The 142,241-nt window shown below is 45.1% G+C and overlaps 7 protein-coding genes, 2 long non-coding RNA genes and 1 other non-coding gene across 19 annotated transcripts; 6 read left to right on the forward strand and 4 right to left on the reverse strand.

Annotated features, from left to right (window-relative positions):
- Positions 1-13,470: 13,470 nt before the first annotated feature.
- Positions 13,471-14,384, reverse strand: LOC120745739. Its single transcript, XR_005698696.1, has 2 exons — positions 14,308-14,384; positions 13,471-14,141 (listed from the first exon to the last, which is right to left on the reverse strand). It is a non-coding gene; the product is annotated as an uncharacterized LOC120745739 (long non-coding RNA).
- Positions 14,385-14,895: 511 nt separating this feature from the next.
- adm2a (adrenomedullin 2a) lies at positions 14,896-24,495 on the forward strand. Its single transcript, XM_040050830.1, has 3 exons — positions 14,896-14,973; positions 15,219-15,472; positions 21,135-24,495. The coding sequence occupies exons 2-3, from the start codon at positions 15,381-15,383 to the stop codon at positions 21,544-21,546; spliced, it is 504 nt and encodes a 167-aa protein (XP_039906764.1). The 5' UTR covers positions 14,896-14,973; positions 15,219-15,380; the 3' UTR covers positions 21,547-24,495.
- Positions 24,496-40,660: 16,165 nt separating this feature from the next.
- Positions 40,661-42,100, reverse strand: LOC120745436. Its single transcript, XR_005698631.1, has 2 exons — positions 41,878-42,100; positions 40,661-41,413 (listed from the first exon to the last, which is right to left on the reverse strand). It is a non-coding gene; the product is annotated as an uncharacterized LOC120745436 (long non-coding RNA).
- Positions 42,101-43,885: 1,785 nt separating this feature from the next.
- Positions 43,886-56,401, reverse strand: glt8d2 (glycosyltransferase 8 domain containing 2). 3 transcript variants are annotated; one of them, XM_040050350.1, is made up of 10 exons: positions 56,044-56,401; positions 53,853-53,896; positions 52,298-52,390; positions 51,956-52,157; positions 51,713-51,830; positions 51,543-51,627; positions 51,047-51,159; positions 50,734-50,900; positions 44,374-44,486; positions 43,886-44,293 (listed from the first exon to the last, which is right to left on the reverse strand). In XM_040050350.1, the coding sequence occupies exons 2-10, from the start codon at positions 53,869-53,871 to the stop codon at positions 44,115-44,117; spliced, it is 1,089 nt and encodes a 362-aa protein (XP_039906284.1). In that variant the 5' UTR covers positions 53,872-53,896; positions 56,044-56,401; the 3' UTR covers positions 43,886-44,114. The 3 variants fall into 3 exon arrangements, with proteins under 3 accessions (XP_039906284.1, XP_039906286.1, XP_039906285.1); XM_040050352.1 differs by having other exon boundaries at positions 52,298-53,497; positions 56,044-56,400; XM_040050351.1 differs by lacking the exon at positions 56,044-56,401 and having other exon boundaries at positions 53,853-55,711.
- Positions 56,402-56,643: 242 nt separating this feature from the next.
- ankrd16 (ankyrin repeat domain 16) lies at positions 56,644-63,984 on the forward strand. Of its 3 annotated transcripts, XM_040050348.1 has the most exons (7): positions 56,650-57,226; positions 58,048-58,268; positions 58,344-58,386; positions 60,575-60,683; positions 60,781-60,942; positions 62,449-62,527; positions 63,763-63,984. In XM_040050348.1, exons 1-7 carry the CDS (start codon positions 56,889-56,891, stop codon positions 63,924-63,926), a joined length of 1,116 nt encoding a protein of 371 aa, XP_039906282.1. In that variant the 5' UTR covers positions 56,650-56,888; the 3' UTR covers positions 63,927-63,984. The 3 variants fall into 3 exon arrangements, with proteins under 3 accessions (XP_039906283.1, XP_039906280.1, XP_039906282.1); XM_040050346.1 differs by having other exon boundaries at positions 56,646-57,226; positions 58,048-58,386; XM_040050349.1 differs by lacking the exon at positions 62,449-62,527 and having other exon boundaries at positions 56,644-57,226; positions 58,048-58,386.
- On the forward strand, positions 57,355-57,442 carry trnay-gua. The gene is given in 2 exon segments: positions 57,355-57,391; positions 57,407-57,442. It is a non-coding gene; the product is annotated as a tRNA-Tyr (tRNA).
- Positions 63,985-65,055: 1,071 nt separating the features above from the next.
- On the forward strand, positions 65,056-76,939 carry gdi2 (GDP dissociation inhibitor 2). Its single transcript, XM_040050345.1, has 10 exons — positions 65,056-65,212; positions 71,139-71,246; positions 71,528-71,627; positions 71,749-71,883; positions 71,979-72,177; positions 72,294-72,425; positions 73,304-73,403; positions 73,979-74,150; positions 74,455-74,654; positions 75,817-76,939. The coding sequence occupies exons 1-10, from the start codon at positions 65,168-65,170 to the stop codon at positions 75,967-75,969; spliced, it is 1,344 nt and encodes a 447-aa protein (XP_039906279.1). The 5' UTR covers positions 65,056-65,167; the 3' UTR covers positions 75,970-76,939.
- Positions 76,940-77,067: 128 nt separating this feature from the next.
- asb13a.1 (ankyrin repeat and SOCS box containing 13a, tandem duplicate 1) lies at positions 77,068-79,676 on the forward strand. Of its 5 annotated transcripts, none has more exons than XM_040050359.1 (6): positions 77,068-77,902; positions 78,081-78,268; positions 78,508-78,664; positions 78,742-78,876; positions 79,072-79,263; positions 79,377-79,676. In XM_040050359.1, exons 1-6 carry the CDS (start codon positions 77,875-77,877, stop codon positions 79,532-79,534), a joined length of 858 nt encoding a protein of 285 aa, XP_039906293.1. In that variant the 5' UTR covers positions 77,068-77,874; the 3' UTR covers positions 79,535-79,676. The 5 variants fall into 5 exon arrangements, with proteins under 5 accessions (XP_039906293.1, XP_039906289.1, XP_039906292.1 ...); XM_040050355.1 differs by having other exon boundaries at positions 77,068-77,574; XM_040050358.1 differs by having other exon boundaries at positions 77,068-77,574; positions 78,754-78,876.
- Positions 79,677-79,801: 125 nt separating this feature from the next.
- LOC120745467 (ankyrin repeat and SOCS box protein 13-like) lies at positions 79,802-88,700 on the forward strand. 2 transcript variants are annotated; one of them, XM_040050354.1, is made up of 6 exons: positions 79,802-81,132; positions 83,599-83,786; positions 83,890-84,046; positions 84,124-84,258; positions 84,750-84,941; positions 85,204-88,700. In XM_040050354.1, exons 1-6 carry the CDS (start codon positions 81,090-81,092, stop codon positions 85,329-85,331), a joined length of 843 nt encoding a protein of 280 aa, XP_039906288.1. In that variant the 5' UTR covers positions 79,802-81,089; the 3' UTR covers positions 85,332-88,700. The 2 variants fall into 2 exon arrangements, with proteins under 2 accessions (XP_039906288.1, XP_039906287.1); XM_040050353.1 differs by having other exon boundaries at positions 84,750-85,322.
- A 40,852-nt stretch (positions 88,701-129,552) lies between these two features.
- On the reverse strand, positions 129,553-131,371 carry LOC120745427. Its single transcript, XM_040050266.1, has 2 exons — positions 130,243-131,371; positions 129,553-129,991 (listed from the first exon to the last, which is right to left on the reverse strand). The coding sequence occupies exons 1-2, from the start codon at positions 130,731-130,733 to the stop codon at positions 129,667-129,669; spliced, it is 816 nt and encodes a 271-aa protein (XP_039906200.1). The 5' UTR covers positions 130,734-131,371; the 3' UTR covers positions 129,553-129,666.
- Positions 131,372-142,241: the final 10,870 nt, after the last annotated feature.

Here is a 142,241-nt window from a genome sequence, read left to right on the forward strand (position 1 = left end):
CGGCGCATAAGCGCAGATGACAGTCAGGACCCGTTCCCCGACCCTAAGGCGCAGGGAACAAACCCTCTCGTCCACCGGGAAAAACGCCAACGTACCGGCAGCAAGCCGAGGGGATATTAGGATACCCACCCCAGCCCGCCGCCTCTCACCAGGGGCAACTCCAGACTGAGACAGAGTCCAGCCCCTCTCCAGGAGACTGGTTCCAGAGCCCAAGCCATGTGTAGAGGTGAGCCCGACTATATCTAGCCGGTACCTCTCAACCTCACGCACTAACTCAGGCTCCTTCCCCACCAGAGAGGTGACATTCCAGGTCCCTATTGCCAGTCTTGGCAGCCGGGGGTCAGTCCGCCAGGGCCTCCGCTCCTGGCCGCCACCCGGCACACAATGCACCCGACCCCTATGGCGCCTCCTGCGGGTGGTGGGCCTGCGGGAGGATGGGCCCATGTCTCCTCTTCGGGCTGTGCCCGGCCGGGCCCCATGGACTAAGGCCCGGCCACCAGACGCTCGCCCTCGGGCACCCTCCCCGGGCCTGGCTCCAGGGCGGGGCCCCGGTAACCCTATCCCGGGCAGGGTAAACTGTTCCCTCGATGTCCTTTTCATAAGGGTCTTGAATATCATTGCATTCTATTTATTTGACATTTAATGCAACATCTTAATATATTTGTGTGTAAAAATAAAGAATCTGGATTTGCATGAATTAAATGAAATCATATAAGTCAAGCCAGATTTGTGCATCGTGACTTGGTAGTTGTTTTTCTTTCAGCATATATAAGATGGTCCTGTGCAAGTAAAGATTACACATCACAGCTTTACTCATTTACTATATTCAGCTACCATCTCTCTCTTTTTGTGCACATTTTATTTCTAGGAATAAAGAAGAAGTGAGGCGACATGCCTGTCCTATCACTGATCCTCTTCACACATGCAGCCCAATTAGAGCGCAAAGCAGGTCTGTGCAGGATGCAACAATCATGTGACTTCCTGTAGACTAACCAACAGACAGGAAGTGGTTTGAAGGCCTCATGCACATCATTGCTCTTCACGGGGCTATTCCAGCAGCTGACTTCCCCTCAGCTTAGGTGAAGCATAGCATATGAAAATGCTTCGCTGAGCAGGTGCTGAACCCTTTAGCTGATTTCTAATGAGGAATGTTTTAATATGATATGCTGTTAAACCAGCAAACACACACACACACACACACACACACACACACACACACACACACACACACACACACACACACACACACACACACACACACACACACACACACAGTCTCATGTCTGTCACTGAGGTAATTTGAGCTCTGCATACACAAAGGTAATGTGGCCAAATATTGTATGTACACCAAACTGCTGCTTGCTGAGTTGTAACTGAGTGTTTGTACCCATAACACCGAGGATGAACGACTATAAACAGGAAAAATATTCCATGCATTTACTACAGTAAGCATTAAATGGATGGGATCTTGTACAGTGCTCGTGTTCTCTCTGCTTGAGCACTCAAAGCCTTTTCTACAACATGCCTCATTCACCCACTCACACCCTTTCATACAAACACTCTTTCTGTTTTTCTCCTCAGGTGTGTCCTGTGAATCATTCCAGGGAAATCCAGGTTGTCAGGGGCCAGTCCACTTTTTATTTGATAATCTGGGACTTTGACTCAACAGATGAAAAACAAACAAACAAAAAAAGATCATAACTGAATAATTAGAGACTTGGATACACACATCCTAAACACTTTAACTCCAGAGATCTTACATAGGGCCATGAAAATGACTCGTCATGAAACCCGCTGTAACTGTCCAATAATTCTCATTTTTCTGAACTCAGTAAAGTGTCGTGTCAGAATATAGTTTATTCACAAATATGTCTTAAATGAATACATCCTTACTCTTTAAGGTTGTTACTTTTTAAGCAACCACATGTATCAGATGAGATGGGCCCCAGCATCCTGATAACACAGAAACTACAACTCATGGTCATCAGGCAATTGCGCACTGCTGGCACGGTCTCTGCGCACAGAAAATCTGCGTTGCGCACAAAGAACAAAATCTAACTTGAATTGAAATTTAAATTAAAACTTTAACAATTCTGTTCTGCAGTGTTAGTCAGTGACTGGCTGCTCCTGTATGGGATCAGAACGAGGCCACCTTATCCCACAGTCCAGCCAGTGCAGCTAATCAACGTGGTTGATCAACGTCCTTATGTGTTTTAGCGTTTTAGTTTTAGCGAGCAAAGCGGCTGATGAGGAGTGAAGCCACATTAATGGCAACATGTCCAACCATTGGAGATGTGAGCAGGACAGACGGAACAACTGACGGGAAAAGTGTGGACTTTATACCAGTTTTTAAATTGTGTTGATCGGCCACGTAAAACCAGATTTATGATAAAATATCTGCTGTTTGGTTTTCTTCCTGAATACTGTCGTTGTTTATATTTACTGCGGGTAGAAACGGTAAAAACGGCGTTTTATGAGGAAAACGCCTGTGAGCAAAAACAAACCCCACCCCCCTCTGCCTTTCCTATTCGTCCAAAAAAGTACCATGTCGACCAATCAAAAATGATAATGTAACGTGGCATCTGGTTGTTAAGAAACGGGAGGAAGTTTTAGGAGTGACGGCGGTGTTTTGAGATGGGAGAGATTTGCGACGTTTAGCACAAATCTTGTGTAGTTAGTGTGTAGTTAGTGTGTAGTTAGTGTGTAGTTAGTGTGTAGTGTAGTCAGTAGTGTTGTTGTGTGTGTCAGAACAATGAGGCGACTGCTGAGTGTTACAGGTGTTACAGCAGTGACACATCTGCTGCTGTCAGGCCTGCAGGTATCAGGCTGTTGTTCTCCTTCATCTCATAGTGGACAGAAATTATTTTTTGGAGTGGCACAAATAATTTGTGTGGCATCAGATTTGATGCAGAACAGCTGATTGTTCTGTAAATAGTTTGAAATGTTTATTTAAAAAACGCCTTGGCTGCATTTATAAAAATAGCTGCAAAAAACTTTGTTTGCCAAACTGAGTTACTTTATTGAAGAAGTAACTATGTAATTAATTGCCCAGCTTTGGTCATTATTTACTGTATTTTGCAGACAGAGTTACAGACTCTCTCCCAGACCACAGACTCATAAGTCAGAGCTTTTTTTTAAAAAAGAAAGAAAGTTGTGTTTTCAAAATTGGAGTTCAAGTTATTTTTCCTTCCAATAGTGTTAACATGCTGCAGGTCAATGACTAGATTTTTTTTTTTTTACATTTTCATTGTAAGTGGGCTAAAGCAGTTAATTAAAAGTCGTCTAACATAAATGTAAATGCTGTAATTTGATTATTTTAATAAACATGTAACTTGGATGCTGCTGTGACCACAGTGCTCACGTCTGCTGTTGCTCACAGTGGTCCAAGGGACGCTCAGGGAGTTTGTGTGTTCAGACACGTGAAACATTAGAGGCAACATTGATCACAGGTAAGTTTTTACTCCTGTTTGCAGCATTTCAGCGTTCACACACAGCCACTGCATGTGTGCCATCATAAACCCATCAGTTCTAATCAACCTGGCCCTGACCGATCCCGTCTCCTACAGGTAACATTCATCAGGATCTGATGACTGAAGAAAACGAGAGAGCGAGGAAGGTTGTGAATAAGAAGGTTTAGAGGATTAGTAAGGATGAAGGACGAGCGCAGCTATGAAGACAATGGGCAGGTGGACAGATGACGTACCTGTGGAGGCATGGAGATGTCTAGAAGAAAGGGCAGTTTTTTAAATGTTTATTTATGAGGTTTTATATTTAAAACTACATAAAATCCCACAAGACAAAGGAAAGAAGTTCGAAAACAACATCCAAGCACAGACAGAGCCCACACAGCTTAGTCAGACCACATCAAAAGTACAGGAGCAATGCTGGAGTCTGAAGAAGATGATCTTCTGTGTGAAGCTAGAGAGTTCACCGAGTCCAGAAGATGTGGGGAACAAGTCCAGGAAGGAGTCAGGGTCCAGCAGAGGTGTGGTTTCACATAAACAAGTGCAGTCAAATGATGTTAATATGATTGAGAAAAGGGCCGCAGATTTCAGAAAATTTAAAGTGACGACGAAGCTCTCAATATGCAAACATGCCAAACACTAAACATGGGAGGAGATGGTGATTCCAGGCTCTAAGAGTCAGTCTTTTAGCTACAATCACACCAAACATTAAGGCTTTCTGAAGGGGACGTCGGGGTGCAGCCTAGCACTGCAGCTGTACCACCTGGCTTTACTCTAAAGTCATAAATCAGGTTATAGACAGTAAATATCTCCTCCCAGGAACTCCTGAGTGTAGCACAGGACCAGAAAAGGTGGCCACGGGTTCCTTCCAGTGCTTTGCATTCATCACACAATGAGGAGATAGACGGACAAATGCTGCCAAGCTTCGTTTTAGAGAAATGCAAACGATGGAGGACTTTGAACTGTGTAAGTTGTAATCTGGCATTTCATTGGCCCATCAAGCGTCCAATATCGCTGCTTCCATGTCCTTAACCAAGCATCTCTGCTGTGGTGCTGTAAGTGTACAACGTGTAGTAAACTGGCTGATTAGGCGTTGATAATAAAAGTCACTGTGAGCAGGGGGCTGATCCAGATGGGAGAAAGACTGTTTAACAGAATTCCTGATTTGTAAATAAATGAGCAGAGCATGAATTCAGACTGGAGCTGAGCAAATGAAGCTAAACATCTGTTGCTGTAGAGGTGCTTAGCAGTGTGAAGACCTAAATCTGACCAGTGCTTATGTCCATCAAACACGGTGACAGAGAAAGGTGGGCAGGGGACTTTAACCAGATTGTTTAACAGTGAGAGGAATGAAGAAGAAGTGTACTGCTGCCAGTTTGCAAGAACAAGTGTGATGTGCAGAGCTGCTGTAACTACAGAGGGATAGATCTGAGCCATAACGTAACGATATGGGGAAAAGGTTAGAGGAGATAGAGGAGAGGGGATCGTCAGTGAGCCACAGTTTGGCTTCATGCTGAGTGAAAGCAGTACAGAGAGAGAAGGCCACAATGAGTTTCACTGTGTCTTTGTGGATCTAGAGAAAGCAGACAATAGGCTGCCAAGAGAGGAACTGTGATGCTGCAGGAGGAAGTCAGAGTGGCAGAGAAGCATGTGAGCGTGGTGGAGGACACGTATGACACAGCGTGCAGGACAAGATGTGGGGGAGTGACAAGTGGCTCCAAGATGGGGATGGGCTTACATCAGGGGTTGGGCCTTTTTTGTTTGCTGTGGTGACTGACAGGCTGACTGATGAGGTGGAGGAGTCTCACAAACAACCTAATGCTCTGTAGTGACAGTATGCAGCAGGTGGAAGAGAGCTGGAGAGGGGGGTGGAGACAGGAGGTTAACTTCCTGGGGTCAACCATCCACAAGAAAAGTGAAGAAGAGAGTGCAGGCAGGGTGGAGTGGGTGGAGATATGTCAGGAGTGATTTGTGACAGAAGGATAGCAGCAAGAGTGAAAGGGAAGGTTTATAAAAGGGTAGCCAGATGTGCAATGATGTAACAGGAGGCTGAGCTGGGATGTGCAGTGACCAGGAGGAGAAGCTGGAGCAGTTTGGAGACGAGCATGAGATACTGTGGACGTGTGCACGAGGAGGGAGCGTGGATATAGTGAACATCACACAGCTGCTCCAGGTGCTGAAGGAGAAACTGAGAGTTTGTTGAACCTGACGGTGAGGACGTTAGAGTCATGGACTCTGTCACCCTGGCAACAGGCTCCGTTTCCTCATCTCAGGGTTAGATTCAGGGCAAAGCCCAGCTGTGCAGATGACCACAAACTAATGTCAGATAGAGCAGCACTGACCTGAATATGGACTGCATGACACAGCTGACACAGAGTGTGAAGGAGGTGAAACAGCATGAAGATAACGCAGATCTACATCTTACATATTTTAAACGAGATGCACAATTAAGTGACCAAAGCAGGTTTTCACACTGTTTTTAGACGGAGCTGTTAGGATGTAAGGTCACTGTGGTGTTGCAACCTCACACTGAGGAAGCAGTTTTTCTATATGATGTGCATGCACAGAGGAAAAGAGGAGGCCAACCTGAAGCTGTGCTTGTTTTGGGTACAAGTGCATGCAGCATGAGGTTAACAGAGTCTACTTTGCAGCACCTAATGCACACACTCACACTCGTATTTGATAGGCTGCATCTTTGCTTGTTGTTCTTCACATTATGCATGCTGAAGGGCCCGTGCTACAATTGTTTGGCAATCTCAATTTGATGAAATGAAGACACTTAACATGGTCTTGCTGAAATGAACGCGTCCTCCCTGACAAAGCTGACATCTGAACATACGATGAACATACGAGCAGATCAGGTCCTTACACTCAGAAGTCGCTGACAACTTTCTCCGACTTACTGAAGAACTAAACTCTTTGTTTGCTACAGATTTGGGGCAGAGGTGATGTAAACTCTTGGTCTCCTTTCGATTACCTTGGGGTAACCTTTGACCCTGCTTTCACTTTGCGTGATCATGTGTAATCTCTGTTGTTCGTGGGTTTAGGTCATCACACCTGCTTCTACGTACTCTCACGTCACACCAGTGACCCAGCGGCACTGACTCACCACCGATTCCATTTTTCATTAAAGATTCGAGTAACTTTCAGAGCTCTTCGTGGACAGGCAGCACCTTTGATCAGCTCCCTGAGGTCATGTGATCAGTGCCTGCTGGCTGTGCATCCCATGAGGCTGAAAGGTAAAGCAGACAGAGCTTTTCTAGACTGTCGAGCTCTGTTGGGATCTGTGGACTCGGTGGTCTCTTTGAAAAAACAGCTAAAACTCAGCTGGTCAGACTTAACTTTTTGTTTTGAAGCACTTTGTGATGTTTGTCCTGAAAGATGCTCTACAAATAAAACCTTTATCTCCAAAACCTGAGGGTGCCTTAAAGCTGCCACACAGACCTGCTGGTGCCTCTCTTCTTTAGTTCAGAGGATGTTTTCCACGGCGTGTTTCTGGATCATGTCCACTTCTTTCCATAATAGAATTTTAACCTACATTTGCAACAGTGATTTGTGAGCCAGTGCAGTAATCTCTATGAGAGAATCATGGCTGTTTTAAGGCAGCAGCTCCTGAGGAGCCAAAGATCGCTGACATCCAGTACGGACTGCGGTTTTGTGCCCGATGATTGTCGAACCGGTGACCTTCCGGTTACAGATGCGATTCCCAACCCCCTGAGCCACGGTCGCCCCTTTTACCCAATAATGTTTCATTAGTTACACAATATCCCCTCAGCTGTTCACTTTCAGTACCACCTACTGTTTCACACATTTGTTGTTCCGTCCCAACTTTTGTGAGTTGTGTTGCTGCCAACAAATTCAAAATGAGTCGATATTTGTCATGAGAGAGTAATTCTAATCTAAACTAGTGCTTCTCATATAATGTTGAAGGAGGTTCGGTCTGTTAAAGTTAATCATGCTGAGAGAAGGAATCTTCCTGAAGCCCTGGGAAGGTGTTTTGTAGGATATATGGTCCGTTACTGGAAACTTTACCTTGGACCTGGAATTCTACACTTTGAAGGTAATAAACATTTAAGACTGAATGCCACTGACATACCAGGACACTGGTACGTGCACTAGAGTTAGATTAAAAGAAAAACGTTCCAAATAATGGTTTTAAAGAATGCATGAGAGACATTTCCATCACAGATGGATGAAAATGTGCCGGGGAATGATCCTCCCCAAGCCTGAAGTTTACGGGTATCAGAGGGAGAGTCTCAGTCTGACTCCTGTTTGGTGAGAGATGCTGTTTTGGACCTGACTTTCATTATTAGACTCTGTGGGAGTTTGTCAGCTCCATCATGTTTCCCACAATGAAATCCAATCGCTTATTTGTCCACTGCACTGTCCTGTAAGCCCCCTCCCTCCACGCAGCAGTGCACTGGTGAGCAGCCATGTCAAACAAACTGCACCGAGAGGCTCGGACGGAGACAACGGGCCGCTCGGACAAACTCGCTTGTACACAATCTCAAAACAAACAATGCAAATACTGAGCAAGCCAAGAGGACGCTAACCTCACAACATGGGAAAATGTTTGCGTTTCGATTCTTCACAGAGCTTCTGCTTGAAACCCAGGACAACACCCTGATCTGAAGTTTATTTCTGAGTCTGGATACGCTGGTAAACAATGTTTGTTCATATTTTGGAGGGGTTAAGTCAGGCTGGTCCTCATGGGAAGCACCAAAGTGTATTCAGGGACAGCTGGAGAGGCTGCACTGGGCCTTGTGCTGATGTAACATGAGCTTCACTAGGGGGCAGCAATCATTAGACTACCACAGGGTGGCTGGTGTTGGCTCAGTGAGAAAAGCTAGAAACACTGTAAAACAAAGAATAATATGTGACAGCTTCACCTGTTAGTTTAAAGGCTGTAGGAGGGAGAATCCACAAGGTGTGGACTGTTTCACTGCAGGGGATGACCCCACGCTGCTCAGCTGGAACCCTGTTTTTGTGTCACGCGCCGCGAGGAAGCAGAAACACGCACGCTCAGAGAGGCCGCACAGTGAGGTGGTGTGTGTTTGTGTACCCAGGCCTTCAGCTCAGTGACTCCGCCTCCGTCTGCTCAGGCGATGAATTTGTTTTGCATCACAGGCCGTCGCACTCCAGAGCCGGGACACTGCAGCATCGAGGGTCTGTTTATGGACCAGTGCATCCGAAAGGTGCGCTCAGTATTTAAACAAACACGCTTACAGAACTGTGTGTGTCTGTTTGGGTTTATGCTTCTCCACATTTAAGTCACAAGTGGTGCTTACACACAAAAGAGGCAAAAGACATTCACACCAAAATCACCCAACCAGAGTCGTTGAGTAAAAGCTGTGACTGATCAGTGTGAAGTGTACTGTTCAAAGGAATTCAAGGAACACGTTTGTAGCAACGGTCAGTTAAACTTGTGGGATGTTGAGCTGATCAGTTAGGTATCAGTTAATGAAATAAAGAACAGGGGGAACAATGAGGCAACCCCTGAAACAGCCATGCTCCTGCAGGTAGAGGACACTCGTGCTGGGTTCCTCCTGGCTTCATGGTGAGAGCATGCAGGCAGCTCCTGGAGGATGAAGGAATTAATACTGAAACATAAAGATCATCTGATGTCTCCGTGTTGCACCTCAGACTGTCTGTGTGCTCCATGATGGGCAGAGCTGGGAATGATGTGGACTCATTCTACGTCCATGTCAGTACAGAGATCCAGCACGACTGGATTTCTGTCCTTTGAGGTCTGATGTGTTTTCAAAGTGTCCTGTTTTTGAGCAGAGCCTGACACAGTGAGCGCTGTTAGGTGACCGTCATCAAAAGCAGGTTTTCTTTGGTAATGTGTGCGTACGCTGCAGTTTACAGTGATGCTAGCAAGCAAAAAAAGTAGATGAATCCACAGCCACACACTCACGACTTCCTCCTATTTCCGTAACGTTTGTTAGAACATTGCAGGGTCCAGTGCTTTGTCAGGCTTGTTTTTGTGCATGAATCAGTGCGACTCATGGGATTTATTAAGAAGAATAAAAACATAAAGACAAGCTACAGTGTTTCCTTTTAAACCTGAACACTGAGCCACTCCCATTCACCTCTGCAGTGCTAACTTGAACTCATGAATGCAATGAAGTCCTTAATAACACGACACTTAAGTGAAACAGCTGAAAAGCGACTTCTACGAGGATCCATAAAATCCTCTGTGGTTGTGACGAGGCTGCTCAGATATGGTAACCACATCCATTTATCAGCACTTTGGTTAGCTGTCTGAATCCCACAGCTCCTCGTGTGACCATCTCCGTGGAAAGACAAAGCTAAGGCTCTATGCTTACAGCTCTGGAACTCCAGTGCATTTGAAATGTTGCTTTTTAAGGACCACTGTTTGAGCCCAGTGTAGTGACACTTATTAGTTTTACTGTTTATGCAACTGTTCAAAGCTTCATATTATCAGCGGACATCGAGATCTTTGATCAGTTGAGCACATGTTTGGATGAGTTTCAAAGCCACAGACAGCAGCTCCTTTAAAGCTGCCCTGTGCCATTCTGGGCAGCGACACAGTGCATCTTCTCATATTTGCTAATTGCAGCTTAAAACAAAAGTGAAGAGAGCTCATGGCCGGGAGATCAAACCAAGCGGGAAGCCTGTGTTCAGAGTCCAGCGGGGGCCGATTTGCAGGCTGCTGTCACACACCAGAAAACTCTTACATAAACGTGTCAGAGCCAGTAAACAGTGGCTTGTTTTCTCAGCCAGTCTGACTGATAAATGAGTTACTGCTATCTGCCTACGTGGGGGAATTTCAGGGACCACTGTGTCATCACAAAGCAGTTGCTGTTGGTGCAGACTGTGGGTGAAGGTTAGAGCAGAATCAACATGCACTATTTAGAATCAGAATCAGAATCAGAAAGGGTTTTATTGCCAAATGTTGAGCAGGTTTACAACATTAGGAAATTGCTGCGGTGCTTCAGTGCAAACATACTGTTATAAATTACGCTAAAGTAGACATTAAAATAAAAATAAGAATAAGAATTAAAAGTGCTAAGTAGATAGATATATACATGATATATACATGAATGCAGGTGGTGATCAGTGCCAAACATGGAATCATGCAGTGAACACAGCGTAGGGTCATGTGTTAGTGGTGGGAACAGTCGTACGTTTATTGTTCATGTGTCCGACAGCAGAGGGGAAGAAACTGTTCTTATGGCGAGAGGTTCTGGTGCGAATGGACCGGAGCCTCCTGCCTGAGGGGAGCAGGTCAAACAGACTGTATCCAGGGTGAGAAGGGTCAGCTGAGATCCGAGCTGCACGCCGCAGTGTCCTGGAGGTGTACAGGTCCTGCAGAGATGGGAGTCTACAGCCAATCACCTTCTCAGCAGAGCGCACAACACGCTGCAGTCTCTGTTTGTCCCTGATAGTGGCTCCAGCGTACCACACGGTGATGGAGGAGGTGAGGATGGACTCGATGATTGCGGTGTAGAATTGCATCATCGTCCGTGTTGGCAGGTTGAATTTCTTCAGCTGCCTCAGGAAGTACATCCTCTGCTGGGCTTTCTTGATGACGGAGGTGATGGTGGGCTCCCACTTCAGGTCCTGGGTGATGGTGGTACCCAGGAAGCGGAACGAGTCCACAGAGGTGATGGGGGTGTCAGTCAGGATGATGGGGGGGAGTGGGGCTGTGTGCTTCCTGAAGTCCACAATAATCTCCACTGTCTTCTGGGCATTCAGCACCAGGTTGTTGTGGCTGCACCAGGACACCAGACGTTCAACCTCCCTCCTGTAGGCAGACTCATCCCCGTCCGAGATGAGCCCAATAACGGTGGTGTCATCTGCAAACTTGATTAGCTTGACAGACTGGTGGGTGGAGGAGCAGCAGTAATAGGGATGACTTAACCTCAGCTCTGATTACAGGAGGTGAAAGGTCAGAACGTCCCTCACCTGACTGTAAGATGGTACAGTGAAATGTTTAAACCATAACCTGAGCAGACACATCTTCTCACAGATGGATGAAGGAGTCAGCTGTAGCTCTTTCCAAGGCTTCGGCTCTGATGGTGTTATAACACGATCACAGCAGGGCTGAGCTGTAAGGGGATATTGCTGAGGATGCAAAGCTGGCAGCTACCTCTAATGAACCTGTCTTAGTGAATATCACTCTACATAAGCCTCACAGTGCACTTCAGGCGGGGATCACACGGCACATTATAGCCCAAACCCAGCAGAAACATCCAAGTCATGCTTCCAACCATGTCTCCAATGTTCTCCTTTTGAGTTTGCCTGTTGAGACCAGTGGTGCCAACCAGTACTCCTCTCAAACACTCTTTATTGCTGACGGTCTCCTTACAGCAGCTTTTGTTAAGGGTGAAATATGTTAAGTGTCAGTTGAACACTCAGTTCTTGAAGGTGATGTACTGGAAGTGAGTAAAGGATGTGATCAGCTTCTTACATGCCCCGTGCCACAGCTGCCCCAGGCTCAGTGATGCACAAGAGGACCAAAAGATGCTCCATGTGCTCCGATCCAACAAAAGAGTTACTGTAGCCCAGATTACTGGAAAACCTCAAGAAGCACACACAGCTGGACCAGTAAAGAAGCTGATGGACTCCAGTCAATCACATCTTTCTATCAGGGCGATATGTGACATTCACAAACGTATGCAGGCAGCGTGGGGCTCTGGACAATGTTCTGCTGCGATCACACTTTGAAATGTACCATCTTCCTAAACACCTTTATTGCAGTAGCCTCTTCCAACGTGAGGATATGCTCTACCTCACCGCAAGGAAACGTTCAGAAATGGTTTTACAATCGAGACAAAGATTTCAGTGTCTTCACTTGGCCTCACAAGTCCCTAAATGTTAATGAAATTGAGCATCTGTGGGATGTACTGCAGAAACACGACCAATTCATTACGGGGGCAGGACAAAACAGGCTGTGGAAGAGAGCCAGGGAATAATAATACCTGATGAATAAACACAGAGAGTGAGAAAACTGGATGAAGAAGAAGCACTCCCCAGCCCCCAGCAGTCTAGGCAAACTGTGACGTAACTAAGGGAGGATTCAGGGTCACCTGGTCCAGCCCTAACTATATGCTTTAGCAAAAAGGAAAGTTTGAAGCCTAATCTTGAAAGTAGAGATAGTGTCTGTCTCCTGAATCCAAACTGGAAGCTGGTTCCACAGAAGAGGGGCCTGAAAACTGAAGGCTCTGCCTCCCATTCTACTTTTAAATACTCTAGGAACAACAAGTAGGCCTGCAGAGCGAGAGCGAAGTGCTCTAATAGTGTGATATGGTACTACAAGGTCATTAAGATAAGATGGGGCCTGATTATTTAAGACCTTGGGGGAGTTTTTCCTTCCTACTGTTGCCAAACTGCTTGCTCATAGGGGGTCATATGATTGTCGAGTTTTCTCTGTATGTGTTATTTTAGGGTCTACTTTACAATATAAAGCGCCCTGAGGTGAATGTTGGGTTCTATATAATTAAAATTGAACTGACTTGAGCAGAGAGGCAATGAGGAGAGGTCAGTATGGGAGACACTGGCTCCTTTAATCCTCTAATCTGGGCAGCTGAGCTGTGTGCTCCTTGTTCCTGCATATGTTTGATCAGGTTCCCGTCTTCTTCCTAAGTGCACATCCCTGTTTGTTAGTTTAACGCGTGTTTCTAAGTTGGCAGTAGATGTGTGTGCCTGTGTGCTTGGCCTCCTCTGTGTGTCAGCCCCCTGATGCACTGGGGACCTGTCCAGGGTGTAGCTTGGATAGGCCGCAGCCCCTCGGTGACACATAACTGGATAAAGTAAGCGGTTAGAAAATAGATGGAAACTCGTGGCTTATGATTACAGTGCAGGAGAGTCATAGAGTCAGCTGGAGTCATCTGATTTTCCTGTGTGATCTTTGACACTAAAAGCCTTGTGGCACAACTTGCTGTTGTTCTCTTGACATTTCGAGAGTCTTTTCAAGATTTATCTACTTACTATGAAACTGGACATGACATATTTAATGCTTCTCTTTTTAAAACCCCAAGAAATGAAAACTAACTTTATTCTCATGACTGAAAAAGCATTAAAAATAAGAACAGACAGTAAAAACAAAAGCAATGACGGCGTGCTAACCACAAGTACAGCACTGGGATGATTCGGGCAGGAGTCTTTAGCACACATTTTTCAGGATTTGTTTCGCAGTATTTCATGTTTTCCACAAACATGTCATGATGTCCAGCTTGTGTCTTCAGAATGAAACATTTTGCATCCAGAGAGAAGATTCTACACGCTGAGCTGGAAGCATTTGCAAAGAGCAGCTATGCACACTCTTTCTATCCAAGTGCTTATTGTGTTCTTCTGTGTCCGTGTTTATTTAGATGCAGAGGTTATGAGCCTGAGAGGATTCTGACATCAGCAAAAGGGCGAAACAACAAACATTACATCTCCGAATTCCTCGCGGAGTCTCTGCTTTTTCTGCCCTGTCTCTGTCTCTACGTGGATGCTCTCATCGCGCCTTCTTGGAAACGAAAGTTGCGCAACTGCCTCTGAGGCAGCATCAGGTGTATGAAGTAGCATCAGGCCGACAAAGAATAGTAGGAGGGGACTTGGACACGGCACAGCAGTCCTGCCTCATGAGTTGGAATAATCTCCACAGGATTCATCTGAGTCATTCTGCAGAGTTGTAGGATGCATGTTCAGACTTGTGACATAGAACTGGAAGAGATTACAAAATACAACCGAAAATTACAGCATCTGCCGAATAACCCAAATAAAACCACGCGTGCTTCCTACCAGGAACAGACACCAGCAGCAATAAAGTGTGTGAAGGAAATATTCACGTGTGGAAAACGTTTAGTGCCGCTTCGATAGCCTGACTCACCACCGAAGCGGAGAGTCTGAAGATTCCCGCATCTCCTTCTATCTGCTTCACACACGCCGGCTGAGGGCGGTGATAAGGTGAAGAGGAGGGTTTGACTGCTTGAGAAATTCATGCAAACGTGAGGCATTTTCCTGCGCGTGCACGTGGTGGATTATGATAGCATGGAGTTCTGGGTGATGGTGTTAGTGCTGGTTACTTGTTAGCTCACAGCTGTGCGTTAAGTTAAAGTTCACGGTGACACTTTTAGCTTTGAAGTACTGATAGCAGATGTTTAACACAAGAGTGTCTGGTGTTCAGCTTCTAGGACCTTTAAAGCTGTAAGGGCTCTGTTCTTCGTCACATCCAGCAGCATCTTTTATACAAGGACATGAGAACTGGGGCTCAAATACAAGCGAGCGCTTCTTGTGATTTTCGTTGATAAAGGATTAGCAGTGGGATGGGTTTGTGCACCATATCAACGCTGGATTTCCCGGGTTTAGCATATTATACCCTCCCAGCACCTTTCTGAAAATTGCCCACCAGGAATAGAGGCAGTGAACTCCGCCTTCTCAGTATTTAAACCCACAATATCACCCGGAGCTCAGAGAACCGGAGAACTTGATCTTGACCAACACGTTTGGATTCGTGGGAACTAAATCCTCCCTCTGAGCTCTAATTGCCTAAAAGGTGAGACTAGTCTTTGCTTATTTTATGTCAAATAAAAACAAATATAAAACAGCAGGCAGGACTTCACGGTGACTTTATGGATTTATAGTTTGCAGTTTTGGGACATTTTTTCAGCATAATGTAAAGTTCTTGGTGCATCAGTTTGACTGGTGCTATGAAGTAGACGTTCACACTGTCGTGCTTTTTAAAATATATGTTGGTTTTATTAGCAGCAGATTGACCCATTATTTACTTTCCCCCTAAAGGTTCCATCTGCAGTCTCCAATCCGCCCATCTTGGACACATTATCACACTTTTTATTTATTTATTTATTTTTCCTCCCACTCCTGGGATTTAACCTTCACCCAGTCCGTCACTTCGCCCCCTCCTACCCAGAAAGAGGGTGTAAAGTTGGAGTCGGCCCGGAGATGCGGTTCTTTTTCCCGCTGACTGTGTATTGCATCAGCCTGCTTTCCCTCCAGCAGGCTTTGCCGGCTGAGGAGAGACCGGGCACGAACAGGTAGGACACACCGCTGCGCTGCTGCTGTATTAGTGCTACTTTAGTGCCTACAGAGCAACTCTGCACTGTCTGAGAGGAGCGAAGAAGGCAGCTGGAGCCGCTGCATGCCACTGAAATCTTACTGTTCATAGCTGCACTGCATCGGGCAGAAAGCACAACATCAGCGTCGTTAACGCGTTTCAATGGACTGTAACGTCGTTACTTTCCCGTCAGTAGCGTCGTTTAGTTCAAACACTTCTCACTGTTTTTATTCGAACATTCGCGTCATATTCTCGCTGGAAACGTTTTTCTAACAGAGATAAATAACGTGCTCTAAAGTTCACAATAAAGACACGCTGATATTTACTCTTCTGTGAGTCTGACGCACACTGCGAAACTTGAATCACTTTGCCTGTAGGTGAATAAGTCACGAGGGTTAGTGTGTGTAAACGCGTGTCAGCCTGACAGTAGATAGTGTACACTTGAAGGTCAAAGGCTGTGGCTTTATCTTTGCTGCTCCACATCCACACGGAGTGTATCTCGGTCAAAGCCCACAGAAATCCACAGAGCTGCGTGAGTGTGGAGTTCAGTGTTTTTAGAAGGCGAAATGATCTTTGCAGTTATGAAGGAGATGATGAGAAATCACACCTCAGCTGTAGGTGACCTTTAACCTACATTTAACCCTGCCACTGAAACATGACTAAAGTGAGTTAACTGCGCCTCAGCTTGTTTTCTATAAACAATTCAGATGTTTTTCTAAAGCCCCAAACGTCGCCTTAGTCCCAGCTCTTCTTGCCTTACGTCTCGGTGTCACATGATGAACCACTGACATATGGGCTTTTGTTTGGTTTGGTCTCCCTGACATCAAGCAGGGAAAATGTCATTTCCAAAGGTGGGAAAACCAGTTTGTCATTCTGAATAGCCCAGTCGTAGATACCATCACGGGTCATTGTAAAGGATATTGTGAGGGGATGAATGGCACCTGCACTTTTCCACTCTTTTGGTGTCAGAGCAGGATCTCATTAGACACGAGGCAGCAAACAGACGTCCACCCGGTCAGAGGCAGGGAGCTCTGTCACAGTGGCAGTAAGTGTGCCGGGTTGCATAGTTGAGGATGAGGTACAGTGAAGGGCGACCTCTTCTGGTTGGGTGTGGAGCCGTAACTCTGTGCCAGCGCTGATTCTGCAGTTTTAAAGCGAGCGCCGTGAAAGAAGCTGCTGTTTCCCATGATGTGAAAACGCACTTGAATCTAATCCAGTGTAAGAGGATCCGAGGGTGGAACTTTCCTCCAGGTGGGAAAGCGCTCCTGTGGCCGTCTCTGTCATCTGGACAAACGGCTGCTGCTGAAACCCAAAGAAGGGGGGGGGGGGCAGCTCTGTTTGCACCTGGCCGGCTCCCCCATCAGTCCTCTGCTCCATTACAAATGTTAAAGGCTGCAGTTCCAGCTCCGTGTAGTTAATTAAACCTTGTTTTATTGCCTTAAAAAAGCTGATAACAAAACAAGAACAGTCACATTTCCTCATGACTTCTGTCTTTTAGATTATCTCAGATAAATGGACTCCCGAGTGTCTGCAGCTGAGCACTGCAGGTACTGTGGAGGAGGTCTGAGCTGTTGTTGACCACTTACAGAGACGTGCAGGTGAAAGGAAAGAGTCTGGGCTCTATCGTGCTGTAGACCTCGACTGCGACACCCTCCTAACACATCCTGTTCGGTTCCTGTCACCAGCTGACAGCATGATAACAGCAGACACCACCACTTCACATGTTTTTGTCTGTTGGACTCTTGAGCTCAGATGTCTGTCATTCCTTCCACGTCCTGTGTTTGTGTCCATATTGTCTCCCTGTGTCCTGATATGGACACAGAGAGATGTAACAATGCCAAGCAGGCGCTTTCCAAACGAGGAGAAATTGTTTGTTAAGCATAAGACGGCAACACATACCCCTCATTATCATTTTACATAACATCTTTTTTGTAGTTGAAAATAGTCTGCAGCCAGACAAGTTAAACATGGCTTTAGGAGTGAAGCGGCTTTAGGTCCAGATTCTGGAAGTGGGAAGCGGCTCATTGCTTGCAGACTGAAGACTCTGAAGCTGGTTTGCGGTCAGGCTTTTGTTCGATGGACTCGCTTGGCCCCGGCTTTGTCTGGATCAGCCTGTGTGCATAAGTTGGGCTGCAAGTTTGTCTGAACATTTCAGGGCCGAATAGTCACCGAATAGTTCACCGAGCACCAACATGACTATCAGAGAAAAACACCTCACAGAGCATGGCCGGAGCCTTTCTGCTGTTTCTTGGTTTGGGGTCCAGACATTTGATGTTTCGATTCTGAGCATCTCTTTAAACCACCTTTATTCCTCTGGGATGATTTCAAATTTAGCGCCTCAACCCAGGCTTCTTCTCACACGTCTACTTTGATTTGCAGCCTGTTGTAAACACTGAACTTGCTCAGGGCTGGTGTGGAGTATGTGTAGAGTACAAGCACATCAAGGTAAATCTGCACAAGCACAGGCTGAAGTTGAGAAGGCTGCCGGCAGGAATTCCGCTGTGGATTAATGTCTAAGACCTAAATTCCAACGTTCGCATCCTTAAAGAGCAGGTTTCTGCTCACACAGAGAGCCGCTGCACATGAATGCACTGTATGTCATGTAAGAGTAGAAGACATGCATGTAAGAGGATCAGTGTGTGGTTTAAGTTCCTCAAAAGGCATTTGGAAAATAAAAGCAGCTTCCGAGGGGAAGAGAAACCACCCTTTTGTCTTGTCTACATCCATCAGAATTATGTGGTTTGTGAACTATAACTTGGCATCTGTCAGTTCATGTAATTCACCAGCTGGAGTTTATTCAGAGGCCAAAAAGGCTTGAACAATAGAAATTACAGCCCAGGGTTAGAAAGCCGGAAGTGCCCAGCTCGTTTCATTGAGACACAGAGATTTCTGTCAGCTTTCGCTCCTCATCCTCGGATGGCTGATTCCCTTTGAAACATCTGTAAGCGTGTACGTTTGAAACGTAGTGGGTTTAAATCTGAAGTATTAGGGTTGGGATTACTGCGGGCCAATCTTAGGAAGGCTCAGGGTTGGGTTTATGTTTCGTTTCCCCTCCATGAGACCTGTGGCTGGAATTTAAGATTAGACTATGACTTGCAGGGAGGCCAAATCTGCTCAGAGACTTCAGCCCAGATTTGACTTCCTAAAACAACTAATACAGCTCGTTGTCATTAATAGAGAAGAAAAGGAAACACGGCTGATCTAAAGGTACTGGCTTCACCTTTAATCTAACTGTTAGGTCCTATGAAATCATCAGCCAAATGTGTCTGAAAGCCATAAACTTGGGATATTGCAACACATCAGAAACCAGAAGCCCGGACGTCTTTGATTTCCTGCCAAACACAAAGGTCTCCTTCACTGTATGACTGGTTAGACTGCAGGGAGGTCAGGCATTGTTCCAGCTGCAGGTGATGTTGGCCCAACCAAAACGCAGAGCTTGTTCCCCGGCACATATTTATTTTTCAAGACCATTAACTAAGTGCACCAGGTGCTCCGATGGTTTGCTCGGGAATCGGAGGCACTGCTGTCATTGATCACAAGGCTTTTCCTACGCTGCGGTGCGTTGCTCCATAATCCCCTTTACCTCATTAATGCGCACAATAAACAGAGCTGGATTACTGACCAGGAAAAGCAAGGGGGGGTTGCCATGGGGTACCAGATGCTTTTCTTAGATGTGAGGCAGTTAGCATGTTGGATTGTTATTATTGCCTACATCACTGCAGCACCTTAACATTGCACATGGCAGCTGCATGAGTGTATTTTTCAGCCCCAGTCAGAAAAGATTGATGTTCTTATGTTAAACTTTTGACCTCCTGGATCCAGGATACAAACAGAAAGAGTCATCAGCACCACAGATTACAGCTGCTATAGACTCGCACCAGTCACATCCATTATCACTGCTGTGAAAACCAGCCTGAAACAATGAAAATGCTGTGGGTTACAGTAAGTATCCGTATGGAAATATACAAACTATACATCCTGTCATTGGGTTGTGTAAATGCGTTTATGAGATCTGTTGTGGGGCCACCGCTGCAGCTATGCAAATAAGCTTTAAGCTTTCACCGTGCAGACCATGTGGGTGTAACTTGATGATGTGGCACTGTGGCAGACTGCGGCCTGTCCTGGAAATAGTGCTTTCCTCCGTCTGCGGCCTACCATTATGCAACTATTTATTCAGCCATCGCCACTGTTGGATAGCAGGTCCTCTAAAGGCGACCGGCTCTGCCAACAGTGAGCCAGCAGCTGCACTTAGCGTCTCTGGGAGGAGTCTCAAACCAACCACAGGCTGTGAAGTCTTGGAGAACTCAGCAGGGAGTGTTCATGAGAAGATAACACGAGTTAGCGTTTCACATGTGGAAGACACGTTTTATAATTAAAATGGTGAAACATTTTTCCATCTTTGCTTCGAAAGGCAAACACGAAAGATGGATTCATTCTAATCCTAAATGTAAACCTCTGGCAAAGATTACACCTTTTTTAGTTCATCCAGGCACAACATGATGTTAAGCCCAGTGTCACAGCAAGATATTTATCCTGGCAACTTTGGGAAATGAAAATTGTGGCTTTAACAGATGTAGCTGACACTGTGACGCCAGATATTCTTCACCAAACAGCGATCTTATCCCAAACCTTACTGGTGCCAAAGCAAAACCAAGCATTGAGAAACACCAGTATTTCACAACAGGCTGTAAAACCAAAGAGAAATCACTTTGATAGTCACACAGAGGGGCAGTCCAGCAGGTAACGGGTACAGAAATATGAAGGCACCTACATCCTTTATTTGTACAAGCACCGCGTCGTGTGTGGACCAACATAGCTATTCCACAGTCTGAAATGTGACCGAGCAGTCATTGTTTCTTTTTACTTCTCTCGGGATTTTGAGTCACACCGTGCTACGCAAACATGGCGCTAACAGGTCAGCGAAGAAGCCACTGTTTTTGTCAAACAAAGAACAGATGGCGAGTCGGCCACTGCTGTTTGCTGAAAATGTCTGAGCCAGTGGTCCGCCACACTGCACACCTTAACACATCATTTAGTGTCATGTGTATTCTCACGAGCCTGTTTGTACAGACGGACCAATCACACAAGAGGAAAAAGTATCCACTGGTGCTATCCATCTTGCCAATAGTTCGTGAGAAAGTGTGTGATTTTTTTGGGGTGATCCTTTACAACTTTCATGTTTGTAGCTTAACTTGGCCTGTGAAGGATATAGATGCTGAAGGATGCTCTGTGCGGTGTTCAGAAGCTAGCATAAAATATTTATTTACCAAATTGCACCTGTAATTAGATGTCCGCAGAATTAGCATTGCCCTCGATCGTGCTAACAATCGTGGCAGTGATTGGTACAGTTGATATTTTTGGAATTATCTGGACAAACAGAAACTCCTGACGGCTTAGCTAGTTCTAGTTAGCACAAATTAGCATGCTAGCTGCAAAACTGTCTCGTGAACTCGTCACAATTCTACCTGCTGAGAATGTAACACATTAACTTCTAGCTTACACTTTTAGTTATGTGTAGCTGCTAGTATTGCTCTATGTTCTCATGCTATCTTGAGTTGTTTCACGTTTCTGGTGCACTTTCAGTCTGAATCCCTCTCACTCCTGTAGAACAGCTTTTCACCTGACGTCTCTTTTCTCCTCAGGTTGGATGTTCTCAACAAACTCATTGGCCAGAAAGAGGATAACGCTCCCGCTGCAGAAAGCCAGACCATCAGCACGGTCCCATCTTCAGCCTTGAGCCGATCCCCAAACCGGGTGCCTGGATTCATGAAGCAGCGACTGGCATCAGGAGCAAGGACAGCCTCCCCGGCCTTGGCGTGGGCGCGGTCCACTGAGGCTTTGCAGGTTGAGCGACGGGCACCGAGAGCTCGTCGCCATGCCCACTCACGAGGGGGTCACCACAACCATCACCATGCCAAACTGATGCGGGTGGGTTGCGTCCTGGGGACCTGTCAAGTGCAGAACCTCAGCCATAGGCTCTATCAGCTTATTGGCCAGACTGGCAGAGAAGACTCTTCTCCCATTAATCCCAGGAGCCCCCACAGCTTTGGATGACTTCGATAAAACCTCCAAATAGCCACAGCAAGTCTATCTATTGCTCCATTTATTTATTGTTTCTTAATGTATTATTGATAGTTATTGCATTAGAGTTTGATGTAGTACACAACTTTTATTATACCCGCCTTAGATGACTGTTGCTTCTAATTTTTGTGCACAATATATGGACTTAAAACTTTAAATCAGGACTGATTGAATCTTCTTTCAAGCCCCTGAACTGATTTTTCCCACCATCATGAGAAAGTTTGGCTTTGAGGGTTAGTGATGTCTTTCTGAATCTTCCTCTGGAACGTTCAAAAGAAGCCAAGAGATCTCAGGCTGATGTTTAAATCCTGTTAATATAAGAATGAAGGCTTGTCTTCAACACCATCCAGCGGCCTGGTCCTATCTGCCCACTGACCTCCGCAGGAGTGGTTAGCCTGCCACTCACTGATCAAACACTTAAGCCATTAATGTGGATTTGAAGCTGCAGCGTGAGCTGGATTCCTGTCAGAACCAATGTATTCCTAGAGAACTCGTCGGCGACTCAGTGAACCCTTTTACCTCTTTTCTGTGGCCCCCTTTGTCTTAATTTTGGACTCACATGCAATTTCAGATTGAACACTGACACCCCTGGAGCAGGTCGCAAGTTTCCAGTTGCCTCAGAACTGCGAACTCATCATTCAGCAATACTTTACCACAGAGAGAGGGTCAGCTTCTGTTGCTTTGGATGGAATGCAAACAAACGGACTCCCCTAAGTATCGCTTTCAATTTTGAGCTGCAGTGGCTGGTTGGCTATCACAGCACAGTGAACTTTGGAGTCATGGATCAGTCCTCTGTCACGCCGCTGCTGCCATTCTCCCTGCTGGAAGCCAAGTCTGAAATATTAGCCTTTTCACGTGATTCATAAGTTCCCTGTGGAAGTCAGGACTTTGGACTGACAGCCGTTTAATAAACCTAAAGGTTCAGTCACAATGTGAGGGGTAGGAGGGGGCTGGGGGGCTTTCCAAGTCTCCCGCTGTCTGCGGCGCTAATGCGAAATATACAAACGTGCAGATATTAAAGGCTTGGCAAATGGTAAAAATAAGCCCATGTTCCCATAGTTACAGTGTTGTCGAGTAGTTGTAACGGAGCGATGTCGGCTCTTGGTCTGGACGAAGATGTTCCTGTTGATGTTTCTCAGTAGCTCGATATTCGCTTTCAGTTCTAGATCGATCTCATGAAACCAAAAACACATTTGACCTTCTTTACGTGCCTTTGGACGTCTTATGGACCAACTGAAGGACTTTTGTGAAAACTGCTGAGTGTGCACATGAGTGCATTTCTTCCTAAATGTTTTCCTCTGTGTTTCATTAAAGTGGAGGCTGTACAAGCCTGCAATCTGCTCATGAGCCAAGTCTTCGATGCCAACTGTGTGAAGTCTTTTTTAGGAAGACTGAATAAGAAAAGTTCAGCTGCATGTTACAGTTGGTAAAACACCCTTAATGTTGATGTGTAATGGGCTAAATGGGTTTAAATTAGTCCTGAGATGATGGCCAAAAGCTTTACGACTACATTGCTGTTTTGTAATGAGGGACCAGAGCAACCAAAATGTTAGGTGTAGCAGTGCCCAGTTTCAAATATGTACATGAAATAGCAAAAACACAAGTCCTAACATTTCCTCTCACTCTATTTATATTCACGTCCGAAGTGGTGGGCAGACGATGGACTGAAAATAACCGAGGTTTCCTCATCAAGAGTCCTAGAATTGGGTTAAACCTTACAAAAACTGTAAAACATATATTTAATTTCTCTATTTCAAGTCTTTACTATATGTTTGGCTACTCTTTATGTCTTTTTAAAGGATACAGGCCACTGAGCGATATCTGGTTATTACTGACGTTAGTTTAAAATCACCAAATACCTGATAGTACTTGACAAATCGACTTTACAGTGTGCGCTTCTTTTATAGCCTGATGTCTTTCTCCTTTTTTACATGTTTGCATTTAGTCTCTTTTTTTGCTAATCCTGTCTGTAATTGTGGGGGCTGTGAGGTCACAGGTCACAATAATCAGAGGTCTTAACCTGTTCAAAGGCTTGTTGAGGTGCAACTCTCTGCTGTAATGGAGCTAATCAGTGTCTCGTGACCGATCATTAAAAGGCTTTTCAAACGCTAAAACAACCTGGTTGATTTCTGTACTTTTCAGAATGTCTCTCTCTCTCTCTCTCACACACACACACACACACACACACACACACACACACACACACACACACGCACACGCACACACACACACACACGATACATGTGTGTGTTTGCACTGCTAGCCTACCAGGAAACGTATCTCCTGTGTTTGATCTGCTCTGGATCGCTGTGCTCCTGCTGCCTGTATTTTAACGTCTTTTGTTTAAACGCAGTGTGTTCTTGTGACATCAGACATTGCTTCATGTGGGGCTGTATGAGCAAACTGTCCACGACCGCTGATACGTCCGCACAGAGCAAGCATCCAGAGCCAGTCAGGCAGATTGGAGGTTAACAGTGTTTCTGTTACAAACAGGCACATCTGGTTTGTTCTTGCTTGTTTTCCATCTGAGAGACACCCGATCTTCTTTAGATCACAGGAAGCACTTTAAAGCATGTCTGTCCAACGTTTGTCACAACTTGAATTTTGCTCCCTGTAACAGACTTATGAAAAGCCCTGATGTACTTGTGTAAATGTGGCTGTCTGCAAATGTGTTTGAAGATGTCAGTGCCTTCCACGTGGCTTCACCGTGAGCGTCACGGGCACCTGTGAATATTTAGATAATCAGCCAAAGTATTTAAAAAAGTCATGTATTTAAGTTATCTTTGTATGTTTATATCTGTGTATCACCAAAGTTGTTCCACTGCTGCTTAAACATGGTAGGAAAAGAAGTCTGAACTGTAGTAAAGTCTTATTGTTACTGTTTTTATTGACTTTTGAAATAAAAGGTGTTCTTTGGAGTGAGTTACAGTATGATCTCTGTGTGTGTGCACTTCTCAAACATGTGAAGACATACGTGATGGTCACATCAGGCTGTGAAAGTGCCTCTCCAAAATCCCAATTAGGTTAACGAAGTCCACAGCACATATCCACTTTGTGTCGTCGTCCACTCTTCGGATGTTGCAATGGCCTCGACTGGCTGTTCTGACTCATCTGCCCTGACTAAAGTCAATCATTATGGGGGGACAGTCCTTGAGAAATCAGGATATGATCTGATAGCAGCTGGAAGTCGTATGACTGCACAGAGTTAATGAGTCACAAACAGCGGAGGCTGGTCAACAGAACACCAGCTATTGGTTCATTTGGTGCCCAGCTGAGTGGAGGACAGAAAACAGGCAGTGAAAGCCTCAGAGCAGCACTTTGACACAAAGATTGGAGGCAGCGTGCACAAACATCTCCGGTTTGCTCTCGGAGACAGCGTCCTGAGTTTAGCAATAATTCTTAAATGGAAAAAACGAGAGCGGCCCAGAGACTTGATGTGAGCATTAAAAGTCAAAGATTGGTCAAAAACCACCCAGAATTGGACACAACTGTCGTGCTTTGACTTCTGGCAGGTAATCCTACCTCAGAGAATGCTGCCACTGATTCTAGTCCCCTGTAATGGATGGATGATGGATGAAAGGAAGTAACCCTGATCATGTTTGAGGAAAAAGTAGAAAAAGTCTCTTTATTGTTATCAGTCTACAGAGGAGACTGTAGAAACCATGTTATCATGTTATGGTTATGTAGCATCAGATAACATCTAGGGTTCATCCTGCTGGGAGGCTTCAGCAGCCCAGCACACTTCAACTGGACAAAGGAAAGTGAATGGGTGGATGGGTGGATGGCCCTTTATCATGCTGACTGGCTGTAGTTCAGGAGGAGAGGAGGTCATCTACTGTTTAGAAGGCTGGTGGTTCAATTCCTGGCTGCTCCAGCCTGCATACTTGGGTAAGATAGTAACCCTGAGTTGCTCTCTGACAGACTCGTGAATGGTGCATGTTGTATAAAGATCTTTGAGTGCTCTGGTAGAGTAGAAAACCAGTCCAGTTGTATGTGTTGTGAGCTCTTCATCTTAATGGTAATGTGCTAACGCTCAAGTTTCCCAAACTGAGGGGACAGCGGGGTCAACACTGGCGCATTTATAAGGCCGTTCAAATTAGAAATACATATTTCTTCTTCCACCATCTGACCCGGGCCTTTCTACGTGGAGGTGTGTCCTCCTGCATGCGTTCTTTCTGGGTACCGCAGCTTCCTTACAGTCCACAGACCTGCAGCCAGTGTGTAAATTGGCCATAGGTGTGAATGGTTGTCTCTGGCTACGTCCACACTGATACGCTTTCGTTTGAAAACACATCGTTTTCTCTGCGTCTTGGCCTCCCGTCCACACTGAGACGCCGTTTTTGCTCAAGGAAATCGCAGCGTTTTGAAACGCTCTCCAAGCGGATACATTTGAAGACGCCGTTTTCGCGTCGCAGTGTGGACAGCGAACCCGGAGCCTTTCTAAAACGATGACGAATGTTAGTCATGTGATGCAGTCATGTGACCAATTAAACACAGATAGCAGAGGGGATTATACAGCAGCTGTTTTGTTTGACAGTCCTGTTAAAGATTAATATCAGTCTGTACGCGCTCCAGAGAGCTTTTCTTTAAATGCTTTTGCAACTTTGTACCTTTGTGTTACTCGCAGCAACAACTCCAGCTCATTGTTAGTCCATTTAAAGAACTCACTGCTTTTCCTCGACATTCCCATTTCATACCCATTTCAATTATTTATTTTTACCAGTGAAACCAATATAACATCTCCACATTCACAAATATACATTTCTGACATTCAAAAACAAAACAAAAACAAATCAGCGACCAATATAGCCACCTTTCTTTGCAAGGACACTCAAAAGCCTGCCATCCATGGATTCTGTCAGTGTTTTGATCTGTTCACCATCAACATTGCGTGCAGCAGCAACCACAGCCTCCCAGACACTGTTCAGAGAGGTGTACTGTTTTCCCTCCTTGTAAATCTCACATTTGATGATGGACCACAGGTTCTCAATGGGGTTCAGATCAGGTGAACAAGGAGGCCATGTCATTAGTTTTTCTTCTTTTATACCCTTTCTTGCCAGCCACGCTGTGGAGTACTTGGACGCGTGTGATGGAGCATTGTCCTGCATGAAAATCATGTTTTTCTTGAAGGATGCAGACTTCTTCCTGTACCACTGCTTGAAGAAGGTGTCTTCCAGAAACTGGCAGTAGGACTGGGAGTTGAGCTTGACTCCATCCTCAACCCGAAAAGGCCCCACAAGCTCATCTTTGATGACACCAGTCCAAACCAGTACTCCACCTCCACCTTGCTGGCGTCTGAGTGGGACTGGAGCTCTCTGCCCTTTACCAATCCAGCCACGGGCCCATCCATCTGGCCCATCAAGACTCACTCTCATTTCATCAGTCCATAAAACCTTAGAAAAACCAGTCTTGAGATATTTCTTGGCCCAGTCTTGACGTTTCAGCTTGTGTGTCTTGTTCAGTGGTGGTCGTCTTTCAGCCTTTCTTACCTTGGCCATGTCTCTGAGTATTGCACACCTTGTGCTTTTGGGCACTCCAGTGATGTTGCAGCTCTGAAATATGGCCAAACTGGTGGCAAGTGGCATCTTGGCAGCTGCACGCTTGACTTTTCTCAGTTCATGGGCAGTTATTTTGCGCCTTGGTTTTTCCACACGCTTCTTGCGACCCTGTTGACTATTTTGAATGAAACGCTTGATTGTTCGATGATCACGCTTCAGAAGCTTTGCAATTTTGAGACTGCTGCATCCCTCTGCAAGATATCTCACTATTTTTGACTTTTCTGAGCCTGTCAAGTCCTTCTTTTGACCCATTTTGCCAAAGGAAAGGACGTTGCCTAATAATTATGCACACCTGATTAGAGATGGACCGATCCAATATTACGTATCGGTATCGGTCCGATACTGACCTAAATTACTGGATCGGATATCGGAGAAAAATAAAAAATGTAATCCGATCCATTAAATATCACGAAAGCACCTCACAAAACTTGCAACACACAGTAACTCACCTCAGAACGTTAGCACGTCGGAGCAGTATGCATCACGTGATAGAGCGGCTGTGGCATGCGGGACCTGTCGGTGGTCTGGATAGCATTTGGAGCTTCGCTAGCAACCCGGCATTTCATCTCCGACAAAGTTATCCCCGAGAGAAGTAAAGCAAGTGTGTAAGTCCATCTCTGAATGTTTGTAAGGCATTCCTGCGTTAAGCTTAACAAGCGATATATGGAGCGACTGCCTCTTCTTGCTGCTATTTCAATCATGAAACTGCTTAACGATCAGCTGATCGGCTTTTCTGTCGCGAGTCCGTGTCTCTAGTTTGCTTTTGGCCCACTTTGCACCAGAAAGAGGAAACCAGCCGCTGAACAACAGCAGCACGTTTAAGCTTGATCAGCTGTTGTTAGAATTTATTTAATATTACTTTCTACACCAGGATCTTTTTCTACGCAGCTGACGGCTGGTAACTGTGCAGGGGCGGATCTAGCAAAGTTTAGCCAGGGGGGCCGAGAGGGCATTAACAGGGAAAAGGGGGCACAAAGACATATCAGACCAGGAGTGACATGTTTAGCCGCATGTTCTCCTTAAATTGCTGGCTGTCTGAGTGGTGTCCCAGAAACGATGTGGGCTTCATAGATAATTGGCAAACCTTCTGGAGGAAACCTGGTCTTGTTAGGAGAGACGGCATCCATCCCACTTTGGATGGAGCAGCTCTCATTTCTAGAAATATGGACAAATTTATTAAACCCCCCAAAATATGACTATTCAGAGTTGGGACCAGGAAGCAGAGTTGCAGTCTTACACGCCTCTCTGCAGCTTCTCTCCTCCTGCTACCCCCCCAAAAACCCATCTCCATAGAGACTGTGTCAGCTTCCAAACAGACAAAAAACAAACTAAAAACCAGCAACAAACAACTTAAACATAAACAATCACAAAGAAAGAACAATACAGTATCCACATCTGAACCAAAGAGTAGAACAGTGAAATGTGGATTATTAAATATTAGGTCTCTCTCCTCCAAGTCTCTGTTAGTACATGACTTAATAATTGATCAACAAATTGATTTACTCTGCCTTACAGAAACCTGGTTGCAGCAGGATGATTATGTTAGTTTAAATGAATCAACACCCCCGAGTCATTCTAACTACCAGAAACCCCGAAGCACAGGCCGAGGGGGAGGTGTGGCAGCAATTTTTCACACCAGCCTATTAATTAATGAAAGACCAAGACAGACTTTTAATTCATTTGAAAGCCTGATGTTTAACCTTGTCCACCCCAGCTGTAAAACTCAGAAACCAGTCTTACTTGTTATCATCTATCGTCCACCTGGGCCTTACACAGAGTTTCTGTCTGATTTCTCAGACTTTATATCTGATTTAGTTCTGAGCTCAGATAAAATAATTATTGTGGGTGATTTTAACATCCATGTAGATGCTAAAAATGACAGCCTCAACATGGCATTTAATCTGTTATTAGACTCAATTGGTTTCTCTCAAAATGTAAAAGAACCCACCCACCACTTTAATCACACTCTAGATCTTGTTTTAACATATGGCATAGAAACTGAACATTTAACAGTGTTTCCTGAAAACCCTCTCCTGTCTGATCATTTCCTGATAACATTTACATTTACAATAATTGATTACACAGTGGTGAAGAGTAGACTTTATCAAAGTAGATGTCTTTCTGAAAGCGCTGTAACTAAGTTTAAGAATATAATCCACCCACTGTTATCATCTCCAATGCCCTGTACCAACATAGAGCAGAGCAGCTATCTGAACGCTACCCCAACAGAGGTCGATTATCTTGTTAATAATTTCACCTCCTCACTACGTACGACTCTGGATACTGTAGCTCCTGTGAAAACTAAGGTCTCTAATCAGAAGTACCTGACTCCGTGGTATAATTCTCTAACACGTACCCTAAAGCAGATGACTCGTAATCTGGAGAGGAAATGGCGTGTCACAAATTTAGAGGATCATCATTTAGCCTGGAGAAATAGTTTGCTGCTTTATAAGAAAGCCCTCCGCAAAGCCAGAACATCTTACTATTCATCACTGATTGAAGTAAATAAGAACAACCCCAGGTTTCTCTTCAGCACTGTAGCCAGGCTGACAAACAGTCAGAGCTCTTTTGAGCCAACAATCCCTTTAACGTTAACTAGTAATGACTTCATGAACTTCTTCACAAATAAAATTTTTATCATTAGAGAAAAAATTACCAGTAATCATCCCACAGATGTAATATTATCTACAGCTACTCTTAGTACCATTGATGTTAAGTTAGACTCTTTTTCTCCAATTGATCTTTCTGAGTTAACTTCAATAATTACTTCCTCCAAACCATCAACGTGTCTTTTAGACCCCATTCCTACAAAACTGCTCAAAGAAGTCCTGCCATTAATTAATGCTTCGATCTTAAATCTGATCAACCTATCTCTAATGATCGGCTATGTACCACAGGCCTTCAAGCTGGCTGTAGTTAAACCTTTACTCAAAAAGCATCTCTAGACCCAGCAGTCTTAGCTAATTATAGGCCAATCTCCAACCTTCCTTTCATATCAAAAATCCTTGAAAGAGTAGTTGTCAAACAGCTAACAGATCATCTGCAGAGGAATGGTTTATTTGAAGAGTTTCAGTCAGGTTTCAGAGCTCATCACAGCACAGAAACAGCTTTAGTGAAGGTTACAAATGATCTTCTTATGGCCTCTGACAGTGGACTCGTCTCTGTGCTTGTCCTGCTAGACCTCAGTGCAGCGTTCGATACTGTCGACCATAATATCCTATTAGAGCGATTAGAACATGCTGTAGGTATTACAGGTACTGTGCTGCAGTGGTTTGTATCATATCTAATAGACTCCAGTTTGTGCATGTAAATGGAGAGTCCTCTTCACACACTGAGGTTAATTATGGAGTTCCACAGGGTTCAGTGCTAGGACCAATTCTGTTTACATTATACATGCTTCCCTTAGGCAGCATCATTAGAAGACATAGCATACATTTACACTGCGATGCAGATGACACCCAGCTCTATCTGTCCATGAAGCCAGATAACACACACCAATTAGTTAAACTGCAGGAATGTCTTAAAGACATAAAGACCTGGATGGCCGCTAACTTTCTGCTTCTTAATTCAGATCAAACTGAGTTTATTGTACTCGGCCCTGAAAAGCTTAGAAATATGGTATCTAACCAGATTCTTACCCTGGATGGCATTACCTTGGCCTCCAGTAACACTGTGAGGAACCTTGGAGTTATTGTTGACCAGGACATGTCCTTCAACGCACATATTAAACAAATATGTAAGACTGCGTTCTTCCATTTGCGCAACATCTCTAAAATTAGAAATATCCTGTCTCAGAGTGACGCTGAAAAACTAGTTCATGCATTTATTACTTCCAGGCTGGACGACTGTAATTCATTATTATCAGGATGTCCAAAAAACTCACTGAAAAGCCTTCAGTTAATCCAAAATGCTGCAGCAAGAGTACTGACAGGGACTAGAAAGAGAGAGCAGATTTCTCCTGTTCTGGCTTCCCTTCATTGGCTTCCTGTTAAATCCAGAATTGAATTCAAAATCCTGCTCCTCACATACAAGGTCTTAAATAATCAGGCCCCATCTTATCTTAATGACCTTGTAGTACCATATCACCCTATTAGAGCACTTCGCTCTCACACTGCAGGCCTACTTGTTGTTCCTAGAGTATTTAAAAGTAGAATGGGAGGGAGAGCCTTCAGTTTTCAGGCCCCTCTTCTGTGGAACCAGCTTCCAGTTTGGATTCAGGAGACAGACACTATCTCTACTTTTAAGATTAGGCTTCAAACTTTCCTTTTTGCTAAAGCATATAGTTAGGGCTGGACCAGGTGACCCTGAATCCTCCCTTAGTTATGCTGCAATAGATGTAGGCTGCCGGGGGATTCCCATGATGCATTGAGTTTTCAATGCATCCAGTCACCTTTCTCACTCACTATGTATTAACAGACCTCTCTGCATTGAATCATATCTGTTATTAACCTCTGTCTCTCTTCCACAGCATGTCTTTATCCTGTCTTCCTTCTCTCACCCCAACCGGTCGCAGCAGATGGCCGCCCCTCCCTGAGCCTGGTTCTGCTGGAGGTTTCTTCCTGTTGAAAGGGAGTTTTTCCTTCCCACTGTCGCCAAAGTGCTTGTTCATAGGGGGTCATATGATTGTTGGGTTTTTCTCTGTATGTATTGTTGTAAGCTCTACTGTACAATATAAAGCGCCTTGAGGCGACTGTTGTTGTGATTTGGCGCTGTGTAAATAAAATTGAATTGAATTGAATTGAATTATAGGGCTTGGTTAGCCTCTGGGACTTCGGAGGCAGCTGATAGGGACCGACAGGCCAAGCAGAACATGGCTCAGGCTGTGGCTCAAGCAAAACCCCGGGTGTGGGAGGAGTTCGGAGAGACCATGGAAAAAGACTTTTGATTCTGGCAAACCGTCAGGCGACTCAGGAGGGGAAAGGAAGGATGGATGGAGAAATGAAATGAAAATGAAAATCCATTTAAAACTGGTTGTAACAGCAACGTTGTCCACCAGCCTTGGATCCACACAGGAAGAGCAACAGTCTGATCTGGAAACCTGTAAAGTGTAGTATGGGGTCAACACATAAACGAGTTTTCTCTGTAAGTAAAACACTTCAGACACTTTTTATGTGTTTAAAGTTGCTTGACAGTTCTGGCTGGAGCTCCGCCCACATGCTATATTTGTACCTTATGTTTGTGATGGGCAACCAATCACGGGAAAGTTGTCTTGGCTAGAAATGAGCAGAATAGGTCAAGTAGGTTTGACTTGACGTAAGGAATGAACTGAAATGATGGATCTTCTGGACAATGCACTTTCTTAAATAATCACAGTAAACAATGTTATGAGAAAAACGTGCTGGGAGACGAAGCCTGTTTGACAGTTTTTACACATTTTTCTGGGGAACCGAACAGACGTGTAATAGGTACCTGACATGAAGAATGAACATGTGGAAATATGCACTACTGACTGTGGCCTAATATCACTTTATCAATAGTCAAGAGTCATTTTGTCCTTTGGCCAAGTTAAATTCTGAGTGCGCTTTCAGAAATCACGCTCCCCAGTTATCTGGTGTCGGGCGGTTTTTGCTGAGACAGGAATAAGACAGTGAGTCACTGGCTTGAGCAAGAATGTGTTACCATACCTAGCAGAGGAGGCGGGGCGGGGATTTGAAAATGAACGAGGTTAGTGTCCTTACATAAACCACTTTTTACTAAGACGGGTCCATGCAAAGCCTCATGCACCTACAGACAAGGTCACATTCAAAAATGTGGATAAAAGAAAAGAGGAGCACAAACACATGGATCATGCACAGATTCCTCTTGTCACTCTTCATTTATTTCACAGGCTGTGGTTGTCATAATACACCAGGAGACAGATCCACTTTGGCTGCTTTAAGCCTTTGGTAAAACATAATTTACCTCCACTGATGACAGTTTTTAACTTGAGTGGGTAAAAGCAAACTCAGGATGCAGGTCATAGATTCCCACCGAGGGACCGTTTAGGAAGCCAGAGTGAGATACAATGAGATATGACACTTCAGTCACATGTCCTGTCAAACGTAAGCATGTTCTGCTGCACATCACTGGAGCCGGACTGTGATTGGCCGTAATAGTGCAGCGTAAGTTTAGACACTCGTGGTTGTGTGTTACAGCCAAAATAACTTCACTGCATAACGCAAAAGGAAGCCAAGACCCACAGCATGCTACAGCAGGAGCGCTGAGACTGGGTGCTTATGGTGATGCAGGTGACTAAAAATGACACGCAGCTATCGAGGCGAATCTTTACTTGACAGCAGCAGGTACAAAAATCCATCCATACGTTCAGTTCTCTGGAAAGTCTATCAAGATAAGGAGGCTTTACAATCCTGGCTGTGACTTCCATCCCCAGCACTGATAATATGAACAGAGTCGCCTACAGCTGTGTACGGTTATGCTAGATTTGTTGGTTCTACTTTTAGTGATGGGTTGATACACATTTGGTGTGTGTGTGTGTGTGTGTGTGTGTGTGTGTGTGTGTGTGTGTGTGTGTGTGTGTGTGTGTGTGTGTGTTATGGTAATGAAAGAACATGTCACTAAGTCTTGTATGGTTTTCAGAGAAGTCAAACATTTGGATACACACAAACATTTTTGTTGTGGTCTTTTCGTGTGATTTACCGTCAGTTAGATACTCACAGTCATCCTTTTGTTTATCTGTGAGTGTGTGTGCGCACATGCAGATGTGTGTTAATGTGTCTCTAAATTTAAGAGCGTGCATCGTGGCAGAGCAGAGGAAAATAATCTGTGAAAGCCTTGCAGGCAGGCAGTGATGTCACAGTCTCCATAAGTCATAGATAAACGTGACTCGACACACACACACAAACACACATCCACGCCCACTCGAACACACACATGCAGACAACTTATAATCTTAAATATAATGTTATCTATAACCCCCAACATGCAACTAATGTATCACCTACAAACAGTTTGTCTTCTATGCGCACCCCCCCCCACACACACACACACACACACACACACACACACACACACTGAGCCTCAGCTCTCCGTGGCCTGGCTGCCAGCTGTGGAAAGCATACGTGCAGTCTCACACATAGCCTCCTCTCAGGCCACAACCCTTTTCTCTCACCGGTTATTAACACAAGACCTGGATTATCCTCTGCTGTGTGTCTGTGGTCTTGTGTCAAACACAAATAACTATTTTATTGCTATTAATAGAGAGAAACGGAGCCTGGTTGTTCACGTACGGCTTCAAAGCACAACGTTTTTGACTTTTTCCATTTTGTCTTGTTCCAGCGGTGCAGGAAAAACTGGTGAGCTGACTTTACTATCTGGCCTTGTTAGGCATACTTAAAGGTGGACCACACCCACTGCTGTTTTATTACAACTGAAACAGACTGATATGATTAGATCACCCTCCTGCTGCTGACTCATCCAGGTAACACCTGGAGCGTATGAACAGCACCACACTCTCCATGATGCTCTCAGATTAGCTTTTATGGTAAAGACTTATCACTCATTACTATGTATGAGAGCACTTTAGTAATCCCGAAAGACGAATGCCACGGAAAGCTGACAAACAGCACTCATAAATGTCCATAAATCAGATTATATATAGGTTTAATATCAGTCATAATAAACAGACTTTACACTCATTGTCATTCTTTATTTAACAAAAATCAGCCAGAAGCAGTGTCTGAAAGTATGATGATTCAATAACTTGTAGAATCACTTTTCATCAGCAATACCTCGAAGTAAAGAAGCCTCACGGTGCTGTGGAGGAATTATGGCTCCAGGTTTTCTGGGATTCACATATGCACAGCTCTCTTAAGCTCCTCCCACCACATTTTGGGTTGAAGTCTGCACTTTCAGCTACTGCCGCTGGATTTGCTGCTGTGCTTGGGGTCATTGTCCTGCAGCATGATGTGATTTCATCCAGTCTGTAGCTGTTGGACAGAAGGTTCATCAGATGTTTGGTGGTGGAGAAACGCCAGCAGAGGGGGTCTGCCTTCATGTGCTGGGATTCTAGGTTGAAGGTAATTGTGAAATCATGACATCACTGATGACTTTGCAGGGATGAGGTAGCAGGACAAAATAATGTGCAGGAAAGAACTTCTCCTACACCTCAGACCAAGACCTCCATGATGAACTGCTCGCAGGTGTCAGGTTGTTTGAGAGAGGCAGAGGCTTGCTGTGTTCCTGCAGAATGGGACCGTGGGAGAAGTAAAGCCAACTCACTGAAGTTTCTGATAAACTAACATTAAACATTTGCAAACACCAGGATGCGTTGCAGCTGTTTTCAAGTAAACTGCTCCGGCTAATCCACCACTGCCTGGACATGTGCTGCGTCTCCAATCACCTGCCACTTCTCAGTCATAAAGCCCAAGAAGACAGTTTTCCCACTGAACTCAAATTGTCATCACTGACAAACAGTTTGTTTCCCAGAAGTCTTTGCACTAACTGATGGACTGATGGAAAAAATATGTCACCCAAGAAAAAGACAGAATGATTGAGGAAGTCACAGAGCACATCAGGTCACCAGTCTGACGCAGGGCTAACAAAGAGACAGACCTATGAACAATTTAGAATCACCTCACCAGCTGCATGTTTTTGGACTGTGGGAGGAAGCTGAAACCACACAGGCTCAGAGAAAACATGCAACCTTCACACAGAAAGCCAAATGGAGTGGAGTCAAACTCACGGCCTTCTTGCTTTGAGGCCACAGTACTAACCACCACTACCTCTGATCACCAAACCAACAGCCCCTCATCCAGCTGCTCCACTTTAGTCTGCAACCCTTTATCGTCTCAGCTCTACCTGAAATCTGTTTGATTCGACTGCTCTGCTCTGGATTTCTTTCTTTTTCTTTGCTTGGATTAGTTCTCCAGACGCTGGACACTGTTCAGAGTTCTGCTTTGGGTGCTGCTCATGACAGCCAACAACCTGCCTCCATACTCTGCTCTGGCAAAATCCTCAGTGGTTCTAGTTAAAAGTGGTCATAAGTTGTTTTGATCCCACACACCCCAAAATTCAGTATTTGGTGAATAGTCACAAAACATGAGCTGACGATCAAAGTGACCCCCACCCCCACCAGGTGTTTGCTGGAGAGAATCAAGCAAACAGGAATGGTAGGTGTATGTGGTAGGTGTGGCAGGCTATGTGAGCCAGGAATTCGCCAAACATTTTTCAACCCTTGTCTTTCCAACCTGACTTTTAGGTTTTGGCTAAAACTCACAGAAGCCCACAGGATAATGTGCCACAGTTCTCCTTCCTTTGCAGATATTAAATCCTGTCATATCTGCACTTAATCCATAAGTGCATATGATCACTGGCCAACACTGTCAGAGCCCACCTACGTACTATGCCTCTGAAGAGATTTACTAGGTAAACAGTTATTGCTCAGAGCATTTATCCTATATTTAAGACGCTGGGAGGAGTTAGACGGTTCGGCAGGCTAAGGTGGGGTTGGTAACTGTTTTAGAACATAACAAGGTGTCTGTAAAATTCTTCCTGCCTCAGCTTCTTGCTGGAGGATTATGTCTTGGTTTAAAAGATGGTGAAGGGCATTGTCATGCTTTCACAGAAGTGTTTCTGGGGATGTGGAGGAAAATAGGACCAAAAACCCAGGACTCTTCACTGCAAATTAATGGATAGGCAGGTGTGGAGGAGAAGGATGCTGGAGACAGGTGGAGATCGAGGCCCTGAGATGGAGCAGCCAAAAGAAGAATAAAATGAATGCGGCTATTTTCACAGGTATTACAAGACAGTGTTGCATCCACGAAAATTTCACAGGGTTGACGGTTCGAAGTTACAAAGTTAGAGGTTAGCACTAACTTAGCATGCTAGCTAACATCTAAAGATGAGTGAAAAGCTAAAATGTATGACACCGCTATAACTGGACATAAAAAAGCAGAAAAGACTCGTTCAGTCTTTTCGCCAGGTGTAGGTATGAGAGGTTTGTGGTTTGTCCAGACTTTCTTTCAGCTGGAGAGAGAAGCGAGAAAGTTATGCACAGGGATGCATTTTAGCTGCATCCTGCTGGGACAGGACCAGCCCAACACCTGAGGCATCCACCTCCACTCTGGACCAGGGAGGGAGCTGCAGCAAAACACTGCTTCAGGCTGTCGAAAGCTTTTTGAGCTGTGGGGTTTCACTGGAGACCTTGGGAGAGGTGAGATTTGTTAGAGGGGAGGAAACTTTACAGGAGTCCCGGGTAAACCTATAGCAAAGTTAGCAAACCCACAAACATGTGGAGTTGCTTTTTTCCAAGCATTCAACTGCTTTAAATTCAACTGGGTCTGATTTTAATTATCCCTTCTACACACTGAAACTGACTTGGCTTTAAATTCTTCACCCTTGACGTAGAGTCGGTTGTCAGATGGACGTGGGTTTTGTGTTCCTGAAGAGACCTGGAGAAAATGAGTATGTCATAGGTAGACAAACACAAAACTCAAACGCAGAACCAGAGACAGACAACCAACTTCAAAACCAACTAGACTTTGTCTGAATCACGAAACTACTTAGGAGGAATAACTAGGCACAGGGTGTTCTCAGGAGCACAGGGGAAGGAGGGCTCATGGTGCGTGGGAGTCCGGTGTGGAGTTAAGAGATGCACGGAAATGACCTGAGGATTTCGGCGAGGTCATGATGAACTTTGGGTACAGACGCGAGATCAGGGGTTCAGGTGACTTGGCACTGGTGGTGGGTTCTACGGGAGGTGTTTTAAAGAATTAATGGCAGTTTAGCTCTAATCTGAGATGCTATTTGTTCTGCAGTCAATATTTTGGGTTGTGGAAGATGAGCCAAGGGTGACTGAGGAGTGTTGGTAGCTAATTCTGCTTTCAGTCCATCATTACGGCTGCAAAAAGGCTCCGTAGAGATTTTCTCCTCGCAGCCTGTCTCTTCGCTCATTGTCCAGAATTCTAGAGAATCTGACATATTCCACTTACCGTGTTTGAGGGAGGGCAACCTGTGAGCTGCTGCATCTGGATTTGTTTTTAAACTCCTCAAAGGAAAGATTTGGGTTAAACTGCTTCTCCCCACCTTAATGCTCTTCTTTGCAACAGTTTTCTGTTGACAGTCTGAATATGTCTGACTTTGCTGACCTAAAGCCAACAAGCACTGTATTAGAAAACCTAGCCTAGTGAGGGCGGGACTAACAGGACTGGACCGCTGCATCCAGCTTCTTGGATGGATCGCTCTGTCTAAACACAGGTAGGATTCACACACAGGGCTCCAAGTCAAAGTACACTGCATACAGTTTTAAAAACACCAGAACTCCACTATGGCTTTGCACATTTTCCAGACAGTTTCCAGACTCTGTCAATCCAAACAAAGACTGCTCATGACAGGGAATTCTCCAGGCAAACCTGAGCACAAGGAAAACACAGGTAAGTATCTCTCTCTAAATGGAAACATGTACTCAAGGCGAGGAACACTAACTGTTGCCCAAAAGCAATCCAGTGAGGCCTGAAGATCTGCCACTCCCTGAAGAAGAGGCCACAGCAAGGACGTCAGGAACAGGTGCAAAATTACAGAAATGTGGAGGCAGAAGTCCCAGAGTCCTGCTTCTGCACCAAAACCAGAACACACACACACAGGACAGAGCACAGAGAGCTAGACGACGAGTCAGCTGGTGAGGACAGACACCCCTAATGATAGAATCACTCTCAGTGTGTCTCACATCATTGGGCAGTTATCAGCTGTTGAGCTGGGTGCTGGGGAGAGTGCCTCTCTGCAGTAAAGGAGACAGAGCCACCGTGCAGCCACATGTCAGGTTATAACTTTGAATAGGTCTGCACTATTACACAATGGCAGCAGGGAGTTTCAGTTTCACACACATATCAAGAACTATGTTTTGGTTGTTGAAATGTGCAGCACTGGTCTGAGATAAGGGTCTGGCACTGAACAGGCTTTAGAAATATCTCTGTGATAAAGAGGTAAGTGTGTTGAGCTCGGAAAAGAAAGGAATCCGTTCATAAACCTGAAGAAAGTGCTTCTGTGACATGTTTGCATCGTGGTTTTTTCATGTTTTCATTAAACCGCTCCAGTTCAGATGTCCTTGGGATGCTGAGCACACACGTGATTAAAACAACTCCACAACAACCTGAACTTGAACTCTGATGCCCCGATGACGTCAACAGCACACACCCCCACCTCTGACGTATTCGGTGCAAGCTCCCAACGTCCAGAAAAACCACTGAATGACTGCAGGAGGTGCGCAGGGGAGGGATCCTTCAAAGTCCCTGTCTTCTTTCCAGCACATACACCCAGCCTACAGACGCACACAAACAGTATCTGTGACCTTGACACGACATTGTTATATTGTTCAAACCTGTTTGACTTTGAAGGAAAACTTGAATAACGTCATTCCTGGAATTATACACATAATAACAGCGAACATCCACTCCTACAGCTAATGAGCATGAACTAGGAGTATCCCAAAACGCACAACCTACTGTAGTCATAGCATCAGCCACGCACAATTTAGCATCTTTGATTATTAGATTTAGTTCTCATGCCAGTCGTTTAGAAAGAGCAAACACTATCATAAGTCCTGGACTGGTAGTTAAGACCATAATCTCTGATGTCAGAGAGAAAGAATTTCTTAAACTCACAAAAACTAAGAAGCAGACGAGACTGACTCCCACTGTGTTTGCATAAGTTTGAAAGCTACTTTTCTTTAATCAAAAGCAAGAGAAATCCCCGGATTATCTCCCCTCTATTCCACAGTTATCTCTGATAAACTTCAGTTCAGTTTAATTTTATTTATATAGCACCAACTCACAACAACAGATGCCTCAAGGCGCCTTATATTGTAAGGTAGAACAATCATATGACCCCCTATGAGCAAGCACTTTGGTGACAGTGGGAAGGAAAAACTCCCTTTTAACAGGAAGAAACCTCCTGCAGAACCAGGCTCAGGGAGGGGCGGGGCCATCTGCTGTGATTGGTTGGGGTGAGAGAAGGAAGACAGGATAAAGACATGCTGTGGAAGAGAGACAGAGGTTAATAACAGATATGATTCAGTGCAGAGAGGTCTGTCAATACATAGTGAGTGAAGCAGAAACACCAGTGCATCATGGGAATCTCCGGCAGCCTACACCTACTGCAGTGTAACTACCCAGCCCTAACTATATGCTTTAGCAAAAGGAAAGAGTCAATATGACGTGAGTTCGGCTCTCGAGTTCACTTCATCTTAATCATGAGCAGAAAAATGTAACAAACAAATATTTAATTTTAGACACCAATTCAAACACAAGTGAAAAAATCTCAGTCAGCTGTGAAACGATTAAACAACCTCCATCTGCAAACAAATGATTCACAATATAATCACGCTTGTGAAAACCTGAAGAAAGGAATACGTAGCTCCACAGTCGAAAATAAAAGGATCAGTGTGACTGTACGTCTGATCCTATTTTATGACTTGTATTGCATGACATCGGTGAGGTCATCTACACTGAGTATTGGCACTTTGGGGATGTTACTCTGTGGTTTAGTTCACTACTAAAAGAGTTTCACAGACTTATTTCCAAAGGAAAACAGGAAGGTGATTCAGTTCATACTTTATTCGTTCTGTGTAACACTTTATCATACGGCCCATCTATATTATAAAAGTGACCAGCTCCGATTCAGGGTCCACAAACAGCCACCGCGTGAGGCCAAACGTACAGCCCAGCAGCTATTCACTGCCTGCTTCCTGTTCACAGTCTTTGGGCTAAGATCCAGTCTTCCTGCCCTGAACCTCAAACTAAATCTGGCTGCTTTCCTCAAACTCAATAACAGAAAATCTCTTTGGGTGTCTGGAAGGTTCTGTTTGACTGTTCCAGGGCTGACTTGCATCCCATTATCAGAAAGGATGAGATAGATATTTGCTGTGTCAGGACCAAGAGTCACATCCACTGCATACTTCTAGGCCCTCTTCACTTCACAGTTACTGCACAGCTCGTACATTTCTGAGCGTCTCCTGCAGCTTATCAACAGTTCTCTTTCTGCCTCCACATAACGGCTCAACTTTGCCCTCGGTCCAGTTTTCGGTGGATGGAACAGACTTCAGGAACGGGAAACTTTGGAGGAACTGGAGTTTTTCCAGATCTTAGATGAAGCTGTCAGTCTATTCCTCCTGCAGCGGTTTGCATAACGTGAGCAGCAGAAATAAAAGTGCAGTTTAATGTGAAAAACAGGGACACGAGCGTCGCCGTGTAGTGTGCCGTAGTTGTTCAGAAGCTGCGTCTGCATTGGAACGGTGAACACATCCAGACAGATGGAGCACAGACACTGCAGACAGGAAGCTGCTCTTATGTCTATGAACAAAAGCATATGTTATTACAATATCAGCAATAAACAAGCAGACATTTAAAGTAGGGAAATGGAGAAATAAAAGCCTGGAAACTGCAACACAGATGAGAAGAGACGTGGGCAGAAAAAGGATGCGTTAGGCGTTTTTCTGACACTGTCCTTGTGAGCGTACTCCCTGTTCTTGATTTCTCTTTGATTTCTGGTTCAGATACACTGACTTCTCTGGCTTTGCTCACTGGCTGTACTCAAAGTCTCTCTGCACTTCTTTACAGAGAATCCTGTCAGAGGTGATCCAGCTCTTCTATTCTCACCCTGAAATTACAAAGTGAAGCCTGTACTGACCTGAAGCATCCACGTCTGCTGCTTTTCTTATATGATGCAGTCGGACAGAGCTGCAGCGAGGACACAAAAATAAATGGACACACAAACCAGACAAAGCTTAACACCGAAGGAAAAGTTGGAAACTTACACATCAGTGGATCCTGCACAGATCCTACAAGTAGATAAAGAGAACCAGATTAAACAATGAAACAAAAATATTTTAGTTACTCCTCTTTTTAGGGGAAAGTGACCACGTGTGTGAGGGCGGACAGCTCAAGGACAGAGAACATAACAGTGAATTTCTCAGCACGTCTTTATCCCGTCTTCCTTCTCTCCGGTCCCGACAGATGGCCCCGCCCCTCCCTGAGCCTGGCTCTGCTGGAGGTTTATGAGATAAGATCAGCAGAAGCAGCAGAAAGTGACAGTGCAAAGTTACATAGCAAACATTAGAGAACACAACTGTACAGAATAGAATAGAATAAAATATACAACAGGATAAAAATAGAATACAAATACTGTATACAACTGAGTAAAAATACAACTTTGTCAGAAAAGAGTATTGCACTTAGTGTTATTGCACATGTGTGGATGAGTTTGATCAGTTGGGGTCTTTATTGTTGAGTCTGACAGCAGTGGGGAGGAAAGACCTGTGAAATCTCTCCGTCCCACACTGTGGGTGCAGCAGCCACTGAAGGAGCTGCTCAGTGCTGTCAGAGTCTCCTGCATGGGCTGGGAGATGTTGTCCAACAGGGATGACAGCTTAGCCACCATTCTCCTGTCACTCACCACCTGCACTGGGTCCAGAGGGCATCCTAGAACAGAGCTGGACCTTCTGATCAGCCTGTTCAGTCTCTTCCTGTCCCCAGCAGAGATGCTGCTGCCCCAGCAGACCACACCGTTAAAGATGGCTGAGGCCACCAAAGAGTCATAGAAGGTCTTCAGGAGTGGGCCCTCCACTCCAAACGACCTGAGTCTCCACAGCAGGTACAGCCTGCTCTGCCCTTTCCTGTAGAGGGCGTCTGAGTTATGAGACCAGTCCAGTTAAAAGGGAGTTTTTCCTTCCCACTGTCGCCAAAGCGTCTACCTTACAATATAAAGCACCTTGAGGCGACTGATGTTGTGACCTGGTGCTGTGTAAATAAAATAAACTCATTTAAATAGAATGAGGTGGTCAGGTGTGTGTTTGTTTTTTATTTTGTTCTCAGGAGGAATCATGTGTCTCTTACCAACAGTCAACTGCAGCAGTGACAGTCGCTGCTTCACATCGAGTACAGACTACCAGGAGCATCACGCCCTCTGGTGGCTGTAACCAGTAACGGGAGCTCATGTTGTGAAAGGCACAAATCTGAAAACTTCAGACTGCCTTCTGCTCACGCGTGAAGTTTGTGGGGCTGAACAAGCCAAGCAGTGAGTGCAACATGAAACTAAAGAGTAATGACAACAATAGAAAGTGCTCATCCCAGAAATCCACTGTGACTTCTACTTACATCCACTTCTTGCTGTGAACTTTGTCGCAGTTTCAAACACGCATTTTACCGTTGCCATCATATGAACTACCCAGTGTGCCTGGCAAGAGTGGTTTTAACAAATTGCAGGTTATATATTTATATCTGCACTGAGCCACTTTTATAAAAGGCAAATTAAGAAAAGGAAACCTAAATGGTGATTGACTTAGTAGATGTTTGGTTCGATTGAAAATCTGACAGCACAAGTTAAATAACTGCCGTGTTCTGTGTGAGGAAGCATGAATGTAACGACTGTTCGCTCAGAAAGGTCAGCCTCACAGATGAGACAGAAAAGAGGCATGAACAGAGTCACTGGATTCATGTCTGGGAACGAGTGTGCCTGTTCAAGTTCACATGAAATGTGCACTGTCTGACCTGCTGGGGGCGCAAAAGAGCCCACCGCAGCCTGTCGTTACAGAGCGGACACAGGCTCTGCCACGCGAGACGACGTTATATTTGAACCACCTTTTCACAGTCCTCAGGGCTCCTGGGGTCTCTCAGTCCATCACTGTCTGGAGCTGCACACTAAATGAAATCAGTAATATATCCTGGGTAGAAAACTATACAGTTGTATTGTTAGCTTAAGGATAGCAATGACAGATATATGAAGCAGTATGGAAAACATATAAAGATAAGAAACAATCTGAAATGTTAGGTTTGAAATACAGTTTTTATAATGCGACACGTTTCACAAACACACAACAACGTTCAGTCTCTTATGTTCTCTTTGAAGTCACTGCTGAAAGAAAGTCTTTAGATTGGTCAGTTTGGTGTCTCGCTTTTTCAGTGTTACATTCATGGATTTACTCCTTCGCCCCGTCACTGTAAGCGTGTGTCACGTGACCCTCTGACCGGCTCCTTGGTGCCACAGCCACGGACCTCAGCTGTCGTCGTCAGGACGTTCCAAAGAGAACCTTCCAGAGGGGTCTGGGATGAACCACTTCTCCCAGCGATCTAAATGCACAGCAGGATAATTCCAGGGTTTGAACGGGCCATTCCAGTGCAGGAGGTGCGCCTCCTGGAGGAAGTTCTCTGGGTAATGGACATCCGGACTCCAGCCTGGACACACAGCGAAGCTTTTTGGAAACTGAGCTGACGGTGGCACTAATATTCCAGCTGTGTGTGGAGAGCAATCTTACCCAGGTGCCTGACGTGCCACAGAGGGTCCAGTATCGTGTATTTGTCATGAAACACGATTAGCATGGGTGGGGTTGCCACGCCCCCAGCCATGGCACTGCTGTATATGTTTTGTCTGTTGGTGAGAAGGGTTTAAAATCAGAGGCTTCAAGTGGCCAGTGAAAACAAAAGAAAGAGATTTTTTTGTTATACACCAGTGAGCCTGCATCAGCACGTCTGCAGGGCTCCGAACAAAACAGTTTACGTCACCCATCTGCTAATGGGATCAATACGCTCGTGGGGGAAAGTACTTTTTAGTGCTTAAACCTAATCAATGAAAAAGTGACTGATAACAAACAATACATGAACAAATGAAAACCACATAAACAAAGACAAAAAGATAAAACTCTAGACGATAATCACAGTTTCCTGACACACCCCGGCTCTTCAGGAGACGACTCTTTTAGTGTTGCTTTGGCCGGTCACAGCACGCATGCAAAAGGACTCTGTGCATAATTCAGACATGCCAACCGCATCTGAAAGAACTCTGTAATTGGGATGAAGTAGGGAAGAATTTTGGGAGCTGAGTAAAGTTCAGTTCCCCTCAGCGTGGCCACAAGCTGCATGCTCGTTCATGCAAACGAATAGTTATGTCTGTAACTTCTGTTCCCTGAAGGAGAGGAACGAGGTACAACACATAAGTACGGGATATCACGCTCTCGCGTGTCCTGGCCGAAGAAACCTTTATTCACGCCTTTAAGGCAGATGGCGTGTGATGACACGCGCACGGCCCCGCCTGCACATATAGCCGCTGTCATCACAGTCATCCCTCAGTTCGATAGCCGCTCTTCACCGAGCCAAACTGCTCAGTGGGGCCACCTTGTGTCATACCTCGTTCCTCTCCTTCAGGGAACAGAAGTTATAGACATAACTATTCGTTCCCTTTCAGTCGATTCACTCGGTACAACACATAAGTATGGGACATATATACACGCCCCGCAGAGCAGTCACCGAACTGGAATCGGACCACCACATCCTTAGTGAGTGGTAGACCCAGCAGAAAGGACAGCATGAGCCACCGAAGGGGCTGTAATGTCCAACCGATAAAACCGGTGTGCGGTGATGCCCAACTAGCTGCCGCACAAATATCAGCTACAGGCACCCCTTTAAAAAGAGCCCATGAGGTTGCCATCCCCCTGGTGGAATGAGCTCTCACCCCGTGGGGCATAGCAAGCCCACCGGTGCTGTACGCCAGTGAGATAGCTTCTGTAATCCAGTGGGACAGCCTCTGCTTGGACAGAGCTCTACCTCTATTTGGATTAGCGAAGCAGACAAACAGCTGGTCACATAATCGCACATTCTGAGTGCGCTAAATGTAGGTGCGTAGCACACGCACTGGACAAACAGAATGCATCCTCCTCTGCTCCTCAGATGCAAAAGGAGGGGAGCAAAAGCTCAGCAACTCAAACTCCACTGAGCTATAAGACGCAGGCATGATCTTGGGAAAATAGGCAGCATTTGGACGCAATACGACCTTGAGACCATCAGGAGAGAACTGTGTGCAGGAGGGATGCACAGAGAGCGCATGAAGGTCACCCACTCGCTTTGCTGAAGCCAAAGCGAGAAGTAATGCAGTCTTATATGAAAGAAATTTCATATCCACAGACTCAGTGGGTTCAAACGGGGGGCTACAAAGGTCCTCCAGCACCAAAGACAAGTCCCAAGCAGGGACACTGGACTTAAGCACGGGTCTCAGCTGGCGAACTCCTTTCAGAAAACGTATGGCGAGGGGATGTGCACCTGGTGTCACCCCGTCAAAGCCAATATGACAAGCAGATATAGCTGCCAAATAAACCTTAATTGTCGAAAATGAAAGGCCTTTATCCAGCAGCTCCTGCGGGAATGTCAAAACACTGAAATGGGAGAGTGTGGCGGTCCTGGCACCATTGCTCGAAGGCTCACCATTTGTAAGCGCACAAGCCTCTAGTAGATGAGACCCTAGTGTTCTGAATTGTCGCTGTCACACTAGGTGGCAAACCCTTAGCAATCAAGTTTAACCTCTCAGCAGGTAAGCATGAAGGCGCCACAGATCCGGGCACGGATGAACCACTATTTGCCCCTTGCCAAATAGATCCCAAATCTGAGCCACTATTAAAGGGTGCAACCTCCATTCTCTCACCAGAGGACCCCCCCTGGAGAGAAGGTCCGGCCCCGGGTTCAGGTGGCCTGGGGCATGGGTGGCTCTTAGATACAGAAAATGAACACCATAACAGCAGAGAGCGAGACAGCTTCAACAGGGGAGGAGAGCGTGTTCCTCCCTGCCTGTTTATGTAAGACACCACTGTTGAATTGTCCGTCCTGACTAAGACATGCTGGCCTCCAGGACTGGACGGAAATGCTTTAGAGCTAAGAACACTGCTAACAGCTCTAAGTGGTTGATGTGCAGCTGGTGCTGGGCTGCGGACCAGATCCCTCTCACTGATGCACACTCGCACAGCGCTCTCCAAACGCTCTCATTTTTAACAGTACAAGCGGCACTATGGCGATCATAGATGCCATCGTGCCCAACAAGCTTAATATGGTCTGGAAACACAGTCTGCGTCCCAGCTGAAACTGAGCGAGGCAGCGATGAAACGCGGCCACTCTGTGCTCCGACAAACGTGCGCGGCTGGAAAGCGAGCATATTTCCAAACCGAGGAAAGAAATCTGGTGACTCGGGATTAGCGAGCTCTTTTGAACGTTCACAGAGAACCCCAGTGTCTGAATGTGTGACAGAACCAGCGACAGCTGTGTCTCCGCCTGCTCTCTGGAGCAAGCTACGAGAGCCCAGTCGTCCAGGTAGGCTAAGATGCGGATGCCTCTCTTTCTGAGGGGCGCTAGCGCTGCCTCAGCACATTTTGCAAAGGTGCGAGGAGCGAGCGACAGCCCGAACGGCAGCACTAGGTACAGAGGATGTGATCTGTGGTGACTCTGACCTCGTTAAGAAGAGGTGCCAGGGGGCTGTCATCAGGAACCAGCGATCCGAGCTCCGCCAGGCACATCGCCTGGTACGTCTGGAGCATGGTGACGGAGCTCATGGCGTGAGCAGTGCCAGCCTGAGCCCGATAAATCTTCTGCAGCTGCGAAGCAGAGAATCTGCAGCGCTTGGACGGCAGAGTTGCAGGGCCACCAACACCATGGTTATGGGACGGGGCCAGATAAACAGCCAGAGACGGCTCCATAGGGGGTGGGTTAGCTAAGTCCAATTCCATGTACTGTCCATAGCCGGGCACAGTGACGCGGGTAGACAGAGGTTTGTCCTATGATGCTGTTAGCTCGCAGAGAAAGTCTGGGAACATGGGAAGGCAGTTTTTGGCTTTTGAGGGCTCCGGTGGGAGGAAAAAACCCGCGAGCCGCGACGACTTCTGAGCTGGCGGAGGAGAGGGCCAGTCCACCTGCAGCTTCTCAGCAGCACGGCGAAACAGGGAGGAAAGAGAAGCCCGTCAGCGCTCCTGCATGGTTCCGGCTCGTCATCAACTAACCCGTCAACATATTCCATGTGGTCAGCCCAGCTAATTGCGGGGACATCGACCGGATAATCCTTGTCCTCGGACTCGGACGAAGCCGGGGCTCCAGACTCGGAAAGGAGAGGGTCATGCGGTGGGACAGCGGAGCGTCCCAGCACTTTTTCCACAAACGTCACCCGTCTTTCCAGGGTCGAGCGCCGGAGCTGGCGACAAAACGCACAGGCTTCGGGCTCCATCAATGCTCTCCTAGCGTGGCCGATCCCCAGGCAGACGGGGCAGGCATTGTGCTGGTCGCTGTCGTGCAAAGATAAACCACATCCCTGAGGACAAGGGCGAACAGAAGATTTCTGCTTTGCTCGCTTCGGTTTGGAGTCCAAAGTTCAAAAACGCAAAGCAAAACGCTGCACAGGAAAACTTGAAATTAGCACTCCGCGGGCAGCCTACACACCAACTGCACGGTGGAGACTAACACTAGGGCTGCCACGATTAGTCGACTAGTCACGATTACATCAACTATTAAAATCGTCGACGACTAATTTAATAGTCGACGCGTCGTTTGAAGCTTTGTAAGATCACAAAAGACGCAGGAATCCTCCTGTACCCGCAATAGTAGGCCGATTACGTTACAGCGACACGACGAAGACTGTCCAAATTCAAAGACTCCGACAAATGGACCCTTCATTTCCCCAGATTTGAAGGATGGGTCGGGTGTATACTTCGTGGCCCAAACTATCCCAGAATTCATAGCGCAGCCCAGCTCAGTTTCCAACAATGGCGGCAGCTAGTTAGTTTTAATATTACTCTTTTTTATTCTTTCTGGGTCACAAAATAAACGTTTAACATATGTTCAGGCGAGAATGTAGCTGTGTAAACCTCAAATATCTGCTCAGTTTATCAAGACACCACATATTTTCAAAAGCGCTCCGACGTTTTCAGAGACGTCTGTTACCCACTAGCTCGATAGCTAGCCGGGGGAAAGGCTCACTAGAGCCGTGAGAACACCGGACTCCCGGTAAATCGTTTTCAAACCCACTGCCGTCTTTCACTACTCAGGTTAAACATGATATATGAGTCACTTAGAGAACTTAAAATGTCATGGTCTGGGTCTGATGACCCAGAGCTCATGTATTTCTTGTATATGTTTTTCCGTATGTTATGTTTTGGTGGTTTTCTCTCCCTTTTTGTCCTTTCTCCCTGTGTGCTCCCGGATGTTTTGGGGTCGCTGAGGGGACTGCGACCCGGAAGTGTTCCCGCACTAGGGACTGCCGCACCTGCCGCCCATTAGCCCTCACCAGCTGCAGCTGATGGCTTCATGAGGGGCGTCTTATTTAAGAAGGTGGCGGAGCCCCAGTCGGCGCGGGATTATACTAAGTCGAACCTGTTAAGTACCTCCGTAGATTAGTGTGTTGAGATCGGCTTTGCTACTAAAGGCTGCCTGCTGAGCTGTGTGTGCTTTTGTGTCACCAGGAGTCGGGAGTCAGGAACGTCGTCACGAGGGGAAATCACGGAGTGGAATCGGGTTTTTGGAGTTGTCACCTTTTCACTGCTATGGACACGTGCACTGTGTGGGATTCTTAGAGGAATCGCCACAGGAGTCACAGTGCTTGAATTGTACATAGTTGTCGTTTCTATCCACTCACCATAAATAAATCCACCGTCCTTCACTAGAGTCTCGCGTTTGGGCCCTACTTTCTCTACAACTCCACGGTGTGCCGTCGCAGCCCGTGACATAAAAATGTTATTGTTTGGCTTTTTTCAGTATTTTATTTGTTCCTGAGTAAATCGGTTTGGCTGAGATTAAAGTTATAGTTTTTACACAGCTGAATAAACGTCAAGCAGACAGCTGATTATCAGAAGTGTGAGATGCTCGAGAATTTACTCCAGTGTCCTGTTATATTTTAGATAGCAAGGAGTTTATTAAACTTCACCGAAACAATCTGCAGATTTCATTAAAATTGAATAAGCTATCATCTTGTCTTTATTTTTAGTTAGCACAGACCTTAAACACTTAAAGCTGTAAGCTAATGATAGTTATATAAGAGCAGATGCTGCTGGTGCAATAAGCTGTACGTTGTACGTCCAATGGATGATGATCTGATTAGTCGACTATCAAAATAATCGTTTGTGGCGGCCCTAGCTAACACCAACAGGGGCAGCCCAACTCAGCAGAGGTGTTCTCCGCGAGGTGAAGAGCGTAAGAACTGAGGGATGACTGTGATGACAGCGGCTATATGTGCAGGCGGGGTGTGTGCGTGTCATCACATGTGAATAAAGGTTTCTTCAGCCAGGGCACGCGAGGGCGTGATATCCCGTACTTATGTGTTGTACCGAGTGAACTGACTGAAAGGGAACAGCTCTGTGTACGTATCTCACCCCAAACCACAGCACTGCTGCAACATACAGAGGCTAGTTAGCTAACTGTAGTTACGAGTGGTTCAATGGCTTTTTACAGTATATCTGTGGGATATCGCTCGCCATCACAGCTGCTTCACTCTAAATGCCAGACACTGGCCTTCATATGCAAAACTGTAGGAACATCTGCAATAAAAGGTTTAAATCCACAAACACACTTTTAGTAACCTGACAGATGTAACGACAGGTAGGTCATGTAGGGAGTAACGTGTGGCTCTTCGGGGTCAACTTAATAAAGTTTTATTGGTTGAAAGCTGACACAAAGCCTTTATAACTTACAACTGTGATCCTTACAGGTTTGCTGTGCATTGTCGACGTATAGACAGTACCGTATAGAGATCTAAAATATGTAGCACTTGACCTTTGACCTCTCTTTCAAGGTAAAATAAGATCAAACTTTCATAAACCAAATCTACTGTTCATATTGGTAACATTTAGGAAATGACACTAGTTTAAGGAGTTTACCTGAAATTCTCCTCCATCCACTTCTCCAGCTCTTTGGTGACCTTCTGCTTCTTCCACTCGTTCATATCTGCCACAAAGACTCCAGGGTTGAAAGAGCAGTCGCTGGGGTTGATGCCCAGGTCTTTCACTTCCTGTTTCCTGTAGTCCAGGAAGCCCATGTAGGTTGTCTAGGGGACGAGCTCAGAGGAGAGAATACCAAATAATAATGACTGAATCCCTCCCACATGTTACTATGTCAAATAAAACCTCTTTAATGTGAGATTTACACGAGGCATAAAAGTCTAACATCATAACAGAAGCCGTAAAAATCCACCTGCATCCCGATGCTGCGCACCGTCTCGTGTGTGGAGGGAAGGTCGCAGTCTGTGGCGAAAGCAGCCGCGTGTCCTGGCTTCAGTTTGATATTAAACAGATCCCTGATGTCACCTGAAACACAACCAGACTGCTGTATTTGTCCCCATCCTGATACTCGTCACACTTTCATGCTTCAGATCCTAAAACTCATTTTAATAATTAACAAACTGAACCCGAGTAAAGGCAAATAATGATGTATTTATTTAGAGATCTTCTGGGTTTAGTTCGTTCTCTAGGAGCCAATAAAGGGCTCCTTTGACTTCACTGGGTCATGTCAGGGTCTACCTCTGAACTCAGCCGTTTAGTAACTCTGTAACTCTGTGTGACGCTCCTCGGTAGCACAGTTGTGTCTAATGTAGAAGATTACACATGTGTGTACAGATCATTTAAACACTTATTGAATCAGTCGGTTTAATATGGAATCCTTTTATTAGACTGATTGTAGACATGCGTACCCTGCACGATGATGTCATCATCTAAGTATATAACCCTCGAGTGGAGGATGTCGAGCAGAGGGAGGTAAAACCGCACAAAGTTGAGCTGCAAAACAAAGTTTTTTATTTCTTTGAGACAGGAACTCTGTGCTTGGTTTGGCTGATGGCACAGATGCAGATGCAGCACTCACGGGATGTAAGAGATCAGGTCGAGATGAATCTGGCTTCACCTTTCCAACAAGGACCATCGGGTTAAATTCCACTATCTTGTAGCGGATGCCTTTGAGTTTTGTCTTCTCTATGTACCTCCTACGTGACACAAAAGGAAGATTAGGTGAGAAATACTCACTTTGGGCAACAATACTGGGAGAAAACCACTGATCTCCATATTTGGAACAAAGTGCGGTTCATATTTTTGTAGTTCAAAGATGCACCTCGTGAGTTTGACAGCATCACGAAGAGTAACAACGTAGAAGAAAACACTGGCGTCTGTGTTGCTGATGATGCTGTTGATGGTTGCCATGGAGGCACCCATGCGCTCCTCTGATGCACAGATGACGACGGGCACGACATCATGCGCTTCTGCAGCGTGTTCCTGAGAAACTTGTCCTGCATTCTTGGGGCTTTTCCTGTTCTCTGTCAGGAATCAGGAGTTTAGACTGGTTTATGCTCAATTTCAGTGGGATCCTTTTCACTTAAGGAGAGTAACATATTTCACATTTGGAACATTAGTGAGTATTTCTCAGATTAAGTAGTGAAGACCAACGCTGACGCACCTGAGAGTCTTGGCCGAGTGGAGGCTCTGAGCAGTGTACTGCGCAGGAGGAGGCACACCATCAGCACCAGCAGCACCAGCAGGATCCGATTGACTGAAACGCGATCGCTCAGTGTTTGAGTGCAAAACTAAAGAAGTTTGTCTCAAAGCAGATTGATGCCATAAAACAACAAGAGCTGTCTACGTTTAGAAGGAACATCATAAACCACAGACTTGTGCCTGACCTCATCTGTCAGCTTGTCCATCATCACTGTGTCTCATCCTGCACCATCCTCACATGTCCTCCTTTGACACGCTATCACATGCTCGCTCTACATCAGCAGAGACAGAAACTCCCTCTGACCCTCTCTATTCCTCTCCATCAACTGATATCCTCATGTTGGTGTTGTCCAGGATCAACATTGGATCTGACCAATCACACCGTTGTGACATCATAGCTGTCCACTCAGGGAAACAGGTCAGGGTCAGGATGTGATTGTGGTTAGGGCTGAGTGATGTGACGGTGTTTCCATCACTACAGTGTGATCGATGTTGAACCAGGACCGACATCAGTTTGTTGATCCAGGAACATCAGCACGGCGACATCAGATTGAGCCTCCACCAACACAGTCAAAGCAAAGTACAAGTAAGAATAATAAAAAATAAAAATGAGGCTCTTTATGGCTGAGCCAGACAACAGTCTGCTGTTCATTAGCTCAGGTTGGCTTAAAGCGACTGAAAGCTTTAAACCAAAGAAAGAAAAAAGACTTCACAGAGACACCGGCTGCAACAATAGGCAGGTAACGGCTACCTTTATGCTAGCAATGGTACAGTGATTCTCAGTCGCACAGCAAAGAAAGAGAATAAATCATCCCATAAATAATTAAGTGATTATCAGCTGTTACTATAAAAAGTAAAACATGTCCATTTTCAAAATGCTTTGTGTATTTCCTCCAGCTGTGAGACACACCAGAGAGGAAGGAGGGTCTGCAAACACAAGCGTACTTTGGTTTTTGTGCAGCCGTCCGGGTACTGTAGCTAGTGCTAACTGGAGTCTGCACAGCATCCTAACTCGTTACCTAGAACCACGGATTATTGAAAGCACTTAAGGATTGCTCTCACAGTATGAGAGAATCCAGTTACCAGTCGATTTAAGCGTTAAAGGTTTGGCTAGTAGAAGGTGGATTTCCTGAAGGCGAGTAAAGTGGAAAATGTGCCTTTTCTGTAGAAAGAAAACAGCGTGAAAAAAACTGGAGTTACTGAAATTTGCACACATGCAGCTTTTACTTTTTAACAACCGCATGCAGTTCAGGAATAAGTCGTTACAGCCTGCTGCCTATCCCATTCCATAGATATTTGGTGCATATGCATGGCTGCTTCCTCTTCCTGGGGAAAAATAAGGGGACCTTTACTGGCAACAGCTGCCCAGTGGATGCACAGTGGACGTGAATGCAAAGCACATGCAGACAACACAATCTGCTAACGTTACTTCTCAGCTACAAGAACATGTCAGCTAATACTGCTGGACGACATGAATCAGTCTTTATCCATTTGCATCACACTTTGGTTACACTTACTTTTTCTCAGGAGAGCCATGTTTTCTATTTGCTTCCAGGGACATCTGCACACCAAAACAGAGAAGGAGAGAGCTATGAAGCCACTTCTGAGAAGCAAAAGATGAAATATTTTGTAATTTGGTCCCTCAGGGAGGGGAGCCCTGAAACCTGCCAACACAGCTAACAGCCCTGAAATGTGTTTTTATTTCTAAAGATGACAGCTCTCATATGTTTGCAGCGCAGGGAGTGTTACTGTCAAACAACCTGATGGCTGCTGTTTAGAAGCAGCATCTTCTACAGCTGTGAATAATCTGAGGTAGTCTGACAGTACAGCTGTAACCCTACGAACACAAAGCAGAGAGGCCGTCTGTGCAGAACAATCAGTCCTTACGTGTTCCTCTCTCAGCTGCTCGCGTTAGGAGTCACCGCAGCGCAGCATCCGATCTCGCCCTCCCTCTAAACATCACTCCCACTCCTGCCAGACCTCATCAGTCTTTGGCTGCTTTTTAGTCATTTTGAGGACAGTACCTGACCATACTGGGAGGGATATTTCTTTTGTTTGACCAGTCACTCAAGACTTACTATTAATGTGTAAAAAAGGCATCCTGTCATAAAACATACAGCTTTTCCCATTTCTTTAGTTGAATCTGCAAAAAAATGCCCAAAAACATAAAGCAGTATTTTACATAAACAAGCTGATTCCCAAAGAGCTGACATATGCTGTGTACACGTGGACGACAAATGAATGGCAGGCCTAAAAAACTATTTGAAGCAAATGAAGAGCATGGGTAAAATCCAGCAAACGCCTGACCTGAGGGCTGGATCTGGGGCTTCGGCCCATCCATCTACCATTTGTCAAAGTCTCGTTAGAAACGGCCTCAATTCAAATTGTTGTCCGTATGTATGGAAGAGGTTAGGGGAGAGGTACAGCAGTGAGTGTCCAGAGGCATGTGTAAAACACGGGGGAGGCTCTGTCACGGTGTGGTGTCGGGGATCCTATAACACTGGGATTAGGAATGATAACAGTGGAATCGTAACACTAGCAGGAAGGAAGCTCGTATCTCTGAAGTGTGACGTACACGATCATTCCTAAGCCAGTAGGTTTGTTTCTAAGCTCGAACAAAAGCTACAGTGAAAAGTAACACAAAAAGAACTTTACATGAAGCAGAGTGATGTGACCAGACACAGATTCAGTGAGACAAGGGCTGACACGTGGCTGAGTCCAAAGTATTTCCTTCCTTTCTGGTGCCGGCTGCATCGGGGCATCTGTTTGCCTACCAGCCTCTCAAACCTTTATACAAATACAACAAATGCTCACACAGTGAATGGAGGGGTGAAGTCTCCCCTTTCATGAGACAAATAAGGGATTCTTACCAACACCCCATTAATTATGCTTTAAGTTTAAAATGTAAAATCTGCCCAGAGAGGATGGCAGCTTGATTAGCTCATAATGACGCCTACTCTGCAGCCTTTCACCAGAGCTGGTGTCAGCTGAAATACAACAGGACTTGCAGTTTGTGTCCTGCATTTGTTTCTGGTTTATTTGCTGCTCTTCAGAGAATTCAGAAACATCTGGAACTGCTTAGCTTTAGCTGGGAAGAGCAGAGCTGCCCAACAGCTAGGCTGCATTTGAACAACTCATCATTTACAGAAGTTACACTTTAGTATTCTTGTATGTAATATGTCCTCTTATTGCATCTCAGTGCAGTTTCACATTGTCAGTGTCAGTTTATACCAATAGTTTAACAAGTGAGTGATATTATACTTAGATTTAGAAAACCACTTTTTCACCATCAGCACAAAGTCCTCACGGTGTGTGAATGTGTGATGGTGCAGTGCAGAAACCATCACACTGAAAACAGTTTGTGTTTGTCCTCTGTCCACAAAGAGCCATTAATGTAGAGAAGTAACAGATCCCACTGAAACAGACGCTTTCACCGAGCGCTGAGAGCTGAAGTTAAAAGCTTAGATGGAAATCTTTAAGCAGAGCACGTTAGTGTAAAATGACAAAAAGCTCTATGGTTTACTTAAACCCTTACACATTACAACATCATGCAACCATAACAGACATAAAACTATCTGTAGAACAAAAAAGAGGAATAAAAGCTCTTTTAGATGGCAAAGCATGAAGGTGTGTCAGTGCTGCTTTGATACGACAGCCATCATTTGTTTTTAAGTGCAGTACAAAGTCAAATGTCTGAAACACACTCACCAGCAAGAACAGCGTGGAGCTGATGGTCCGTGTTGTAAAACCTCTGAGGACTGAGACTCACCCGCTTTTCTCTCCCCCCACCTTTTCCTCCAGATGTGACTCGTCTTGTTGGTCTTCTTCTTGTTAGCCAGATGCTGGATTATCTCGTTTAAAAGACCAGTGACGGCAATATCTGATCCACTTTTGGTATTTTGTGAGAGAGAAAAAGAAAGTCTGTGATAATTACCCTCATGAGATGTGTTAACATTATGCCAGTAATCATTTATTAACCTAAATTTTCTTTATTATTTAACTACATTAAAGACAATTTAGACTCTAAACGACCAAAATTGTCTTTAATGTAAAGAGCAAAGTGATTTGCAACGTGAACTCTCTAAAGTTTAGAGAGCCAAATCACGTTGCTACAACAACTACATCTCCCACAATCCACATGGCCACGCCCTCCTATAAGGGCAATGATGTTCTTTCTTTCCTAATCCAAGTGACGGCTCTAACCTTGTTTTGACTGTTGTATAAAAGGTTTCTCATCAAAGTGTAGCAATATGTACACACTGTATAATTCAGGTCATTTTAATCTAAAATGGCAAAAAAAAATCTATTAGTGCTCATAATAATATTTAGAATTTTGATCAAGATATAAGTACGTAAAAAACCAAACACTTGCGTGCTTTATGTTGGTTTCAGAGGTACAGGGTTAGGTCATGGTTGGCCACGTGATTTTAAGCAGCTCAACCAGGAATCGCGCTGGTAAACAGGCCAGCGTGTGTTCTTCAACACTTCAGAGTAACTGTTCTTATTTTGGCCCGTAGGCCAGTTTCTGCTCCAGCATTTAACTTCCACCCAGCATGGATGAAAACACTTTGAAGCTGCTAGTGAAGCTCACTCAGGACGGACAGTTGGCCGCGCTGGAGAAACACATAACATTAGGCGACTCGACTGCGGCGCAAACTGTCAGTGGCAAACACTTCGGCAAGTCGGGAGACACCTTGCTGCACTACGCCGCAAGGCATGGACACCTGGACATTGTAAAGTACCTGATAAAGAGGGTTGGCGTGGATGTAGAGGTGTACAACAACGACTATAAGAGGCCGCTACACGAAGCTGCCTCCATGAGCCACAAGGACTGTGTTAGCTACCTGCTCCAAGAAGGCGCCAAAGTGGACAGTCTGAAGAAGGCTGACTGGTGAGAAAGAACCTGTTAACGTGTTACTACATTACTGTAACCCTACTCCAAAAAGAAGGAGGAAGAAGTAAGCGCCGTCTTTCCCGGGTTCACTTTAAAGCTGGCTTCGCTGTGGGCGGAGTTACCGCCCTTCGATAGCTCAGTTGGTAGAGCGGAGGACTGTAGAGGCTGAATGCTGACATCCTTAGGTCGCTGGTTCGAATCCGGCTCGAAGGAGTGACATTTTTTAACTCGACAGAACAGTACAACTATAAACAAATGGCGTAATATTAGCTAAATATACCTGAAGGAGCTGCTTTACTTTTCTTTAATATACTTCAATAAATTTGTGTTTCTGGTTGGAAATCGAAGGGGCTTATTGGTAAAAATAGCTGACAATACAATACGTTATTACAATTAAATGTACATTATTTCAAATTCAGGCTTTACAGTCCAGCCCTGTTAAACACTGACTGTTCTACAGTGGTGCTCAGACTGTATCTGTGTGCTCCGTTTGGGGTGTATTCAGTACGGTCGTTTAAAATTAACATGAAAGAAATTGTAATATTATTTTTTTCATAAGCTACTCTTAAAATGTGAAGATATTACACGTTGTATAATATGTTCCATGATTGTAGCGCAGGAAACAAATAAAAACAGGTCAGTAGGACAGCATCAGCACATTATCTTTCCAACTTCACTCCATATTTCCCCTGGTTATCCACGCCCCCTAGTGGCTCTATTAGTAAGTACAGGACAGATCTTCTACATAGAGTGTATGAATATATCCACCAATTGCAGTAAGTTTGTTTGTCAGAGGAGATTTGTGTCTCTGCTCTCAGGACTCCGCTGATGATGGCGTGCACTCGGAGGAACCTGGACGTGATCCAGGAGCTGCTTTGCCACGGTGCCGACCCCGCACTGAGAAACAAGGACGGCTGGAACTCCTTCCACATCGCCTGCAGAGAGGGAGACCCTGTGGTCATACAGCACCTGCTCCTTGTTGCACCAGACGTCTGGAGGACGGAGAGCAGGACACGCAGGACGCCACTACACACCGCAGGTGTCTGTACTTACAGTATGTGGAGATGTGACGTGAGGGGAAATCATATAACTTACACTTTCTCTGTTCATCCAGCAATGCATGGATGTGAGGAGGTGGTTAAGGTCTTGCTGGACAGGTATGTTGAAATTTTACATGGAGACTAATTCTGCTGCATATTTAACGCCAAATCCAGTCAACTCTGGATGCTGTCTGACTTTAGTTGTCAGCAGTTCTTACATATATAGCCCATGTCAACTCAAAATGCCCTAAAATGACAAATTCACAGTATAAAAATGTATTTAAATGTGACGCAGAAGTCAAAGGTTAGATAGATGTTATAAAATTTAAGTTGTTTTTTATGACACTGAAAATTTCTGCACTCTTAAATTTCTGCGACTTCTTTTGGCACAAATGCAGCTCCACCTGCTTGATGCTTCAAGCTGGCTGTAGTTAAACCTTTACTCAAAAAGCATCTCTAAACCCAGCAGTCTTAGCTAATTATAGGCCAATCTCCAACCTTCCTTTCATATCAAACATCCTTGAAAGAGTAGTTGTCAAACAGCTAACAGATCATCTGCAGAGGAATGGTTTATTTGAAGAGTTTCAGTCAGGTTTCAGAGCTCAGCACAGCACAGAAACAGCTTTAGTGAAGGTTACAAATGATCTTCTTATGGCCTCTGACAGTGGACTCATCTCTGTGCTTGTCCTGCTAGACGTCAGTGCAGCGTTCGATACTGTCGACCATAATATCCTATTAGAGCGATTAGAACATGCTGTAGGTATTACAGGTACTGTGCTGCAGTGGTTTGTATCATATCTATCTAATAGACTCCAGTTTGTTCATGTAAATGGAGAGTTCTCTTCACCCACTGAGGTTAATTATGGAGTTCCACAGGGTTCAGTGCTAGGACCAATTCTGTTTACATTATACATGCTTCCCTTAGGCAGCATCATTAGAAGACATAGCATACATTTACACTGCGATGCAGATGACACCCAGCTCTATCTGTCCATGAAGCCAGATAACACACACCGATGAGTTAAACTGCAGGAATGTCTTAAAGACATAAAGACCTGGATGGCCGCTAACTTTCTGCTTCTTAATTCAGATCAAACTGAGGTTATTGTACTCGGCCCTGAAAATCTTAGAAATATGGTATCTAACCAGATTCTTACTCTGGATGGCATTACCTTGGCCTCCAGTAACACTGTGAGGAACCTTGGAGTCATTTTTGACCAGGACATGTCCTTCAACGCACATATTAAACAAATATGTAAGACTGCTTTCTTCCATTTGTGCAACATCTCTAAAGTTAGAAATATCCTGTCTCAGAGTGACGCTGAAAAACTAGTTCATGCATTTATTACTTCCAGGCTGGACGACTGTAATTCATTATTATCAGGATGTCCAAAAAACTCCCTGAAAAGCCTTCAGCTGATCCAAAATGCTGCAGCAAGAGTCCTGACAGGGACTAGAAAGAGAGAGCAGATTTCTCCTGTTTTGGCTTCCCTTCATTGGCTTCCTGTTAAATCCAGAATTGAATTCAAAATCCTGCTCCTCACATACAAGGTCTTAAATAATCAGGCCCCATCTTATCTTAATGACCTTGTAGTACCATATCACCCTATTAGAGCACTTTGCTCTCGCTCTGCAGGCCTACTTGTTGTTCCTAGAGTATTTAAAAGTAGAATGGGAGGCAGAGCCTTCAGTTTTCAGGCCCCTCTTCTGTGGAACCAGCTTCCAGTTTGGATTCAGGAGACAGACACTATCTCTACTTTCAAGATTAGGCTTCAAACTTTCCTTTTTGCTAAAGCATATAGTTAGGGCTGGACCAGGTGACCCTGAATCCTCCCTTAGTTATGCTGCAATAGATGTAGGCTGCCGGGGGATTCCCATGATGCATTGAGTTTTTCCTTTCCAGTCACCTTTCTCACTCACTATGTATTAATAGACCTCTCTGCATTGAATCATATCTGTTATTAATCTCTGTCTCTCTTCCACACCATGTCTTTATCCTGTCTTCCTTCTCTCACCCCAACCAATCACAGCAGATGGCCCCGCCCCTCCCTGAGCCTGGTTCTGCCGGAGGTTTCTTCCTGTTAAAAGGGAGTTTTTCCTTCCCACTGTCGCCAAAGTGCTTGTTCATAGGGGGTCATATGATTGTTGGGTTTCCTCTGTATCTATGAAGCGCCTTGAGGCGACTTTTGTTGTGATTTGGCGCTATATAAATAAAATTGAATTGAATTGAATTGAATTGATGCTGATTCGCAGCTCACAGATAACTTTGTCTGACTGATCCTTACATTTACTGGTGTTTTTCCAGATGTGGCTACACGCCTGACAGCACTGACAGCTGTGGAGTCACGCCTTTCATGGACGCCATCAGGAATGGACACATCTCTGTGGCCAGGCTTCTTTTGGACGAGCACCAGGTGGAGCAAAGCAGTCCCCTGCAGTAATGTTTCTGCACTGACGTAGTTATATGTAGTGTCTCCACCTGACCTGTGTGTGTGTGTGTGTGCGCCACAGGCATCTGCAGCAGCTGCTGACATACTCGGGGCTCAGCCAGTGCACCAGGTAGCCGTCACAGGCCAGGATGAGGCTCTGCGGTTTCTGGTGAAGGACTTGAATGTCGAGGTGAACCAGAGGGCGACCAGCATCCAGCTCACCGCCCTGCATTACGCTGCCAAGGTCAGAGCAGGGATTTCCCTCTGGTCTCCTTCAGCAGTCTGGTGGGAAGTTTCGGAATGGTTGGGAAAGATAAATAAATAAGCGTAGGAATGTAAGGAAAGGGACCAAGATGGGATGACTTGAGAAGTTTCAGGTATTTTGCTGTGCTGTTGTGTGGAGTGGTTAATATTTACTAACAGCAGAGCCTCGTCATGGCTCAGCTGGTGGAGCGGAGGATGTCGAGGCGTGACGCCGAAATTCATGGGTTGCTGGTTTGAAGGAGGAATAGTTTCATCCTTCAGGAATATTACATTTATCTTTCCAAACCTTTGTGTCAAACATGTGGCCCGAGAGCCGGAATCGGCCCGGCAAACACTCTAATCCGGCCCACTGCACAGCTTTGGGAAAAGTGCAGAAGTGCATCTATTTTTACTGTATTTTCATTAGTTTTACAGCTTTTGAACTGATAAAGACCCATCCCCACGCCTGACGGTCATGCTATACGAATTAAATAACGTTTTTCCACTGTGTGGGAAAACTGTGGAAAAACGTTACTGCAGTCAGTTCATACTTTTACAAAAGGACATTTTCTGTGAACTGACAAAAATGTCATATTTTATAATTACAGGACAGTCTTCACAATGAACTAACAGCACTTTTCCTGTAGTTTGACCCCTTTATGGCGTAGTTTCACTGATGCAGTCCAGATGAGCTGGCTAAACAACAACAACAGCTGGTGATAAGCTAATGTTAGACGTGGGTGAAAAAAATCCCACTTTCTCTCTGATAAACAGTTTGATTACATTTACACATTGTATGAGAGGTCATTTGCTAAGTGTCCAACAATGTTTGATTCACTGATATTTAATGTTAGCTAACAGCAGCTAACAGCAGCTAAAGCAGTGCTTACTGATAGAAAAGTTGAGGGTATCAGTATCGCTGTAAAGGAGAGCACTGACATAGATATTGACAGTGGAGGTAAATCGTGGACTGACAGCGTCTCTTCACTACAGTCAAACAGTGGCTTGTTTGTCCTACAGTGGCCATCGTATCTGGAATTGTGCACATGGATTTGGAGGGATGAGAAAATAAAACATGTCTGTAACGTTGGTATATCACACCAGATTGTGTTTTCTTTTTGCACGCGGTTCCTATAGCACAGTGGTTCCCAAACTGTTTTTGCTTGGCCCCTTTGTTTTACAAGAACAATGTTTGCACATATTTGGCGATGCTTCATCTCCTGCTTTGCGTTTGTGTGGGAGCCCCGTCAAAACCCTGCCCGTTATGCTAGCAGTGTCCAAGCGTTCTGGCGTCCCCCCCCCCGCAATGGCTGTGCTCTTCATTACAAGAATTACTGGAGGCTGTTTTATGTCGTCTGTGATTGTAGCCATGAAGAGTGAATGAACAGTTTTCTCAGACTGCTGATACAAGACTCACATACCGAACATAACAAGAGAATAAAAGCCTCGAGGCAAAGCACGGGCTACAGATCCTTCTCTGAGTCGCACTGACATGCATCTCTTTCAGGAGGGCCACACGTCCACTATAAACACACTGGTGGAGCTGGGAGCGGATCCTCATGCCCGGGACAAAAAGGGGAGGACTGGTAGGATGACCTTCTCAGTGCCTTTATGTAAAGTTATTTTCTTTGACCATGCAGCTTAATCAGAGATAATTATTATCTGTGATTATTTAACAAACAATGCCATCCATGAACTGTCCAGTGTGCCGTGTGTTCTGCAGCTGAAATACTGCTTTTGTTCAGCCAGTTGAAAACATAATACGGATCATGTGATGAGGGGAAATAACACGTGACCTTTTCTGGCTTCACGCACACTAACAGTCAGGATACTTGGTACACAGTGATGGACGTCAGCTGGTTACGTGAACACTGCGTTTGTCAGTCTGGTGATGAGTGAAGTTTTCATGGAGGAGGCGATGTTTGCAGCATATGGCAAACAGAGACAGGTCCACAGGCAGCTGATTTCAAATGAAAATAATAGAAACATATGAGCAGTTTAAACACAATACAAGCTGAAAGCAGCAGTGTGAGTGTGTGAGCTTTGACATGTCGCTCCACTTTATTAATAAAGCTTTGCCTGTTTGATGTCGTGAGGAATAAAGGCTCAGAGTCGCAGCTCTGTCATTCAGACAGAAATGAATGTTTAGATTAATGCTTTGTTTTTCTGAGTAATTTTATTTCACGATTCTTATCGATGCTCATCAGGGAAGACTTTAAGAAACCTTAGACCTTCCTACTGTCCGTGCACGGAGTTCTGTTCCAGGAATGATGGTGCTATATTCCAGAGAACTGATTGGTCAGTAGGTGGTAATCTCCTACCTACTGATTTCTTATCTCATACACATCTTGCACTGGAGCAGGTTATAGGGATGCAGCATCATTTTCCACGCCATGCACCACGTGAAAGCTGCACAGTTAATATTGGGTGAACGTCTGTGACGGCTTTACTTCTCTTTTTGTCACTAACATCAAACAAAGAAAGATCTGTTCCTGTGTTTTGCATACACCTGTGCACGTCCCTCGTTTGCATTCATTCAGTCTGAAAAATGAACCTGCAGAGACTCATCAGCGCAGTGCTCCATAGTGACCTGTAACATCTTCAGCGTTATAGAAACAGCACCAAGCTTCTGAAATGGGAGAGTCGTCTGTTGGCTGTCATAAAACTCATTTACAGGAAATATGTCGGCACAGTGAATGAAACAGATTTGGAAATAGGAACAGAGTTAGTTTGTCTTTTCATTGTCATATGGTGATAATGTCACCACCAAAACTCAGTTATTACAGGAAGCAGTTTTTTACTGCTGTTTCTCTTCTCCCAGCTCTTCACATGGCGTGCATTGGGCAGCACGCAGACGCAACCAGGACGCTCCTGCAGCTCGGCCTCAAAGATTCTGAGGATGCGTCCGGCACAACCGCCAGGCAGCTGGCCAGGAAACCCCACGTAGTGCAAGTGTTTGAACGTGACCTGGCACACAGACCCTAATCTATCCTTGAAACATTGAGTTCTTAATTTATTGAAATAAAGAAAAGCTGAAGCCTAATAGTGTGATTCAAGTTATTTTGCACAGATTGTGTGGATTACAATAAAAACTGTCACCCTTGTGTTTGCTAAAAGACGCAGGTTTAGACATGATCATGCTAACAGTAATCTCACTTTACCTGATAAACTCTGCATCCTGCCAGGACAGTTCGTGGCGACACAACACAAAAATGCAGCTTTCATTGTTGGCCACTACATTTGATACTGTTTGACAATCTGCTTGGCTGCCTGTTGTTTCTACTTAAAAATATGTTGGTCGTGGTGACTATCTATATGAGCTCAAAGCAGCCCACACACCGATGTAGGACTTGGGACTTTTCTGTTTGCCAAACAGGTGTGTCATGCATATATGTTGTTGCAGCAGTTGAGCATGTTGCCCACGCTATGCTCAACAGGCAAAGTTCCAATTCACTAAAAAGTTCTGTACATTTTTGCGACTGTGATGGAAACTATCACAAAGAAAATGAAGCCACAGCGTTTGTTTGCTGTAGTTTTTTTGTTCAGTTTCACACAAGCGAATGAAATGACACAGTACGTGTGTCAAATGTCTGTAATAATTGGCAATCAATTGCTATAATTGACAAGTAAGGCATAAAACCAATGGATGCACTCCTGCTAGAACCCTATGATTACAAGACAAAACACCGGCTCAAATAACAGCTACTATTAACTACTGGTGTAGAAACATGGAAAACGGGACTATAATAAAGCCTAACTCAGTGGACCAGAAATACATATGTTGTCCTTATTGTACTTTATGCTTAATGAGTGAGTCACATTTAAATATATTTGGCCGTATTGCGTTAAAACAGTTTATGAGATTGTTATTTAGCTGTGGATATGTCACACTACCTTCCGGCACTGGTAAGGTTTCCCACATCATCACAGTGTTTGGCCCATATCTACTTTGTCGGGTTCTGGTCACCCTACCTGATCCCTGCCGGCTGTAACGCACAGGTGCAACACTGTGCTTTGTGAAGCAGTGCGTCCACACCATTGGCCCACACAGGTACCCGGTACGACGCTTCTTCACGCCTCTTCCTGCAGTGACTGACAGGCTGAGAAGCCCCGCCCCGAAGGCGCCTGACGCTGAGCCGCAGCCCCTTCTCACTTGTAGCCCCGCAGATCTCCATTTTCTTCTTTCCTCATATTCCGGAGCGGAAGAGCAAAGACTTTTGGAAAAAATGGATGAAGAATACGACGTTATCGTTCTGGGCACCGGGCTTACGGTGAGAGAGAAAAACATACAACGCGTGGGCGTGATTTGCAACCTGTTAACATCGCGGTTAACGCTGGAGAAGACGGGGCCTAATCAGCAGGGTTAATGCTAAGTAGCTAGCTTAGCCGCTAACCGAGCGTGAGCGTTTACGTGTTAAGCAATGGAAACTAAATGAAGGCGCTAACCCCAACTACTAGCTCTGTGCTATCGGCAGCTGCTTTCAGTGTCTGAAAAAGATTAACGATAGCAACTGTTAACTCGCTCGAGATAAGTTGAAACGCTCAAACTGTTTTGTATCCTTAATAGGTATTGTAGTACCGCTTGAGTTTAATTAGGCAGTTCATTGTGTGGATATGCAGAAACTGAGCGCCAATTAAGGCAGCTTTTCTCAGTCAAGATAAGATTAGCCTACGGATGAGTAGTCTGTTAACGTTAGTTGACCTACATTAAGCTATTTTATTAGCCTGCTAACGACGGAGCACAATCCTGTTGTAGCGGTGTCATCGAATGTATTCTTGGGGTCGAAACTGTTCCCACCGCCGCTCGCCTGCTGCAAGCAGTTCTACGGCAGTGCAGCTATGTTGAGCTCGTTGAAGTGTCCTTTCAGCGCTGTTCTGTGCGGCAGTGCAACTAAACTACTACAAACTGAACAGCACTACGAAGAAATCTCAGCAGGTTCTCGGGTTTAATAAAACGAGAAGCTATTTGGCATAGAGGCGCATTGGGACACGTTAATGTAACTGCAGTCGCAAACTTCACCAGCAGGTTGAAGTTACATATCCTGTCCGACTTTCAGTTCACTTTTACACCCGCCGCCCACCAAAAACTAACATACCGAGTGGCGTGTGTGGGATTGGAGATGTGTAGGCTTTGTTTCTGCGGACTCTCTTTGCTGGTCGTAGTTTTAAATAAAACGATTCCCTCGGACAGACTTCCTGACTTTGTTGTTTAAACATGCCGGAAAACCAGTGGTTAGTTTGGGGCTTAATCACAAGCCAACTTGCTGCTTGTACCATTGTCGTCACCACTTTGTTGAGTCGCTGTACAGTGACGTGTTTTTGAGTTGCTTCAGCCCAGGACTTCAGCACAGCGGGTTAACTTTGAGGACTAATACTGGGTGTGGTTCCAACAAGGCTGAGGAACTGAAAGTACACTGCCAGAAGCCAGTTTAGTTAGAGCTGGTGGCCAACCACTCAGAACCACAGCAGACTTAAAGACTGAGGTGGCATAGTGTAGTTTCACACGGAAGTAGTTGAGTCTGCAAATAAATGACTTCACTTCTGTATTCTGCCACCTTCTCCTTTTCTGCTACAACACAGACAAAGGCGTTGCTATGTTTACTAACTGAGCAGGTTATGCAGGAATCTGTGCAAGCCCTGCCACCAGGAAACTTCATCTGACTTTGTTTCCTGTCTCTGGGGCAGATGCTTAATTAGAAAGGGATAGCTGTGTTGTACATGGCAACAATTAGTCTTAAAACGTTTGTAAGTGCACGGTAACAGCTGTCACTGTGAAGTGTACTCTGTGCTCTGGGTCTTAAATGGAAATTGTTAGGCAGGCCTTCTTGGATTTTGGGAGGTTTATTATGCGGGGGGCAGGGGGACGGGGTTCCCCATCTGTCCACTACTGACGACACATTAGAGGAGGGGCTTGGCACAAGATGCCAAGCTCTAAGTGTGGCCTGGTTCTCATTATGATGCTGGTAGTTGGAGTAAGCAGCTTTTAGACTCCAGCCAGGAGATGTGAGTAGGACAGCATTTAGTTATTGAGAAGTATAAAGAGATTGTTGTGACAGCTCTACAAGTTGATTGGCCCAATTAAGCCAGTGACAGTGTTTCTATCAATGGATGAATTGATGCTCACCAATTTGTGGGTTTTCTTACAGTTTATAGTTTGACATTAAAACCCTTCATCAAACCAGCAGTCCTGATAGTTTAAACATAAGTGTGTTGTCATCTGAGATGGTGATAAAGGATGGAGAATCTAGACTACGGATGACTAAAAGGCGTTTTGTTGAAAAGACTGAGGCATAATAATGATGATAATAATAATAATAATAATAAATGTTATTTAAAAGCACCCAAGGACACTTAACAATGGAGTAAAACACATAGTAGAACAATGACAACCAAGAACAGTAAAAGCAAAAAGCACAAGATAAAATAAACAATTAGTTTACAGTGAATATGCAGATTTGAACAGATGGGCATAAAAAGTTAGGCATGTTTTGCCTTCGATTCACTCGAGCTGTCCCTGGCTGCTCTCTGGCTCAGTGGGTGGGGCTCAGGCATCTCCCCCTCACAAAGTAAACCATGTGTTACCTGAGGCTAAAATCTGTGCGTGTGTTTTTATTTCTTTTTCGTCCCAATGAGTGAATAACTGAAGAAGAACGAATACAAGTGAAGGGCAAAGATGCTCTTCACATCTCAGGTGTAGAAACATTTTAGGTGGGAGCTGAAGAAGAGATGGGAAATCCCATTAACTGCACAGTAACCTCATACCATACGAGGAAGTCTGTTACCAACTCAATGACACTATTCATTCTTTTCAGTTACGTGACCAGTGCAGAGCCCAGAGGACAAAACCAACAGTTAAAACTAGCGCTGGGCGATATATCGAGTATACTCGATGTAACTGTCAAGTATAAATTGGCATGGCAATATTAACCCCCCCCCCCGTGGCCCACTGCACTCTGTTTATATACCACCAGATAGGGAAAAATATGGCGGGAGCTTCAGACGAGCGAGGGAATGAGACTCGCTGCGTTTGGATTTCACGAGGAGGATGCAGAACACAGTGCGGTCATTTGCATTAATGTTGTAAAACTATTGCTGCTAAAGGTAGCAGTACTACGAAATTATTCCACCAGCTTAAAAGTCATCTGCTGCAAAATGAAGACAGTTTTAAACTTGAGGCATGCCAGCGTCTCCCCACACACCAAAGAACACGGTAAATAAACCAGCTGTGACAGCTGTGACTGCTCTTAGTCAGTCGTTTTTATAGTCACTATCTAGACTTTTGTTTCTGTAATTTGAGGTCAGCAAAATGTTTTTATTCCCATTGTCAGGTAAACCATTTCTCCATTTTAAATAACCCACTATTAACTGAGTTGATGTGTAGGAGGGATCTGCAGTGTTTGCAGAAGTGCTTTACTTTGAAAGATTGATAGTTAAAGTGCAGTAAAAGTAGTCAGTCACAATAATGACTACAGGTAACTTCAGTGCAGAGGCATGATGGAACACAAGACTCCACTTGTGAAAAGTAGCTTAGAAGTTAAAATAAGAGAATTTGAAGCACTGCTGATAATCTTAATGAGTCAAGTAATACAGAAGTTATGGAACTGATACAAGATACTCGGGCTGAAATGTTCGGGCTAAGACCCTCAAGAAGAAGATGAAATTCAGGCTAGGAAAAGAGGAGGGATTCTCTTCTGCGAGGAGTACACCGCTGTAGACGAGACAAAATTACTGAATACAAAACCAGGAAACTGACTCAACCAAAAAGGAAGCAACAAAGGGACTTACTGAAAGGCACCAGTTAGTTTGTGGCTAAACAAACTTAAAGCAGAGATGACTTGATGGGTAAAAGAAAAGCCTTAAATATAATCCAGATTCAAGGCTCTGCTAAAAGTCTGCTGTAAAAACCAAAGGTGAAGTATAACGTGGGTTGTGGTTGAAAAGCTGAGGGTCACAAACTGCTGACCTTACACGTCCTCTAACAGGCCAGTGTTTTGTTAGGTTGTAGGTGTCAGTGGTGTGTGTGTATGTTTGAGAATTTACTGATGAAATGATGAAGTTATACAAAAAGCATAGAGATTGTAAAGATGCGTTACACTCTGCATGTGCTGCTGTAAAATGCTGTCATAAAGGAGAGATCCTGTGGATGTGGCACTTTCCATTCTCATTTTATAAGCCCATCACATGTTTGCATGTAGACCTTTAATCTGCCCGTGGCGGTGCTGGAGTCAACTGCACAGTGCAGTTTATTACTATAGAGTAAAGCTTTATTTTTGTCTTAATCTGCATTTGTAGGTGATCAGATTAAATTCTGATGAAAAATGCCTGAAACAAATCTTCAAACTGTCTTGTTTTATCCAGCTGGCAGGCTCATTAATGGTCACATGACATGAAGAAAAGCACGTAAATCAGTCATATATCCACAACTGACACCAACTTTGTACATTTGTAGGTCTTCAGTTAACTTCTTTACATTATTAGTAAATTAAAAGTCAGGTTATATTTGAGACATGGGACTATGATGTTTGAGAAAGCCGTCCAGATGGAGTCTTTGTTGCCCCCGACTACCCCTTCCCTTCTCATATTTGTGGGTTTCGTGTGTTAAATATTGAACTGGAACTTTGTCACTGCTTGTGTTGTTTTGTGTTGGTGTAATGTTTTGCCTGACAGTACAATGAACTGGCACGATTTCCCCTCTGTCAGCATGAATCCTGCCGCTGACAGTCCTCCGGGCCTCTCTCAAAGTCGCGGTTTTTATAGGCAGCAGCAGGTTGGCTTCAGTCACGTCTCCTCAGAGGAGTGGCTGTGCCACATTACAGCAACTCTGGCCCACATATTTTATTTTATTTATTTGGTGTGTCTGCATGAGGCTTTGAGCAGTCGTCACAATCCAGTTTCACTGGAGCAAATGAAACTTTCTTTGGACAAACGTGCACAGTGATGCAGAGATGAGTGAATGAGTTGGTAGCAGGGCGTTTATAGTTTTGCATGTTTTTAAATTTTCATTTCGTTTATCCAGTTTTTGTATCTTTTTAAAATTAAAGCGCAACATTGTTTCCATTTTTTTCTTAGATTGTAGTTTTTATATTATTTCAGTTTATTTGTATTTTTAACTGTTTTTTTTTTTAACAGCTAGTTTTTGTGCAATGGATATTTTCATGGGAAAGGTGGTTTACCAGTAAGCTGTAGTATTGTGTGTACTGGCACAGGTGCTGTACAAGTTGACAGAAAGCGTTAGGTGGCATCAGTCAGTGCTGCCTTAGTTTGGTTGGTATGTAAGAAACATTCTCCTGAGCCTAACCTTTCATTCAGTAGAACAACTTGTTTTAGAGTAAAATCCACAGTCACATGATGCTCACACTGGTGGCTAACTTCTACAAGCCCTCAGCTCTAATCTTATTGAGTTTGGGTGGGAATTCCACTGTGGCAATTCTTATCATGTCCAACCCTCTGAAGCCCAGTGGAAGCAGCACTCATCCTCTCAGCTCTGCACAAACATGTCAGACATGCGTGCTATACTGTTCGGTCAAAGTTGGTCTTGTGGCAAATTGAAAGTCATGGAAACAGTAACATGTGGGACATTGTAAAGTACAAATGGCCGAATCATGTAGTGAATTACCGTAACAGAAACACTGCTTTTGTTTTGTTTAAAATAAAAAAAGCTGCAGTTTAACCCTACGAGTGTGATGGTAGACGACCTGACCTACTGAGTCACTTCACACATTACAGACTGTTGCTAAAAGTATCGAGACCGACAGGAAGTGATGGGAGGCAAAACTGACATGCAGAAGGTTAGCTGCAGAATCAGGGAGGTTACACTTGCATGGTATGTGTTACCGTCAGGATGAAGGCGTAAATCTATTGTCTGACAAAAGTTCATTTCCTGAATTGGCTGCACTTTTAAAAAACAGAGATTTGTTGGTGTAACTGTATAGATCTTAGTGTTTCTGCATGTGTATAAACATAACAGCACGTGCTGGACTGCAGTAATCGAGTTCTGAACCACCAATGAAGTAATGTTTCACTGCAGCTGCATGCAGTTGAGCTGCCCTGGTAAATACAGCTATTCCTGTTGAGTAAATCATTTTTATTATTAGTGTTTTTGTCATTATTATATCCTGTAACTCGTGTGTGAGGAAAGCACTCTGAAGAACTCTGTGGTTGATTTGAGTCTAACTTCTGTACTTCCTCTCCCAACAGGAATGTATTTTATCAGGCATTATGTCAGTGAATGGGAAAAAGGTTCTGCACATGGATCGCAACTCCTACTACGGAGGTGATAGCGCCTCCATCACACCTCTTGAAGACGTAAGTTGACCTCTCACATCTCTGATTTCTCTGTTGTATTGAGTTGGATGTTTCACCACAGTGATGTGGAGTTAGGATGAACGTTTGTATTTTAAGGCTGGTAATGGCTTCTTTTAACATGGATACATTTTGTTCTGAAACACCACACGTTCCTCTTCTATCCAGCAGAGGTGGTGATGATAGAATTAGCATATTTCATTTTGTGAGAGTAGGAAATTAAGATGCCTCTGTGAAAGTGGAAGCTGTTGCCTGTGGGTCAGATGTTATGTGTCTCACTACAGCTCTACAAGCGCTTCAGCCTTCCCGGAAGCCCTCCTGACTCAATGGGAAAAGGCCGGGATTGGAACGTGGACCTTGTCCCTAAATTCCTCATGGCCAATGGTATAGTTTCCCTGATCTTTGGTAGACAAGAAACGATATAATAACTGGGCAACGATTAAAAGGATCCTTAGAAGTGATAACGATGAACGTTTCCATGAATGAAAGTATCCCTTTGTTGCAGGTCAGCTGGTCCGCATGCTGCTGATCACACAGGTGACTCGCTACCTGGATTTCAAAGTGGTTGAAGGCAGTTTTGTGTACAAGAAGCCCAAAATCCATAAAGTTCCCTCTACGGAGACGGAGGCCCTGGCATCCAGTGAGTCTAGTTAAATACTGAACGGTTTAGTGGAAGGTTGTTTTGTTGCTCTAGTTATGGATTTCCTCCTTTTCTAAACTCGTTCTCACTCAAAGGTCTGATGGGGCTGTTTGAGAAGCGGCGCTTCAGAAAGTTCCTGGTCTTTGTTGCCAACTTTGATGAGAATGACCCCAAGACTATGGAGGGTGTCGACCCAAAGAAGACGACGATGAGGGAAATATACAAGAAGTTTGACCTGGGCCAGGAAGTCATGGACTTCACCGGTCACTCCCTTGCTCTCTACCGTACAGATGAGTTAGTAGCCTTCTTTTGTCTTAACAGTGTCTGTAATTGGGCATGATTATGATGGCCTCTGCTGTGAAACGCTGCAGCTTGTAGCATTTAGATTGTTCTAATTGTTCTGCCCTTAGTTACCTGGATCAACCCTGCATGGAAGCAATCAACAGGATAAAGCTTTACAGTGAGTCTCTGGCCCGATATGGCAAGAGCCCATATCTGTACCCACTGTACGGCCTGGGAGAACTGCCACAAGGCTTTGCCAGGTAGGGGACACTTTCCATTGTTAGACACGTGTGATGAATATTTTGTTTGTACCAAAAAGATGTTAACTGTGGTTTAGGGTTGGATATTCTGCTTCGTAGTCTGATTGTCCCCTATCTACCCTAACAAAGTTGTCACACTCTTTTTAGGTTTTGGTTTCATTTACCTTCCTGCAGTGAGTTCTGAAAGTTTAATAAGCTACAGTATAGGTTGCTCCCTTATTCACAGGGGGGTTGGCACAGCAGGTGGCACCACGTTTTTAATTTGGCAGTTTGGCAGATTAGATCCTAGTTCACCAGTCCTAGATTTAAACAGAGCACTTGTTTTTACTCTAACTTTGATATATTGTAATATACGCAGCCTTTCTCTTTGCAGCAGTTATTGTATGCACACAGCCCGGTCACATACTTCCAGTGTGTGAATGTGTAAAGTGCTTTGAGGTCCTTAGGGACTAGTAAAGTGCTATACAAATACAGGCCATGTACCATTTGTAACTCATCCAATGTGACGACACTCAGTCAAATCCTTCATTCAGAGCACGTGTGCGAACCAAACTCTGTGAGGAGACCAAAGTAGAGTTAAAGCTGAGATGCTGGTTTACATGTGAGCTTGAGTTAAGGAGGAAACTCAAACTACACATTTTCGTTGTTGTTTTATTTTTTAAGTAAGCATTTTTATTTGAAGACAACTTTTTATATTTTTTCAATACTTTTTTTGAGTGCACGACTGTCAGGCTGCTTCAGAATATATTGCGATGACTAATAATCCACATGGAACTTGATATGTTGGACTTTTTGTTTGAGGACGTTTTCTTTAACTGGACTTTGTTACATTGAGGTTGGGTGTGGTTTTGACTCTTGAATTGTGACTCAATTTCCAGGCTTAGCGCCATCTACGGTGGGACGTACATGCTGAACAAGCCAATAGAAGAGATTGTGATGGAGAATGGGAAGGTGGTGGGAGTCAAGTCGGAGGGGGAGGTGAGTAACGCCGGTCCCAGTAGTGCTGAAGGAACAGCCAGACTGGTTCCTCCTTTTATTATGTTCCCCTATCCTTAAGAGTAGAAAAGCACTGTATTAGAACCAGCATCTGCAAAGACTGTGATGTCTCAGGGCCGATCGTGGCTCAACAGCTGGCAGTTCGTCTTGTAATCGGAAGGTTGCCGGTTCGAGCCCCGGCTCCGACAGTCTCGGTCGTTGTGTCCTTGGGCAAGACACTTCACCCGTTGCCTACTGGTGGTGGTCAGAGGGCCCGGTGGCGCCAGTGTCCGGCATCCTCGCCTCTGTCAGTGCGCCCCAGCTGTGGGTACAATGTAGCTGCCATCACCAGTGTGTGGATGGCTGGATGTGTAAAGCACTTTGGGGTCCTTAGGGACTAGTACAGCGCTTTACAAATACAGGCCATTTACCATGTTTTGCTCTGATGGAGAATCGCAGTGACAGTGATTGGTGGCCAGTTGAACTATGTAATGGCGTTTTACAATCTTAATGTCCCTGCAGTTGCTCTTTGATGTTGTTCACTACTTTAACTTTTTGAACATGTTTGCAAATCACAGATTGCAAGGTGCAAGCAGCTGATCTGCGACCCCAGCTACATTATGGATCGTGTCACCAAAGTGGGTCAGGTGATCAGAGCCATCTGCATCTTGAGTCATCCTATAGCCAACACTGGCGACGTAAACTCGTGCCAGATCATCATCCCCCAGAATCAGGTCAACAGGAAACACGGTGAGCAGCCAGCCTCATGTTTAGGCCTTTAGGATCAAATTTTCAGTCAGCTGTATAGTGTGCTTGTATAGTCAGACCTTAACGTCCTAACTTGCGTAGTAAGTGAAAATCCTTTCATCCCCACACCCCAACCTTCCACACAAAGCATCCACCCGATGTGCAGTCACGTTCTCGAGATGCACGTCAGGTTTTAGTTGAGGCTCAGATCTGATGCAGGGTTTCAAATGTCTAACATCAAAACGTTGAGCACTGGCACTAAATGACAACATTGAATGTGACACTAACTTGAGCTTTTCTTTTGCAGACATCTATGTTTGTATGATCTCCTTTGCACACAATGTGGCTGCGCAGGGTAAATACATCGCCATCGTTAGCACCACAGTGGAGACGGGTGAGCCAGAGAAGGAGATCAAGCCAGCCCTGGACTTACTGGAGCCCATCGAGCAGAAGTTTGTCAGCATTAGCGACCAGTATGCACCCACTGACATTGGGACTGAAAGTCAGGTATGAAGATGAAATATTGTTTATACTATTACACAGTTTGTGTTCTTGACCGTGGCATCTTCAACATGCCACGGTGACCTACCAGAAAGTTAGCCCTGCCAGAAACACTTCTGTTGAGTTTGTTTTTGTCTTTTTCCAGTGTTTTGTGTGCTTTCACACCATTTTTCTGTGTGCTGGTGTTTTCTTCAGTTTCACTTGACCTCCGACCGTACACTTCCCAGCATTGCTACTATTGCCAAATACCCACAGAGGAAAAACATGTCATTCCAGGATTTTTCATGCATGTGTCCGTATCCCTCATCTTCATCTGTATTTCCCATCAAGTATATCAATCTCTGAACTTGTGGAGATGTTTTTTTGTTGTGAATGTTTAAATCTCAGTGCTAACACAGTGGGAGTTGATGTCACAGTTAAACCTGACTAGAAGTATTAAAAAAATGGTGTCAGATCCAGACTGGGCTGAAGTCTGTTTCTGTCAGTTTCCAGCTTGGATCTGAATGGCATGTTTAACATGGCTAAAGTCAGCGATGCAGTTAATGAAGCACACAGCGTTGGTGTCTTATAGATGTGTGACTAGCACACGTGCTGTCTTACAGGCCGTATTTATCACATGATAAAGGCAGACTTGGTTTAATCTCTGTGCAGTTGAGCTGATTTGTCAGAGTGCACATCTTCAACAACTGCATGTTATCCTTCTGTCGTTAGCTTTAGCTTGTAAATCTGCCTACAAGGCTAAAAACCAGTCAGCAGATAATGTTATTAAACGTCCTGGACATGACTGCAAAGTTCTGCCATATATCTGTGTGCACTGCAGTTTCTTTACTCTAATGCTGGGTTTTTACACGAGGCACACACAACGTGCTCGATCAGCTCCGCCCACAAAGGTTTACAAAGCCATTGAAAGCTCCTCTGTGACCACAGAAATAAAAGGAGGATACTTTTGTAACTAATGATTTGTAGTGTGCGTAGTTGACATGAAAGAACGCACTGCGTGCTCTTACTGCCACCTGGTGAACAGTTACAGTTGAACATCTCGGGCGCTTTGATTGGACTTCTTTTAGTTCTTGGGGACTTTGTTCTGTTGTTGCTTCCACTTTGTATGGATGATTGTTTTGGTTATTTCACGATGTTAAGGCACACTTGGACTTTTGTTTCCCTCTAGATCTTCATCTCTCGGTCCTACGATGCAACAACTCACTTTGAGACCACCTGTGATGACATCAAAGACATCTACAAGAGGATGACAGGCTCAGAGTTTGACTTTGCTGAGATGGAGCGCAAGAAGAAAGACACCTTTGGTGACGATGATTCGTAGAGGCAGCCAGTCCTGCAACACTCTGATAATCAAAGACAACGGAAATCTTATAAAAAATAGAAAACTTACACAAAAAAGTAAAGACCAGTGGGCTGACTGGTTACTCGAGTACACAGTTTGCCCACTGAAGAAGTTGATGATGCATAGAGAGAGGCGGTATAGTTTTGTTGGATAGGGTTCAGGGAGAGCGCTATGCTTCTTCACATCATTCAGGTGGGTGTTGCACTAAATACTGGTTATATCTAATAGACAGTTAATACCCTACATTTTTCTAATTCATCATGCTAAGACGATGCGTAGTCCAAAGATGCCAAATGAAACGATTCATAATCAATAGTATCTGGAAAAGATGTACACTATATACTCGGCTGATATTTTGTATATGCAGGTATTCTTTTCGTGTCAGGTTCTGTGAGTTGTGGCTTGGCATCGTGTGTCTGTATTCAGTTGTGGTGTGTTGAGCTGAGTGTTCCTCACAGGATGTGGCAGTTCCTGCACTTTCAGGCCGGTAACAGCAGAACGCCGTGCGAGGCAGCACCTCAGCATCCACATCATATGGTCCGGTTTTGTAAAAGTGCTTTAGTGGTGTATGGGCTAGGTCTTCTTTCTTTGTTTGATCCCCCGATTGTGCGACAGCATACAGTAAGTCACAGGCACGACTGTAGCTCAACATGAACCTCCTGAACCGGTTTTCAACACTTTGAGTTACTATAATGCATCTGAGAAAAATGTATTAGTTCCTGTATTACCCAAAATAATCAAAGACCCGAGCATTAACAGCAGATTGATGACACATGTAATTGCTTAAGAAGGACCAAATGTGTACTGCAGCAGTATTGAACTGATGGGAGCCTTGTGATATCTGGTTTTGAACAACTGTTGTTAAAAAAGGAAGAAAAAAAACTATCTTGGGGCTCAAATGATTTCTGTACTGCAAAGTAAAAAAAGAAAAACTTTGTCAAAATCCAAAGCTGTGTGAGACTTATTTATTTTAGTAGTTTCAAGTATGCAGCAGGCTTTGTAATGTCTGCTTCTACACATCCTTGCCCTGACAACATTTGGTAGTGCATCATCATGGATGAAAGCTCAAACTTGTAATACTGGGTCATCAGGTAAAAACACATTTCCATGGATCTAACGCACAAACACATGCTGATGATTCGTGCCAAGCTGAAGAAACTAAAACACGAGCTTCTTGGACACACAGCAAGTCTGTTTTCTTATGAAGGCATCTGTGGGACAAACGTGGTGACAGAAGGGAAGCTGAAGCTGTTAAAGCACCACTGTAGCCTCGGATCACCCACCGCAGTCGTCACACCTCGTTGGCATCACTGTAAACGAGCCTTTAACACCTTAAAGGCAGGTAGTCTATGATTACTGACTCGCTTTAAGAAAAAGTTCCATGTGCCCAAACTAGGAAATGGATTTCGACACTTCCGCGTTCGCTTTATGAGTCTGCAGAATCCTCAGTTCGTCTTCAGATCGCTACTACAATTCCCATAATGCCGCGGTGGCTTTCCGTTCGACTCTCTGTAGAGCGCCGTGTGTGGTAACCTGTAATCATGGAGGTGACGGCAGCCCGCCGCTCGTTTCTGTGCGACATCGGTAAGCATCGTCAGCAGTTAACGGTTTACACCTCAGCTCACATCCACAGGAACGGCTGACGTCTGATTATAACACCGTGTTTTCGCTGCCAAAAGCGGGTTTTAACCGGGAAATGTAGGCGGAGAGTAACAGAGTCCCGTCAGTGTCGAGGAAGTTCGGCCGCTGCACAGACAAAGTCATTTGGTAGCTAACCGGCTTATAGCTAGATGACATGCTCGGAGTTCCTCTGTAAATGAAGAGCAAATGCGACATTTACAAGACTACACTAGAACTAATGGACGTATGTGCTAAACATGATGAATGAGGCCAAAAAGACTTCGTTATTTCTGTAATAGTCTAAATATTGCCTTTGTTCATATATTAGTAATGGACACTTTGCCATGACACTGATGGATATTGACAGAATAGACTTATTCCACCCAGTACTGCTGCCGTGGTTACTGGGTTTACACATAATGGAACTGGTTAATGGAAGGTCTCTTTGCTGTTGTGCTCGTGTGTGTGAGGCTTCTGGGCAGACCGCACTGCTCTGCACGAAGCAGCATCCCACGGCAGGACTTTGCAGTTGAAGCAGCTGATAGAAAACGGAGCGTCCGTCAACATGGTGACTGTGGATAACATCACTCCTCTACATGAAGCCTGCATCCAGGCTCATCCAAACTGTGCTCGCCTGCTGCTGGAGGCAGGAGCCCAGGTGAGGCACAGCTTCACTCTACAAGCCGGTGTAGAGTCTGGGAGTCGCGCACCTTAACACAGCGGGTACAAAGTGATGCTCTCTGGTGCAGAATCCCACTGCTGGGCAGCAAGAGGCACTCCCTCTGTGACAGCCTCACAAACGATAACTACTGTTTGTTGTTCAGGTCTTAACATGGCCCTACAATTACCTAAGATTACCTAAAGAATAGCTAGATAATGTTCTTCTGTTTGTTCCAGGTGGATGTACGCACCATCCATGGTAGCACGCCTCTTTGTAATGCTTGTGCTGCTGGCAGCCTGGAATGTGCCAAGCTGCTGTTGGACTATGGAGCCAAGGTGAACCCGTCCCTCACAGCCCTCACTGCCTCACCGCTCCACGAGGCCTGCATACAAGGTAAACCTTCAGCAGGAACAACACTCTGCCATGCTATCACATGTCTCCCTATGAACAACGCTTCACATTCCTCTCAGGTAACCCCCAAGTTGTGAGACTGCTGATAGCCAGCGGTGCCAAGCTGGAGGCATTTGACGTCCACTTTGGGCCTCCCCTTCACATAGCATGTGCTAAAGAACATCTGAATTGTGTCAAGGAGCTGCTAACTGCAGGTGTGTTAAAGGTGCAATGTATGGTTGTTTTATTTCCTACAGAGAGTGCTGCAGCCAATCAAAGCTGTCAGAGGGTGAGGGGCGGGTTCATTCTGGATCACAGGGCTGAGGCAGACAGCTGTTCACTCATACTAACAGCATTTAACCTGTGCATGTCTTTGGACTAAGACCTTTACATGATTGTGAATTATGCAGGTGCTAATGTGAATTCAGTGAAGTTCCATGAAATAGCGTTGCATCACGCAGCTCGGGTCGGTATGGTGGAAATGATTGAGCTGCTGGTGGAGTTTGGGGCCAATGTGTACGCCAGCGACAACCTGGGAAGGAAGCCTATAGACTACACAACACCTGCATCTCCCTCGTACACCTGCCTCAGGTTTTATGAAAGTAAGGTTCTGCGTTGTGTCTGACTTACAGCAAAAACGTTCAAGTTCTTACGTTCTTGCTCTTTTTTTGCTTTTGAGGCCTGATCGTCTTATTAAAACATTTGTTGTTGACAGGTAATCCTTTGAGCCTGCAGCAGCTTTGCAGGATTGCTGTGAGGAGGATGCTGGGTACCAGAGCATCAGAGGTCCTGAGCCAGCTGAATATATCCCACCGCATCAACAGCTACCTCCAGTACTGTGATCGTCCCATATCCCTACAGACTTACACATGAACATTTAGTGTACAAGGTTTAAAATGTCCCCTGAAAAATGTTTGCCATTCAGATGAAACACATGTAACCAGGATGAAAATCTCTGTACGGAGTCAGTTCAACACTGTATGTCAAATTAAAGCAATTCATTGCTGAATGAGAACAAGTATAATCTATATAAAGCTCTGTTTCAGCACTCTGACAATTTCCAACACATGTATAACACATAAGGCAATTTCCTTTATCGGCTCAGCTGTGATGGCCAGGGGCCTGTCAGCTCTCTCTACTCCACATTACGCGACACTGGCCAGACTACCAAAAGTACTCCAAGAGCACATCAGTGACTCAGGTCAAGTTATTTTACCCTGCTGGGATAATAAGCTGGCCAAAGGAGGAGATAGAAGTCAGTGACCTCAAGACGAGGAAGCTCCTGACCATGCATGGAGGGTCAAGTCCAGAACCCTGACTGGCTGTATGCTAAGCAGAAGGAAGGAGGCCGGGGACTGGTGAGCGTCAGCACCACAGTCCAGGATGAGACAACGAACATCCACAGATACATCAGGAAGATGCCTATAACCAACTGCATGCTCAGTGAACACCTCAGGCAGCAGAAACCTGAGGAAGAGGAGGAACCATCATGGAAGGACAGGCCCCTGCATCTCCAGATAGAGGAAGTGGCTGACATCCAGAAGTCCTACCAGTGGCTGGATACAGCTCGACTGAAGACAGCACAGAGGTGCTGATCATGGCAGCAGAGGAACAAGCACTAAGCACACGATCCATAGAGGCTGGGGTCTGTCACACCAGGCAAGACCCCATGCTGTGTAAAGATGCCCCTGAGACGATCGATGAATGGCTGTCCTGTTTGGGTGTTGGTCACCAGGAGATGCTACAGTTGTTTTGTGTAGGATAAACAGAGTAGTGAGGTCCACTGTGATGGATTTAGAGTAAAGAACAGTGTGCGACTGGTGCACAGAGGTGCTCGTGATCAGAATTAGATTGCATCGAGGGTAGCTGATTAATTCACTGAATTCATGCCAACTTTATACCGTCTGGTATGAAAACAGCACAAACGGTGTACTGTCAGTGTGGGGAATGGAAATCAGCCAATCAGCGTGTCAAATATTGGGTTACAAACTGTTGACTTCAGTGAAACCTCAGAGCAGCAGCAGGTACACAGCTCAGCTGATCAAAGCCTGTTCAGAGAAAATCTACAGGAGCTCTCAACAGAAGATATTGTGAGTGGGTGCAGGGCAGCTACTCTGTGGTTCCAACACGAGCTGCTGTGTTAAACACACCAGATTACAGCTTTGATCGTGACCAGGCGTTCTGTTCAGGACAGGCTGTGTACACCCCGCTAGGATATTATTCAACCTGAGTTAGAATAAATATTAGTCACTCTCCACGCGTGAAACGGTGTTATTTGGGGTAAAAACTACAAAGTCCAACATGCCCGCGGTTTTGTCACGTGACTCCTGCCGCATGTAGCGCGCGAGGACGCGACTGTTTACAAACAGCCGTAAGTCCCCGCGTTTCGTGTCAGCCTAGCTTGTTCTGCGGGGGAAGCAGTCGGAGGATGGACACTGAAAAGTCTCGGCCCTATTTCTTTGGCGACATCGGTGAGTACGAGAGCGGACGACAGCGAGACGGTCGGTAATCGAGGCCGAGTTAGCTCGGCAGGACTGGCACCGGCTGCCGTAATCCTTGTTCTGGAGCTAGCAGGTAATGACAGCTGTCATGTTATTACACAGACGGAATTATCCACCTGGAAAACGTGACGATGACGTGAGAGACACCTTCGCCGCTGCCCACATGGGCCTGCGTGGGCCTGCACGCGCACACACCGAGCAGTGGCACGCGGTAAAAAATGAAAACAATCTTGCTTATTGAACTCACGCACTGAGCCGTGAACCATAAACTACAATCGATCACATCCACTGATCAAAGAGCATTGATCACTGATCAGTGGTCAGTCTTGACCATTAGCGTATTCTAGGTCAGTGGCGCCAGTTTGAGTCATCGTGTAAATGCCCCGTTTATAAGGTTGGGGACACCTGCAGTCAGCTGGGACTGAAGACGTCACTGGATGATGACGAAACGTTTCTCGCTACGTCCAGATGAACAGAATCAACCGTTTTTCCTTACCTGGATGATTAAGCACGCATCGAGTCATACATTTGACTTTGTCTCTGTAGAGGATGCGATATTAAGGATGCAAGAAGCTTGATGACAGCGCGGCCTGAGATGAACATCCTTTGGCATGTTTTAATTTACGTCCACTTTTAGATTTGAGTAGGCAGCTTGCACTGACAGAAGGCCACCGGCACACAGTATGTGTGTATATGAAATGGATTGATTATGGATTGTGGGAGGAAGTCCATGCCACCCCACAAAGAGCAAATAGACCTGGTACAAAGGGTGCCAGGAAACTCAAACCTGGCCTTTTGGAGTGTGATGACCGTTCTAATCACTGTACCACTCTATCACCACACAGGCCCCCTTTAATGGGTGGTTGGACTTGGCCCCAGGTGTGGATGCAAGCTAAGTAAAAACAGGAAAAAGTTAATGCGGCTCTTAGAATTACACACACACACACTGACCATCACGCATTGGTCACAGAGTGGTAGCAAAGCTTGAAAAGTACTAATTCCATATGTCCACTTTATTTATAGAGCAAAAACACCAAAATACACCAGGACACCAACATAAAGGGAACTGCAGTAATCAGTAAGCAAGTTGATATAAAAATGTGGCTCAATCTGTCAAAATCCTTAGGAAGAAAATAAAGCTTTACCTTAGCAAGAAGTCATAGCTGAATAAAGCTTAAAGCTTATTTGCTTTGTGAATTTAAAGGAGCTGTCAAAGAATATGCCAAGATACCTGACAGAGGAGTGAACAACAAAGCGCTCAAGAATGGTTTTGGAAAGATCTCCTAAATACCATAACCTCAATTTTGCTATTGTTAAGGTGGAGGAAGTTTGAGTTCATCCAGACTTTTATATCAGCAAGACAGTCCGATAACAGTTTCACAGAGTTGTCTTCATGCATGCTCAGTCATCCAGGTAAGTAAATCCCAAAAAGCTGATTCTGTTCAACCTTTTGGGATCCAACGTCACTTGGATGAGTGATGAAACGTTTCTCCCACTGAAAACGCTGCGTCCAAGACTTGTTTTTCTTTTTTTATGAATGTCATCAGCAAAACAGTGGAAAGAGATATTATATTTAAAATAAAAATCGACCCTAGAGCCAACATATATAAGGAAAATAAGAGTGGCCCTAGGATGGATCCTTGAGGAACTCCACAAGTAAGAGGTGCTGCAGCTGAGGAAGAAGCATCTATCTGGACTGAGAAGCTCCTGTTCATAAAGTAAGACTTAAACCACTGTGGAGCAGTTCCCTTAATGGCCACAATGCTCGAGCCTTCATAACAGGATACTGTGAGTGTCGGCTACAACCATCAGAAAAACAGGGGTTCCCAAAGATGTGCGGTGAGATCTAAAGTACACGGCGTGAATGCTGATTGGCCCGAAGAAGGCCAAGAGAAAGATGATTGGACTAGAATGGTGATGTCACAAACAGGTTGAGAGCGTGGGAAAGTGGAAGTGATGTGAAGTTTAGATTTAGCCGGCAACACCTGGGAGCAGACGGATGTGAGCTTCCTTATTGAACCTACACGTACGCTTCACTTAACACTGACAAAGACACAGGCTCACACTGGTTTACAGCAGCAGGGAACGACACTCCCAGTAGGGACCAGTACCTCAAATCTGATATTTTTCCAGTAGAAACTGTTGAAATCTTTCACAAAGTGTTTTGGAAGCTGTAGAGGTGAATGAGTGGGAGGTTTTTAAATGACTGTTAGAAGAGATTAAGCAACTTTTACAGCATGTTGATTTATGTAAACAGTCCTTCGAGATTCCTAAGGACACACCAGGTTTGTCCTGGTGTGTTCGTCTCTGCGTTCAGCCCCGGGTCTGCGAGTGTATAGGTGTTCCACAGGCAACATGCAAACTGAGAAACCCCAGCAGAACAGCTGCTGTAAATGAGATGAGGTTTCAGTTCTTATTGGACGTGCTCCTCTGCAGGCTGCTGGGCGGAGCGAACAGAGGTGCACAAGGCAGCGTCGCTCGGCCAGGCCTCCCAACTGGAGGAGCTCATTCAGGGCGGAGCCTCGGTCAACATGGTGGCCGTGGATTCCATCACACCGCTGCACGAGGCGTGCCTCCACGGACAGGCCAAGTGTGTGCAGCTGCTGCTTGAGGCTGGAGCTCAGGTGAGTCACAGACGCAGAAATGTGATCTACAGTCGGTCAAACTGTAGATCAAACAAGTAGAAATGGCTTGATGGAAAACACTCTGTTCCCATGATGCTGTCAGGTGGATGCAAGGAATGTGGATGGAAGTACCCCGCTGTGTGATGCCTGTTCAGCTGGGAGTTTGGAGTGTGTGAGGCTTTTGCTGCAGTACGGTGCCAAGGCGAACCCTGCCCTCACCTCCCGCACAGCCTCACCCCTGCACGAGGCCTGCATGGGAGGTGAGAGTGTCGCGTGTTGTGCTTTTGTCTGTGTTTTTGGAAAATAAAAGTTAATTTTATATATGTTTGTATTTCAGGAAACTCTGAGTGTGTGAAGCTGCTGATTTCCATGGGCGCTTGTCTCGAGGCATATGACCTTTACCACGGCACCCCGCTGCACGCTGCCTGTGCTAACGAGCACACGGACTGTGTTAAAGAGCTGCTCAATGCAGGTGAGGGTCTGCACAGTAGGATGAATCAAACACAGAGTACAACACAGTATAATCCACCTTACAGTCAGCGTGCTAACTGTAGACCAGCAGGTATAAGGAGCAGATGAGAACACATTTTTAGCCCCTTACCCCGGAGCCGTAAAAGGATGGTGGGTACTGTTGCTGGTCACGCTGGGAGTGTGAACGCTCAGCTTTGGGAACACGAGAACGAGGCAACAGGATTTTCGTCCTGATGCCACAGGTGTGTGAGGAGCAGAGAGAGGTTTCCAACATGCTGTTGGTAAAAGCACGAGTGTTCTTCAGACATTATTGGCACACAATCACAGAAATGCTCCAGAAAGAACAAAAAGCACCTCCGTCAGTAATGTTTGCCCCCCTGAGAAACTGAGCTTTGTGTTGAGGCGCGGCATGAACCGCCGCGGTGCAACGATGTGTGTTAAATAACCACACCGACGTCTTCCTTCAGGCTTCAATGTTTCTGTTCTGCGTAGGCGCTAAAGTGAACGCCGCCAGGCTGCACGAGACTCCGCTGCACCACGCTGCTAAAAGCATGCGGGTGGAGACGATCGAGATGCTGGTGGAGTTTGGAGCCAACATCTACGCTCGAGATCAACACGAGAGGAGACCCGTGGACTACACCACGCCGGGCTCTCCCTCTGCAGCCTGCCTACAGTCTTATGAGAGTAAGTTTCATGAGTGTGCAGCACCAGCAGGAGGCACGAGAGGATCATTTTCACTTCCACGAAGCGTCAGAAAGACGACACCTGACATGTACCATAACATTCTGATGCACAGCTGCTCAGCTGTCTTTCACTTCTCCAGCTTTACTCTCACAGTGAATCAGTTTTCTAGAGGCTGACACGTCATTTTGTTCTTGTGAAAAATGTCATATTATCATTTGCATGTGTTATGAACAGAGATTTGACATGTTTTCCCCGTGTTCAGCCTCTCCTCTGAGTCTCCAGCAGCTCAGCAGGTTGGCAGTGAGGAGGAAGCTCGGCACCAGGGCTCTAAATGTCATAGGCCAGCTGGAGGTCCCTAAACTCATCATCAGCTACCTCTGCTATCAGTGAGCGCCACCTGCAGGAGGAGCCGACCGGCGCTCAAAGGACTGGAAACTGCACAGCACTGTGTTAAATATGAGCACAGCTGGCACAGCTCTGGAGCTGCTGCCTGAGATTCATTTAGTTTAAGAGCCCTGCCATGCACACACTGCAGCAGCTATAGCACTCGGCGTGTTCAGGCTGTGTGATCGCATTAGTGCTGCTGTAAGATGAGATGTTTTTAAAGAGCAGAGTAACACTGACATTCACTTGGCTTGCTCTCTAACACACACACACACACACACACTGAACACATGTTCTTTGTTTCTGTCTCGTTTGCAAAGCTAGTTTAAACATGTGTGTTGAACGTGGACAAAATATGTGGATGTTGACTCTGATGTTGTGACATCACCACCTGTTAACAGGAAGTGTTTAAATGCACAGTGTCTGTGCTGTAAATGCCTTTAATGCTGTTGAAAACACACGATACACATTTAATGTTTGGTTTCTATGCTGGTCGACAGTTTGTGAGTCTGAGAGGAAGCACAAAGCAGCAAAACACTGCTGCACTGCACATCTTTGGGTATGACCTCGAGTCGGGAGGAAACGAGAGTGATGTTAGTCCCGCAGCTACTTTAAAATAAGCTCAGCACTTCACTCGCTGCATGTGATACGTTTAGTCGACTGGCAGTGATGGCAGGGACAGCGAGTGGAAACGCAACAGCAGCTTTTCTATCTGCTCATGTTAACACAAGCAGCACTGACAGACTCGTCTCCTACAGTAGCTTCTGTTATCAGAGACGGCGGCTCTCACACCTTTGCTTCTCTTTGACTTTGTTAGTTAGATGATGTGTGGGGGACTTGTTTGCCAGCGACTAGTCTGAGTCCTAAACAGCTTCATGAACAGTCTGTCTACCACCAGAGCAGAGTGTGCTTCCAATCCATGACTGTGTAAGGCTGTTTATTTTTAACTGGAAACGACGCTCAGGAAGACGAGGACGAGATGTTGCTTTCGGAAGCAGCTAATGGTTTCTGGATCAAACGCTGGATCTGCTGGGACAGCGCAGCACAGACTCAAAGTATGAAATGATGAAGTGGGGCATGGCGTGCAAAGGAAAGAAAGCTTCTCGTAAGAGGAATACCAAGCAAGTCTGCTGTCAGGGCTGCAGCGTGAAACTCTGCAGATGCTCCCTGCTGGTGCAGTTCCAGGAGACGCTGATCCTGGTCACTTATTTATAGCCGTGTGACATTTATTCCATTAAATCTGCTCCACAGGCGACGCACTGAGCCCTGTCAGGTCGTAATATTTTTAACAGGAGGCACAGGAAGCTGGTATGAATTCCTTCAAGTTCTTTATATTGTTTCTTTTTCCCTGTCTGGCAGTTAATAACTGTGATTTATCCTTGGAAAGGGAGTCAGGCCACACGCCTCTCTTTATCAGTGTTACTGGATTATGTGTCTGTAAATACCTGCAGCACATTCTTAATAATAATAATATTAATGGTCTTAATAATCAGCCAAACGTCTCAGGAACCGTTTAACTTCTGGGTCGCTGTGTTTGATCTCATAGCTGCTCACAGCAGAGGTAAACTGCAGAGACGGTTTCTGATGAAGCAGTCGTTGTTTTTAACACCACTGCTGATCTCAGAAAGACACCATATTCACAAATCACAGCTGTCACTGACTCGTGCTCAGGTTACATCACCTACAGAGAGTGGATGCACATCTGTGACCTCACACTGCTGCAGAAGTGCTTCACAGCTGGATTCTGTTGAGTGACCACTGGGTGGTGATGAGTGTCACACTCTGTGCTCTCTGATCTACGTCCACACTGATGCATGGTTTTCTCTACGTTTTGGCCTCCCGTCCACACTGAGACGGCGTTTTCGCTCAAGGAAAACGCAGCGTTTTGAAAACGCAGCATTTTGAAAACTCAGCATTTTGCGTCGCAGTGTGGACAGCGCAAACGTAGACTTTCTAAAACAATGACGCATTTTAACTCTGTGAAAACGCTGGTGTGGACGCAGAGCGTTGTCAAATCTATCTGGGCTAATGTGGACGTGGTACAAACATTCATGTGTGGGCTCAGGGACGTCTCTCAGTTTCAGGCAGGTACACTCCTCTCGTCACATTCACCAGCAGACGGCGTCTTTGTGACTGGGTAACATGGTGGCTCCGCCCTTTATAGTTTCCATACTTGCAACTATTCCATTTGAAAATAACAGCAGCAGCAAGCCCGAGTCACACAGGTCGCTCTGCAAACTCCCGTTTACCAGGGAAAATGTGGATCCCACACCCAGCTGCCGAGTAGGCGCTACTGTGAAATTGGCTGCAAAGTTAGTTAGTTAGTTAGTTAGTTAGTTAGTTAGCAAATGTTGGTATTTTCATCCAAACCACAAGGAAGTTCCTGGTGGAGCCTCCATCACAAACCCAACAACCACCCGTGAGCTGGTTGGAGAATCTTTTATTGAGGAGAAAACAAGCAGACTGTTTCATGCTGAGGTTAGTTTATGTTGTGTGTAAGAAGCGACTCGACCATTAGATTGGCTCCTGTAAATACATTTCCATGTCGCAGTGCTTCATGTTATAGCCTGAACCACGAGAACTCTCCTCCTTTCTTCCTCTCACACCTGATGACATGAAGGATCAACTCTGTGCACGTGCGGCCTGCTGACATCACCCTTCAGTGTTTTAACTTCTCCTCGCTGCTATCTTCAGCTGCCAGCGGGCACAGTTACCTTGCCCAGCTTTAAAGAGCACGGGGCGTCTGTCAGCGCTCGTGGAGATCAGCACCTGCTGTGTTGCCTGTTGGTCTGACAGAGCTTCAGCAAGAATTCAGAACCAATATTTCATAGTTCATGCCTTCATCCAAATCTCTGTTCACTCCCTCGTTTGGCTCTCACCCCAAACGTGAGCGGGCTTCACGATGCTGGCCTGCTGTCATAAATACGCACGCTGTAAAAAGTTAATCAAAATCTAGATTCCTAGAAACGTACCATGTCAGGCTGTTACTCATTTGAAAGAAATGCAGCCGGGGTCATTGTAACGTCAGCCTGTAAATGGTTTGGAAGCACAGCTCTCACGGAGCGCTGCCTTCAACAGCAAATCAAATCCTCTGCTTCAGGCTGAAAATAACTACTATGAAATGTGTTTGGTGTCAAAGCCTTGGGCTGAAGAACAACACGAGGGCAGCTACTGAAGATAAGAAGCGTCTCTCAGTCCATAACAGAGCTTTGAAAGCAAAGCTTGCTGTAGACAGTATTTCTTTTCTGCTGATTGAACAGATGCAGTTCTCTCTCAAGCACTGATTAAAATCCTGATCAATAACACACAACGTGTCCTCAGTATCCATGTTGTTAAACTGCTCTGCATGTGATGAATAAACTTAAAGTGCACTAACGATGTGTTTGCTGACCTTTTTTTCCTGCATGAATTCAGAGAAACAACAGGACCTGCATGCTGGCCCGGGCCATCATGGCGGCATCGGTCTGTGTCAGATCACAACAGCAGGTGCTGAACAGGCCAACTTATTCTAGAAAGCACCGTTTGTGACCAGCATAGGACTGTTGACAGCGCTGTAGCATGGCGTTTTATTTCTCCCGTGTCGTTCCATCATTGAAGAGATGCTCGATGGACCGATTCTTATATCGTGCTGTGCACAGCATTCACACTCCCATGGATGCATCAGAGAGCAGCTTGGTGTTAGGATCTTGCCCAAGGATGCTTGGCAGGGATCGAACCACCAACCTTCCAATTAGTAGGTGACCTGCTCTGCAGCCGCTCCACGGTAACCAATAACTGAGTCCAAAAGTCCCAAACAACCAAACATGACGCACTAAAGCACAACAAGGTGTTTATAGATGAAACAAGTCTGTAAAACTGCAGGTATTAAAGATGCATGTATACACAAATATGTTGGCTTGTACAGAGCACTCATCATGATCAAATACACTCGACAGGTAAATGTGTCACATATAATACAGCACACTGGCTGCTTCTCCCTCAGCCTGGTTAAAGGGAGTTTTTCTTCCCACTGTCACCAAGTACTTGCTCACAGGTGGCTGTTTGATTATTGGGGATTCCTCTGTATTATTCCAGAGTCTTTACGATATGAAACTATCCCAGCCACCACAGGACTGACACACACAGACACACAACCATTTGGATTCAAACCAACAAAGCTAACCCTGCGTGTCCTAAGACTGTGGGAGCAGCAGACGCAGGGGAACATGCAAGCTCCACAGAAAGGCAGGTGGAGGAGTCACACAGCACCTTCCTGCTGTGAAGCAACAGTGCTAACCACCACCCCAACTTGGAGATATGTTTATATATATAACTTGATTGGTTCAGGGTTGTGTGTGACGTGCACAAATACAAAGCTCAAACTCACGTTTACATGAAGCCGTGTGGGTCAGAGGAAAGCTCATGGTTATCTAATGTGCTGAATTCAAGCAGCTGCCATTCACAGCTACTAACAATGTTATTAACTCAGTTTCCTCCCTTAGCTGCCACAGCAGCACCTCCTGTGGTCTCAGCTGTACTCAGAGTATGATGTGTGTTTATGTGAGTTACTGCTGCCTTCCTGTCAGCTCAAAGGACTCTGGCCATCCTTCTCTAACCTCTGGCATCAGAGAGCTGCTACTTCCAGGATATCTCCTCTGTTCAAACCATTCTCTGTAAACCCCAATGACTTTGGGGTGGAAAGATCCCAGTACATCACCAGTTACTGAATTTCTCAGACCAGTCCATGTACCAGCGATAACCACACCATGTTCAAAGCCACCTTAATCACTCTCTGCTGGTTTGAACTTTAGCATCTCTTCATGCTAAGTCAGTATATCCTAATGCTGCCATGTGATTGGCTTATCAGATATTTGTGGAAAAACGTAGCAGGTGCATCTATGGCAGCAGCAGGTGAGCGCATGTGACTGGAGTGATGCACAAAATGTGGACGCTCAGGAGGAAGAGGACAGGACATGCATTTCCTGTTTAAAGTCAAGATAAGATGCTCTGTAACTTTCACACTTAGATTTCATTGACTGTAGTCTTGTGATTGCTGTCAGAATCAGTGCTGTTTATAAGCGCTGGTTGCTGCCGACATGATTTTAGCTCATGCAGCAGCCCGCTCAGTTCCCCTCATTTGCCGCTAGGTGGCGCCATGGACAAAGAAATCCTTTGTCATGCAAACAGATAGTGTATAATGTTGGTGAGCATGAAACAGGCTGTGTCAGCATGTGTTCAGACCCCGAGGGAAAAGACAAGATGAGCTTCTGTGGCCACTCTCCAGCTTGTGGCTAAATAATTTGGCCCAGCTGATTTCCTCACATCCCTCGCTCTGCCTCCTGAGGACCACATCTGTCATTAGGCCATAAACAGATGGGGCATCGCATCTTGGCGGTAAAAGAGGAGCAGGGGAAAGTCAAATGGAGCTAAGCAGATTGTGGATTGGAGCGTCTGAGCAGACAGGAACTGGGAGGTTTTTGTTTGAGAGTCAGAGATAAACACAGGGCTGGATGCTGTGATGGTCCAGTGCTTCACTCCTTCAACAGACACTGCAGCCTGGAAATCACCACCCTCAAATGAGCAGCAGATGTGATCACTGCGCTGAAGGCTAGCGTCACATTTGCAGGCCAGCATGCATGTGCACTAAAAGTTCATATCCAGATGTTCATTAAAGTGGGTGATGTCTAGAAAGAGCAATGGGAAGCTTGAGTTCAGTGACCGATGGGGGATATGATGACTCCAGCTGTATGCAGGATGTCAGGTAGACTGTCACAGGTTTGGATCTCCAGACAAAGCCGGGCTAACTGTTTCAGGGTCGGGGTCAGATGAGCAGGGCTGCACTGTTGGATATTTGACATTAATGAACTTGAGATTCCCTTAGAGAGCAGAATCACTGGTGGGAAATACGAACTGGACGCTTCTGTCTCAAACATGCAGCGCGCCTGAACGTGCAGCTTGTTTCTCTTCTTTCGTTACACCGTCCGTGGCCTCACGCTCACTTTTCTTGCTCCCGTATTGATGTTTTGTGCCTGGGCTGAGCTGGACGACTGTGCTGCCGGATCAGAGCTTTCTGCAGAAAGGCCATGTCGGTGACGGAGCAGCTGTTGGAGTTCTTTCGTGCATTCATGTCAGAATAAAAGCTTCATAGAAAGAAAGAAAATAATGCTCTTATTGTGTGGTGTAACATTGTTGTTGCTGCTACAGATTCACACATAAATACATTTAAAAGAAGAGGCAACAGCGCTCTTACTGGCAGCTGTCGCCTTGTCCTGCAGCGCTTTTATACTGAAGGTGCAACGTCCACCTTTTAAAAGATTTACAGCTGTTTCACAGGAACATCATTATCACGGCTGAGAGTCGAATGATTAACAGACTCATACACGTGTAACGATGGTGCAATAATGAACAGTGTGTCCATCAAAAATGAGCATATTGTAGTCTAAAACCGTGTGTTCTCTGTGTTGGACTGAACACGGCTGTTTCTATAACGTGACATACATGACGTGACTCGTGCTGTACAGGCACACAGCATGCTGGGACTGCAGCACACACACTCCATTAACACGTGTTGCTCAGAGAGCCCAGACTGTCATTCCTCCTCAGTCACACGAAGCTGAAACACTGTAACTGCTTACATGATTCAGGTCCTGTTTGCGTGTTGAGGCCCACTCTGCTGCAGCACGGCGTCCACAGCCCCAGTGTCTGCGCAGACCGGAGGGATGGCCTGGCATACATCTTAGGCTTGTTAGGCAACACACTCTGGTTTGTGTCTCTTTGGATTTTTTTTCTTTTTTTGTCCACGTGCTGGTAAAGTTTAGTCACCGTAAACCACCCGGTTAGTGTCAGGATGCTGTGGTTTGGGTTCAAACACACTTCGTCACAGCAGCTTGGCTCACTGAGGCTTTCACCCACAGAGTCGGGGAGAAGATGCCAAAAGGAGCTGATATATCATAATGATGCTGGATCAATACTGCCTAATCACATTATCTGCACTGACCGATGATGCAACACCAGATCGTCCTGCCAAAACACGAAGTGCCCCCTTTTATAGACAGGCGCAGACTTAAATACTGGGAACATTCATGTCCTTGTTTTCCACTGAAGTGGCAGATGTGTGTGTGTGTCTGTGTGTGTGTGTGTGTGTGTGTGTGTGTGTGTGTGTGTGTGTGTGTGTCTGTGTGTGTGTGTGTGTGTAAACATGATCCCAGCAGCACACAGCACCTGGCAGTGTTTCAGTCTTCACAGAGAAAAATAGCTGGTGTATTTCAGGCGTATCCAGCATCATCACTTAATGAGGCCGCTCTGGTGCACTAAGTATCACTAGCAGTGTGTCAGTAAACCTGCGTGAGAGGGTTTTATTTCCAGTCCTCATCAACATGAATCTTCTAAAGAACAAACATCTACTTTTAAAAACGTCCGTGCTGTACACTAAAGTGTTGCTAAAGGGAACTGCAGCTGATCAGATCCTTCCTGTCCTCTATCAGGAGCACCGGGTCTCGGTCGGAGGGTGGACACGGAGAAACTCCACAGACACCACCCAGCAAGCAACAAGAAAAACATAACAATGACATAAATCAAGCAAACATCCATCTTGTAAATTATAACATGAGGGAAAACCAGCAGCGATGCTGGAAGCAGATATAGAAGATTAGCACTTTAATTATAATCATTTATTGATTACAACAGTAGATTAAAGGCTGCTTAATTGTTTCCAGCTCCACACTGGCCTCCACCCTCACGTCTGCTCCCACACTCACAGACTGCTTTGACATAGTCACGTGTGTCTGGATCACAGCGCCCGGGGTTACACGCACTCACGCTCACGAGCACACCAGCGCACAGGGACACTTCAAAAGCAGCGCGATGGTGGAGACATCTGGTAGTAGTTTCTGGAGGGAGTCCCCCATCACAGAGTTTTCCAATCTCAAATAAAGTTGCCTCGGTGCGAATGAAGTCAACAGAGTTTCCTTCCCAGACGCTTTTCCTCTCAGTCTTTGTTTTTCAGCGGCTGATGCAGATCCAGTGAAGCGTGAGAGGCCTCGGCCCGCACGACGCCCGGCTGACCTGCTGCTGTTCTGTGGAGAGTTCCTTTACTTCACGGGGAAGCTGAATGATCTGCCTTCGTTAGCTGCTGCTGCCCAGGACGAATAAAAGATCCACGGGCCCAAACACAGCAGAGGTCTAGTCATCACACAGCAGGTGGTAACTCTGAGCAGCTGTTTGACAGAAGAGTCGGTCACAATCAGTTTGGCCTCAGAGGCTCAAATGTTCTGTGGCAAATGTTTCCTTACTCCAGATGGATGCAGCACAGACTGAGAGTGAAGGAACTGATGTTGTGTTTCTAAAAACGTCACCTCATGGTGAGAAACAGCACCAGCCACCTGTGAGCCAGTGCGTGAAGGATAACAACAATGTGTCTGGTTGAACAGTCGGCCTGACCGTTGCCACTCAGTATGACAGGTCCTTCCTAAGAACACTGACTGTTCATTCTCAGCCCAGATTTAAACGGAGTCATGACCACAGCGCTGCTGCTGAACAGATTCTTCATGTGTGTCCTGACCGAAGCTGGAGAACCAATCAAAAACATCCTTCAATACTAACCAGGTGAGGTCACTGCCAGCCTTCAAGCGTCACACGCTGAGAAAGAACACACCCGTCCCTCTGTGAATACCTGAGGATGAAACTGTACAGTGGTTGCCCTCCCTGATCAGACTACGTTACACCTGTCTATTTACGCTTCATGTTCAACCGGACAGCTCCCATTAAAAGCAAATATTCACATACCAGCTCAAGGTGAGGTTGCATAACGAACCTGAAGAACTGTTAGATCATTTGAAGAATGCTGAGACACATGGCTGCCAGTCGAAACTAAGCAAATGCAAAGTTTCAGATTTATTATTCCTTACATGAGCTTAGAGCCCAGCGTGAGCTGTGTGCAGGTCTCTGCTGTTCGATCCCCGCCTGCTGCCGCCCGTGCAGGACGCTGACCACGAGCGTGTGAATCGCAGAGAGACAACACACCGAAAGAGCAGAGGAGTGTTTGTGTGAAGCCGCTACCTGTGGATGAAAGCTGCACGCGTGATTGTTGATGAGCTCTTTCTGCCACACAGACACAGAGATGCACATTAAACAAAGATGTTCACACACAAGCAAATGCTCGTGTGTCACTTTGACTTTTCTATCCACGGTTTGTTGGTTTTGTTCACTTTGAAGCGACACACGAGCACATTTCTGTTTCATGCACATATTCAACGACTTCACGTATGTGAGCATTTAAAGAATGTCAGCAGGATGTTTCAAGCACTTTATTAATTAGCTAAAGATGGAAGCAACTTTAATTGGCTACTTTAAACTTACAGTTTTTTATTTAAAGCCTTTACTCATTGTTCCAGCAACAGTCCTGTTATTGTTAAAACTGTGAGTCAAAGAGTGTTTCTGTTAAAATCATTATCATAACAACTATTTGGACACTTTACTCATCAGTATTACACAGTTATGTGTTTGCAGCTGGGCCCCATCATTGTTTGTCAGAGTTCACATTGTAGAGGTTTTTATAAACAACTGAATTAAAGCTGGACTGAAATGATTTTCCTCCTAAACGCCGTCTGACGACTGATAAATGTTCCTGTGAGAGCGGCTTTGTCCCGTCTGTGTGAGCTGATGTCATTATGTCACCTGAAAAACAAATGTGGAGAGCAGAATGTGCTGAAGCTGCTGTTTGGTTTTCAGATCGTGTTTCTCTCCCTGACAGCTGCTAATTACACGGCCTCACCTCAGTGTGCCCACGCTGAGAGCTCGCTCTACATACCAGCAGAGATGTCGGTGCTGGGGCTGAAGGAGGAGCCGTCAGGTTGTAAATACTTTGGCACAATGTGTGTGTCGCTGCTTTGTATGCTGAGATTCTTGAAACCTGTGCTTGTTATGTACTGCATGCCACATAAATATGCTAAATATATGATGAACGTGACCCCATTCTTCTGTAATAACACAGCGGTGAAGCAGTTTTGGCAGGTACAAGTCAAGTTACCTAACTCGTTGGCTCCTGATGCAAATCACTGAAATGTGATGTGTGTGCAGTTCCAACACGAGTCGTGTCCTGACCCTGTGAGTGTGGTGGGAGACCTGAGGCTGGGCCCACCACACCGTGCTGGACCAGTATTATATGCTCACTTCATACACTTGATGATTAAGATGAAACAATTAAATCTGGATAAAATTATTAGCAAAGCTCTGTAATCCCTGTGTTGAACTGAACAAGGACAAATCAGATGTTAAAGGTCAGTCGTGGTAGAAATGCAGGAGAGCACGTCGTTCAGAGACACGGCGGCAGGCGAGTGAGCGATGCACGCAGTCCTGTTCCAGCTGTCACTGCTGCAGACACAGCTGCGTCACCACCGCTAAGATTCGTCTCTGCCAACAAACACGCAGATTAAAAAAGACTTTTTGTTTTAAACATACAGAACAAATTATGACCGAGTCAAACGTGTGTGATTACCAGTGTCATCTGCAGGAAACAGAGCTGAGTAAAATTCATAGTGATGTTTCTAACATCAGGGTCAAAGAACGCACGTCGATGAATAACACAGTATGTTGCTGCCAGGCCTGTTTGAAACAGGAACAAACATTTGGGCCTCTTTACAGCAGGAACCAGCAGAGTGCATGTCTGTGAGGAGCGTCCGACTCCGAAGCTCACGAACTTTGGCTGAAATGATCACGTTTGATAAAGTGATTACAGCTGCACTGCTGTGATGCAGTTTTGTTCTGCAGCCTGCTGCAAAGCTGCCCGGAAACAACAGCAGAGTAGTTTGAGTATCTGAGTCTGAGTGAACAGTCGGTTTAATGGCAGCTAAGTGATCGTGCCTTTGCTCCAGCTGCACCTTTGGAAGAGCCTCCCTGCTTCTACTCGTGCCTCTGACTCTATCCAATCCTTCCAATCGAGATGGAAAGCTTACTTATTTAACCTGCTTTCTCAGTTTATACCCTTTTTAAACCTATAACAACGTTTATTGCTGGTTTTTGCATTCATCCTCCTGAATTGAGCATAACTATTTTACTCTTCCGGTCTGCGAGTGCCTACCTTCTGACTGTGCCCGATCTGTAATGAATTATGCTGAGTCTCTGTATCATTGTGAGCACTTTGGTGCCTTTGGGTTTTTCAATGTGTATATAAATGAAACTGTATTGTATTGTGAGTGTGTGCATGCATCTTTGTGTAACCCCTCGCTGTGTTTGCTGTAGCTGCGTGTGTGTGTCTGCAGACACTGTGTGCCTTCAGCAATAAAACAAAGACTTAAACTTTCCCTGCAGCATTAAATCGCTGCTTCTCTCTAAACTCTAATAACAGTTTATTGAAAGATCAGATTAGCCTGAACAAATCAGCCTGGCGCCTGAAAGGAGAACAGTTTGGACCTGCAGCCGTCCTGCCCTGCTTTCAAAGCTCACGTGCTTCTTTGGTGCTGGCTGGTGAGGCTGATGGCTTCTGTCATCGTCTCGTGTGTTTATCCCCTGCTGATGTGCCAGAGAAGTACTGAAGCTAAACGCTCACAGCTCAGTGACATTCATCCAATGCAGCCTCACGGCAATTTGTGCAATTCTCACAGCCATGAGCTGTCCATGCTTTTCTGGTTCCCTGTCCAGCAGACAGAGCGCTGACATGAGGGTCCGCAGACCGTCGGTGATGAAGGGAAGAGTTTCTCTGCTCACATCAGACCTCCAAACTTCACTCTACAAAGTTTTCACTTCTTTTTAAACACATTAGTATCTAAATCCTTCATTAGGAAACGAAATACTTCCTATAGAAACACCAGTATCTGTTTTCTTCTGCTTGTCCTGTTCAGACTGCTGTGAAAGATGATGGAGCACCTGTGCTCACATTCATACCTGTAGCTCATTTGCCAGTTAGTCAGACTCCACACATAAAGGCTCCGATGGATTTGAAGCCAGGACATTCTTCCTGTGAGGAATCGGAGGAAAACATGTTTGTGTCCATGATGCCAGCAAGTAGATTCCTTTTTTATTACTTTCTCACACTTTGACATTAGTTGATAACACCAAAGCTGCTCTAACCCTGCAGTTTGGCCTCCCGCCCACTGAGACGGCGTTTTCAGTCAAGGCAAACGCAGCGTTTTCAAAACGCTCTCCAAGCGGAAACATTTGAAAACGCAGTTTTCGTGTCACAGTGTGGACAGCGAACCCAGAGCCTTTCTAAAACGATGATGCGTGTTGGTCATGTGATGCAGTCATGTGACCAATTAAACTAAGATAGCGGAGGGCGTTACACAGCAGCTGTTCTGTTTGACAGCCCTGTTAAAGATGAATATCAGTCTGTACATGCTGCAGAGAGCTTTTCTTTAAATTCTTTAATTCTCACTCGCTTTTGCAACTTTGTACTTTTGTGTTACTCGCAGCAACAACTCCACCTCATTGTGAGTCCATTTAAGAAACTCGGTGCTTTTCCTCGACATTCTGCCGCCATGTTTCAAAGAGCCGGAGAGTAAATAAACGGCAGACGGAAATGAGGCGGGTCGAATCTTCTTCTTCATGCACAGGACTGGAATGTAAGCGTTTACGGCCGTTTCAAAGTGGACGCACAACTCTGTGAAGACGACTGAAAACGCTGGTGTGGACGCGGAGCGTTTTCAGACGAAACATTTCTCCGGATCAGTGTGGACGTAGCCGCAGAGCGCACTGCTGTGGAGCTGTGAGCGCTCCACTGTCATACAAACACAAAGCTGTAGGAACATGTCACAGCTCAGCAGCCACGGTGAAGCAGGCAGAATGATGGATCTGCAGTTTCAGATGTGTCTGATATCCAGATGTGCAGGTCTTGGAAGCGTGTTGGTTGTGTTCACATGTTTACTGGTGTATTTCTGTAGTTCTCAGGTGAATATCTCCTTCATAGAGCAGGCCTTGTGCAGCGTCTCTGACCTCTGACCTCCTGACCTGGCATTCCCTCTCTGCACCTCCACCCCTCCCTTCTCCGTGAACACTCTGAGCACATGTGGATCTGTCACTCTCATGCTGACGCAGCATTTTGCTTTTCTCTTCACGTCTCCACGTTTCTACACCTTCTCATCGCTCCAAAGCCTGATTACTATGCCGACACTGTAGCTTTCCACAGGAAATGCTTACTCACACTTTCCAGGCTCACTTGTGAAAACTGGAAAATCAGCAACGGATCAGAGAGCAGGGAAGGGGACGAGTGTTATTCCTGGAAACGGTCCACACCACCACCACGGCCGCCTGCTGCGCCACTAACCCAGTTGTAGTACCTCTGAGATGTGTGTGGGGAGGGAGGGTGAAGGTGAAAGGGCAGCAGGTTTGCAGCGTGAGGTGGCGTGAGAGAGCGAGCAGGCCGACACATCGGAGGAGAGTGTGCGTTTGTGCGCACTGTTCAGAGCACTGATTATTACAGCCCTACAGATCCACCACAGAGGCTCCGTCACTTCCACCCGTCGCTCTCCCTCACATTATCCATTTGATAGAAGCATTGAAAGCACCTTGTACCATTAATCTTGATTTATAATGACATAATAACCTGAAAGACCACATCTTTAAACTGTGTGGGCTCCTGACAAACGTGTCTGTCTGCTGCTCAGGGAGACAAAAACCAAAGACAGTAAAACGTCTGCTGCAAATATAGTGATGAGTCTGAGTGACTTTGTACACAGGCAGGTGTATATACTATGGCACGTGTTCAGCATGCATTAACACTGGCTGAGGAACTCCAGAGTAACTTATCTAATCTCAGGCCTGCATCCTCTGAACATCACAGATTTAAGAGGCCTAACTGTTAATGTCCTCTTTTTTCCTAGCACATGTCCACTTGTGTTTCCAATGCGACGCCCCGACAAACCTCACACGTCTCTAAGCGAGATATCCCCTCGACCCTGTCGGGATATTGCGTAACGTCTGGATTCCTTGCACCGTGGCTGTGAAGCTCAGCGCAGACGTCTGCTAAGGCGTTTGATGTGACGTTGGGACCAGCCCAGCCAAAATACGAGCTGCTGATGCGAATGGAGTGAAGTTTTCCATCAGAGGCGGAGCGCTGAATGTCTGAAACCAGGGGCCAAGCGGTAGGAAAGCAGACACATGAAATACGAGACAGAGAGCGAGCGGTGTTTTTCATCGTGTTTGGAGCTCAGCTGGACGCATGAGCATTTTCTTCCAGAGGATATTTACTGCTTTAATGATGGGCTGTCTCCACCATCTTCCACAGGTGTAACCGGCCAGCTTCTGGGATGCTTTTTCCACTAAGCTGCATATAACCCCTCACACTGGGCATGCTGGCATGGTAGCAATAATGCCATGTGTGCCCTGCATACGTCTGCATGTATGCAGACCCCTGTAAGTTTTTCCAGTTGGCAGCTTGAAATGCTGCGAGTTTATTGGTCAGTGTCGGCTTTCTGAAGGAAAACCCTCTTTGAATATTTTACAAGACAGTTAAAATTCTTCAGGGTCCTTCGAGCAGATCAGTTTCAGGGAAATTCATCTGCTCAGTAAGAGACTGTTGACACAGATACTCTGCAGCTGTGTGTGTGTGTGTGTGTGTTCTGTCGGTTTCAGGGTGGCAGGCAGGTGCACTGTCAGGCTTTTAGGCCCTGTGACAAAAGGTCAAAGGTCAGATTCTTATGAGGGAGCTAAGCAGTAGGACATTTGTCAGCTTGTCAGTAAGAGGCCGACTGTGGCTGTTATGGAGGACGTGTCCCTGCAGTGGGCTGCAAACATGGTGTGTAAAGAATAAAATGCTGACACCAGTGATCCCAGTATGACCTACAGGTGAGTCAGTAAGACTGGAAACATATATGTGAGTACACTTCATTACATAACAAAGTGTGCTGCCATTGCCTGCTGCTGGGTTTTTCCTTTAATTAAGTGACGTGCATGTTGGTGTTTCTTCCTGTATCCACTCCACAGAGAGGGACTATTTTCCTTATGTAACAAACCCACATCAGGTCAGATCTGTCACGGCTGCATTGGCAGCTCTTACTCTCTGTTTGGTGCCTATAATGGTTTTTAAAGGGGATGAGGTTGGATTACGGCTGGAATGACACAGCCACATCCATCTTTTGTTACACTCATTATATAATCCTGGTGCAGACACTGTGGCAGAGACTGTTGTCTAGATCTTTGTCAGTGTGCATTAATCTTTGCAGATTAGCGGCTTTGTGCTTCGTCACCCACTGTGTTCACATGACCTGCTGTATTTGGACTGTAATTACAGGTGAACAGGAACATTTCCACGCAGGTAGAATTCATCACACAGACTTAAGAGATCAAGTGTAATCAGCTGACTCCCACACATCTGCTACGACACGCACCACATCACAGCCAGCACACTGCTCCACAGACTGTATGGCTTCAAAGCAGCTGAGCTGAAGACAGAAATAGTTTCATTGTTACTATGAATTGGTTCTTTGATGAATGAGCACAGAGTGTTTCTGACACAGTGGGACATCATTTCTGTGAGTGTGGATTAGCACACGTCCTGTAGTGAAGGATGCGCCAAAAATAAGACTCAGTGATGCTGCTGTGATTCAGCGACTCACGGATGAGGTCAGGTGGGCGTCAAAAACAACATCGTGATCTACAGTGAGAGGAGGCAGCGGGTGGAGCAATGAACGTGAGCGGAAGGAAGTGAATGAGAGGGTGTGGGGTGCAGTGAAGGAGCGAGGAGTCGAGGACGTGATGTCGTACCTGGGCCAGTGCACAAAAGTCATGAAGAAGAGAGTACAAGCTCACCAAACAGACTGTGGAACGACTAGCATCAGTCTGGTTTCCTGGATGATCGCAGTGGAAACCTGGACAGCACCAGTAGACTTTCCTTCAGAAACCACACGCATGAGGTTCAAGCAGGACTGGCAAGGATATACCTCGAGGGTGAACTCCCGCGCCGACTGAGAAACGAGCTACTACTTCATAAATCAACCAGTAATTGCCTCCAGACTCTAAGTGCACGTTGATTAAAGGCCCAGCGCACACAGCTTGTGTACAGCTGGTGTAAATCTAATCAAAGTTCAAGTATATTTAACTTTTGGATTGTTTTGAGGAGATCGAGCACGCTGTGATCTCGTCACAGTCATCACTGTGGTGAGCAGCACAGTCTTTGCAGCTCTTGGCCAGAACAATGCAAACAGCTAAGCTAGTTTGTGGATGCAGCAAGTAAGCGTGTAAATTCCTGATTGTTTATGTTGATACTGAACTCGTCCTGCTCACCACCTCTCCTGCTTGGACTTCGCTTCCTTCCACACACTTGTCTGAACTAGTATTTCCAAAGACCTCGCCCCCTTTTTCACCTCGTCAACACCTAAAATATGGAAAACAGCTGCCTTCAGCTGGATTTCTCAGCATGCCATTGCATTTGTAGTGCTCCCCTGGTCCGCCTGACCTCACCTGCAGTTTTAAACACTCGGCTGTCTGCACGGAAACACTGACAAAACTCAAACGTTCCCCTGCTGTCCACAGCTTTTGATCCACAGCAACTAATACCAGAAACACGCTCACGCACGCACACCCAAAGCAGAGCTTCTACACTGGCACCAAGACGACTCCCATGTCACCGTTAGCTCTGATAGGTCAGCACGTGTGCCATCAAAGCCATAACAGAGTTTCCCAGCCCTGCCATTGTGCCACGCTCCATGAATTGTTGCGTAACATGATGAAATGTACTGATTAATGCGGGCAGGATCCAGACTATTCACACAGGCCAGGCACACTTTTAGATTTGCAGAGGCTCGCTGTGAAATCTAACACCTACCTAAGCTGTAGCTGCAAACATCTGAAGGAACTAACTGCTGCTAAATCATGCTGAAGCTGCATCGCTGTATGGATGCAGGCTGAAATGCACAAACACCTCATTTTTGCTCCTTCACCGTTTAATCTTTTCATCTTCTCCCTCTCTCTCTCTCTCTCTCTCTCACACACACACACACACACACACACACACACACACACACACACACACACACACACACACACACACACACACACCGGCCTCTATCCAACATCTGCTTTGGTGAGACGTTCAATTTAGCTCTGACTTCCAGTAGGAGCCATTAGAAGCTGGACAAGGTCTGAGGCTGCGAGACAAAGGAGGCTTTTCACCATCAGGCCGTCACGTCACGGCCACAGGATCACTGATGTGCAGGATGTTCACACAGAAAAAGAATTAGGATATGAGGTGAATGTCAGGATATTATTTTAGTGTTTAATGATGCAGGTTCAGTGGTAACAGCTGTTTTTATGGGTGGGAGCACCTAACAGCTGGAGTTGGTGGAGGCTAACCAGGAGATTTAACACAAAGAGGAAAGGACAGAAAGCAAATAAATACAGTAATAATCTCATTATTGATTCTTCAGTATGACACTGATCACAACATGTGGCTCCATGCTGGGAGCTTCATCAGCATCCTTTCCAAGAAACCAGTCAAAATAAAACAAGTGGAGGAGATGATGACAACCTGTGACGTGAGGAGTTATCATCTACCTCCAGGAGTGGATTCCAGCTCAAAGGCATTGTGACTGAAATGTGTTCAGTTCCAAGTCTCTGCTTTGTTTCCAATACAAATCTACATTCACAGCTTCAGCAGGTACACCTCGCTGCACTGACAGCTGCAAAACGTGTGGTCTGCACAGCCATGATCCAAAGGTCCCGTTGCATTTTACTGACCTGATGACTGAGCATGCATCAAGACATTGATTGGGTATATTTGGGCACATTACAGCCTCTGTTTTTAGGCTTTGTGTGATTGGGGTGTGTTACAGATAAAGTGCGATGATAAAGCCCACTCCGCTGTGGAGCACAGTGTTCTGTGTTGCTGTGTTCAGCATATTTTAAACCAAAGGCCTGTTTTACAAGAACAGTGTGACTTTGGAAGGTAATGACCTTGAGCTGAGCTGAGCTGGCTCAGCCTTGCTGAAATGCCTCCAGTTTAGCCAACCATCATGAATTAAGAGACATCCATAAAACTGTTGACAGGACACTAGTGAAGCTTTGTAAGACTGTTTCCAGCGCTGACAAAAGCATATTTTCATCATATAATTACGATGTAATTTTCTGTGGGAAGAGACAGAGCCAGCCAGTTAGACATGCACTCATGGAAGCAAACTCATAGGCTTTGGCCAAGATCCTGAGCCCTGAGTTATCACTGATGCATTCATGGTACTGTGAGTGTGTGTGGGAGGGTTAGACCAGGTGCTGAGGCACAGAATAAAAGGACTGGGTATTGTAAAGTACTTTGAGAGCTCAGTTAGAGGTTGTTCCAGGGAGTCCAACTCCAGGCCTCGAGGGCCGGTGTCCTGCAGGTTTAGATGTGTCCTTGATCCATCACAGCTGATTCAAATGGCTCAATGTCAACATGTCCTGAAGTTCTCCAGAGACCTGCTAATAAACTAGTCATGTGATTCAGGTGTGCTGACCCAGGGTGAGATCTAAAACCTGCAGGACACCGGCCCTCGAGGCCGGGAGTAGAACAACAATATACAGGTTACCAGTCAGCATACTGGGCCAGAACATCGACTCTAGGAGGCGCCCTCCCAGTCAGACGCCTGGCTCTTTTCTCAGCTCTACTCTGAGCTCGTCACCTGTAAAATCACGAAGAGAATCTTTTTATTTGTTTATGGTTTATAAATATGTTTATGACATCAAACTGTGGGAAGTTTTCAGACACAACCAAACAAAGGGTTTCAGTTTAGATTGCGATACCAGCAAATGTGAAATTTCCATTACCTGGGCATCTGTCAGGTATTCGTTTTTACTTGCTTTGCAGAACTGCAGCTCCTTCACTGATCACAGACTCTCATGTTAAAATGTCCAAATAAACAGAGTTAGAAAGCGTGTTTACTGTCTGCTACAAACAGTCCGTTTGGCCTGTGTGGATAGTTTGTGGAAGCAGCTGATCGGTGGGGGATGTTTCGGCATTGCAGACGACGCTTCATTGACGTGTCCTCACTGACCTCACTGACCTCACTGACCGCTCTACCCTGTGATCCAAATATGACCTCTGCTGGCTCCCAAAGCACGAATGTCACAGTGTCACAAAAAGAGTTCAGCACGAGTGGGTGATGCCACAGTGGCTCCAGCTTACAGTGAGGATGTACATCAAAAATACACATTTGTCCAGTGATGTGTTGGAAGGCTTTCGTCCAAGCAGCACTGTGTTGTTCATATTTGTGAACTCATGTTAGTTCCTGCTGCAGGCTTTAATCCACAGAGCTAACACTAACAGACCATAAAACTAAACCGGTGCCACTCTCTCTGTGTACAATCCCTCATCTGATTGTGCTCAGTGTGTCTGCAGCAGCGTAAATAAGATCCATAATATCCACTCAGCATTACTGCTGTTTGACACTGTGTTTATTAGCAGTCACCATCACAGTATGAAGACTTTTATGGCTCTGGCTTTCATTGGGCACGTGACACCAACTGATGTTGGAACATGCTAACAAGAGCATTCTGGGTAGGACGTGGTGCAAAGCCGTGGGCGTGGGGTGCCGCCAGACCGAACTGGAAGCTGGAGCTGGAAAAATCCTGGTTGGTAGAAGTGGGTGAAAGCTCTGAACGATGGTCATGGTGCGGCATGTAACTGTGTTACAAGATGAAGAAAGGCCTGCGCGTGCGTGCGTGCGTGTGTGTGCGTGCGTGCACACGCCACATATGTGGGCTCGTTAGTTGCTCTCAGAGGAGCAGGAAACCCAATCTTTTCATGGCTGCTCTAAGTCGTTTGACTGTGTGGAGCTGCCAGGGCTTTTAAACCTGTCTGCTGCACACATTAGGAACGAGGCTGGATAAATAAGCCCCGAGTCGGTGCTGACCGTGTGTGCATGTGTGCCTCTGTGGTTTCCCTGCATAGGAAATGAAAGACCAATCAAAGTGGGCTGTGTCAGGGTTATTAGTGCACATTGTGTTTATACAAGGAGAGCTGGGAGGAAGAAAAACAGAAAGGAGTGTGAAAAAGAGCAGACATCAGCAGCAGCACGGAGGCAGTTTCACACACACTCATGTGTACGTACAGGCATTACTGGACGCTCACAGAGACACAGCGGCATAAAAAGTAAAAGACCGTAAGATGAGGCACAAATGGGAAAGCCATTGTTACAGCCATCTCTTGAAATGAGAGACAACACTGATGCTTAGATGGCCATAAAGTATTTCCAGTTTGAGGCTCTGTGTCCTGTGTTTAAATGTAACCAAAGGCACATTGCTCCCACAGAAACCCTCTCCTCTTGTTTAGATAGCACCAAATCAGACAGTGGGAAGGAAAATCTCCCTTTTAACAGGAAGAAACCTCCGGCAGAACCAGGCTCAGCAGGCGGTTATGGTACATGTGGTGTGATGGTGTTTCCATGCCAGAACACTATGACTGGCAATGTTAAACAACATGAAGACCATGATGACTGAAGCTTGTTGTCAGTCCAGAGCTGATTGGCCCTCATTTCCATCTTCCTCACGACGTGTGTTACAGTCCACTTCCTCTGTAACACTGTAACAATTTCACTTGGTAACTTCTCTGAACAACAACATTGTAACTAATACAGACGAGTTTCTTTTATTTAACAAAACAAACCCAAAACTCCAGAATGGCTGCAACACACATGAGAAGAGAACACAAGAGAACACATCGTAGAACATGTGCTCGTATATAAAAACTAAGAAACTGCTCCATCCTGTGATTACAGCAGCACGCCGCCAAACGGTGTCAGATGCCAGCCATTGTTCAGCTGCACCAGTCAGACGGCCAAGCCGCACTCACGAGGGCCTGAGGGAGGACGGCGGCGAGGGCAAGACGGGCGTTCATTTATTCTTCACGAGAGAGGACGCACTTCGGAGCCACTGCTAAAGCCAAGTGACTTGGGTTTGGGAGGATTCCCTAACCCCCTCCAGCAGTGGAGCACAACAACAGACAGACATGGTTTGGATCACAGCTGAGGCTGAAGCATACGAGGAGGCCTTACTGTGGATCCAAACAGCTTTCACAGCAGGAAGCATTGTCCTTACAGACCTAAAACACTGCATTCAAAGAAGTCGCTTACTCGAAAGCTCCCTAAACTCCACAGTAGTTTGTGTTCATTGGCATTGGTTGCAGTATCCTCCCTTAATGAACGTGCACTGTGTTGACAAACGCACGTGGGTTTCTGTGGTGCAGAGAACCCACGTTTTCAGCATTAACTTCAAATCAATCATTGGCTTTAAATACAGATCCTGTGCAGGTGAAACGCTTGAGAGCACTGACACTGTTAGCATTGTTAGCAGGCTGCCTGTTTTTGTTGAATCACCTGGATGATGTGCAGCATGTTAGTTGAACCAGGTGCCACAGTTCATACCACAGAAAAGACAAAAGTGTGCCAAGATGCAAGAAACAGCCCAGAAAAGCTGTAATTTTATAAACCTGTGCGTTGGTCTTTAGCAGCGCTCCTGCTGCTTTATAACAGCTGTGTCTACAGATCAGCTCCATGTGCTGTAACACGCCTCCCTGCTGTGGCTGCAAGTCCTCTCCAGACTTTCATGAAGGAGACCAGTGCTGCCCAGGTATTTTGGAGGCAGCGATGCCTCTGCTCACCTGTTTCTGCTCACAAAGGGAGGATTTTGTACGAGGAGCTGAGCTCCCTGCTTGGTTTACAGCCTCCTTCAGGATCAAGCGAGAGAGGGAGATGGAGTGGCTCCTCAGATAAAGCTGTACTTTATTCCTGCCCGGTCGTTACACACCTGGCACTAAGTCACAAACATGATACTTCTAGTTAATGCTGCTTAATAGGTGACTGAAGACAAGCTTGTTGAGTTTTTTGCTTTGAGAGGAACTATAATGATGTCACGGCATTACTGCATTATGTAACGTAAATATAATGAAAGCAGGAAGTCAAGTTTGCTGAGAAAAACATGCCAGACAAGCCCACATTCAGTCAGTACATTTTATTATCTCTGATGGACATTTGCCTCTGGCACAACAACTCTTACACGCAAGACAGGAAACATGAGCTCACCTGTGACTATTACTAAACCAGTAAGACTATAAAACGTCCAGCTTCACTACTTTGAAAGGATTTGTCCACTTCCTGTTTGTATTATGTATTTCATTATTGAGTATTTGTCCCATTTACATGTTTCAGATCCTTAATCAAACATTAATATGAGTAAATAGACACAATCTCTAAAGTTTAAAATAACGATGGCCTTTATTAAGGAGGAACGCTATCCAAACGTACCCTGTGTGAAAAGTAGACCTAATGACTGGTTGTGCCACAGTTTGCAGGAAAAACAACAAACAAGCCATTTATGAACTATCATCGTCCTGCTGCATAATCTGTCTCACACAGACAACAAAGTGCACATTCTTTCTAATCTTGTAACATAATAAGAAAAAAATCTGGTCCTTTGTCCTCGACACATCTTCACTATAGGGAAATATAACCTCAGATACACAACATGAGAGAAACAGCACTTTGCTGTGTTTCCACCATCGGAAAACAACATTTTTAATTACACATCTCTGAATTTAGGAAATTGGCATTACCTTGGCCTCCAGTAACGCTGTGAGGAACCTTGGAGTCATTTTTGACCAGGACATGTCCTTCAATGCACATATTAAACAAATATGTAAGACTGCTTTCTTCCATTTGCGCAACATCTCTAAAATTAGAAATATCCTGTCTCAGAGTGACGCTGAAAAACTAGTTCATGCATTTATTACTTCCAGGCTGGACGACTGTAATTCATTATTATCAGGATGTCCAAAAACTCCCTGAAAAGCCTTCAGCTGATCCAAAATGCTGCAGCAAGAGTCCTGACAGGGACTAGAAAGAGAGAGCAGATTTCTCCTGTTTTGGCTTCCTGTTAAATCCAGAATTCAAAATCCTGCTCCTCACATACAAGGTCTTAAATAATCAGGCCCCATCTTATCTTAATGACCTTGTAGTACCATATCACCCTATTAGAGCACTTCGCTCTCGCTCTGCAGGCCTACTTGTTGTTCCTAGAGTATTTAAAAGTAGAATGGGAGGCAGAGCCTTCAGTTTTCAGGCCCCTCTTCTGTGGAACCAGCTTCCAGTTTGGATTCAGGAGACAGACACTATCTCTACTTTCAAGATTAGGCTTCAAACTTTCCTTTTTGCTAAAGCATATAGTTAGGGCTGGACCAGGTGACCCTGAATCCTCCCTTAGTTATGCTGCAATAGACGTAGGCTGCCGGGGGATTCCCATGATGCATTTAATAAAGAAAATAATTACTATGCGTTTATACACAGTTACTTTTAACCTCTGTCTCTCTTCCACAGCATGTCTTTATCCTGTCTTCCTTCTCTCACCCCAACCAATCACAGCAGATGGCCCCGCCCCTCCCTGAGCCTGGTTCTGCTGGAGGTTTCTTCCTGTTAAAAGGGAGTTTTTCCTTCCCACTGTCACCAAAGTGCTGTTCATAGGGGGTCATCTGACTGTGTATCATTGTACGGTCATTACCTTACTAAATAAAGTGTCTTGAGCTCAACTGTTGTTGTGATTTGGTGCTGTATAAATAAAACTGAATAAAATGTCAATATAATAACTGACATTTGTTGCTGTTGCTTACCTCTGGTTATATTTAGGTAACCTGGTAAGATCAGCTGATTTTGGGGGGGAACTGAATTTTTTACTGTGTCTGTATAAAGCAGCTGATAGAGCTGACACTCTTAGGATCAGCTCTGTATGTGTAAATGTGTGATACAGCCTTGAACACATTCTTGAGTTATTGAGGGCCAAAGGCTAGCATTAGCTGTGTGCACCAGATTAGCAAAGCTTAGCAACAGCTGTGTTATCATTATGAACATAAGCTAGTGACTCAAATTATGCTCTGGAACTACAGCAGTTGTCAATATCCTCCCAGCAATAGAGCTGTTTAATAAAATCTTCAGAGTGAGACATCAAAATAAACAAAATCCAAGATAACAAAACGTGTGTTTGGTTGTCAAAAAATAGAAATGAGTGAAGTCAGTAAACCTAAGGCTGACACAGTATCCTGGCAGGTAATTACACTGTTTGTTCACTGGAGACACCAATAAAAGCACACTGAGCCCTGCCTCTGCTGTATCCTACTATTATTGCATGGCCTTGTTTGGCAAGCATAACTATTTCATGTTAAGGTTAAATCAGAGGTAATTGCCCTGCATTATATCCCTGTGAGCCACAGTGAGCTGACGCTGGCAGGCACAGGGTTAAGTTTGGGACAACCTGTAATAGACCCCCGAAGGCTGCATAGAAGCAGCAGAGCTTAGAATACTCCACACTGTCCAGGTCATGATCCTGTGTGTGTGTGTGTGTGTGTGTGTGTGTGTGTGTGTGTGTGTGTGTGTGGATGTGTGCGCGCGTGCGTGTGTGTGTGTGTGTGTGTGTGTGTGTGTGTGTGTGTGTGTGTGTGTGTGTGGATGTGTGCGCGCGTGCGTGCGTGTGTGTGTGTGTGTGGGTGTGTGTGTGTGTGTGTGGGTGTGTGTGTGTGGGTGTGTGTGTGTGTGCACCTTTGCCTGTCACAGCAGAGAGAACACGAGTCACCTCCACCCACAGGGAAGCTGATCCACATGCAGGGAGGACACACACTTCCTACAGGCAAGACGGAAATAAACAGACTTTTCCTGCAAAGAGGACACATGAGACAGAAGGGGGGGGGGATCCTAAAAACATATATTATAGTCCTGAACGCGGCCAGATTAGGGTTGGCAAACGCATGCCAAGCTGCAACAGAGGAGAAAGATGAGGAGAAGAAAACAACAGCGTACGAGGATCTGGAAAAGCTCGGTACAGACAGGAGAACAACACGCCTCTCTGCAAGGAGAATGATTATGGAGCATTAACATGTCACGGGCTCCTGGGCAGACGTACCCACCCAGGGCCAAACACTGCCACAGCATGCTCTCCATCAATATCAGCTAACAGAGATTACTGCCTTTCTAAGGAAAGCTTGGAAATGAAAAAGCTGCTCTTCTATATTCTTCCTCAGGAAAAGAAGTTCACTGTCAGGAAGCTGTTACAGACTCATGCTGCTTAATGAGCTCTAACATGCACTGTCCTGGTTGGAGACTGATAAGTTTCTTCTTTATTGTAGCTGGCATGCAGCGACGCTTTATTCTCCATGTGGATAAACTCAAACAGCAGTTTGTCTTGTAGACCGTACATAAGAGTGAACAGACGGGTAAAACAATGACTGTATAAGATAAGAAGTAAACAAACAGACAAAAATGGACGAGGAAATAAAATAACTCTCACAACCACTCAGACTGCAACAACATCAGAACCACACAAACGACTGTGAATATTCATCTATGGGAACCTCTGAATGTAGCAAGTGTGGAGTTACAGATGGAAGCTCTGTAACGAGTTGCCATCTTGCCTTTTTAAATGCTGCATAGCATGACAATATCTTAATGGTACTTTTTGTTGTAATGATGAACGTGAAGTGAAAGAGTGTAAATCATAGTTGTGAGGACCTGGCGTAGACCAGCGTGCGCACTGCGCACGGTCTCTGCGCACAGAAAATCTGCGTTGCACACACACAAAAAAATCTAATTAAAATTAAAACTTTAACAATCCTGTTCTGCAGTGTTAGTCAGTAAGTGACTGGCTGCTCCCGTATGGGATCAGAACGATGCCACCTTATCCCACAGTCCAGCCAATGATGCGATTCACATTCGTATATACGCAGCTGATCAACGTGGTTGACAGGCTCTGACAGCGTCCTCATGTGCGACACCGGTGTTTTAGCGAGCGAGTGTAGTTAGTGTGTAGTTAGTGTGTAGTTAGTGTGTAGTGAGTGTGTAGTAGTTAGTGTGTAGTGTAGTCAGTAGTGTTGTTGTGTGTGTCAGAACAATGAGGCGACTGCTGAGTGTTACAGGTGTTACAGCAGTGATACATCTGCTGCTGTCAGGCCTGCAGGTATCAGGCTGATGTTCTCCTTCATCTCATAGTGGACAGAAATTATTTTTTGGAGTGGCACAAATAATTTGTGTGGCATCAGATTTGATGCAGAACAGCTGATTGTTCTGTAAATAGTTTGAAATGTTTATTTAAAAAACGCCTTGGCTGCATTTTTAGGTAAACAGCTGCAAAACTTTGTTGTTTGCATAACTCAGTTACTTTTTTGAAGAAGTAACTATGTAATTAATTGCGCAACATTGGTCATTATTTACTGTATTTGCAGACAGAGTTACAGACTCTCTCTCAGACCACAGACTCAGACTCATGATACAGTCAGAGCAAAAAAAATTAAGTTGTGTTTTCAAACTTGGAGTTCAGGTTATTTTCCCTTCCAACAGTGTTAACATGCTGCAGGTCATGAACAAGAATTTTTAAAATTTTCATTGTAAGTGGGATAAAGCAGTTAATTAAAAGTAGTCTAACATAAATGCTGTAATCTGATTATTTTAATAAACATGTAACTTGGATGCTGGCGTGACCACAGTGCACACGTCTGCTGCTGCTCACAGCGGTCCAAGTGTCCGCTCAGGGAGTTTGTGTGTTCAGACACGTGAAACATTAGAGGCAACATCGCTTCAGAGTTCAACAAAGCCAGGAACGACAGATCACATTAAAGTTACTGCAGGTTCTCATCACTGGCACCGCTCACCACTTTAATGCCACTCAACATGGCAAAAAACCCTCTGCTGGGAGACCGTCCCCAACCGCCCCCACCTTCATTCCTCCAACCACACCCTCCCACTGTCTCGCTCCAACTGATAGTTTAAAGATGGGAGCCTTGCAGACAGCACAGTCATCATCTGGAGCTTAAACATATGGTGCTCTTGGCAGTGAGAGGAGACGTTGCTCAGCACGTCAGTCAGCCAAATGTGGGCTACTTTCAGGACACTGTGAAGGAAATTAGAGCGCGAGTGAGAGGACCGACTGTCTGAGGGCCTCTGTGGGAGAGGAAGAGAAAGCAGCAGAAGTCAGATTCATGCTCTGAGCTCTGCTACACAGAAGCAGGTCGTGGGGAAAGGCGCAGACCGCCGCAGTGCACAGGAAGCACGGGGCGGGAACATGCTCCGGTGCTGAGTCCTGTAGTGGACGACTTTCCCTGGTTCACAACACTTCCCTGTCAGAGAGTATCTGTGTAACGCAGCAGCCAGCAGCCAGTCAGGCTTTGACAGACGTTAGCTTTTCCCAAAGCTCTGCTCAGAACTAAAGCTGGATTTTTGTGTCGTTATGCTCAGCAGCACCAGACGCTGCAGACAAAGATTTATGATGTGATCATATTTGGATCTGTGGCTCTGATGAGGATGAAATCATGTTGACTTTGTAGTATTTTAGGACCCTGTACATCAGCTTTAATGGAAACGTCTCTGAAGTACAGGGTTGACTTGCAGGTTCAAAGTGCACTGATCCACTTGTTCCTTATTTCCTGGGGTTTGTTCTGCACTTGGAGGTTAGCTGCCAAAAAGATGTGAATCTCATCCTCACTTTTCTGGAAATGATGATGAACACTGGGATTTCTCACTTTGCCCGACTCACTGACTGGTGTGCACTGGGATTCCAGTAGAACTGTGAAGAGTGTGAGCTGAGCAGATGTAACTGCCCATTAACTATCCTTCCCTACAGCACCTGCAGGAGCCACATTTATCCTAACAGACGAGGTCTTTAAAAAGCTGTGGAGGATCCTCCGAGCTGTGAGGTTGCAGATGGCCAAAGCTAAAGTCCCGGCTTTAAAAGGCGGCATCGCTGCTACTTGGGTGGCTTTGATTTTGACTGCATAGCTCGTGTTGCTGTTCGTACCCCTGTGGCCCACTCTGGGATGAGCTGTGGAGATCAGATTTCAGCCGTAAAATCTCAGTTACTGCTCCGTTTTCTTCTTCTTGTCTCTGCTGTCATCGGCCTCCATTCTTGTGTCGTCTTTTGACTTTGACAGAAAATCAAAGGCAGGCGCTGCTGCGTCACCATCACAGGCAGCAAAAGTCTCACTCTTAGGCTGAGAGGAAAGAATGAGCTGAACAGATAAAAGCATGGATCCTGCTATCATCCTGTCCCCTTTACACTGCAGGTTGACATGTGTTCATCAGGTCAGTGGGTTTGTTCACCACTTTTGTGGGTGGACTAATTTCCACTCTCTCTATTTACACTTATGTGTGTCTTCTCTCTGTGCTCTGAGCTTACACTGTGACACGTACACACTGGGACACATGAAGTTTTCTTTGTTTTTGTTTGACCTGAAAATGTGAAAGATGCTCAGTTACATTTAACACAAAACAGATGTCTGGTTATATTTTTTGACACGTGCAAACTTAATGCAGTTTCTTTGCAGAAAGTTGCTGCTCACACTTAACTGAAGGCAAATTTTGGGCAAAATGTTTTGACTTGTTAATATGACTTTAGTACTTCAGCAAGCAGGAAGAAAAAAGGTTTGAGTATAAAACCTAACTAATAGCAGGGCTCTAGAGTGCGACCAATTTGGTTGCAAATGCGACCAAATTTTTCAGTGGTGCGACTAAAAAAAAATATTTGGTTGCACCTCTGCGACCAACTGTTCGGGTAGAAAAAAAAAAAAAAATCTGCAACCTTCCCTGTGGTCAACAACAGACACACATTTTGCCGCTATCGTGGACTAAACCAATCAGAGATAGTCAGGGGCGGGACCTCTCTGATTGGCCGTGGTCCAGTTGAAAGTGCAGGTGGAAGTGGGAGGTGAGTAGCTTGAATAAAGCGATATCAATTCATTAAATCCTGAATCGACTTTTAAATATAACTGTGTTTTGTCAGAAACGCCAGATTCTCAGATTAAAGCTCACAAAACCATTTCAACAACAACCAAACAGCAGATGAGAGCAGGTACACGGACTCCACACAAAGACGTAAACACAGACCCGACGCATCAGAATCAGCTTTGTCTTTCTCGGCTTTCTCACCCGACGGCCTGTAGACGGACACGCTGTCGGAGCTTAGCGATCCTGATGCGTCCGGTCCATGCTGTGATTACGTCTTTTTGCGCTGATTCTGAGCTGCAGGTTTTGTCTCTCCAACCAAAATTCGCCGAGCCAGCAGCAAAAGAAGCAGCAAACTGCGCTTCACATTTGATCAATGTCGTCATGAATTTTGCTGTTTTGCTTCCACGACTATTAAAATCACACTTCATGCACAGCTAGCTCTCTCTCTCTCTCTCTGTACTTCAAGAACAGTTTCCCGTCTCCAATCTCTGTTTTCTGTATTATTCATTCGCTTATTACCCACCAGTCTACCGTTGTTTACAGCGCTGTCGGCTGCTGTCTTTTTCTTTTTCTTTTCTTTTTTTCACTTAAATGACCTCGGACAAGAAAGCCTATTTTTTCTGTTGTTCAATACTGAAGAAATTTAAACTTTATATGCAGAACATTGTAGAATATTTTTAAGGTTATCTGCTATAAAAAGCCAGACCAGGAAAATCTCCTTCATGTTTTTCTGTGTTTTATTCTCAGTTACTTTCACACAAAGGCATCTGCTGTGATGTTCACAATTCTGATGAAGTCAGTACTGATAAATGATCAGAATTATACTGTCTGGGGCTAAGTTGAATCGAATCGGGACTTTGAAAACCGGAATCGAATGGATTATAGAAATCAGTGATGATACCCAGCCCTAGTGAGCAGCCTAGGCACGACAGAAGTGGATGTAGCTGTAATAGGAAAAGAACTATTGCTAACTTTTCTGTTAAGTTAAGGCCTGATCCTTCTGAAATTCATAGCCAGTGCTCTGACACGGTGTCATCAATCTTTGAATGCTGAAAAAGCACAGTGTATCCAGAAAAACACATATTATATAAATTATTATAAAATTTGTGTGCGCCTAACTTTTGTGCCGGTACGCCTAACTTTTTAAAGTTAGGCGTACCGGTACGCCCATGGCAAAAAGTTAGTCTAGAGCCCTGAAGAGGCACGAGCTCTTTCAGAGGATGACTTTATAAAGTCCAGCATCACATGAGAGTCTTTGAACTGTGATGCAAAGTGACTGAGGCGGAGTCTGAAAATGAAAACAGAGAGCAGGAAATGAACATGACAGATCTCCATGACGATACACCATCAAAGCCCCCGAGTGGTGATAGATATAAAATGTTAATAACTCAGATGAAAACAAAAAGCAGAGTCTGGAAACAAGGAAAAAAAAGCTTTTCATACTCACCAACCTTCCAGTGTTTCTGCAAGAAAACAAAGATGAGTGGGCCAACATTCCCCCACAGTGACGTGAAACACTCACTGCCGGCTTTGTAAATGCTGGATTACGTCTTGTTGTCGAGGGCGGCACAATCTGAAAGGTTTAGGGCTGATTTCTTCTTTTTTCCTGAAGGTCTGTAAAGGTCAGTGTGAAAACAGATGCTCCAGCTGAACATGTGAACATAAGCTGGTCACACGAGGGAAGGTTTTTAAGGTTTTTATACTTTAGTGACTGTGGGGCTGAAAAAAAGATATTGTGATATAAATAAAGTGCTCACAACAGTATCACTATTGTAAGAAGTGAGAAAACGGAGTCCTGCAGGCCTCATGGCTCCGCTGGACAGAAGGTTCTGGACTGTGCTCTTACCTCACACCATCTACATGTATTCAGTATAAACACGAGGCTCTAACACAGCGACTCTCAGGCCCCTGGCGCTCCTTCTCTTTGTTTTCTGCTGTGCCGAGTGAACTCAGAGCAACACAGAAATCCTCTGGATCAGTCAAGAATGTGGCTTCATAAGCGGAGCCATAAAAGCACTTTTCATTTCCAAAGATGTCTGTCAGCAGCAGCCTGCTGTGAAGCTGAAGCTTGGAGCGGTCCCAGCGTGGCCTCTGCTACGGGCAGTGCTGCTGTTATCATCCACAGCATCAGGTTTATCGCTTTTACTGTAATGCATTCATATGTGGTGAACCGCTCCATTGCCATGCCACCAAAACAGTAAACAATGCATCAACATCACATTTGACAACTTTAATTCAACACTGACTCACAAGGTGCTGCTGCCATCTGTGTAATGGGCCTCTCTGTGGCCACGCCCCCCAGTGAGTGATATCACTGCAGGTGTTCCCCTTTAGTCAAATGCACAACACCTGATGTGACCAAAGGCCTGTGTGTCTGAGTCACTGCTCCTGAACCTGAAAGTTCAAAACGTAAACACGCACTTTCAGGGCGGCGCCTGCGCGGCTTGTTGTGGAACAAGCACACAAAATGATGTGTGCGTCTTGCAGCTCTGTTTTCTTTGCACATTGATTTAGAAACACTGGGCTAAACATGAAGTCATACAAGATATTTGCTGATTAAATAGTTTTGCTGATATCATCCTGCATCATGATGACATGAATATGTAAATCAGAGTCCACACCTATGTCTCAGCATTATTATGGGCTGAACGTGGACACCTCAGCTACCTGCAGGCAACGTCTATAGAGGCTCCAAAGCATGTGGTACAACCAGCCTGTGTGCTGTTCTTGGTCTGCAGGGAAGAACAACAGAGAGCGTCCACTGTCACCGTTACTTTTCATATACCATGTTTTTCTTTTACTATTTCACTTTGTTTTTGTTATGTCACGTGTACAGCACAGCTGAGAGTTGTTGCGATATAAATAAATTGCTTGATTCTTTTCCCATTCCCATACACTCCACTGTCACTCTTCTCTGATTTGGGCCAACTTGTCAACCTGGGCATCCATGGTGAGCTATGTGCTGGTGGGTTTGTGGTAATGATAGCAGGTTGCTTAGGCTGTGTGGGCTGAGAATCCATATGCAAACAATCGCAAAGCAAGCATCGGTGAATCAAACGAAAGAAACGCTGCCTAACCAGCTTATGTCATAAATAATCCCCAACAGGTTTAATGAACTGATGAAGTAAACTGAATATCTCCTTTTTCCTTTACAGTCAGACTTTACATTCTTGTGACCTGCTCGACGTCCTGCAGTAACAGTTACATGCATGCACATGCTAACGATGCTAAAACCAAATCTAAACCCAGCAGGCTGGTTAAGCTGTATCTGTCATTTTAGCAAAGGTTAGTTTTAGTGTAACGTGATTTACACACAGGTTGTGTTATCACGCACTGGTCTTGTGCCTTGTTGCTGCACACTGCCGACATGCACACATCCATGCACGTGCACACCTAGCAAAGAACGGCCCTTTGTTGCCATTGTGCATGTAGAACAGAATTCCAGGTGCTCCACACCAACTGTGCAGAATAAAGAACAAACAGCCTCGGTCTGAGCACAGGGTCTGCGTGATGACGGTGATTGTGGAGGTGGGGTGTGTGTTTGCTAACAGTGCGAATGAAACCAGTTGTTGTTTGAGTTCAGCCACATTGCTCTGACCTCATATTCATTTCATGTCACTGTCAGTCTAAATCAGGGGTGGGCAGCTCCAGGCCTCTGGAGAATCTCAAGACATGTTGAGGAGGTCATTGAGCCGTTTGAATCAGCTGTGCTGGATCAAGGACACATCTAAAACCTGCAGGACAGCGGCCCTCGAGGCCTGGAGTTAGACACCCCTGGTCTAAATGAATCAGGTGCTTTTGACTGCTGCACGTGCCCCAAGACCGCAGGACTACAGGATATAGAGCAACGGCGATGTTTAGATGCCTTTCAGACTGTATTTGGTGTCCTTCAGGGAAGCTCGACTCAGCTCTGTGCTGGCTCTGCTTCTGTGAAAGCTGTTAACCTTTGACCAACTGATATACGATGACAAGAGCACACAGGTCAGTCACAGCTCCCTCACAAGGCAAAAACAATAAATGCCTGGGCCATGAGAAGTGTTCTTCTCCTTATACTGCACATGACATGATCCAGTATGTGGTTGGTGTGGAGCTGAAAATGCAATAAAAAGTTATTTATACACAGTCGTGTCCTATTTCTTCGTCTAAGGATTGTTTTAGATGCTTGAAATATAAATTGTGGAGTTGTTTCTCATTTTGTAGCACAGTTCTTTTTTTCCTGCCTTGGCCGAGGCTGCCCACACTAAAGCGCTCTAACAGTCACTCCTCTACTCAGGAATCCATTACTACAAACTTTCCTGGGAGCTGTGAGCTCCCAGGAAAGTTTCACAGTCGTTGTTTTGATCCAACCACACTGATGGAAACACACTTAATTCTCATTTTTTGTGTTTGCAGCTTTTTACAAGTGGGCATAAGTTTATTTGGCAGGACAACAGGCCAGGTGTTACACGGGGGGGAGGGGCGGGCTCGCTACGGTCCAAACATGGACACGGCCTCAGTATGCATACACACATCCTCACATGGGAGGTGGTCCTTTCCCATCAGCCCCTCATTACTCTGCAGCAGCATAATAATACACCGTGTGTGATGGAGGTGCAGTTTACATGAGCTCATACCTCTCAGATGATCTAAACCTCGGTTAGAGGTTTAGGGGAGGACGCAGAGGGCAGCACAGGAGTCACAAACACCAGAGGGAAGGAGCCCAGTTTCACCTGCATGAAGACATCACCAGTATCCATTTTATCTCAAATAAACTGCAGTTTGCCCGACATGCATGTGAGTACAGTACGTGTGAGTGAACGCAGTGGTACAAAGTCAGTGACAGGAAACGAAACCCTGAATCAACAGTTACGTGACACACACATGTGTTGTGTCAGCATAATGCTAACAGGCCAGCACAGCCCAAAAAGAAGAGAGGATCGTTCTTTCATCAGAAAGGTGCTGGTTTGGTCCCTCGCTCCTCAATCCAGCTTGCTAAAGCAGCCTTTGTTGACACATTGAACCCCGAATTATCGGCACCGACTGGTGTGCTGTAATAATGCAGGATGTGAATATGCTGACCTAATTAGGAGCACATCACTACAGCAGGAGACGAGATTATTTGAATGCTGTGACATTTTAAGGTGCTCAGGAGCAGCCGTCGGTGGTCACACTGTGGTCACACTGTGGCACAGAAGGATGGACGTGGTCAGCATTTAAACAATGCTCTGTTTGTACTAATTCATCCAAAGTGTGCCGAGAAAACATCCCACGTTACTCCACCTCCACCTGGCACCACTGACAAGAAGCAGGATGGATCCACACTTTCATGGTGTTTACATCAAAGTCTGACCTCACCGTCAGAATGATGTTCTGCTGCAACAACACTCTCCTGCACGCCTGGGTCGTAACATGTGGTTATTTGGATTTATGTTGCCTTCCTGTCAGCTCACAGCAGTCTGGTGATTCATCTCTGACCTCTGGCATCAACAAGGAATTTTCTCTGCGCCTCACGGGATATCGCTTCCTTTTTTAGATCATTCCTCGTAAACCCCACAGATGGTTACGTGCTACAACAGATCACCAGTTTCTGTCTGACACCAACAACCATGTCAAGTCATTTACTCAGCAGGCTTTCTCGATCATATCGACTTTCTGAAACTGGGCTGCTGCTGTGTAACAGACTGACTGGATATTTGCATTAACCAAGCAGCTGAACAGGTTTTCAGGTGAGTGTAAAGCATTGTGGGTACTCGACAGGGCTTGAAAAACACTATACAGCACAAAGGCTACTATTGCTTTGTACACGCTCACCACAGGCAGGGTGTTCTCCTGAAGGACAGGAAGCAAAATAAAGCAGAGAAACAGAAGCGTTAGAGGAAGGAACCTGCGCCGTGATCTCAGGTTTTAAACTGTCTGTAAGTTCTGGACCATCTGGGACGGTTGTACACGACTGGGTTGTAGATGCCCGCATAGCTGGACCTGCACTGGGTGCTCGACCAGCATGAACAAAAGTAGTGAAATTACTTTTGGCGCATACTGCAGTGTGTAGAGATAACCGCGTCACGTACACTTAACATACCTGCGACATATGAAGTCTCCAGGGACGCTTGCAGGTTTCTTCTATTTTTCTGTACTGCTTTCAAAACGGTCGAATAAAGGTTTTCTTTTCTTTTCTGGTTTATTTGTTTGTTCGTTCCTGAAAAGGGAATTACATTTTCATCCCACTCAGTAACACAGTCATCATTTTATTGATGATTCTGAAAGTGAAACTAGCTGAAAACTGCGGTAAATGCACTTGATTATTTTCAGTATTGATGAATATTGGCACAAGCATATTTACATTTACAGGCATACTTTCAGCACCACTGTCTCCAGCACCGCTTCCTGTTTTCTTGCCCACTTTTCATACTGTTGTTCGGCCAACCAGAATCGATCCCAGTGAAACTCTGGGTTTGGCAGGAAGCACACACGTGTCGGGACAAACAAAAGATGCATTTGGACCAACGATTACAAACTCACGAGTCAGAAACCTTGAAGAGGATAGCGTGACACCAGCTGCCTCCACCTGGACTTTTTCCTCCTTTATGTGGGAAAACTGTTGAGATCTTAATGAACCAAAGTCCATCAACCTCCTTATACTGACTTTACTCATTAAACTGACTGTACTGGTTTGTGTACAGTATATATGCCTGTGCCAATATACAGAAATATCATAAACATTCAGTGTTTTACATGGATATAAAACAAATCAGAGCTGAGAGTGTCCCAGAGTCCACTGAGCCTCAGCCAGCATGTGTGTGTGCGTGTGCATGTGTGTGTGCGTGTGTGTGTGCGTGTGCATGTGTGTGTGCGTGTGTGTGTGCGTGTCCGTGTGTGCGTGTCCATGTGTGTGTGCGTGTCCATGTGTGTGTGTGTGTGCGTGTGCGTGTGTGTGTGCGTGTGTGTGTGTGTGTGTGCGTGTCCATGTGTGTGTGCGTGTCCATGTGTGTGTGCGTGTCCATGTGTACGTGCAGATCCACATTTGCACTTCACACGATTGTAATCTCTCAGCTGTATCTTTGCACCTGTTGTGTTTTACAGTGATGTCATGGCGTGATAGGGCAGGTGTGATTTTTTTACAACACCTACTGATCCAGAAACAGCCGTGGGGAGGACTTCCCCACGGCACAGAGCAAACAGACAGCTGTGCAGGACCAAACGATGACTCGACAATCCTCAGCGACCATCACGACCCTCTGAAAGTAAAGTATGTAAGGTCTAATACGGAGGTTTAACGCATCATTATGACTCGGGCCGTTGAGATCAGGTAATGAAGCTGGATCCACTTTATGGGCCTCGTAAAGTTTATACTGCGGTGAATATTCCCGAACAATTTCCAGCTGATCAGATTAAAACAAACTTGTTTATTATCACCTGTCAGTGCAAGCTGGAAACATAACACTACAGGAAGTGACCGTGTGGGGGCCCGAGGTGGGGGTGGGGGTGTTACAGGAATGTTATGCTGTTTGTTTTAGTCGGGGTGGAGGATCTCAGCAATGTGGCAACAGAAGTCTGTGACACTGCATCAAATGTCAGAGCTCCAAGAGTGACGACAGCGATGCAGAGGACACAGATAGCTTCTCTGCGCACTGCTAGCTTTAAGGAGTTGATTGTGACGTTTGTTTTTACATTCACAGAGCTCAGCCTGGACGTCCCTGCACTTCAGAACAACCTACTGAAAGACAGCGTCTCTAATCAAACAATGATGGTGGCAGGATGTGTAAACTTCTTGTCTATAGGTGTACTCTACATTTGTTTTCACAGTAACTCGTACATTTGCACCCTGTGCTGTTTAGATGTGACATTCTCGTACAGTTGGGCAGGCGGACCAAAGTCTCATTTAAAAGTCAAAGTCTCAAACCTGCCGACCGACTCGCGCCCTGGTCGTCCGTCGAGTTAGCTCACGAGAGACGAGCAGCTTTCACATTCTGATCAACAACAAAGCAATGATAACAAACCACATGTGCATTCAGTGTGTGTGTGTGTGTCTGTGTGTATGTGTGTGTGTGTGTGTGTGTGTGTGTGTGTGTGTGTGTGTGTGTGTGTGTGTGTGTGTGTGTGTGTGTGTGTGTGTGTGTATGTGTGTCAGTGTGTGTGTGTGTGTGTCAGTGTGTGTGTGTGTGTGTGTGTGTGTGTCTGTGTGTGTGTGTGTGTGTGTGTGTGTGTGTGTGTGTGTGTGTGTGTGTGTGTGTGTGTGTGTGTGTGTGTGTGTATGTGTGTCAGTGTGTGTGTGTGTGTGTGAGTGTGTGTGTGTGTGTGTGTGTGTGTGTGTGTGTGTGTGTGTCAGTGTGTGTGTGTGTGTGTGTGTGTGTGTCTGTGTGTGTCTGTGTGTCTGTGTGTGTGTGTGTTCCTGTCTAGCTATCTTTGTGAGGACTGAAATCTGCATTCGACTATACTTGTGAGAACCACAGTCACTTGTGAGGACACACAACCCGCTCCTCACAAATTTAAAGGCATTTTTGAGGCTCATAATGTGGTTTTAGTGTCAGGGTTACAATTCAGGGTCAGGGGCTAGGGAAAGCATAATGTCAATGAAGGTCCTCACTAAGATAGCTGAACGGGCTTGTGTGTGTGTGTGTGTGTGTGTGTGTGTGTGTTTGCACAGGCACAAAAGAGTCTTTGTCACCACAGGTGAATGACATCATCTGTGTGGGACTGGGATTAGAAGTGTGTGTGTTGTTTTCTGTGTAATGTGTGTGTCATTTATCATATTTCCCATGAGAAATGGAAACAAACACACACCAACTTTCATATTCTCATGTTTCAGTCAGAGAGTCAAAGTGTATGAACGATCAGTGAAGCTGCTACATTATTGTCATTTCTGTTTTAGACACATCATTTATGTCAATTTGATTTTGTAATTCAGGTTTTGGTAAAACTGAATTTAGTGTTTGCGTACTGCAGCAGCATGTTTGATAAAAGGTCTCCTGTGCTCCTGGCACAGTGGTTTAAAGTGTAACATGACGCATTGCTAATCATGCCATGCACTCAGGGGTGTCTGCTGTTGGTGTTTGTTCAGCTAAATCCTGCTGTTTCTGTCCTTCCTGCACATGTGACACCTCAGCTATAGTAACAAAGTTACACCCAGGAAACATACACAACAACACAGAATGAGGTCATCATTGCGCATCGCTGATTTCTATCAGAACAAATCTTTCTTTGGTTTACTTACGTGTGCTCTCTGTCTTCATACACTGTTTGGTGTGTATGAAGCAGAACAGGTTTGTGTCATGTATTTATTTAGCTTAGCTGAAATTCTGTGATTGAAGAAAAATCCACTATAAATAAAACCAGGAACAAGGAACAAGCACATTTAATTTCCTCTTTCACTAAAATAACATTAACTTTTTGTTTACTTTTGATTTCCTCTCCTTTGCCCAGCTACCACAGGAGCAGATGCCCCCCCAGCCCTGGACTTCTCAGCCTGAGCTCCCATCAGTACCCACAGGTCCCCGGATCATCTCCGCGTCCTTGTGCTTTCTCTTCCGAGAACTGGAAAATATAAATAGATTCACAAAATGCAGGAAGGTCTTTGTGTTTTCGTGACAATTACATTTTATTTTTCCACTGCATATAAAAACACGCGGACCAAATGGGTGAGTCGCCACCGTAAGAATGCCCGTGACTAATGTGGCACAAAGTCAGTGCTTCTTACTTCTGTAAGAAGCTGAATCACTCACAGCATTATAAACATATAAAGGAAATGAATATATGTATTTTAAAGAGCTGCTTTGCTGCACCAAAACAGTGCGAGCTTTAGAGCAAACCCTGGAGAAACGCTGGGTAGGAAACGCAGAATCCTGCTTAAAGCACAGCATCCTGAAAACATCCAGACGAAACATTTGGAGGGCTCACCAGAGCATTTAGAGTATTTAAGGGATGTTGATCTGCGGTGTCCTTGGAATTTGTACAGCACAAGAAAACTAATGAGTATTCCTTTGTTGTCGTGGTAACCTGGCTCTGTTTACTTTGCTGGAGATGAGATGGTGACGGTGTTTACCTGCCAGCCCAGAGACTGGAATGCTGCCGTAATCGGGTTACAATGAAAACATTAGTGTGCGTGTTAATGTGCCGAGCACAACGCTGGACACTGTGGGTCTGTGCAGCAGCGATGTGGTCGAGGCTCCTGATGACAGCAGCAGCTGCTCCCTGTGGCTTTAACAACAGCAGGAGTCACGTTGTTCCCACATCAAAGCCCGCCCTCACTCTTTAATCTACAGTACAGGACTGTTCAGCCTGACCTCTGCCCAGGCCGCCTTTAAAGTCTGCTGCATACATTAAACCTTTTTAGACGCTGTAACGGCTCCAGTCGATCCTCCAAACCCGACGCAACATTTATTATTAATTTATAAGCTCTAAATGCTCCTGGATGCCCATGTCTTCCATTTTCAGGAGCAAACATGCATTAGCAGCCTAAAACGTTCAGTCAGCTCTGCACAAAGTACACACCAACGTGTCTCAACACAAAGGACTCCAAGCAGAAAAGTACTGAAGGCAAAAGAGAACAGCTGAAGAGGATCGGAGCCGAGTGGCACAAAGAGTCGACCATAATTAAAGGTTAGAGAGTCAAAAAGTGCCGGTGAAAGGAACGCTTCACTGAACTTACAGCGTCTGGACGTGATTCACACACGTTCAGGCCCACTTTCCTTCTCAGCGCACAACATGTAGTTCATGTATGCTAACAAACACATGCATTGTTTAAAATTGAGCTGATTTGCATTTTAAATGTAGAAAACCAGTTTCTATACATTCTCACTGGTTTTGCTTGGTTTCATATCTACAGCACACTGATGCTGGTGACCTGCGGCGCGGCGACATACTGCAGGCCGAGTGAATAACAGGCCTTTTAAGGATATCTGCATCAACTGAGTAGACCAGTGAGGTCAAAGTGCATTGTGAGTCAGTGCGACGTGGGACTTGTAGTTCATTGCTCAGATAGTTGAATGATAAATTATTATTCCCATTATTTCCTTGTATTTTGGTGCAGTACTGGCAGTGGGGGCGGGGCTTCAGCTCACACTCATGCAGCCTGCAGCCCACATAACCACAGCAGACATCATCTGTATCAGTTGTGTACTTCTCTCTGTGATAAGCAAACTGAATGTGTGTAATCTGTGAAGGTGGCCCTTCCTGTTTACATGAAAACAATCGACAATAACTTTATGTGTCATTATCATCTTCCTCTGCCTGTTATCAGTGCGACGCTATCTCAGTTTCACTCAGAACGTTCAGTAGTTTATCATGTGGACGGACAACAAGGAGCCAAATCACATACTGTAAGCACCTCGTCACAGCAGCTCAGCCTGTTTTCATCTCAACAGACGATCACAGATGACAGACGGGGTGTCTGTGTGTCACCCTCACAGACTGGTTACAGGAGCCGATACCTGCCTGCAGACGGCGGCGCTAAAGATGTTTGTAGGGGACAAAAGCAGCAGCGGGTCGACTGTAAAGTGGCAGACAGCGGAACGGTTGGAGGGGCAGGGACCTGGGAGGGGACATCCTGCCTGGCAACAGGAGCGCGACAAGAGGCACCTCTTCAAACATGAAGATTATACTCGTGTGAGCGTGTGTTCACAAGCAGCAGCTTAATAAAAGCCGACAGGTCTATTGAGAGTGATGTGATCTGCTTTTTAAATAAAGCGCTGCCCTCTGTGGTGGTGACGTCAGGCGTGCGGGGTTTATTTCTGCCCGTGTCACTGCTGTGATGAGACAATGACTCCAGAATAAAACACACGTGCAGCATGGTGAGGAGGAAGGCACGTGGCAAACACGCAAAAAAGACAGAGTGCTGATTGTACCTGAAATTTGCATTTGTTTTCCATATTTGCTAGTTTGATCATTTCTGCACCGCTGAAAGGTTTAATTGAGCTGAACAAGATCTCAGTGTTTGTATGTAAGCCATGTTACCCTGCATTATCTGACAATGTTCCAGAGGTGTCTCCATCTTCGACTGTCCCCACAAACACCCAGCGGGGTTAAGGTCAGGTGACTGCGTAGGAACGATGTGCGACTGCTCTGCGGTCAAATAGTTCTTCACCGGGTTGGAAGCTGTTTTTGGCTCCCCGTCCTGGTGCTGTGTGAATCTCTGTCCTCTAAGAGGAGTGCTGCTGCTCCTTCACACTGGAGCCAGTTTGCTGTCCACAAATCTGTAACACAGAGCATTCAGTAAATAACAATAGCTCATTGTGGTGCATTTAGTGGGTGTCGTGAGTGTCGCCTCTGTCGTGCTATTTCCAGGCCTTTCATTATGTGTTAATGCAGCGGCCTCTAACCTTCGTGCCACAGACGGTTTAATGCCAGACAATATGTTCACAGGCCTTTAAGGTGCAACAAAATAAAACGACCGAGACAAAAACGGTGGTGTTTTGTAAATCTAATAATTACCATGAATTCACTGTGTAATTGTGTAACTTTATGAGCAGCGTCCTCCTGAAATGCTCCAACAACATTGAGAGTAACATCCTCCTCTCTGCTTCTTAATGCCCTCTGGTCGCTGTGGTAACATGTAAACATTTCAAATACAAAATAAGACGCACAACTACAACACGGGAAACCGAGTTAAGGATAAAAACCCTGCTATCTGCTTTGCTTTGATAGTGCTGAACTGGTTGGAGCCATGGTGACACCGTGCCTGAGATTTGGTGATAAAAGTCGATATACTTTTATTAGTAGTAGCATTATAATGACAAACTGTCAAAGTTTACACACATTATTGTACGTCAGTATAATGTTTGTCGCATTTTCTACTTTTTTTAACACATTTGTACTGATAAGTTTGTACTGGGCAGACTTTCATGCGTCTGCAGCTGCTGGTAAACATGACATTGCTGGGAGCAGAGAAACTCACATAATCAGCTGGAAGACTCTACAGTGCAAGAGAGAATTAGAAAATGAGTCCTTTCCTTATTCTTCGTTCACACTGCACTCAATCACTTGACCCTTGCTAAAACAAACATTTGATGATTGCAGCTTAAATAGTGAAGGAATGCAAAGAAAGGACATGATAAGAGGCCACTGGGCAGTTCGAATGTTGAGTGTAGAGATAAGAATATTAACCTGTCCAGTACACAGCAGAGCCTTCATGCTTTACTCCTGCTTTGATGAGACATCTGATAATGTGACAGGGTTAGAGCACAATATTGGTTCTCAGGTAGGCTTCAGAGCTCATATTGGATGTTGGATAATCTGCTTCAGATGTCACAGAGACCAAAGGAACCAAAGGAGGCTTTGAGCCCAGTAATGAAATTTCATTTTCTCTGACAATTTGTTCTGTTTTACAAACTACAGCGAGTCCCTGCGCTGTAATAAGAGGTGAAGCCTGAAGCAGTTTCATCAGTCTGGATTTCACATGAGCCCTGGTGACCCGGCGTGGGCTAAAGGCCGCTTTAGAATATGTTTAAAGAAACAAGAAGGATTTGTTTCTGTTTCTGTCCTTTACATTCTACATACAGGAATCCCACATCTGGGAGGAATTTTTAGGTTTTCTTTCAGACACAAAGGAAAATATAAATATTGGGACGAATGATGACGAGGCGTAGCTAAGGAACGTTCCATGTGAAGGACAGGGAAAGCAAAAAGGAAGAGTGTCACTGAGAGTTGGTGAGGACGTGTTTCCAGCCTTCATTTCAAAGTGAAAAAGAAGCAGAATAATGTCTCTACCTGGCAACCCTGTGTCATGAAGTCAGTGTGGGCAGAGAACGGCATGCGCTCTACCAAAGCTAATTGCCAAACCACAGCCACCACTCCAGCAGCAAAACCAGTAAATAATACCAGTATGACGATATGGAAGGCACGGGGTCTTGGTACTCCCAGTGAGTGTTGGGTCTCAGCCTCAAATAAAAGCCTATGTTTGACTTGGCTGTGTTTTTGGCTCTCTCTTACCACAGCCAGGCGTCTCTGGTTTTCCTAAAGGCCCCGAGTGGAAGCGAGGGAGGATAAGCACTGCTGCAGGAGAGCTCCGGGATCACCCTCTGACTGATGATGTGCAGAAATATGCCTTTGTCACTTTCACCTGGGCTGTGAGCAGGTTACACAAGGAAACATGTAAAGTGCTATAAAACCTGAGGATGGCTGCAGATGTCTTTACATTATGTAATGTAACATTACATCAATTATAGCTGCAGTTTTCTACACAAACAGAATTGATACGACAGTTTATAAAGACTCACGCTCTTTCCTCTCAAGGCTTTCTGACACTGGAAAATATTTTCCAGAGCGCTCCATGTGTAAATACACTGTGCTCTTTATTATCACTACCAAAATGTCCTGTCAAAAGACAGTTTTTCCTTCCCACTGTTGCCAAGTGCTTGCCCATAGGGGGTCGTCTGATTATTGAGGTTTTATATCTATTAATTTAAGTTCTTTATGTTACATCTTAAAGCATCTTGAGGTGACTTTCAGATTTGATGCTATGTAAACTTGGTAAGTAAAAAGGAGGAGATTTCTAATGACTCCACCTCTTCTTGGACTCATGCAACTAACAGACAACCAGACAGGGGCAGCGCTCACACTGGCAGGACTGGAGTGAGACGGGACAGATGAAACTTCCTGCTGAAGCAGACTGTCAAGGGAGTAGCGTCTGCTGACTCAAGAAAGGGAAAATGAAGCCAGACGTGTGACGTTCCCACCTTCCACACTGCTCCACAGACTTTAATTAAATCAGCCAGAGGAGATAAAACTCTGCTGTTACACAACTCTTACATAAGGTGGAGTTTACGGGCAACAAGGGGCTGCATGGAACACACAGGTTCAGATTTAAACACAGCTCTCGTGGGGACAGTCAAAAGCACGTCTGAGTTACACTGTTGCAGCATTCTACACTGTATGTCTGTAATAGTGCACATAAAGTAAATAAAATCCTTAATTATTCCCTTCATTCTAAAAAAGTCTTACAGCTTAGCATCCAGATTTTTAAACAATGACACGCCTTCTTCCAATGCCTGACACAACCATACATGTCCCTGTATTACAGTTTTTCCCGATTGGTTTGGCTCATTTCTTGAAACCGAGATGACATTCTCAAAACCATAAGGTCATTTGGCCAAACAGTCTTACAGTTCTGCCCAACACTATAGCTCACTAGCAAAATCAAATATCTTTCCCCAAACTCTTCGTCCATGCTTCAAAAGCAGATTCCTTTCCCATATAAAAGGCCAGTGCAGTCAAAATAGCACAGATCCTTCTCAAGTGCCTTGGCACATGTGCATTCATTTAGTGCTTTTGTCAAAATAACCTGGATGGTTTAGCACAACACCATGGATCCCCTGCAAAAGCTCATATCTCTCCCAAAAGAGTTTATCCATGTGTCAAAACTAAATATCCTTCCCATATAAATAGTCAATGCCCCCAAAATGCATTATACCTTTGGCATTGTTTAAGCACTGCAAGTCAAAATGCTTAGAAGTTATGTCACTGAGGCACAGGTCCAGCAACAGAATACCACTATGAATAAAACTAAAAGATTTTACAGTAAAATCAGCCTCCAATAAACCACTCATACTCAAGGAAACTGTAAACATTGTCATTTGTACAAAGAAATGTTAACATTAGAGAGCATACTGTGAAAAGAAAACATATACAGGATTCTGTAAATGTGAACAGCTATAAACACAAACAAAAAACAAAAAAAACACAAATAACCCTAGCCTACCATACTGTACATAAAGTTTCAGAACTATAGTACAGTAATATTTTCAGTGGTCGCCATTGTCACCCTCTCTTTCCTGGCCACCATCCTCATCCCCCTGGCCATCGACGCGCTGCTCTCTGTCAGAGTTTCTCTCAAATGGTACCCTGTAAATCTGTTTCATGGTCATCTGATGTTTCTTCAATACCCGGTCTATTGTGGAGATGCTGATAGAGTTTATATTTTGGAACATTACATTGTCTAGCAGGATTGCATTACGAATCTGTCTCAGTGTGATGGCAGTATTTGCAATGACCATGTTGCATATTTCTCGTTCTTGTTGTTCATTTAGAAGTTTTCTTCTGCCACCCACTTGAGGCTGTCGTCCAATCCTAGACATACAAGTCAAAGGTCAACACTGTAAATTTGTTACAAAATGAGTTACCAATGTAATTGTACTGCTGTTTTATGGTACTAAAAGTGTGATGCACTGCACAGTGACTGGAATACTAGTCACAGTATTTTCTCCATTTTTTTTTCTTTGTCATTTTTATAGTATCTTATAACATCACATGAAGATATTACAGTACTCTAGGCCTACACACACACCAACACTGAATAGTTCAATAGCATAGTTCTGTACCTGTTTTCCCTGCGAAAGGTTTGGATGATGGAGGAGACTGTAGACCGAGGCACATTAGGCTGCACTCGGCGACCTGCCTCTGCCATTGTGAGGCGATGGTTTATAACGTGGTCAATAAGGGTGGCCCGGATTTCATCTGGGACATCATGGTGCCTCCGTGCTCCTCGGCCTCTTCCCCCTATTCCTCCACGCATTCTCACTCCTCCTCTTCCTCTTCTTCTTCCTCCTCTTCCTCGAGCAGGAAGTTGCTGTTGTACTTGGCAAAGTGCTTCCATGTTCACACTGCAAATGAAACTGGCCCCGGGCCAAGCTCTGTCTATATACTTTTGGCAGCAGTCATAATCATAGACAACACCTGTCAGGTATCTAAACAACCTGTTTGATTGGTCATCTGAGATGTGGGAAACTGCTCCTTCGTTAGTTCTAATTTCACCTGATTGATTGTCAAGTACTGTCATAACTTTATCAAATGTTCCAAGATATTCTTTCATGGTATTATATCTTTGACTAATTTTGACAGTTGAACAGACAATTGTGCATATGATGACTTACACAATGAAACCATGCTGATATGTTTTGGAGTGAGTAACCATTTCACTGAAAAATCAACTAATCAGTTTAGATCGCCAAGATCTATTTATTTGGAAAATGTGCTAAATGTGGGCTCATTGTGCTAACTGTAGCTACTTGTACATAATCATTTGAAAAGAAGCACAGAGTCACTTGAGACATGTACTAAAGCATTTGCAATTTGATAAAACCAATGAAAAATGACATTCTGTTGTGAACAATTGCAAGGTGGTTTGGAGATTTGTCCATGTTATTTTGAGAATGTCATCTCGGTTTCAAGAAATGAGCCAAACCAATCGAGAAAAACTGTAACAGAGCAGGCAGGCGATTTCAGCTGGGAACCTCACAGTGAGGCAACCTCAAATCAGAACAGCATGGGTGAAATATTACCCGAGCCACCTCCAAACTTCTTGCTCCTTTCAGTCCAGTCATACAGGAAGTGCTTTAATCAAGGCTTCCTGGACTGCCTTGTTTTGTCTGAGGAGTGGAGAAGAAAAGTAGAGAGTAATTCATCCAGCAGCTGCTGCAGCAGGGTCAGAGACGTCTCAGTTATTTTATTTCATTCATTTTTTTCTTTTCTTTTTTTTCCTTGCTTCTTTGTTTATTTGGTTCCAGTCAGATTTTGTCCAAAATGCAGAAAATGTTTCTACAGTGATGCTTTTTTAAAAATAAATCTCCCTTCTGTCAGAAACTGCAGCTTTAACCAGAGTAAATAACCAGATTTCTTTGTTTTAACCACCAGACTGACAGAGTAAACTCAGCACCATTCAGGTTTTTGTGCAGCTAGAATCTAAATAACACTGAAACCACAGAACAGGCTTCACAGCAAGCTTGTTGTCTAAAACCTCCTTCTACACCACTTTGGTCTGGATGGACAGATGGATGGATGGATGGACGGACGGATGGATTGATGGACGGATGGATTGATGGACGGATGGACAGATGGACGGACGGACGGATGGATGGACGGATGGACAGATGGACAGATGGACGGATGGACGGATGGATGGACGGACGGATGGATGGACGGACGGATGGATTGATGGACGGATGGATTGATGGACGGATGGACAGATGGACGGACGGACGGGCGGATGGATGGACAGATGGACAGATGGACGGATGGGTGGACGGACGGATGGATGGACGGACGGATGGATTGATGGACAGATGGACAGATGGACGGACGGACGAACGGATGGATGGACAAATGGACAGATGGACGGATGGACGGGTGGACGGATGGATGGACGGATGGATGGATTGATGGACGGATGGATTGATGGACGGATGGACAGATGGACGGACGGACGGACGGATGGATGGACAGATGGACAGATGGACGGATGGATGGACGGGTGGACGGATGGATGGACGGACGGATGGATTGATGGACGGATGGATTGATGGACGGATGGACAGATGGACGGACGGACGGACGGATGGATGGACGGATGGACAGATGGACGGATGGACGGATGGACGGATGGATGGACGGGTGGACGGATGGATTGATGGATTGATGGACGGATGGACAGATGGACGGATTGATGGATTGATGGACGGATGGACGGACGGACGGATTGATGGATGGACGGATGGATGGATTGATGGACGGATGGACGGATGGACGGATGGATGGATGGACGGATGGACAGATGGACAGATTGATGGATGGACGGATTGATGGATTGATGGACGGACGGATGGGTGGACGGATGGATTGATGGACGGATGGACGGATTGATGGATGGACAGATGGATGGATGGACAGATCTACTGAATTAATGCCCATCTTGTTTTGCTTCCAGGTTTTGTGAATGCTGTTCTGTCTTCTCTGTGCCCACACTTCAAACCGGTCGTGGCAGATGGCTGCTCCTCCCTGAGCCTGCTGATAAGGGATCGTCTGATTGGATTTACTAGGTTGCTGCAAACAAATGAACTGACTGAGCTCTCCATAATGATCCCACTTTGGGAGATTTCTCTGTTTGACAATTAAGAGGCCACAAAGTTTGAAGAAGACTTATTTCTCAGAGAAGAAAAACCATTATATTTAATTCCCCAGTGAGTAGGATCATTTTAACTGCTGAGCCTTATTCTGTGACACATGAGCAAAACATCTGATAAAAACACACATCATGATTTTGAGGGGTTGGCTTCCATATTTTGACTATGATAGCTTCCCACTGGGCTTTCTTTGTTGTTTTATAACATTTGTGTGAATTTCTGACTTTAACACGTCACCAAGCACATTATCAGTAATAAATATCAACTTATGTGGCAAGACAAACCTAACAATGGACACACTGTTAAGCGAGACATGAACTCACCACACATTTATCTCCAAGAACCAGTTTTCTGACACATGACACCCTCATAATGTTACAGGAACAGTTAAAGTATGCAGAGAATGACAGCTTTAATAGCTTTCAGCTGTTAAAAAAAAAGAAAGAAAGAAAGGAAAGAAAAAAGAAAAAGGTAGCTTGATAGACGACAGTATGGGCTGAGTAATGGAAATACACACTTTTCCTCTGCAGCAGTCCAAATAGCCCTTTAGAGCGTTATGACCAGTTAAACTCTGTAACCCATACAGTGGAGCTGTAGGTGATGTTTATGCTCGCTATAAGCTACAGTGGGGCAAAAAAGTATTTAGTCAGCCACCGATTGTGCAAGTTCCCCCACCTAAAATGATGACAGAGGTCAGTAATTTGCACCAGAGGTACACTTCAACTGTGAGAGACAGAATGTGAAAAAAAAATCCATGAACCCACATGGTAGGATTTGTAAAGAATTTATTCGTAAATCAGGGTGGAAAATAAGTATTTGGTCAATAACAAAAATACAACTCAATACTTTGTAACATAACCTTTGTTGGCAATAACAGAGGTCAAACGTTTACTATAGGTCTTTACCAGGTTTGCACACACAGTAGCTGGTATTTTGGCCCATTCCTCCATGCAGATCTTCTCGAGAGCAGTGATGTTTTGGGGCTGTCGCCGAGCAACACGGACTTTCAACTCCCGCCACAGATTTTCTATGGGGTTGAGGTCTGGAGACTGGCTAGGCCACTCCAGGACTTTCAAATGCTTCTTACGGAGCCACTCCTTTGTTGCCCGGGCGGTGTGTTTTGGATCATTGTCATGTTGGAAGACCCAGCCTCGTTTCATCTTCAAAGTTCTCACTGATGGAAGGAGGTTTTGGCTCAAAATCTCACGATACATGGCCCCATTCATTCTGTCCTTAACACGGATCAGTCATCCTGTCCCCTTGGCAGAAAAACAGCCCCATAGCATGATGTTTCCACCCCCATGCTTCACAGTAGGTATGGTGTTCTTGGGATGCAACTCAGTATTCTTCTTCCTCCAAACACGACGAGTTGAGTTTATACCAAAAAGTTCTACTTTGGTTTCATCTGACCACATGACATTCTCCCAATCCTCTGCTGTATCATCCATGTGCTCTCTGGCAAACTTCAGACGGGCCTGGACATGCACTGGCTTCAGCAGCGGAACACGTCTGGCACTGCGGGATTTGATTCCCTGCCGTTGTAGTGTGTTACTGATGGTGACCTTTGTTACTTTGGTCCCAGCTCTCTGCAGGTCATTCACCAGGTCCCCCCGTGTGGTTCTGGGATCTTTGCTCACCGTTCTCATGATCATTTTGACCCCACGGGATGAGATCTTGCGTGGAGCCCCAGATCGAGGGAGATTATCAGTGGTCTTGTATGTCTTCCATTTTCTGATGATTGCTCCCACAGTTGATTTTTTCACACCAAGCTGCTTGCCTATTGTAGATTCACTCTTCCCAGTCTGGTGCAGGTCTACAATACTTTTCCTGGTGTCCTTCGAAAGCTCTTTGGTCTTGGCCATGGCGGCGTTTGGAGTCTGACTGTTTGAGGCTGTGGACAGGTGTCTTTTATACAGATGATGAGTTCAAACAGGTGCCATTCATAATGGTAACGAGTGGGGGACAGAAAAGCTTCTTACAGAAGACGTTACAGGTCTGTGAGAGCCAGAGATTTTCCTTATTTGAGGTGACCAAATACTTATTTTCCACCCTAATTTACGAATAAATTCTTTACAAATCCTACCATGTGGATTCATGGATTTTTTTTTCACATTCTGTCTCTCACAGTTGAAGTGTACCTCTGGTGCAAATTACTGACCTCTGTCATCATTTTAAGTGGGGGAACTTGCACAATCGGTGGCTGACTAAATACTTTTTTGCCCCACTGTAGTAGATGTCGACTCAGCTTTTCTCTATGTTTAAACCCAAAGCATCATAATTTTAGCCTAAAGCATAGACATCTGCAGCCATTGGATATCTGATCAACATAAAAGCATTTAAAGAGCAGTTTCTGATGTTGGATAATCCGCATCTTCTGCAGCAGCCAGACAGCTGTGGTTGCAGTGTGGGTTCAGGGTCGCGAATGTGACGCACGCAGTTAGAACCTATAACTTTCAATAAATACTACAGTCATAATCTGTGACAGCCTCGTCCATATAAGCTTGTGTGCTGTGGTTTATAGCAAGGTCAGTGAAAAGTGCTGTAAGTGCTGAATCTGGGTGTCGATGCATCCTCAAACTCAGGAGCCATAATGATGAGTGGGGGTGTAGCTGACTGACAATCCAAGCTACGACACACACGTGTGGTGGTTGTTAACCCATCAGAGCCACCCAGGCTCCACCCCACAGACATTAATATTTAAGAGTGAGATACTGTTTAGTGCTGTCTAACACTCAATCTTTCATATTTTGCTTCCAAAATAGGAAGCCGGGCGTTCTTTGAATTTGTAAAGTGGTCACAAGCAGCGGTTCTCTGGGCTTTCTGAAGGTTTTTGGACAATAAAAGCACCTAACACAATTCAATTCAGTGTTATTTATACACTGCAAATCACAACAACACTCACCTCCAGGCGCTTTAAGGTAGGTAAGGTAGACCCTACAAAACCCAACAATCACATGACTCCCAGCACACTCATGCACACTACCACAGCAGGCACTGTAGTGAGGCTTCACAGTAGTGTTTGTGACAGCTGTAATATTTCTCTGAAAACACCGCCACACTCACTCATCCAATAAAAGAATCAAGACGTGAACAACTCTTACTGGTTCTCATACATCCTCATAACTGATGATCCACTTACCTTTTTCCAAGTTGATCATTTTGGCAGCAGTGAAACGTCTTCATATTTCATTTCTGATAGCCTGCCATAAATGTTTGTTCTGATATTGTTGGCACAGAGAGGATAAGTCCTACTTACCTTGGTTTTATTAAATGATGTACCCTCTTTACCTTAGAATATAAAGCACCTCGATCCGACTACTATTGTGATTTGGAGCTATATAAATAACTGACTTTAATTTTGGTACAAATGTATTTGAGCCAACCAGAGGATAAGTTATAAATACTTTTTAAGCGGCACAGCAAACATCCAGGGCACGAACATCTTGCATCTTGTGATTCAGTCATATTAGTGAAACCCTACATGTCTGCGGCGTAGAGGACCGGCAGGCCTACAGCTGTTCTGCTCTCTTTGTGCAAACATAACAAAATATATTGAATGTTTATCTTATCTGCTGATATGGAAGTCCTGGCTCTGTGTCATGCTATTTCTTTACACCTTTTACTCAGATTACTGTGGGTTAAGCCTCAGCTCTTGCTGCAGCTTTTGCACCTTTACATGACAGAAGTGACACAATAATTAAAAAGACGTTTACTTGGATCTGAAGCAGTTTTAAAAACTGCTGCATTTCATAATTAGGGTAATTTACATCTGGCTTTGCATTTAGATTATGTAATTATTTTATATTTTATTTATATCTGTAATTTATATTTTATATTGTGATTTTTATCTGTATCATGATTTTACTGGAAAGCACTTTGGTGTACTTCGGTCTTTAAAAATGTGCTATATAAATAAATTTTGATTGATTTTTTGATTGATAATTCTTGCTTTGCAGCACAGTGGTGCAGTGGTTAGCACTGCTGCCTCTCCACTGCTGAACTCCCTGGCTGTTGTCTCTACGCACGCTCATGTCTCGTATATAAATCTAACCTATGGGTGTAACAGGAGGGCGGTTTCATTCCTTTACAGTGATGGTTGACGTAAGGCCGTTCCTGTCAGCTGTCGTTTGTTTACATTAGCTCGACAGTTTATGTTTAAATGGTGTCACTGTAATGTTTGTATCAAAGCAGCTGATGAACTTCTGTTTTCTTTGAAAAGCTCATCGAAAAAACATCATGAAGCTTCAGCATTTCCAGAAATTCACAGAGTAAAAATATCAGAGCGCCATCACTTTGTTGACACATCACTGACAGCATCGTGTACGTGTCGTGTGAAACTGCATTCACACAAACACATTTATTATTATTATTAAATATAAAAACAGCTGCTGCTAAAACAAATAAAGTAAAATAAAATCATATGTGCATAAGTCTACTGCTGCAGTCCTGCAGTCAGCTGGCTTGCCTTCATATCAGTGATTATCTGTGGTTGCACAACAGATATATGACTTCGATGTCCTTTTGTTGACCTGCATTTCTCACCTCCCCACAAATGTCATGCAACCTGGAGACACCTGAGTTCAGAGAGTGACTGGTGCTACTCAAACGCTGTAGCTGCTACGTTTGTTCTGCTTCTGTTTAGGAGTGCAACAACTGACCAGATCTCTTGGCAAAGCCAGCAGCAAGAATCAGCGTTAAGCTTTCTATCATCTGTCAGTACAGCTCAGTTTAACCCCATCTGGCACAAGGTGAGTACTGGGTGATGTGAGGACACAGATAATAACCCCAAAGCAGGCATATGTGGAAGAAATCCATCCAAGAAACCATAAACTTGTTTAAGATAGCAGCTGGTAAAACAGCTTGGCTAACATCCTGCGTTGTTGAATGTGTAGCTGCGATTTTAGGGTCACCTGGTGATGCAACAGTCGCTTTACAGCAAAAAGGATTTTGGTTGGCTGTGAACACGTCTGTGCAGGTGCTCCAGCAACATGTGTAGAAAGGAGGGGTCTCAAACTGAAATGAGCTGTGGGCCCCTGCTGGCACTGTTGTCTCATTGGAGGGCCACAAACAAACAAGAACACGAGAAAACTCCCACAAAAATGTTTGTTTGTTTTTTATTTCAAATATTGTATAACAAGACAAAACTGCAAACGTGAACACACATTTTTAACACACCGGTCCTCTCTTTGTGCCCGGACACAGTGTGCTCGTATTTAACTAAATCAAAGAGCAGACACAGCATGTCCCTCAGCATGTCTGCACTCTCTGCTCATATCGCCTTCATATTAAATCATTTTTGGCTTTTTAAAGAACTTATTTGAACTTTGCACTCAACTACAAACAAAAAAAGTCACTTTAAGGGCCAAACTACATTATACGTCTGCACATCAATATATGGGCTGCAAGAAGGGGTGACGCGGGCCGCAAGTGGCCCCCGGGCCGCAAGTTTGAGACCCCTGGTGTAAAGTGTGCAGCACTATATGAATCCCAGTCTATTCCAAATGAGCCTCCATTGTCACATCAAAAGCCAAAAGCTGTAAATCTGCTCAATCATTTAGGCAACTAAGCAGTAATGGATTACTTCACCATCTATCCATCTTTTAAATCAATAAGCTTCTATTTTATGACAGAACAATGTTGAAACAGCAGTAATTACTGATGTCATGTGACCCAAAAAAACTGTGGCCATCCCGTGTAAAACAGGCACTCACAGGTGGTAAGACATCACGTGTCTGCTGAACTGCTGAAGTTGTGCCGTAACTAAGTCAAACAGCTCGTGAAGGACTGACACAGTATCCGACCCAGCCTTAGCAACACCCTGTCATCACTCAGTCCTTATCAGTGCAACAAAAGAGCCAGATTATTCCTCCTTTTCTGACCGGTACGTCTGCCGCTGCTGCAGGCTGAACCAGCTCGTTCTCACTGCGGTTCTCATTGCAAAGGGAGTTTTCCCATTGCTTTTCTCACGGTGGTCATATGTGCAGCACTGAGAGATTAGCTTACAAAGACCTGCCTCTAAACATCCTACAGATCAGCTGCACCAGTCAGTCACTGCACGATTGCTGGCCTTCGTTCATTGAGAGCAGAGAGAGCACATGAATGAACAAAGGCTACAGCCTGGAGGGAAATACAACAATCTGACCCTAAATGCAGCACTTGTGACTAATGTTTCAAGAAAAACACACATGAACGCTGCTAATAAATCAGCCATTGAGGAGGCACATGGTTGTTTTTGGTGATCAAAGCGACCATGTTTGCATCAGCTGCTCCATTCATTGGCCTACGAGTAACATGCAGCCATTCACGAGGGCTACAGAGCAGCGTTATCACAGTCCAATCACACAGGCACACTTTTCAGCACCCTCCAGTAAACTGAAACTGCAGAGCTGCTTACTAACCCGCACTCCCATGATGTCAGATCTACGAGTCTCCAGGCTGACTTTGTCCATTTTTCCACAGAGTTCTCGAAATCGAGACTGCCAGTTTTCCTCCCAAACTCCTTCAATCTAAGAGGAAATGAACAATGACTACCTTTTAATAATTAAAGAAAAAAACCTCCATCAGCCATGACTTCATCTAATTACCATTTAATGAAAAACAACTCAGCGAGTATCCGAGCAATCGTCAGAGAAATGAAGATCTCAGCCTCTCACTCTCCTTCCACGCTTTATGATCGTTCTCTAGGCTCTTATAAAAACAGTTCACCTCCATCGGACGCTTTATTAATGATGGCACGAGGTTGTTTTGCATGGACCAGAGGTCAGAGTCGTTGAACCGATGAGGAACTTGCATTTTGCTCATTTTTCGTAAATGTTTCCGCTCGTTTTTTGCCAACTTAGCTCATTTATATAAATACCTGCATTGTGTTATCAGGGTAATTGCTACTGACAGTGTGACACCATGGGGGGTAGCTGTGAAAGCTACCTGCATATTTGTGCATTTATGCCTTGTAAACACAACTGAGGTGCTTCTGGTATAAAACAAAGGCGCCTCGACAGATTACTGTTTATACTTTGGCATCAACTAAAGTGCTGGCTAACATAGTTTCCCCTCCTTGTATACTTGTAGTACAGGTATACTGGTACACGCAGTAATTTTATATCAGACAGTCAAGATGTGTTTCAGGTGTAGACTGTCAGCTTTTCTTTTCTATGAACGGTGCCACATTTTCAGAGGCTTAAAAGTAATTGCATGAGAAGCACTTCCACGATGAGCTGAGGGCTTTTCGCTCATTATTCTCTGACAAACAAACATATATTACAATAAATAATATATAACGTATCTTACCAGAAAACAGGTAAGTAGTGTTTGTCTAAATAAACTGAAGATGAACTTAAAGCACCTTAATGCTGGGAAAAGAACATTTTGTAGGAAACAAACAGCTGATCCGATGCACGCTGCGTGTTACACCGTGAGCATGTGCAGCTTCTATGATCTCTGCTGTTTATTGAAGCTGCGACAGGTGACAGAAGTACCAGGATGAACTGAGTGCAGGACTACGCTCTCTGCTCACAGCAGTACAAAAGTGATGCAACAGTGCTTCACACTGCAAATGGATCGTGACACAAAGCCTGCCGCAATAACAACCCAAGAGTTTCTCAAGGCAAAGAAATGAGATATTCTTCAATAGCCAAGTCAGTCACTTGATCTCCAGCAAACACAGCGAGCTCTTCAGTTAGACGCACACACACAGTACGGACTGTACTAAAGGCCTAGCAGAGCGTCGCAGGCGAGGTAACGTCTCTGCTTACTGCTGTTTTTAAAAGCAGGAACAGGCCTAAGAGGGACAGTGTGACCCAGGAGAGGCAGCGAGGTGCTTAAATAGATTCAGGTGAACGATTTAAACGTGTGGGAAACAGCTGATATATCATCGTACACACAGGACTGTCAACCTCACTTATTAGAGCGAGGAGCTTCTAAAAGGAACGACTGTTGTGTCGTCTTGGACCATAAGCTCGTTCGGTGCAGTGCATATTAATAAGCTAATGACTGGGAAATGGAATTCATTCATTTTATTAATCTGCCTTCTTTCTGTCTCACATTTTAATGTGAGGGCTTCACTTCCTTTCAAGCAAATCTCTCAGGCTTGTCATCTCTCCCAGTACTTACCTCATCACGTCCCATCACTTCACAGAGACAGCAGACTGGGTAGACCTGCTGGGACACAAAGCAGGGCTTGTTCAAACCTGTCCCAGAAACACTCAGTGACGCAGAAAAAGGACTTCCTGATATCCAGAGAGCATCAGATCTAAGACATGAGTCAGGTGTGAATGCAGAGTCAGAGTAACCCCACACATGATTAACCCGACCAATCAGGTTAGAGCTGGATGAGCACCAACTAATGTGTGTTATATAGAAGGACTCAACACGCCACATTCACTGTTTCGATGCTTTCTAACATCATTCACACTCTGAGGGAAGCATCAGAGACAAACTCAGGGTTAACATCTGTCAAGGATATTAGCTGCAGACTGGGCGACCCAGGGATCGAACCACCGACCCTCTGATAAACAAATGACCTGTGCTAGCTTCTGAGCTACAGCCACCCTGCTTCTATGACCATAAATCATTTCACTGGCTGAAGTGAAGAAACTTACAGTCTCTTAGTGTGAAATACAAACAGTCTGTGGGGCATGTGGGTATATTACACGGCTAATGAAAACGATAAGGCAAGGTATGTTTTAAAAACAAGCGCCTTCTACGACTCCACATTCACAGTTCCTACATTTTCCTGCACTGACTGAACTTCTTTGACTCAAAGTAAAGTTTGTGTTTTGTGTTTTTGCCTGTGATCAGCTGACTGGTTTGTGCCATGTGGATTATTCCAGCAGCTGAAAGCAACTGTTTGACTCAAAGTGACCCCCATAGACACCCTCATACTTCACTTATATTTCACAAAGACTACTGTACAGTTATCTCAGTAAAGGTTAAAAATACAAACCAGCACATGAAGCGACAACATGAACTCACAACATACCAAAAAACTAAATTATGGTATAAACACTGCATTTTTTCTTTGTGGCTGTCATTTACATACTACTTCCCTAAATTGATATTTTTTTCAAAGCTTTGACACAAAAATAATAAATAAAGCAACAAATGTAATCAGTTTGACTAGAAACCTTTCCAGGTGACATCCCCTCAAAGTGCTGTTTCCCATTTTTTCCAACAGTGTGCAAAGTTGTAGAAAAGTGCAAACACCTTTGGACTTAAGCTCCCTGCAGGTGTGAACACAGCCGGGGACATGCTGGCTTTTCTGTGGGCTGTGGCAGTTTGTTGGACCAGTTTCTGAGCTGGGCTGTTGTGAGGGAACCACGCTGTGTTTTGTCTGTGACCAAACATGGGTGGGACATGCACCAACCACAAGAATGCCATTACCCCAGTGAGAAGATGATCAGTCCTCATTTCACCCGTCAGTGGTT

This window comes from Simochromis diagramma, unplaced genomic scaffold (genome assembly GCF_900408965.1).
Source record: "Simochromis diagramma unplaced genomic scaffold, fSimDia1.1 OVJJ01000131.1, whole genome shotgun sequence".
Lineage (NCBI taxonomy): Eukaryota > Metazoa > Chordata > Actinopteri > Cichliformes > Cichlidae > Simochromis > Simochromis diagramma.

Coding starts and splice junctions, on each gene's coding strand:
- glt8d2 (XM_040050350.1), bottom strand. Junction 44,487..50,733: donor TGGATGGAGGAGAATTTCAG/GTAAACTCCTTA, acceptor TCTCACCAACAG/ACAAAACATATACAGCAGTG. Junction 44,294..44,373: donor GTGGCACGTCAGGCACCTGG/GTAAGATTGCTC, acceptor CTGTGTGTCCAG/GCTGGAGTCCGGATGTCCAT.
- LOC120745427 (XM_040050266.1), bottom strand. CDS start 130,733: ATGAAAGAATATCTTGGAACATTTGATAAAGTTATGACAGTACTTGAC. Junction 129,992..130,242: donor ACCTTTCGCAGGGAAAACAG/GTACAGAACTAT, acceptor TTGTATGTCTAG/GATTGGACGACAGCCTCAAG.
- LOC120745467 (XM_040050353.1), top strand. CDS start 81,090: ATGGACACTGAAAAGTCTCGGCCCTATTTCTTTGGCGACATCG. Junction 83,787..83,889: donor TGCTTGAGGCTGGAGCTCAG/GTGAGTCACAGA, acceptor TGATGCTGTCAG/GTGGATGCAAGGAATGTGGA. Junction 84,259..84,749: donor TAAAGAGCTGCTCAATGCAG/GTGAGGGTCTGC, acceptor TGTTCTGCGTAG/GCGCTAAAGTGAACGCCGCC.
- ankrd16 (XM_040050346.1), top strand. CDS start 56,889: ATGGATGAAAACACTTTGAAGCTGCTAGTGAAGCTCACTCAGGACGGA. Junction 57,227..58,047: donor AGTCTGAAGAAGGCTGACTG/GTGAGAAAGAAC, acceptor CTCTGCTCTCAG/GACTCCGCTGATGATGGCGT. Junction 60,943..62,448: donor CCCTGCATTACGCTGCCAAG/GTCAGAGCAGGG, acceptor CATCTCTTTCAG/GAGGGCCACACGTCCACTAT.
- asb13a.1 (XM_040050355.1), top strand. CDS start 77,532: ATGGAGGTGACGGCAGCCCGCCGCTCGTTTCTGTGCGACATCG. Junction 78,665..78,741: donor CCACGAGGCCTGCATACAAG/GTAAACCTTCAG, acceptor CATTCCTCTCAG/GTAACCCCCAAGTTGTGAGA. Junction 78,877..79,071: donor CAAGGAGCTGCTAACTGCAG/GTGTGTTAAAGG, acceptor TGAATTATGCAG/GTGCTAATGTGAATTCAGTG.
- gdi2 (XM_040050345.1), top strand. CDS start 65,168: ATGGATGAAGAATACGACGTTATCGTTCTGGGCACCGGGCTTACG. Junction 71,884..71,978: donor GACGGAGGCCCTGGCATCCA/GTGAGTCTAGTT, acceptor TCTCACTCAAAG/GTCTGATGGGGCTGTTTGAG. Junction 72,178..72,293: donor GCTCTCTACCGTACAGATGA/GTTAGTAGCCTT, acceptor TTCTGCCCTTAG/TTACCTGGATCAACCCTGCA.
- adm2a (XM_040050830.1), top strand. CDS start 15,381: ATGCGGTTCTTTTTCCCGCTGACTGTGTATTGCATCAGCCTGCTTTCC. Junction 15,473..21,134: donor GAGAGACCGGGCACGAACAG/GTAGGACACACC, acceptor TTTTCTCCTCAG/GTTGGATGTTCTCAACAAAC.